General features: G+C 54.8%; 5 protein-coding genes and 2 long non-coding RNA genes across 16 annotated transcripts in view; 4 read left to right on the forward strand and 3 right to left on the reverse strand.

Annotated features, from left to right (window-relative positions):
• Positions 1-897: 897 nt before the first annotated feature.
• FADS2 (fatty acid desaturase 2) lies at positions 898-32,336 on the forward strand. Of its 3 annotated transcripts, XM_032356956.1 has the most exons (13): positions 898-1,580; positions 9,179-9,289; positions 10,882-11,079; positions 11,192-11,293; positions 16,113-16,238; positions 23,581-23,641; positions 24,013-24,089; positions 28,891-28,988; positions 29,196-29,292; positions 29,559-29,638; positions 30,117-30,242; positions 30,597-30,688; positions 32,079-32,336. In XM_032356956.1, exons 1-12 carry the CDS (start codon positions 1,374-1,376, stop codon positions 30,646-30,648), a joined length of 1,335 nt encoding a protein of 444 aa, XP_032212847.1. In that variant the 5' UTR covers positions 898-1,373; the 3' UTR covers positions 30,649-30,688; positions 32,079-32,336. The 3 variants fall into 3 exon arrangements, with proteins under 3 accessions (XP_032212847.1, XP_032212846.1, XP_032212848.1); XM_032356955.1 differs by having other exon boundaries at positions 901-1,580; positions 30,597-32,336; XM_032356957.1 differs by lacking the exon at positions 898-1,580 and adding an exon at positions 1,946-2,005 and having other exon boundaries at positions 30,597-32,336.
• Positions 32,337-36,738: 4,402 nt separating this feature from the next.
• FADS3 (fatty acid desaturase 3) lies at positions 36,739-50,345 on the reverse strand. Its single transcript, XM_032356959.1, has 12 exons — positions 49,937-50,345; positions 42,230-42,340; positions 41,502-41,699; positions 41,051-41,152; positions 40,786-40,908; positions 40,459-40,519; positions 39,867-39,943; positions 39,387-39,484; positions 38,887-38,983; positions 38,699-38,778; positions 38,367-38,492; positions 36,739-37,070 (listed from the first exon to the last, which is right to left on the reverse strand). Exons 1-12 carry the CDS (start codon positions 50,141-50,143, stop codon positions 37,019-37,021), a joined length of 1,332 nt encoding a protein of 443 aa, XP_032212850.1. The 5' UTR covers positions 50,144-50,345; the 3' UTR covers positions 36,739-37,018.
• A 5,024-nt stretch (positions 50,346-55,369) lies between these two features.
• Positions 55,370-79,486, reverse strand: RAB3IL1 (RAB3A interacting protein like 1). Of its 6 annotated transcripts, none has more exons than XM_032358677.1 (11): positions 79,383-79,486; positions 64,712-64,964; positions 64,236-64,331; positions 64,062-64,139; positions 63,594-63,812; positions 62,521-62,667; positions 61,888-62,016; positions 61,680-61,792; positions 60,033-60,132; positions 57,253-57,319; positions 55,370-56,433 (listed from the first exon to the last, which is right to left on the reverse strand). In XM_032358677.1, the coding sequence occupies exons 2-11, from the start codon at positions 64,769-64,771 to the stop codon at positions 56,351-56,353; spliced, it is 1,092 nt and encodes a 363-aa protein (XP_032214568.1). In that variant the 5' UTR covers positions 64,772-64,964; positions 79,383-79,486; the 3' UTR covers positions 55,370-56,350. The 6 variants fall into 6 exon arrangements, with proteins under 6 accessions (XP_032214568.1, XP_032214563.1, XP_032214564.1 ...); XM_032358672.1 differs by lacking the exon at positions 79,383-79,486 and adding an exon at positions 75,999-76,257; XM_032358673.1 differs by lacking the exon at positions 79,383-79,486 and adding an exon at positions 73,438-73,511.
• Positions 79,487-96,403: 16,917 nt separating this feature from the next.
• Positions 96,404-97,736, forward strand: LOC116598090. The gene is made up of 2 exons (XR_004288948.1): positions 96,404-96,555; positions 97,466-97,736. It is a non-coding gene; the product is annotated as an uncharacterized LOC116598090 (long non-coding RNA).
• Positions 97,737-100,428: 2,692 nt separating this feature from the next.
• On the forward strand, positions 100,429-110,369 carry BEST1 (bestrophin 1). Of its 3 annotated transcripts, XM_032358506.1 has the most exons (10): positions 100,429-101,025; positions 102,284-102,378; positions 102,862-103,095; positions 103,677-103,831; positions 104,244-104,321; positions 104,671-104,823; positions 106,149-106,229; positions 106,566-106,717; positions 108,392-109,042; positions 110,035-110,369. In XM_032358506.1, exons 1-10 carry the CDS (start codon positions 100,874-100,876, stop codon positions 110,051-110,053), a joined length of 1,770 nt encoding a protein of 589 aa, XP_032214397.1. In that variant the 5' UTR covers positions 100,429-100,873; the 3' UTR covers positions 110,054-110,369. The 3 variants fall into 3 exon arrangements, 2 of the variants coding, with proteins under 2 accessions (XP_032214397.1, XP_032214395.1); XM_032358504.1 differs by lacking the exons at positions 100,429-101,025; positions 102,284-102,378 and adding an exon at positions 102,398-102,470; XR_004289206.1 differs by lacking the exons at positions 100,429-101,025; positions 102,284-102,378 and adding an exon at positions 109,487-109,576 and having other exon boundaries at positions 102,884-103,095.
• A 103-nt stretch (positions 110,370-110,472) lies between these two features.
• Positions 110,473-113,264, reverse strand: FTH1 (ferritin heavy chain 1). The gene is made up of 4 exons (XM_032358507.1): positions 112,881-113,264; positions 111,303-111,449; positions 110,884-111,009; positions 110,473-110,784 (listed from the first exon to the last, which is right to left on the reverse strand). The coding sequence occupies exons 1-4, from the start codon at positions 113,247-113,249 to the stop codon at positions 110,620-110,622; spliced, it is 807 nt and encodes a 268-aa protein (XP_032214398.1). The 5' UTR covers positions 113,250-113,264; the 3' UTR covers positions 110,473-110,619.
• Positions 113,265-136,445: 23,181 nt separating this feature from the next.
• The window catches only part of LOC116598946, a 1,937-nt gene continuing 896 nt past the window's right edge, over positions 136,446-137,486 (forward strand). The window contains exons 1-2 of the long non-coding RNA XR_004289205.1: positions 136,446-136,671; positions 137,160-137,486. The exon at positions 137,160-137,486 is cut by the window's right edge and continues 86 nt beyond it. This is a non-coding gene — a long non-coding RNA (uncharacterized LOC116598946). The remainder of the gene's footprint in view (positions 136,672-137,159) is intronic.

Raw genomic sequence — 137,486 nt, forward strand, 5'->3', positions numbered from 1 at the left:
GCACAATCAGTTCAAGATGGAGTTAGCCCTGCTACCCATTCACCTCACAGGGTTGGGCTGAGAAGCTAATGGGGAAGGGGGGTGTGCCCGCACTCGGGGACCTAGAAATCATCCCACTGAAATAGGAGGGCCGCTTATGAACTCCTGATTCCCGAGGCTGTCCCCCTCCCCCCACCTCCCTCTGTTCATCCTTAAATTCCACTTAGCCTCAGTCCACCTTCAGGATCAGGGATCGGGCACCAACTCCCCAGCCAGCTCCGTCCAGCTGGAGTCTGGGGGCCTGCCTCTCCAACCTAGCCATTCGATGCCTCCATCTTTATTTCCTGGAGTCTGTCGGGTACTACCGTCCACTGCGTCGTGTGGGGTCGGTCCTGTATGGCTTCCCTGTCCGGTCGCCCAACTAGCCTGTGTACAGGGACCTAGAAAGGACCGTGTCCCGCCCGTCGCCGCGCCCCCTCCCCTCTCCCCCCACCACCATGGCGCCTAGCACAAAGAAGCAGAGCCGAGGTCCCACAATTCTTTCTTCGGAGAGCGCCTGATCACAGGGTTCAGAGCCCGGGACGAGTCCGAGGCCGTCTCGTTTGTCCAGGGAGGCTGCAGGACGGCGCCAATGGGCAGAGCCCGGACAATGCGGAGACTCCCGCGTCCCGATTCCTGCGGGCCGGGGAAGGGCGTCACCCGGGTGGCCCGTGAACGTGCCTATGTCAGGTGCATGCCCCGGAGCGCGCGGCGCCCAGCCCCCGTCCGCGCTCCTCTGGGATCTCCTACGGCGCGCCGGGGCTCGAGCGGGGCCGTTGCGGGGGGGTAGGGCGGGGAAGGGAGGAGGTCGGACACGTAGCGGCCTCGCGGCCGGGCTAGACTCTGCGCGGGCGCGCGGGCGGGGGAGCCGGGGACCGCCGCTCCAGCCCGCTGGCCTTCGAAAGATCCTCCTGGGCCAATGGCAGGCGGGGCGACGAGCCCGGATTGGTGCAGGCGCTCTGCTGATCACTGTGGAAACCCGGGCGGCGGGGAACGCGGGAGGATGCGGAGCCGTGGGCGGGGGGAGCCGGAGGGGCCGACAGAGGAGGCGTCCAGGTCCTGAGCGACCCCGGAGTTTTTCCAGAAGGGAAAAGTCCACGGCGGGCTGGTGGGAGGAGGGAGGGGCGGAGGGAGGGGCGGAGGAAAGGGACCGCTTGGGGGCACTGGGAAGCCGGGAAGAGTCGGAGGGAAGGCAGGGGAAACTGCCTAGCTCGGGCGAGGAGGCTGGGGGAGGCGGCGCCGGGGGAGGGGGAGTAGGAGAAGACAAAAGCCGAAAGCAAGGAGGGCCCGGGCCGCACACTCGAGCTGCGGGCGTGGAGGCTACAGTGCACGCGGCATCCCGACCAGCAGGCAGCATGGGGAAAGGGGGGAACCAGGGCGAGGGGGCCACAGAGCGCGGGGCGCCCATGCCCACCTTCAGCTGGGAGGAGATTCAGAAGCACAACCTGCGCACAGACAAGTGGCTCGTCATCGACCGCAAGGTCTACAACATCACCAAATGGTCCAGCCGGCACCCAGGGGGCCAGCGGGTCATCGGGCACTACGCGGGGGAAGATGCTACGGTAAGGGCGTGGGGGCTCTGCTGCCACCTTTCTGAGCCGCAGGCCGGAGTCCGAAGCCACGGATCCCGGGGCTCCAAACCAGACCTCCAACGCTGAATGGAGCGTGGGGCGTCCAGGAGGCAAGGAAAGCGCTTCTCCTGCGCTCGTCCCCCGCCCCAAATCCTCATCTTTTAGGACGGCGGGGGCCACCCTGGCTAGCGGGGTCGGATTTTGGAGCCCGGGAGGCAGGAGCGCGGCGGAGATCCAAGCGGTGGCGAGCCCGGTTTGCCGCGCGCGCTAAGGAAACACACCTCCCATCCTTCCGCCGGGTTCGCGCGGAGCCGGGTACTCCCCAAAGGGGGCGCTTGGGCCCCAGGAGTCTGGCAGCCCCAGCGTGGAAGATGGCCGCTCCTGGGCGCCGTGGACCGGAGCGGGAGACGGGCCAGGTGTGGGACTCCGCGCGCCCCTCACTTTCCAGCCAGAGTAGGGGGCGGGGAAGATAGAGGCCTGTCGCTAAGGCCCTGAGAAGGTCCGCAATGGCTGCCGCGCACAGACCGTCCGGGAGCTGCTGTTCTCATGCTCTCAGGGACTACCAGCACCCACCCCAAGGCTCGGTTCTTGGGCTTTGGGGTGGGGAATTGGAAGGAGGGTTTGCAAAGCCCGGGCGAGGGCGGGGGGGGGGGGGGCAGCAGCGTGTTTTTCGCAGCACTAGGCTGGCTTGGCAACAGGTCCCGCCTGGCCGGGGTTACTCTCGGACCTTGCAACTACTCAATGGTCCTCTGTTTCTAAATCCTGCCAGGAATGTCCTTCCCTCATCTGCACTCCTGAAGGTACTGGGTGCAGAGAGGCCCACGGAACCCACACCAGAAGGCCCCTTCGGCCCCTCCTGATCCCCAAGTCCGCAATCCTGGCATCTCTTGAAGATGCTTCGGGAGCCCAGAGGGTGGGAACTGGAGAGAGGGAACCCAAGGGAGTCCAGGAGGGAAGAAAGGGGCCTCTTGGAGGCAGCAAGTTGGAAGCCACTGGGGAGGGGTGAGTAGGGGAGAGGTCATGGCACAGGACGCCTAGTGCTGACCAGTAGGCGGCTTTTGCAGTCCTAGCTGTATGGGCCCCTGCCCTACCGTGGAACTTTGGATCTCCCTACCTCTTCCAAGTCTTTTTGGGACAGGCCTACACAGGCAGGCCAGACCAGGCAGTTACAGTCTTGGCTAGGAATGGCTTACGGCTTTGGTGAGCGGGGTCCAGCCGAGTGCAAGCTTGAGAAATTGGTCATCATGAGATGGTGCCTACAGCTTCTGGGCTCATCTGGTTTTACCTGCTTGCTCGGGAACACTGCCTCAGCCTTGGGGGCTTGACGGCCCACCACAACTTCTCAGGCATACGGTTTTCAGACCATCTGTGTTATGGGTCCCGTGGCCCTTCCCGCGACAGTTTGTGGAAGCTGGATAAGGGCAATTCTCAGATAAGAGACCTGCCTCCTGGTCGAGGTCTTGCTACTGTGAAATACATTCTCTGAGGTGGAGAAAATAGGTACTGTGTGGCAGAGTGCTTCCTAAGCCGTGAGGAAGCACTAGAAACATTGCTTCTTGGCCCTCGTCCATCTGGCAAGTGAGAGAAGAAGGTGAGGACTATGGAAAGTGGGCGACAAGGAATCAGGTGGGAAAACGTCGAGATTTGTGTGTTCTGGTGACGCATGGCACAGCCCTTATCCCCAAAGCTCACCACTTTCTAAGATGAGGCTTTTAGGGCCTGGCATGGGCTAACTGGGGATACGGTACTCTAACATGGAGTAGGCGACTAGATTCTCCTCTCTTTGCTGTCTGGGACCAGGGCAGGGAAAGGCCATGGGCAGCACAAGGTTGTATGGGAAGACGGCTCCAAGAGGCGGGGATAGGCGAGGAATCAGGAGACCCTTGTCACAGGCCGTGGGGCAGGTGGCTTTGCCCCTCTGAGCACGGACTTCTTCCTTAAAGCTTGGGGACAGAGTATTCAGGCCATGCAAGTCGGGGAGGGATGGGTCAGCAGATAAGAGTTCGGATCCCCAGGAGCTCCCAGGGCCCTGTTTTGAGCTGATCCCTGTGCAGTAACAGCCTCCTAAGAGGCGAGAAGTCAAGGAAGCCATTCTTGGGACAATTCAGGACCCCAGTAAGGGGTTTTCCTGATTCTGAGAAAAAGGCCTCGAAAGTCAAGACCACCTCTTCCCAAAAGGGTGACCTAGCCAAGGGCAGTTGTCATTTGGTGCTTCTGCAGAAGTAAGAACTTGGCCTTGCCTGTAAGAATACAGGTGCTTAATGTTTTCAACTCACAAAACGCATTCATGCCCATTAGTGCAGCCCGCCCTCGATTAGACCCGCAGGTATCTCTCCTTGCTCTTAGGTTTAAAAACCTTGCTCGAGTTTGAAAAACTTGCTCCAGTGGCTGCGCTCAGCCCTAAGCTCAGGATCTACCAAGCCCTCCGGCTCACCTTCCCTTTCCCCTGTCTTCCTCTCTCTCTCCCCCCCTTCCCTTCCTTTTCCAGCTCTCCTGCCCTCTGGCACTCCGCTGCTCTCCCCATTGGCAGAGGGAACCCTCCGAGTCCCAGGATGTCTGCTTTTCAAGGCAGGTGCAGAACTTTCCCCACTTGGGGCTTTTCATCTTCAGCTACGATTCATGACACATTTATTTAGTGTCTCCGCGTCTCTGAGCCTGGCCCTGGGCGTTAAACGGAACAATTCAGAGCATGACTGCATCTGGTGGGTTTGCTTCTCTCCTTCCTCTCACGCTGGGGCTTGACGCTAGACCCTCTCCTTCTAGGTCTGTTCTCCAGCTTTTCCTGCCCCGTCCGCGTCAGTCGCCTCTCGGAACCCAGGGAAGGCGAGGAGAGGTCAAGGTTCTGTCTATCTGCGGACCTGCTCCCGTGTTGTTCTTAGGAAAAGGCGACTGATTGAAAACAGAACAAACCTCCCTCCTTTAGACAGGGTGGTTGTGGTGTTTGGAGGCAGAGGACTTAGGTTTTTAACCCAGCTTTACGAATTCCTAGGCAAGGCGTTGCCACCAGGCTCCAGGGGGCTGTCTCCAACTTTAGGACACAGGGGTGAGGGATCTTAATGGGGGGTGCCTTAGCCTCCTGTGTGTGTATGTGAATGTTCCCAGCACACAGGCTCGGGACTTCAGGAAATCAGAGACAAGAGTGTGATGACAAGTTGAGTGACCCCATTTTCGCCAAAGGAAAAGGCTTTGACTGTACCTCTGTTTGTGCCTGGAGGCTGTACCTTCTGAGCGGGATTAAGGCAGGGCAGTCCCATTCTCCCGGGCTACATCCTTAGGAGAGCACCCGTTCACCCTCCTCCCGCTACTTAACACTTGTGAGGGTCCCTTCAGTCTCTGTGGGACCCATGCAGGTGCTTACGTTCTGTGCAGTCAGGCCCTTCCCATCCTGGGGCCTCGCATGTGCCAGACATCAGCTGAGATGCTCTGCCGCAGCCTCTATTGCTTCTTTCCCTGGGATGGCGCACAGTCCAGCTGCTCGGCCGTGGAGAGGACGTTGGGGACTCTGTCTCTAGCTGAGAACTCAAGGAACTTCTTCAGCTTCTCCCTCTTTAACCCCTTGTTCTGCAGAGTCCCGGTTCCCAGGACCGTTCCCTGCAGCCCGGAGAGCCTTTGGGGTGCTCCTCCCATGTTCCCCGGGTCCTGCGGTCTCAGCTGGTCTCCACTCTACGCCGTGGGGCTGGGTCTGGGGAAAGGGTCCTTCAGGCAGAAGTTGGCTGGCCTTGGCGCTGGGTGAGGCAGAAGCAGGAAGTGTGGCACACGGTATCTTCCATTCTGGAATCTTTGGCCGTTCCTCCCGCAGCCTGCCCTCTGCTCCCGCAGCACACGCACCTGCCCGCCTGAGGACTGTTCCAGTCTGCTCTCAAGCCGGTGCTGCTCCTTTCTCTTCACCCTTGGCCCAGGGCTTCCAGAAAGCGTTTGGCCTCTCTTCCTCTCAAGTGAGGACAGATGCTGGTCCAATTCTTGCTCCAAAGTCAACATTTGGATTGGCCCCATCTTACTTTGCATGGTGACCTCCTGATCCAGCCAGACACTTTAACAACCCAGCAGTTCCTGGGAACCTTCTGTAGGAGTGGGAGGTTCTTTTGTGATACTTTGAAGAGGGAGATGCCAAAAGTGCTCAACTCTCAGCGGGAAGGAAGCTCGTTTTGATTGAGACGTGTGTATCAGCATTGGAAAACTCTAGAAGTAGGCACACGGGCAGTGAGATGGTGGGCTGGCAGCTTTGCCTCCCTCCGTCTCTTTCTGTCTCTAGAATAGGACCTGCCTTGGAGTTCGGTAGGGATTAGTGGCTTATGCACCCAAAGCCCGTGGCTCGGTGGCAAGCCCTACGTGTCTCAGGATGTGGCAACTCTGCCACCACCGCAGTGGGGGCTGGAGAGGTTGAAGAGTTCTGTTGTCTCAGGAGCGTAAGCCAGGTTGCCCAAAGGAGCGCAACAAGGGTATGAACATGATTGCAGAGTGGGTGTTTCTTGGGGCTAGAGGGAGCAGACCGGACCCTCACGTTCACTTGTGAGCTCTCCTTAGGCTTCCTCGTAGGCCCGGGAGTTGCCGTGAGTGAGACGGCTGTGGCCCTTCCCTTGTGGAGCTCACTGAAGTCTAGAGGGGAGAGAATGACATATACGGAAGTAAGTCCTACAGCTTGTGAATTGGTAACTGTTATGAAGAAGGCAAAACCGGGCAATGTCCAAGAGAGAGCGTGGGGCTGGAGGGTGGTTGGGAAAAGCCAGCCACAGGGCACTATGGGAACAGGGCTCCCAGGTGGGAGGAAGTGCCGAGCAAAGGCCCCGGCATGAGCACGAGCTTGGTGGGTTCAGAGGTGGTCTTCACCTGGCCTGCTCAGAACGCCGTCAGACCTACTGTGGACAGCCAGACGCGCTCTCAGTGCTTGGCTTCCTCAGCTGGAGGAGGCGTGTGGTGCCACAGCCCTGGAGTCAGGTGAACTTTGGATTTGATCCTGGCTCTGCACTTGGAGCAGAGAATGTTCCTTGCTTGCGCTCCAGGGTCTTCATCCACACCGCAGGCCCTGGGCCTTCTGGAACGTAAACGAGGCTCCTGACTCGTTCCCTGTCACGTGGGGAGGTGAGAGGCCACCTGAGAGCCTTCCAGAAATGGCCAACGAATGGTGTGGGCTGGGACAGGAGTCTGTCTGTCTGTCTGTCCATCTGTCCATCGGCTCCACCGAGCTCCCCAGTCCAGGCGGGGGCTTGAGGGCATGACCTGGACCTGGGGGTGGGGTGGCGGGGGCTGGAGTGGGCAGTGGGTGCTGGCTGAGAAATGAGTCCCGCTTGCAGACTTGAATTTTACCTCCCAGTGAGGAGTAGAGAGTGGTGGTTTAGTTATCAGACACAGCAGTTGGCTCTCAAGAAACTGCCTTACCAAAGGCTTCCCGTCGTTTCTGGAAAGCCGTGGTCTGATCGGGGGAGGACCAATGAAGGAGCTTCTGTAGGCTCTGCCTCTGGAAGGCAGTCCGGCTCACCACCGCACCGCTGACACCAGGCCCTGCCTTGGATACTGCTGGAGGGCCTTCCCCCAGGGCCTCTGGGCTCAGTGGGGCTGGGAAGGGCCTCACTTAGCAGAGGTCGCTGAGGCCGGGGTGGGGTCAGCTGGCCCAGAGGACAGAGCTGGTTTGCGCCAGCCAGTGCCTGCCCTGGGCCCCGGAAGGGCCTCACGTCTCTTCTCTGAAAATATACTTGATCTGATCCTTTGCCTCCCTCCCGTAGAGGGGCACGGACATGTTTTTAAAACTGTACAAATTGTTTTGTTGGTCTGTTTTAGACACAAATAAAATAAAGACCAGGTAAAAAGACGCAATGCCAGGCATGCAGTAAGGAATTGGGAGAGGCCTGGCGATCACAGTCAGGAGATACTTTAGTGGGGAGTTTAAACATGCTTATGAGTTGTGGGTACTTTCCTGGTTCATCCCTCATTTTAAAAAAATTTGAAGATTTCCAAACATGCAGAACTGTTGAAAGAGTAAGGGAACACCTGCATTTCTTCATCCAAGATGCACTAATCTTAACATCTTGCCATATTTGCATCCCCCTTCTTTGTATATTTCTTTTTTTTTTTTTGTATATGATTTTCTTTTGCGAAATCCCGTGAAAATAAGTCGTCTCAGTTATGCCATCTCGTCCCTAAGTTCTTCACCACCTGCTCCTAGGAATGGGGACATTCTCTAACATCATCACAATATCTTTGTTGTGATGAAGAAAATGAACAGTAAGTCCTTCCTATGACCAGATACCTGGTCCGTATTCAAATTTTCCGATTCAGCCCCCAAAAGGTCTTGTGGAACAGCTGGGTCTTTATTTTTCCCCCCCTCCAAATAGGAGCCTTTCAAATCAAGCATTACATTTCTTTTTTTTTTTTTTTAAGATTTTATTTATTTATCTGACAGACAGAGATCACAAGTAGGCAGAGGGGCACGCAGAGAGAGAGAAGGGGGAACAGGCTCTCCACTGAGCAGGGAGCCTGATGCGGGATTGGATCCCAGGACCCTGAGATCATGACCCGAGCCAAAGGCAGAGGCTTAACTCACTGAGCCACCCAGGCACTCCAAGTATTGCATGTCTTATAATCTTCTTGTTTTATCTTTTTCAGTTTTTTAAAAGCTAAATATCTCCTCCCAACACACACACACACACGTGCGCGCACACACACACACACACTTTTTCCCCCACGATGTTGATATTTCTCCTGGTTTCTCATGGTATCATTTGACTTTGTTCTCTGTCTTGCAGTGTGTCAACATGTGGCTCACTGCACGCTAAGTGTTTGCCGCTAGGACATCATACCCATGATGCCAGCTCATCCCCAATGAAAATGTCATGTTTGTTAAGGAGGTGACTTATGTAATAATATAGATTTAATATAGAATATAAAATAATGATTTTAGTAACACAAATAGAAAAAAGCCCAGAAGGAAACCAGCTAAAATATTAGCCAGTGTTACTTGCTCTCTGGGTGGTATCTATTTTCCTCTTGGTTCTTGTGTACATTCTTTAAACTTGCCCAAATCATGCACGTTATAACTTTATCATTGGAGTTATAATAATAATATTATTATTATACCATATTTTAAAAAATTTTTAAAAGATTTTATTTATTTATTTGAGAGAGAGAGCAAGAGAATGAGATTAAGCATGGTGGGGGGAGGGGCAGAGGGGGAAGGAGACTCCCCGATGAGCGGGGATCCCCGACGCGGGGCTTGATCCCAGCACCCCAGGATTATGACCTGAGTTGAAGGCAGACGTTTAACAGATTGAGCCACCCAGGCACCCCTATTTTTTTTTTTTTTTTTAATTTTAAAAGCAACAGTTGGGTCCCAGCCCGTGTATCTCCCTTCAGGGGTGCATTTTTCTGACTCGCCTGGAGGCGTCCCGAATGTCTGCACACACCCCTCTGGTGTGCTCAGGGTGGAGACCGGGCACCGAGGGATCTGCCGAGATGAGGCCGGAGAGAGCATCTGGGCCAGGTCCTGGAAGGCCTTGATCAGGGTCCAAGTGGGGACACGGAGAGCTGCTGCTGGTTAGCCCTGCCCTCCCCGGGTCTGAGGTCTCCCACTCAACGCCTGCTCTCCGCCTCCCCAGGACGCCTTCCTCGCCTTCCACCGTGACCTCGACTTTGTGCGCAAGTTCATGAAGCCTCTGCTGATTGGAGAGCTGGCCCCGGAGGAGCCCAGCCAGGACCATGGCAAGAACGTGAGTGTGCCCAGACCAAGCAAGGAGGGGAGGGCTTGCGGGGAGAGGGGGTGCCTGCCTAAAGACAGAGAGTGCCAGGTATGGGCCACGGGAGCCCCCACCCAAAACCTGGGGCCAGGCAGGACTCCGAGACTCCTCCCCGGTGAGCCCCTTCCCTGGCCGCCAGCCAGCCTGGGCTGGCCCCTCGCTTGGGGTGATTCGTTCCCAGCCTCCTCACCTCCCAGGTCTCTAGGTAGGCTGGGCCCAGGGTCTTCCGTTCTGGTCCAGTCCTGTTGTTTTCTCTCTCCTTCCCTGGGAAATAGAGCCCATTCTGTGTGCCAGAGGCCAGCCGCCCTTCCCCCGGCTCTCCCTGCCCCCGGAGCTGACCTGGGGTTCCATCCTGCTCCTCCGCCCTCCCCAGCTCCCCTGCAGGCAGGCAGCTTCTCCTCTCTTCTGGGTCCTGTGGGCTCCCTCCTTCCCGACCTTGCTTCTCTGGCCCTACCTGCTTTCCCCACTTTCCCTACTTACATGGGTGTCAGCCACTCTTCTGATCCTTTGCCGCTTACCACCCAGCCTCCCAAACCTGGCTCCCTCCACCCATACGGCACCCCACCCCTTTCAAAGCACCTCTTCCCCCCACCTGACCCCTGCCTCCCAGCGGCTTCCTTTCTCCCAGCCATGCTCACGTCTCTGGAGTCGCCCCCGGCTCCACCTGGGCCTCCCCGGCCCCCCATCCCCAGGACCCACTGAGCTGTCCTGCCTCCCTGAGCTCTGAAGGGGCAGGGATGTTGTCCAATGGTGGGTCCCCCCTACCACGACCCCTGAGACTCCACAGAGTGCCAGAGCAAGTAGGGGCAGAGTCGGGTGGTGCAAAAGTGCGAGCTTGTATGTATGTGTGTGTGTGTTATACATACTTACCCTGAGCACACATTTTACCATTTTAGCCCATTTTAGATGCACGGTTCAGTGGCTTTGGGACACATCACATTGTTCTGCAAACTTTTACCACCATCCATTTCCAGGACTTACTCACCACCCCAAATTATAACTGTCCCTGTGAAACATTAACTCCCCATCGGACATCCGCCCGTGCCCTGCAGCCCCGTCTGGCACTTGCCTACTCCCGGTAGCTCCATGGTGTGGAATCATACATATTTGTCCCGTTATGTCCGGCTTAATGTCACGGAGCGCCAGGTCTGCGAGGTCCATCCCTGCGGCAGCGGCCGTCAGGCTCTCCTGTGTCTCAGAGGCCAAATCAGACTCGGTCGTGCAGAGAGACCACGTCCAGGCTGGCCAGGCGTCCACTGATGCGTATGTGGTTTGCTCGTTCCGTGTGCCGTGGGAGTAACGCCGCTGTGAACATGGTGTGCAAAATACCAGCTTTCGAGTCGGAGCCTTTCTCTGCCACCGACCTGGCTGGGGCCGAACTCGTGATGTGCGGCGCTGGGGAGGCCCAGGCAGAGGGCTCGGGCGTGGTGCACCGTGGCCGGGCTTCCTCGGGTCACAGGCCTGTGGGGGGCCCCTCTTGGCCACCATTTCCCCCTGCAAGAAGACGTTGGTCCCCTCCAGCGCGGCCGGGTGGCTGACACCTCCCCTGTGCTCTTGTTCCCCAGTCCCAGATCACCGAGGACTTCCGGGCCCTGAGGAAGGTGGCCGAGGAAATGAACCTGTTCAAGAGCAACCACCTGTTCTTCCTCGTCCTGCTGGCCCACATCATCGTCATGGAGAGCATTGCCTGGTTCATCCTCTTTTACTTTGGCAATGGCTGGATTCCAACCGTCATCACGGCCTTTGTCCTTGCTACCTCTCAGGTGAGGCGTGGCATCCGGTGAGGGACCGGTGAGGTCCCCCCACTGCCCCCACCCGCTCGCAGAGGCCGGGGACGTGGGAAAGCTGGTGTCCTGAAAGCGCCTCTCTCCGCAGGCCCAAGCTGGATGGCTACAACACGATTACGGCCACCTGTCTGTTTACAAGAAGTCCACCTGGAACCACTTTGTCCACAAGTTCATCATCGGCCACTTAAAGGTAAATACCAGCAGCCCTGGGCGTCTGCCCATCAGTTAGCGGCTGGCATGGCCTCAGCTCACTCTGCCTGGGGCCAGGTGTCCTCTCGGGTCAGCGTCTGTGGCCGCAGAGTACCGTGGCATGCCCGGGAGCCAGGCCTTCCTGCTGGGCTGCGCTGGGCTCTGGGACTCGGCGAGCCCTCCCCACCTCCGCCCTTCCCGGCCCGGCTCCGATCCTATTAGGCGGAGAAGCAGGGTACTGGTTATGAGGACAGGCCTGTGCCGCTCTTGTGTGTTGACTCCGTTGTTGATGTTATTTATAGTGTTTACCCTTTATTTAAAAACGTATCTTAAAAATCCCTATTAGCCTGAAAGGGAGATGCTGTCAGGGAAGTCTCTAGATAAGAGACAACGATCCGCTGAGCCACAGGACCAGAGTTGTTTAAGCTCATGGGGAAGTAGTTCCTCTCACACCCCCTCTCCGGCCCCCCGCCGATGAGGAGGTCACCCCACAACGCGTTACAGCAAGGCAAGTCCGTAAGAAGACAGGTTGGCCTTGCCAGCGACCTTGTGCTCACCCGATTGGCCCATCTCCTTGATTTTGGAAATAAGTCCTTGCCGGCTCATTCTGAAACATCTCGTTCCCCAACTCAGCCCTTTCCCAGCAGCACCCAGCTACTGTCCTAAGAAAGGCTGTGTCCTAAAGAATCTCATCCCGCCTCACCCCGGCTTGGGAAGAGCTAACTTGTCTGGGTTAAGCGGGTCCCCCCAACCTGCCCCATGACCCAGATCCCAGGGAGCCCGTGGCCGGCCGGCTGTGGATCTGGAGGGGGGCAAACTCCAGCCGAGCTAATAACCAGGCGCCTGCAGCTTGCCTGGCCCTGAGCCTGCGGAGTCCTGAGAACCTGGTTTCTTTCCAGAAGTACAGGGGTGAAGGCAGAGGGCGTGCACAGTAGAATGCTTTGTTTCATTTCATCCTCTTGTCTGCTGGATGAAACCCTCCTCAGTGTTGAAAAGTAACATTTCACTCCCAACCCGACCCACGGTATCCCCACCCCCTTAACAAAGATGGGCTGTGGCCTGTTTCCAGATTCTGGATGGCAGCTGAGAGGGCCTTTCCCGCCTGACGTCCCTCAGTTTTTGCAGGGCCCAGCTCTCGTGTTGGATGGAGGATGAGGCCAGGACAGAGGACTGGCCTCCCTGGAGAACGTGGGCTCATGATGTCAGAGCTCTGGAGTGGGCGGAGGACGGGGTCCTTGGGCTCGGAGGTTCTGCACTCACGGCTGGCTGGTCCTCCCCTTGGCTATGTCTTCCTTGCTGTGTGTAAGCCGGGGCCCAGCCATGCAGCTCAGCCCGGGGTGCCCCAGAGCCAGGAGCCTCACAGCCGGTGGAAACCGCTCCGGCACCCCACAGTTACACGGCTGCGGACAAGTCTTGTAGATCTGTCTGCTCTCCTGGTTCCCTTTGTTGGGAAGAAAGGGGGTCGGCTTTAGGGAGGTCCCCAGAGGCCCTGCTCTCTTGAGTGGTTTAGCACAAGCTGGTAGGGAGCAGAGAACAGGGTGCCGGGAACCTTGAGGGGCCGGGACCTGCTTTCTACCCGCAGCCTAAGCCACTGCGGGATTCCAGCATGGGCTCTCCCCATCCCGACTTCTGGTCTCTTCCGGCGGACATTTCTTCCAGAGGATGACCCTGTACAAAGAGTTCTGAGCCATCATACCTCTTTCATTGTTGGGCATTGCACACCAGATAAGATGCATAACACAAGGCCAGCACCGTCCAGACTCCACTCTGGATTCAGAAACCAGGAGACCCCCAGCCTTTCCATGCATCATCTCGGGCCTCCAAGGGCCGGGGACTAGGGTGGGGCAAGTGAGGCACTCGCCCGGGCACAAAATTTAGGGGGAGACCAAAAAGACTCGGCAATCAAGGTGAAGACCATTCTAATGTGTTATTTATTTATTTATTTATTTTAAAGATTTTTATTTATTTAATTTGACAGACAGAGATCACAAGTAGGCAGAGAGGCAGGCAGAGAGAGAGAGTGGAGGAAGCAGGCTTCCCGCTGAGCAGAGAGCCCGACTCGGGGCTCGATCCCAGGACCCTGAGATCATGACCCGAGCCAAAAGCAGAGGCTTAACCCGCTGAGCCACCCAGGCACCCCTCTAATGTGTTAATGCCAAAGAAAAAATTAATGCCAAAGTTAAAGTTAATGTTAAAGTTAAAGTTAATGCCAAAGAAAATCTACAGAGAACAAAATAGCGACATTTTGAATAAAGATCAGGGCTGGGCTGGGCCATATGGGAACCTGAGGCAGAAGGAAGAATCTGTGGCCCTATATTTGCGTTTGTGTGTATTCTTTTTTTAACGGTGAGTTAGTCTTTTTCCTCAGAACATGAAAGTTAGTTGAGAAGTGTTTAAGAGTTGGGAAGCCAGATGGATAAAAAGTCCCAACATTAAAAGAAAGTATATTATTTGTACCGAGACAAAGTTTATTATTTTACTTTAGTTTAAGTTAGTTAAAAATTATTTAAGGGGCGCCCGGGTGGCCGAGTCAGGCATCCAACTCTTGGTTTCAGCTCAGATCATGATCTCGGGGTCAGGAGATCGAGCCCCATGCCGGGCTCTATGCTGGGCACGGAGCCTGCTTAAAATTCTCCTCCCTCTCCCTCTGCCCTTCCCCCACTAAATTTTTTTTTTTTTTTTTTTTTTTTTTTAGTTTTTAAATTAAGATTGACAGTTGGTGGGGAGAAGTCATCCAACTTGGCAATTCTCTCATTTGAAAATGAGACAAACCGTAAAGTCAGGTAGAAAGCGTTGCTGATGTCTTTGGGACCATTCGAGCCAGGAGTACCCATGTTTCTGCTTTCCCTTGAGCTCTGACAGGGTGCAGCCCAGGAGTTTGGGGCTTGATCCTGGGTCTCCGGCTCCACCAAGGGGACTTTGGCTTCTGGAGCAGTCCACACAACCCCTGCCCTGGCCCCCAAGCCCTCGCCCAGCCTCTTCCCTCTGTCAGGAGAATAACCCTCACTCTCACTCTGCCTGGCCCCATCCTCCAGGTTCTCTTGTCTTTCCTGGCCCCATCTCAGTGTGCCCAGGGCCCCTACTCTGCCTCGACAGGCAAGGGCTTGCCTCGGGACCCCTGCTTCATCCCCAGGGCTGCTCCTTATCCCAGGCCCAGCAGGACTTCTGGGTGGGAAGTCTAAGTAGGGCTCTGCCGAGCTCTGTCCAGAAAGAGCCCGACAGCCTCCGCTCGCTGACTCACCCGCCGGGGCGTTCACAGCTCACCTCTCTTTCCTTCTTTCATTCATTCCACGAACATCCCTGGGTCGGTGTATTTTAAACATCGCCGTACTCCTAACATGGCTGGCCCCTCAATTTCTTTGTGCTGGAGACTTTCCATGTGACCTTTCCCAGGAGTCGGGCTCCTTCTGGCTGGAAAGGTCAATGTGTCATCTGTTCCTCAGTCCTCCGAGCCCTCGCTCACTGACATTTTTGTTTTGTTGCTGTTTTTCCGCTCTGATGGGTTTTGAGACGCACGTACTTACTGGCAGAGGCCACAGCAGTGCCCGTCCATGCATCTCTGAGTCCAAAGACTGTGTTTGGGCCAAAAGTATCTTCCATGTAAGATGTTTGTTTTAGCAGTTAGGTCTCCCTGTGGATGGCCAGACCCTTGGCCTAAGCGTTGAATGATTAAGATGTAGTTCACCAGTAGAGTGAAGTCAGAAGGGTTCCATTTCCTTCTATGGCCTCAGGACAACCTGGGGGACAGGCATGCTTCCCACGTGTGCCAAGAGCTTGCGTTGGTGAGACAGAACTTTATGACCTTGAAATAAATACCCAGGCAGTGCTTCTTGTCTCCTAGGCTCATGGTTTTATATTTTCATGTTAGAACCTGGGAGCTCTTCCCTGTTCCTGCCCGTGATGGCATATTAAGCCTTCCTGTGGCCTTCCGGGGGTGGGGGGGACCTCCCTGAGTCCTCACCGCTCAGGGCAGCAAGACCCATCTGGATGTTGGGGTGTCTCCTGCCAATTGCTTATAGAATATTCACAGATTTATGCAACCATTGTCCTAATCGATGTGGGAACACCTTTGTCACCCCCAAAAGAAGCTTCACCCCTCTTAGCTGCTGCCTCTCCATGTCCTCATCCCTCCCACGCGTCCCCAACCCCAGGCCGAGGCAACCACTGACCTCGCTATCTCTAGATTCTCTAGTCTGGACATTTCCTCTAAATGGAGTCACGTCCGTGTTCTTTGTGTCTGGCTTCCGTTCCCTCAGCATGAAGCTTTCAAGGCTCATCTACAGTGTGGCGGGTGCCTCCTACCTTTCTTCTACCTCCTACCTTGCTGCGGCCCAACCATTTCCACCTGTTGGTCACTTTGAACGTGCGCGTACAATTTTGCGTGGCCACGTTTTCATTTCTCTTGGGTACGCACCTAGGAACACAATCCTGGGCCACGGAGCAGAGACCACTTCTTAACCATTCCTGAAACAGAAGTGTTTCTGCTCGTAGAACACGGCCCTCGGGGGTTGTGTGGAGGCAGAGGTGGGGGTTGGGGCTCACACCGGCCGAGGCACTCGCCGCTGTGGCTCCAGCTGGCCTCACCCGCCGTTGCTGTGGGGGGGAAACAGGCCCGGAGGGACGGCCTGGCTTGGCTCCCTTCACACGCCCCAGCCTCAGGGCGGGCAGGGCGGCATTTGGAGGCTCGGGGGGCGGGGATGGGGGGCCGAGGCCCTGTGTATGACTGTGGGTGGAGTCGGTTCTGAGTCTTGGCGGTGCTGGGGACGGGTCCCCCAGAGAACCGTGCCACTCATCCTGTGTGTCCCCCACCCCCACCCCAGGGTGCCTCCGCCAACTGGTGGAACCATCGTCACTTCCAGCACCACGCCAAGCCCAACATCTTCCACAAGGACCCCGATGTGAACATGCTGCATGTGTTCGTCCTGGGCGAGTCGCAGCCCATTGAGGTAGGCCAAAGGGTCAGTGTTGATGTGGAGATGGGAAAAGTGTGCCCCCTGGGCAGGAACCCGGGAAGGAATCCTGTGGGCTGCAGAGTCATCCGAACACGTCTGTACCTGGTGTCTACCCGGAAATCCTTCTCGGGCGCCCTGGATGATTCAAGCTGGAATTTCTGGATGATTCAAGCTGGAATTTCGATGGAATGACCTTATGCATAAATAATGAGTCTTAGGTGCCTTTCTCCCTCCCGTGGGCTGGGGAAGAACACTTCCTAGCTGGTTTCTTCCTGGGGGCCAGGGAGCTCTCGTCCTGGTTCAGCAGGCAGGCACAGGTCCAAGCCTTGAACGTGGTCCCCAAAACCAGCTCAAGGAAACCTTGCTGAAAGAGTCACAGTCCTCGATGGCAAGAGGGACCCAGCTTGGACTGGTCCAACCTGCTTCCCTGGACGTGACAAAGGGAGTCTCTGCGGAAGGGGTGGATGTTTCAGAATCCTATGGTTCAGTAGCCAGCCTAGGGCAAGGCCCCGATCTGACAGGTCGTTTACTTCCCCTGTAGGACACGGTCTTATTTTTATGTTAGCTCAATTTTTTTTTATAAATTTTTTAAAGATATTTTTTATTTATTTGACAGAGAGAGAGAGATCACAAGTAGGCAGAGAGATGGGGGAAAACAGGCTCCCTGCTGAGCAGAGAGCCCGATGCGGGGCTTAATCCAGGACCCTGAGATTATGACCTGAGCCGAAGGCAGAGGCTTTAACCCACTGAGCCACCCAGGCGCTCCCAATTTTTATTATAAATAGAGAACTTACCTGTGACACACATTTAAATATCAGAGAAGTATACACAATTATGAAGTGAATCTGCTATTCCCTCCATCCTCCCCCTTTGCCCCAAATCCCATTTCCCTGAGGATAGCCCGCAGGACATAAATCCTTCGAGGTTGCTTTTATGTACACATTCATTTTGTTTTTATTTATTTTTTAAAGATTTTATTTATTTGAGAGGGAGAGTGCGTGTGCGTGTGCAATCAAGGGGAGGGTCAGAGGGAGAGGGAGAGGCAGACTCCCTGCCAAGCAGGGAGCCAGACACGGGGCTCGATCCCAGGACCCTGGGATCACGACCTGAGCCGAAGACAGACGCTTAACCACATGAGCCACCCAGGAACCCCGGCACATATGCATTTTAAAAACTAAAATTCAGGGCACCTGAATGGCTCAGTGGGTTAAAGCCTCTGCCTTTGGCTCAGGTTATGATCTCAGGATCCTGGGATCGAGCCCTGTGTCAGGCCCTCTGCTCAGCAAGGAGCCTGTCTCTCTGCCTGCCTCTCTGCCTACTTGTGATCTCTTGCTCTCTGTCAAATAAATAAATAAAATTTTTTAAAAAAGAAAAAAATTAAAACTTAGACATTCTGTTCTGTAACTTGCCACCTTACCAGACCCGGACCTCTTTCGGGAGTCCAACTGCGTTGGTCTTTGCCTGGGTCTGTCTGGTGATTCGGTGTATTTCTAAACCATGATCTAACCCATGTTATTTTGTAAGATAGGAAACCTGTTGCTAATTCTGTTTCTTTTTAATCAAAGCACCCCCCAATGCATTTAAAAAATGCCCTCATTTAAACACATTTCTTTTTTTCTTTTTCTTTTTTTTTGAAAGTAGAGCCCCTATGGGATAGCCCCTATGTTAGGGTTTAATTTACCAAAAAATCTACCTGTACTTTGCTTTTCGGAAGTCTGGTGATGAAGTAAGCCCAAGTTTAGAAGATCCTGCTGCTTTTATGCAGCTCTTAGTCATCCTAGTGCCGGGCACAGAGGAGGGGCTCCGGAGTGGCTCAGTAAGCCCCTGTCAGACGAGGCCCACTGAGGCAGGAGCAGGGCCTCGGATTCCCACCTGTGCTGTATTCCCGACACTGTTGGCATCCGAGGCTTGGAACGAGGCTAGGGGAGGGCCTGTTCTTCCAGTTCTGGCTTGCACCTTGCCTTTCCCATCTCAGTTCCATCCAAGAGAATATCTGAGTCAAAACGCGGGTTTTCTGCGACATTGTCGATCGTAGAGGAAATTAGCCAACACGCCGTGCTTGGGAAGCCGGCAGTCTCGCTGACCAGGCAGGGATTATATTCTCTTCCAAAGTACGTGCTGTTTGCCTCCTGCTTCTAGCAAGCGGCTCGCTAGCCTGGGTTAGTGGTGTCCAGATAATGCAGCTAATTAACTGGGGGCCTTCTGATGAGCGAAGACAAGGCTTCCCTTTCTGTGTGAGGCTCCAAGTTAGAGAGCTGGTGGCTGTCCTCTGCCAGATGTCGTCTGGGTCCCTAGCAACAGAAACCTAGTCTCACAAGCTCTGCTGGCAGGAGGGCTCTCCGCTCTTCGATACGGGCTGTGAAGCCTTCTTCCAACACCTCCCCTCCAGACACCTCTTGAACGTCAGCTTTGAGGCGGGTGCTGGGTGCGAGATTTCGGAAATCTGGTTATCCTGTTGTTAGTAGCATTTGAAAAACCACAGCTGGGACCACAGTACCCCATGGACATCCTCTCCTCTTACACACGTGTGAAGGAAAAGGCCAGATTATTTGCTTTGTTCCTGGTCGAGCAGTGTCCCCAAGGGCGTGCTCCCGCCCTGCCAGCAGTGGGTCCAATGGCCTTATCTTTTGCCAGGCCCATTTGGAACACCACAGCAGGGCCACCCACCCGGCCCCACATCACCAGACTTTGGGCCTGTTGAGCAAGCCTCTGGCTTCCAGAGCAAGGAGGTCAGGCCTCTTATCTCCAAGCCCAGGTAAACAAACCAGCTCCAAAGGGCTAGGGAGAAATTAAGTAGAGCGATCTCAGCACTGAAGCCCCTTTCCTTGTGAGTTCTCTGCCTTTTGGTCTCATTTATGACTTCTGGGAGGATTTTGTTTGTTTTATGTAACAAGAGGTATTCACTTCGGGGTTTTTTTTTTTTTTTTTTTGCCACCTGCTGATTCCTTTCATTTCTTTCATGCTTAGAAAGTTTTTGTTTTTGTTTTTGTTTTAGACTTTATTTTTAAGTAGTTTCTCCACCCACTGTGGGGCTCGAACTCACAACCTCGAGATCAAGAGTTCCACACTCTACCGACGGAGCCAGACAGGGGCCCCAAGAAAGTTGTTCATATGTATTATTTCCAGTGTTTTGCAGCTTTGCTTTTGAACTAACTTTGGCCAGAAGGGCTGTGAGTAGGTTGGTGTCCGCCTCTCACGTTTCTGGAGTCAGCCAAGTTCCCCAGCACCCCTGTCAGGGTGCATGGCCCCACCCATGCTGGGGGCACCCCCTGAGCCCCGCACCTAGGCTGGGCGGTCAGCCTCACACAGGGACGCCGTCTGCGAGCCTCCGGCAGCCCTCCATAGCAAGAGTCGCCGTCCTCACGCTCTGTCAGTAAGGCCTGTTCCTCAAGCCTCTTTTTCCTTCTCTTAGAAGAGTTTTATACTTTTCTTTATGCATCTCGTGGGTGTTTCTTTCCAGTTCAGTCCTGGGTCAATCCTGCTTTGGTTATGGGGATCGGTGTGTCTCCAGTGTTTCGGGAAGCTGTTGATTCTAGATAGTTCGCTTCTGCCCAGCTGGTGTCCACTCAGGCCTCTCTGGGACTCTAGTTGTCTTTCAGTTGATTCTTTGGGGTTTCCTGGGTAGACAGTTACATCCTTGAAAATAATGAGAAGGTGCTCTTTCTCATAGCTCCATCCTTTTATTTCTGGAGCTTCCAGAACAGTCTTAAACAGAGGTGAAGTCAGTGGCAGGCTTCGCCCCTCCTTTTATCTACCTGTCACAGCCCAGAGGAGAACGGGGATGCCATTATCCTCGTGGCACTGAGGCCGGCTTTCGGAACCCAAGTGTCTGTGCCTCCCCACCCCAGATCCTACCTTTCCACCCATGTGGGACGCTCTCTCTGCCCCACCGCCTGTCTGCAACCGACCCTCCCAGCTGCCTGCTTCAGGCAGACCTTTGTGAGCTGGCCAAGGGGACCAGTCCTCCCTTGGAACAACCAGGGTCCCCCTCCCATGGGCCGGGGGCCTTGTCATTCTGTGCATGCCCAGCCTGGCCACGTAGCTCATTTCTCTCTGTGAGTTTGCAGGTTCCCAGAGGCAGGGACTGGGCTTGGTGACAGCTCCCCTCCCCCAACCTTGGAGGGACAAGGAAGGCCCTTGTCACTCCTCAGACATTTTGTTCCAAAGCTGGAAAGTCCCCGGCACATGCCCTTGGCATGCACTCCAGCTGCGATCCCAGCCTAGCCCGGGGTCTGTGGAGAGGCAGGGCCCAAGAGGGCCAGCCCAGCCTGGGCAGAGGGGTGGGGACCTCTGGGAAACCGGGGCCACCAGGGCTGGCAGGGCGCCCCCTCCCTTGGCCCCGGTTTGCCTCCCCTGTGAGCCTCTGCCTGAGAATGCGTCAAAGGGAGCTGTCGGTCTCCACCACGACGAGCCACCCTGTCCGAGTGAAAGCACGCTCTGTCTTCCCTGAGTCTTGCCTAGGACAGCCCTGCCACCCGACCTGCCACCCGAGCTTTCTCGGGAGACAGAGGAGGTGCGGGGAGGAGGGCAGACTCTCACTCAAAGTCCGCACACCCAGCACTGTGCCAGGCCTGGCACGTGGGACGTCATGTCACCTTTGCTTAACCATGAACGAGGGGCTACCAACACGCCCATTTCAGAGATGGAAGACCCAAGGCCGAGAGATGTGAGCTAACTTGCTGGAGGTTCCAGTGGGAAAAGGCAGCACCACCACCCAAACCCAGGCTATCTTGCTCCAAGCCGGGGCTTCTGGGTCCTGCAGGAACCTGCCCGGGGCCACCACCTGCTGGACCCTAGGGAACGGGCTTGTTGGGTCACTCCGGCTTTCCAATGACTTGAGATGCCGGGAACCCTACCCCCAGCTCAGTACGTTCTAGACCCCTCTTCCACCCCTCCCTGTACCCATGACTTACGTGGCTAGATGTTGGCAGAGAGCTGAGCCAGCAAGTTAGCCACAAACTGGTGCTGTGGGCCAGCCAGACCCTGACAGGTGGCCTTGCAGTTTGCAGCCCCACCTGAAGTCACTGAGAAGGGAACAGACGTGCAGTGATGGTCTAGTGTGTCACCACACACGGCCATGTGTGTCTCTGTGACCGCAGCTCTGTGACGTTCTGTCCCTGAAGGACTGTGACGTCCACCTCATCGGTCGGTCCTCCAGTGGCCCTGGGAAGTGCCCATCAGAACCCTTAGGACCCACAGCTCATGGCGGGGCAGAGGAGGGGGGGCGTGTGTGTGAAGCCCTCTGCCCAAGTACTAAACTGTGTCTGAGGCCCGAGGCCCTGCCTCCCAGAGCCTGGGAACCGCCAGGGTCCAACAGAGAGGCCCGGGGACCCGGCAGCTCACGCAGGACCATCTGCAACACGGAGGAGCCACATGGGTGTGCCCACAGGCCAGAGGCAGCCAGGCAAGCATCAGTGTATGTGATCTGTCGCTCTCCAGGGGTCACCATAAATCGGTGGGAGTGGTGTACCTACTACGGAAACACAACTTCAGATGAATTCCCTGGTACCCCCCGCCCAACCCCAGCAGCCTAGGCACCTCCGAGTCCTTCTACAGGGACTCTCTGGTCTGCCCACCTGCCTGGGCCGCCCTTAGTGTTCTCTTCCCAAGAGTCTAACCAACCCGAGAGGGTCCTTGGGGCCTCGGGCCACCTCCTGGGGTGACCCGTGGGCAGAGCTGGGGCAGGGAGGGCTCCTGTTTGGGCCGAGAAGCCTGCAGACAGAGGCTGGGCCTGCGGGTCTGTTTCCTGGCTTCTGAGAGGAGGTTAGGGCAGGATCCAGGGGCCTGGTCTGTAGACCACGTGCTCCCTAGAACCCCAGACCACAGTGTTCCCCACCGGACGGGCCGCTGGGGGTGGAGGGGTGCCCCTCCACTCCCTCTTCTGAGAAATCTTCCAAGGCCAGCCTCGGGCCCGGCCTTAGTGATTGTCCTTGTGCCAATGGCCACACTTTCTGGGGATGAGTGAGACCCCTGCCAAGGCACAGGAGACCACACGCGACAAAGGGGTCAGTTCTAGTGGCACTTCAGCCTGACGGGCTGTCACTGTGGCTGCTGGTGCCAAGAGGTCCCTCCCAGCCAGGGCTCTTCCTGTCAGGTGTCGTGGGCTCCCCCTGTGATTTTAACAGTCGTTTCCCTCTTTGCTCTCACCTGCAGACAGGGGCATCGTCTTAGCCAACATCCGGGGTCTCTTCATCCATGCTTCCATCTCCCTGAGTACAATACGTAGGAATGAGCCCCCGCAAACGGCTGGATCTGGGGAATAGCAAGGGAGGGGCCGTGTCCCAGGGGCCAGCCCCCGGCGCTCATGCATGTGTTCTCATCGGCTCCTCTAAATCACCAGTGATTTGGGTGCCAGATGGGGTGGGGGTGCGGGGGCTCCGTGATCTTGCAGCTGATCTTGGCAGATCTTGGCACCAAAAGCAAGAACAGGGGCCACTCTTTGAGCAACATCTTACGGTCTCAGTCCCTAAGGAGCGAGGTGGGCTGGTCTGCAGAGGGCTGGTCCCTAGCACTCAAGGGCTCCAGGGACCCCGTGGGGCAGGGGATCCCCTACAAGCCTGTGCTCAGCATAGCCTGAGCGGCTTTGGGCAGTGAGGACCCCCAGGCCCCAGCGTGACCCTCCTTGCTCTGACCGTCTGGGCATCAGGGTCCCCAGGGTGGGTCCCCAGCCTGTCAACACCCTCGACTGAGAGTCACCTGCCCGAGAGAAGTGATTAGCTTTGGAAAATTGCTGGAGGCCCTATGGGGAAAAATGCTCCCAGCCGGGTGACTGATAGCAACTCCCCGGGCCCTTATCTGTGTTCTCCCGGCTGCTGCCGTCCCCGGGGGGCTCCCCAGCATGCTCCCGGGGCTTCTCTCACTCTCAAAGGGCTGGAGACTAGAGCCAAGGAGCTCCCTCGGTGGGGCCTGGTGGGGCCCCGTATGAGCTGTTCATTTGTGCCTTCGCCGCACAAACATTTATTTATTAGCGCCTGTCATGGGGGCTCTGAGTCAGCTTTCTTGGGCTCAGATCCCAGCTGGGCGCATTTCTCGTGTGGCTTTGAGCGGTGATTTGACCCTGAGCCCCAGCCTTGTGGGCTGGCGGAGGAGGCTGGGAGCTGGGGCCGAGGAAAGGGTGGCCACTGCTGGCCGGGGCAGCCGGGAGCCAGAGGGCCGGAGCGGCCCAGCCTGGGGGCCCAGGGTGCAGACTGACGGGACAGGAGCCGAGACGGCAGAGCAGGTTGGGGCGGGCAGGGGGGCCGGTGGCTGGGGCCTGACGGGGGTTGGGGCGGGCAGGGGGGCCGGTGGCCGGGGCCTGACGGGGGCTGGGTGCTCACCGTCTCTTCTCTTTCCTCAGTACGGCAAGAAGAAACTCAAATACCTGCCTTACAATCGCCAGCATGAGTACTTCTTCCTGAGTGAGTGCTGGGGGCCCCCTCAAACCGCACTCCACAACGGCCATCTGCCTCCCCACCAACCACCTGCTGCCCCTTCAGACCCAGGAATCGCCCCTAAGCCTGTTCGAGCATGAAGGGCCGCCCCTCCCCGAGAACTGCTCCTGGCCTGTGGTGTAGATGGGACCCAGAGGCACAGGGTCCCACACTCAAGCGCCACCCCCCCCCCCCCCCGCCGTTGCGGAGAGGGGTGGGGGAGGGGCGCTGGTTGGGGGAGGGGTGTGTGTGCTCCCAGCCCCTGTTCCGTGCTCACCGGGCTCCCCCTGACTGACTGGTCCCACGTGGCGGGGCAGGACAGATCAGGGCATGTGTAAGCGCCTCTGCTCTCCCCACAGTCGGGCCTCCGCTGCTCATCCCCGTGTACTTCCAGTACCAGATCATCATGACCATGATCGCACGCCACGACTGGGTGGTGAGTCGGGGGGTACGGCTGGCCCGGGCTGTGGGGGGGCAGGGGCAGGTGGGCCTGGGGATCGGCTCGGTTCCCCCCGGGCCCTGCATCACTCTCAGTAAGGGAACATGCTCTGGGCCACGTGGCCAGGAGCCAGGGAGGCCACAGCCCTCCACGTTCCCCCGCTACCCACACACCGTGGGGCCAGTGAGGGGCCGTGGCCTTTGCCGAGCTCCCTCAGAAAGCTGGCCCATCTGTCCGCCACTCCAGCCACTGCCTCCCACGTATCCGTGTCCTGTGCGGCCCCGAGAGCCCATGGGCCGGGACCACCACGCTCCACATGCTCAAGGGAGGGCAGCTGAGCAGTCACTGGGCTGATAGGGGGGTTTGTTTGCTCAAGCCTCCCTGTCCCACCGCAGTGCTCACAACTCTGGAGGCCGGAAGTCCCAGACGAGGTGCTGTCGGTGTGGGTCCTTCTGAGGGTGGTTAAGGAGGACCAGGGCCAGGCTAGAGTTCTCGGCTGCTGGGCGGCTGGGTCTTCTGCCTGTGTCTCGGCGTCACTGTCCCCATGAGCATCTGTGTCTGCGTCCGGGGTCCCTTTTCTTAAGAACGCCGGTCGCAGTAGACTAGGGCTGCAGCTTAGTGAATTACATCGGCCATGACCCTGTCTCCAAATAAGGTCACTCGAGGCCTTGGGATTAGGGCTTCAACATGGGCATTGTAGGGGACACAATCCAACCTGTAACACCAGGCTTGGAGTCACCAGATTCTGTGTCCAGAGAGCGAGTGTGAAGGGGCACGTCCCCGTCCTTGGCATCACGTGTGCACGGGCGGGATTCGGCATAAAAGGTGGACGGAATGACCTGGATGGAGCAGTCAGCCATGGGCGGAGCCTGCTTGTGGGACAATGGGTTTTGTGGGGACACTCAGTGGAGGGTCCCTTAGGTATAGCGGGTTTTTTTTTTTTTTTAAATCCAGTTTCATCAATGAAAATATTGAGACTCTGAGAGCTTGGGACTTACCCAGGGTGACACCAGGGTCGAGCGCTAGGACCTAGGCCGTGTCCCATACTGTCCCCCCACTTCAGCCACCAACCTCTCTCGAATAACACCAACCTCCCTCGTGTTTCTGGAGCATCTGCAGGGCTTCCAAGTACTTTGCTTTGTCCTCTCTCGTTGGAACTATGGGCAAAGGGGCCACACCTGGTGATTCTGCTGGTGTTCTAGAAGTCTCCACCAGCCCTGTATTGGTAGAACCCGTACCACCCACTTCTAGGACACGATATTTTTCCAGAAGTGAGCGTTTCTTCTGTACTTCCTGTGTCCCAGCATGGCCCACCACGTTATGACTTTTGACCCTGGCTTAAGAGCACAATGACATGGGCCGCAGAGATAGAGTTACTGTGTAAGCTGTGCCATGGGAATTTGAACCCAGATCTCTCACCTATGGTAACTGCTGTTCCCACGGGGCTCCCCGGGCCTTGGAAGGAGCCACACAGCTGAAGAGGAGCTCGAGCCTGGCCGGGTGGGGTTTCGTGGAAATCCACTGCTGGGCGGATTTCCATCAGCTTTTGTGGCAGGTGACTCCTGCCTGAATATATACCTTTTTTTTTTTTTTTTTTAAAGCTGTGCTTATTCCCCAAGGGACAAAGCACTCACTAAGGACAGCGCAGGGAAGGAGAGAAGACTGCCTGCCTGCCTGGGATCGGGTGGCAGACTCAGGGAGATTTGATAGGGCCCCAACTCGGTGGTGGGGAGACAGGGCAGCCCTGCTTTTGCCCCTGCTGGGGAGCAGGTCTCCAGCTAGGTGGGAGGGACGAGCCTCCAGCCTTGGGCTCCTTCTCCAAAACAGCGGACTGCATTCTGCGCGGGGCTGGGGATTCAGGGCAGATAAGTTCCGGTACCACCACCCCAGGCGTCCAAGACTGTGTGGGGCAGAGGTGGGTCCAGTGCTGGGCTCTTCTTTCGATTTTGTTTGTTTGTTTTTAAGATTTTATTTATTTATTTGACAGATAGAGAGACAGCGAGAGAGGGAACATAAGCAGGGAGAGTGGGAGAGGGAGAAGCAGGCTCCCCGCTGAGCAGGGAGCCCGATGTGGGGGCTCCATCCCAAGATCCTGAGATCCTGACCTGAGCCGAAGGCTTAATGACTGAGCCACCCAGGCGCCCCCAGGCTTTTCTGATTTAAGGTAACAGAGAGCTTAGGTGCCAAGTGCAGCCCTGGCTTGGGGCCATAGTCCTCAACGGGAGCAACTCTCTTGGGCCAGCCGGCAACACCTAGAGACATGTTTGATGGTCACAACACAGGGGAGATGGAGCACTCCTGGCAATCGGGCATCTGGGGGGCACCTAGCCGGGGATCCTGCTGAGTATCGGGTCAGGCACGGCACAACCCCCAACGGCGAGGGCTGTTCCAGGCCCAGATGCCAGGTATGGGGAGTACAGAGGCTGATGCACTCTGAGAGCCTCAAGGACGGAGGTGTTTACCGTCCTGGCAGTGCTGGGCGGTGGCCACATCCTGGAGATACTTCCCAGCCTCCCTCCCTGGAGGGTCTCTGTGTCTGACACCACGACCTCTCTCTCCTGAAACCCTCCCTGTCAGCCTCCAGATCCCACCTCTGCTGGTTCTCCTCCGCCTCTCTGTTCCCCCATATTGCTTCACACCCTACCCCTGCAGCCCGTGGTCCCGTGGTCATGGGTCCTGCACGAGAAGAAATAAGCATCTTCCCCCGTGGATATACAGTTCCTTCGGCCGCACTAGGTGCACACACAAATGAAACGAAGGGGAATGTGGTGGACAGTAGGAGCAAACCTGTCACACTTGCTTCTCCCGCCCCCTTAGAGAGCCCTCGCTGGATCCCAGGTCATGCCCCGGGGCCTACTGCCAAACCTCCAGACTCTCCCTTCCCCTGGACCGCCTTCTCAGCTGATAGCACCCATGAGGGGACGAGCATGGATTCCTCACGACTAAGCTGTCCCCAAATGCAACTGCCCCGGTCTCCTAGATTGTTCTGGAATCTCTATCACCTCCTCAGAGCTGTGGGCCCTGCTCTCAGTCTCCATCATTTCGTGTCTGGGCTACCGGAATAACCTAATCCCTCCATCTCCAGTTGGCAGAGCTCTATTTTAAGATTTGAATGTGACTGCGTTCTTCCGGCGTGTAAAGCTCGCGGCGGTTTTCCGTTGGCTGAGAGGTAGAGGTCAGCGTCCTGAGGCAGACGCGGCCTGGCCGAATCCCCCTCCCCCTGGCGAGCACATGGGACACAGGATCTGCATGTATACCCAGCCCCCTGCCCGTTCGCCTCCGCTCATCACACCGCAGTCTTGCCTATCTGGGCTTTTTGTCTATACCGTCATTCTGCAAATGTGTCACACGGTTCTTGACCTCTGACGTAGCCCAGCCCAGCTCAGGCACCACCTCCCAACGAGGGCCTTTCCTAAATCCGAACATCACATCAGGACCACTCACGTGCTCCCCTTGCTGCTGTCCCCTTCCGTCTGATACCGAAGGGATCTCTGTATAAGCCTGTCCTTCCACACCCCAGGCTCCCGAAGGAGCTGCTTTGGCTCTTAGCACCCAGCTCTGCCCGCGGGTAGAGAGGAGGCATGCACGGGATTCGTGGAGCTTGACTGCACATAGACTTGAGGATAAGTTTGTCAAGCAGAAGGGGGGCGGGGGGGGGACAGGAGGCCCAGGTGGAAGTGAGGCCAGGTGCACGTGGGTCCAGAGGCTGTCCGCATAGGGGTGCGTGGGTCGGCATTTGGGGGTGGGATTTCATCCAGTATCCTCTAGTGGGGAAGGAGGTGGGTGGGGGCTTTGAGGATGGCAATGTCACGGTCCACGTTAGGCACAGAGGCCCAGCTGAGTACTCACACCGGCAGCCCGACCCAGGGCCTGTGCTCAGATCACTGCCCTGCTGGGACTCTGGGGAGGAAAAGTCATGGGGGAGAGGAAACCATGCAAAGGCCCTGAGGCAGAAATAAGCTGGGTCAGGGTGGCTCAAGAGAGAGCCGTTCCGGATCCCACCGAGCTCTGTGGGAAAGGCAGGTTCTGCTTGGGGCTAAGAAGGAGGCTCTGGTTGCCATGGTAGCCAAGGGCGAGCGGGAGACCCATGGGAGACTCTGGCTATGGCCCTGTGGAGGCACTCAGACTTGGGATGCAGAGAGGAGATAGGGACCCCCTCCTCAGGGCGCCTGCCCTTGGGGTTGCTGTGGAGGGGCGGGCGGCAGGGCTGCTGAGGGAAGCGCTCACCCAGGTGAGGGAAGACCTGTAAGTTCAGGATCCCATGGCCACCCCAGAGAGGGGCAGGAAGGGAGAGGGGACAGGAGGAGAACTGGGCATGGGAGGGGGACCAGCATGTCAGAGATGGCTGGGGGGCCCTTATGGAGAGGCGGGGCGGTGGCGCTGGCCTTTGCCCTGCTAAGAAGGAGATTCCCAGGTGTTGATGGGTTAGAAGACAGCGAAGGGCAGGGGCTAAGTGGTGGGGGTGGGGCAGTCTATGTACCTTCAGAATCTCTGGGACCACGAAAGGGCTGCTCCTGGCTGACAACCTGGTCCCTGCCCTGTTTCCCTGAAGCAAAGTCCCAGCGCCCTCCTGCTGCTCAGACACTCAGCATTTCCCCAGAAGCAAAGACAGTCACCAGCCCTGTGCAAGCAAGCGTCACATGCTCCGTGGACCTGGTGCCCAGCTTCCTCGAGGCCCGCCGGGGGTTCTTGCACACGGTCGCCTCGAGGGGCATGTGAGGGGCTGTGTGCACATGGGTGGTCAGGACGCGGAGCCAGGTGGGTAGTGGCCCCGGATCAAATTCCATTCTCTCTGCAGGACTTGGCCTGGGCCTTAAGCTACTACACTCGGTTCTTCATCACCTACATCCCTTTCTATGGTATCCTGGGGACCGTCATTTTCCTCAACTTCATCAGGTACCTGCTACTTGGCCTTGACAGGGCTTTGACACAGGGACCCCTGGGGAAGGGCTCCAAGCTCCCTGCTTCCTGCCCTGGGCCTCCTGGCCTGGCCTCTTGGTGCACCTGCCGGGCCGCTGGGACTAGGGGAGAAGGTCTCTTCCCACCTGGCCGAACTCCGTGGCCACTCCCGTGGCTCCCGCACTGAGCTGTGTTGTCTTCCAGGTTCCTGGAAAGCCACTGGTTTGTGTGGGTCACGCAGATGAATCACATTGTCATGGAGATTGACCACGAGCCCTACCGTGACTGGTTCAGCAACCAGGTGAGGGCAGCCGGAGCTGGACACCGGGGCCCCGTGGAGCCTGTGGGTCCGTCTCCACGCCTCCAGCCCTCGGCTGCTCAGTGGGCCCAGGGCCACGCTGGGCTTCCCTGCCTGTAACCTTCCACAGGGAGGGACCAGCGGGGAATCTGGATGGGCCAAGGTCTCCAGGCCAGGCAGCTCGACAGGGAGGGGTTGGGCCTCTCGGGAAAGAGATGGAGCCCTCATTCTCCCATCTGCTCCTGGGGTCTCACCCCTCCCCTCCGCAGCTGGCAGCCACCTGCAACGTGGAGCAGTCCTTTTTCAATGACTGGTTCAGCGGACACCTCAACTTCCAGATCGAGCACCAGTGAGCACGGGCGGGCGGGCGGGCTGGGAAGGTGGGTGGCCCTGGAGGAGGGAGGAGGTCACCAGCCCTGTCCGGGCGTGGGCAGCACATGGGGGCGACCTCCCGCCCCACCCTGGCCAGGCCTCCCGAGCGCGTCAGGCCTGGAGCCTGGTTCTGCAGCCCACCCACTGAGGTCAGGGGGAGGGGCTCACCAGCCCGAGGGACAGCCACCCTTCCCATGCGGCCCCAGCTTTGTAACCATAGAGAGCTCACCACTGGTCTCTTGAACCTTCGAGCCTAGCAGGGCAGGGGGACCGATCCCTTCATTGACAAGGAAACTGAGGCACGGCTCTTCCCCACCTCCTGTGCACCAGCCTCAGTGGGGGGGACACACACAAGGAGAGCCGCAGACGGGGTCTCCCCCACCCTGACTGCTGCTGTCTGTGCGGGCTGTGAGTAGGGGGCGGGAACGTCCTCACTCTGTCCCCGCTGTCCCCAGCCTCTTCCCCACCATGCCCCGGCACAACTTCCACAAGGTCGCGCCGCTGGTGAAGTCTCTGTGCGCCAAGCATGGCATCAAGTACCAGGAGAAGCCGCTGCTGAGGGCCCTGCAGGACATCATCAGGTAAGAGGGGGGCGTCTGCGGCTGCTGGAGCCCCTGGAGGTCCCTGGGGCTCAGCAAAGAGACAGAGAGGTGCGCAGCTGGGACTGGCCATGGTGAGACTAATGGCCACCACAGGACGCAAGCCCCTGGGGCCCAAGTGTCCCCAACAGGGCTCCTCCCTTACTAGGAAGGACCCGGCTTCAGCTCTGGGCTGGAGGGGGACCCTCCCTTGGTCCTCCCTCAGGCTGTCCCCCCGGGAGCCCTGAGCAGACAACCCTATAGTCCCTCTGAGAGCCAAGAAGCACCGCGCACCCCCCAGCGTGGCCTCCCCAGCGCCCCCCTTCCTGGGTCCTGATGGTCCCCTCCTCTTCCCAGGTCCCTGAAGAAGTCCGGGGAGCTGTGGCTGGACGCCTACCTCCACAAATGAAGCAGCAGCCCTGGGGCTGCCCACGGGGAAGGGGGAGCAGGTGGGAGTGCTGGCCACAGGGAGGGGGGCTTTTGTTCTGAGGGGTTCCACAAGGCTGGGGTACATGCTGGTTCGGGAATCCCATTCTTGGTCTATCTCCTGTTTTCCTCCGCTTTCCCTGCACTTCTGTCTCCGACACCCTCCCTCATGGGGCTGTCCTCTATCCGATGGCCCTTCACCTGCTCCCTCCCACCCCCAGGAGCCAAGAGAGGTGCTCTGTCCCGGCCCCCAACTTCTGTCCCCAAACTTTTGCCAGGCCAGAGGTCCACAGAGACGGCCTATAACACCCCTGTCCTGCTGCCTGGTCTCTAGGCCTCACACCTCCTTGTCTCCCTCAGATACTTCTGAGGACCGTGGCGGGTGGGGGTCCTCGTTGGGCGCCACGGCTCCCTGGCCTGTAGGCCTGGCCCCACTGTCAGCGTCCCCGTCACTGGTGTTAGGGGGTGTGTGCGCCTGGTGCCCCTGGCTCCCTCGCGGCCTGCACTGGGACCCGGGCCTCCCTGCTGCCACCCCTTCTCTTCAGATGCCTAGGGTCCTGACCCTGATCCCGGCTCCCTTTGCCCGCAGCGCAGCCAGCGCAGACCTCGGGGGCCCGGGCAAGTGTCCTCACCCCGCAGGAGCCCTCTGACCCGGGGCTTGTGCTGTTCCATCCCACCACTGCCATGTCTCCCCAGCTCCACAGCTTGGGACCCGGGAGCCAAGGGGGCCATCCTGAAAGTGGGCTTGGCCAGATCAGAGGATCAGCTGGCCTGTCGGCTCAGCCCTGTCCCCTCGTCCCCCAACATCCCCTTCAGCTGTTTGTCCGGGCTGGGCGATCGGACCTTTCTCCAAGGTGCTCTGTTACCTGCCAGGCAGTGCCCACCAGTCTCTAGCTGCTTGGCCAAGTGGCCTTGAGCCCTTCAAGCTGCCGGAGGGCGCCTCACACAGCCCAGCTCCATGCGGGGGCTGCTAGTGGGGACGTGCTCACACTGTCTTCTGCTCTCGCCTGTCCTCTGGTTTTTTAACCTTTTGTTACAGAGACATTCTGACGGGGTTGGGGGGAGCTGCGACAACAGGGCTGGGCCTTGTCACAACCTTCTACCAGCTGCCTCTTTAGGCCCCTGTGGTGGGCTGAGCCCGGCTCACTCACGGAGGCCACAGGGACCCCAACTGTGGGAACTGCTGAGGCCGCTGCTGTCGAGAAGGCAGTAGGGGCCCGGGGGGAGGCAGTCCCAGAGGACGTGACCCTAAAGATCTGGGGGTTTGGGAGGGAGACGTGATGAAGGTCAAGTGAAAACTGCAACAAGGAGTTTGGGGCCGGAAGCCAGGCAGCCAAGGGGATGGGGAGTGAGCGGGAGGGAGGGGCTCCGGGCTGCTGCGTTCGGAAATCTAACCCACTAACCAATATTTAGCTTCAGGGGAGGGGAGCAGAACAAGCTCAGCGGGGGCGCCTATGGGAGAGAGCTGTAGTCCCCCAGCTCCCCTGCCAGGGGGAGATGCATCTTGTGCGACGGACCTGCAGGTTGCCATGGCGACCCAGTGGCGAACACAGGCCCCAGGGGCTGTCCTTCCAGGGACACAGAATGGATCTATAGGGAACTGATGTTAATTTTTACCATATTGCTCCCCCACCCCTACATTTTTTGGAAATAAAAGTAATTTTATTCTCACTTTCTGCACGTTAATGCTAAGCGGGCTGTCAGGATGGAGGAAGGGGCTTTGTAGCCAGGGGACCAGGGAGAAAACTCATGCTGGTAGAGACAGGCTTTTTGCTGTCCCTTCCCCAACTGCGGTGGCCCTACCCCCATCCCCTGCTGCCTCCCTTCAGGAGAGAACTTCTCTCCCCTTCCACTGAAGTGCGTACACACAAACCCAACTCCAGATGTGGCCACTGGAGCCAAAGGAGGTTTCCTGGAAGGTCTCTGGAGGGCAGCAAGGAGGAGCTGGCCCAGGCCACCTTTCTGACCTCCCCATTCCGCATCTCTGTCCCCAGTTCCTCCTGGGAGCAGCTGTCTGCTCACAACCTCACCAGCTGACTGGCCTGTTGCCAGACTCCCGTTCCCCCATTTTCTGGTCAGTGGACAGAGCGCTGGGGAGCAAAGAGAATCTCAGAAGGGAGTTTAGAAAGCCCTGGAGACCTACGCTTCCGTCTTGTGGTCCCCACACCCTGGGGAGACGCCCATGCCATCTCAGCTCAGCCCACCAGCTCACAGGCAGCGGCAGACAGAGTCCTGGGTCTGTCCTACCATCAAGCCTGGGAAGTCCGGAGGGCTGTGCCAGGAGCCCAATGCTGCTCTGCTCCTCTGCCTCCAGGTTGGCTCAGCTGGCAGGTCAAGCTAGGTGTGTCCAGGAAGGGTTCAGCATAGCCAGCGCCCGGCCTTGCCTCTCCTCCCAGCAGGGCTGCAGAGGGTCCCAGAGAAGACCCTTGTGGCCTTCGTGTTTTCCCTGGGACCCCAGTATTGTGCGCAGGGACAGCCAGCTGTCCCGGGTAGGGTGGAGGTGGTTCCCCAATGGGTTCAGGGATTTGGCAGTGGGATCCAAGGTTGTAGAAGGAGCCCTGAGCCAGGAGACAGAGACCCACTGAGTGGCCTTGGGTGAGTCCTCTGGGCAGGTCCCGCCATTGATTCACCAAAGGCACCAGGCTAGAGTGAGGCTGTCACTCTCCCCGCCTGTGAGCCCTTGGCCCGGACCTTCCAGTAGAGAGGATTTTGAGTCTGAGAGACCATGAGATACACACCTTCCATCCTTCTTACTTGTGCCTGTGTTCCGCCTCCTGCCTGGGCTGGGCGTGGTACCCTGTCCCCCAGGATGGGACAGTACAGGCTCCCAGGGATGGGGAGGGTTGCAGGGAGGACCGATGGTCTAGGTGTACACTGTGGCTCTGAAGGCACCAGCTAAATGTGGGCTCGGGTCAGGGGGCACTGGGATCTTTCCTGTGTCTTTTTCCCACCGCGCCGTCTGTGTGCTCAAATATTATTACGCCGGTGGCAAGAAGCTGGGAACACCTGTACCTGCTCTCTGCTGAATCCCTTCTGTCCACATACTCCATGGAGGATCTTGCCCAACACGGAATCATGGGTTTCCCCACCCCCGTACTTCCCCCCCAAAGTCATGAGTCCCTGACTTGTAAGGTCCTGAGTGATCACAAGACCCGAAGCTTCCATTCTCGGGGGAGGCTGGGATCAGCAGGGAAAGGGCTGGCTGGAGGCCATGCGGTGGTGGCAGCCAGATCCCTGTTCCTCACCCAACACTCCGCCAGCCCATCTCCTTCACTCCCTCAAGGGAAGGGCTGTTTCCCAGAACAAGATGTCCCCTGACACCATCATGTCAAATGTCAGACCACTCCCAAGAGGCTCAGCAGCTGGCCAGAGGGGCAGAGCTGAGAGTCCGCTCAGCATGGTGGATGGCCCAAACATGTGCAGGGCCCTGGGGCCCAGAGGAAGGGTTGACAGAGTGGCCTGGGCTGTGTGTGGACCTGGAGCCCCCCAGTGGACCTGGCAAGTTGCTGAGGCATCCGGTGGGACACTCAGGAACCCTCTTGGTCCTTTGGGAGGAGCAAGGAGGCCTTTGGTGACGAAGGGCAGGGTGGAGGTGGCTGGCAGCCCTGGACTCCCACTGCCCTTGGGGGTCGCCAACCACTGCTCCAGAGACAGTGCCTTGCGCCAGTCAGGACTCCTTCCCTGTCCCAGCTGCTCCGTCCCTGGAGAGATGTGCCCCTTTGGATGGGATGCAGCTTCTCAAAGAGACGCTGGTCTGATGCCTGGCCTGGAAACGATAAGCTGTGGGTCTCAGGGAGTGCCTACAACCTCTAAGGAAGAAACTGAGGCCCGAGGGGAAGGCGTGGCCCAGGTCTAGAACTCCAGGTTTCTTTTCGCTGCATTTGACGTTTCTTTTCATACTAGCCCAAGCCAAATCACCCCGTTCAAGAGCAAATGTCCAAGAGAGTTAAGGTCAGGTCCTGAGAGCTTGGAAAGGGCCAGGCGGAAGAGGCAGACAGGCACTCCCAGACCTGCGGGGGCAGTGTGTGTGCGTGTGGGTGTGTGTGTGTGTGTAAGCCCCGTGAAAGGTCTGTGACCTGGCCTATCACATACGAGTTCCTTCATAACCCAGACCAACCATTCACCATTACAGGCAGGGCTGGCTCTTGTGAATCTGCTTTCCCACCACCTGCTGGGGATGCCCACGGGAGACTCCGTCCATGCTGGTTGACGGAAGGAATAAATCAGCGAGTCCCGGCTGCCCGCAGCCTTTCTGCTTTTCCTCTGCGCTCAAGACTGAGTGTACACCATCAGGAAGGGATCCCGGGTTTCTTGGAGGCTCCCCCAAGGCCCTTCCTTCCCTCCTTTTACAAAGCTGGCCCACAATGCCTAGAGTTTTTTGTTTCGGGACTCTGGAAGAGAACTCCTGATGGAGAAGGGGAGCTCAGCTCAGGAGAGGGGTGATGACCTGTGCACATGCGGGACAGAGTGGGGCAAGGGCCAAGACATCCCGCCAGTGGATTTTAGGCAGTAAGAGGAGATCCAGATCGGTTGGCTACTTGAGGCCAGGCGGCTTCCAAAACGGTCCTCTGAGCAAGTCACTAGGCCACCCCTGATTTGAAGAGGGAGCGCGCGCTCCCCGAGGCCACCACTAGGGGCAGCGCGGAGCGGGGCCTGCCCCACAACGGTGCAGGTACTCCGGACGCCCCTAGGTGGCGCCCCAGGCTCAGCATCCCCTAAGGCAGGGAGGTGCTGCCCCCCCAACCAAGTACGGGGTGTTGACATTTCCCCTAAGTGCACAATCAGGGCAACTGCAGGAACCGCCCTGGCTGCTCAGGAGGTGGAAGGAATGCCAACCCAGGGCTCACACGGCACCCGGAGTCAGCAGCGTTTCCGTAGGTGGCCACAGGAAGGGGATCTCCCAGTAGAGGGAACAGCCCGGGCAGGGACCCTGAATGTGAGGTCTGCTCTAGACATACAGAGTTTGCTTTCAAGGCAGGAAGTACCTCTCAAGAAACAAACTGGGTCAGAGACAGCCGCCGGCTTGTCCCAGGTGAGAGCAGGTGGGGCCCCAGGGTGCTGGACTGCACATGTGCATTTTTAAAAATTTCTGAACCCTGTTGCCAAGTCCTATGCAAAGAACCTTCCACAGAGCATCCCCTTTTACCTTCCATCACCTTAGGTCATACTACCGCTCAGAGAGGTTGAATAACTTCCCACAAAGTCATATAGCCATGACTCCCAGCAAAGGCAGGATCCCTCCACCCCACCAGGGTTTTCCTGACCAGAGAAGTGGGGGCAGGAGTCGCATGGCGGGGGGCAGGTGTCCCTGGGAAAGGACTGGATAAGACCTCCAGGACGTGTGCCCCTTGACCTCCTCAAGAGAACCCAGCCCAGGACAATGGCAGCTCTGACAAATGGAGGGACGATCCTGCGGCAGATGGGGGTGGGGTCAGGGGAATCCAGCTCCCCCTCCAGAAAGGCCCTCAGAGAAATCCTAGCTTCGCATTTCATTTTCTTTAAGCTGCTGATGCCAAGCAGGCACCTGGTCCCAGGCAGGCATGCGAGAAAGCCTGTGTTCCCCCTTGGGGGCCACTGAGCACAGTCAGGCTGCACCCCATCAGCCGGATGCCAACTGCGGGACCAGTGGGTGGTCCTAGGAGACCCCTCAACAAGGAGGCTGCGGGAGGAGGCCAGGGCACGTCTGGGCCATGCTGGCTCCCCCTTTCTGTGCTCAAGGGGCGCCTTGGACATGGCCTTCCGCCCTGAGCCCTGCTCTGCTGGACAGGCCCCAGTCCCACTGTGCAGACCCACTGTGCAGAGGAGTCAAGCGAGGGGAGCCCAAGGTGACTGCCGGAGGTTGCTGGTGAGTGGGCCAAGAACACGAAGGGAGGGCCCAGGCCCACAGAGAGAGCTGAGCCTGGGGCAGCTGCCAGCTCCCCAACCCCTGGCAGAGGGGACCTCTAAAAGCCATCATTCACTGGCACCCCCCCGATTGCCATCTCCCAGCACCCCGATGGCCCAAGGGCCCGACGCCTCTTAGGAAGTCTGGGGCAAACTCCAGCCCCAAGAGCCTTATAGAGTCAATACTCCATCATGTATCTGGGTTTGTTTTTATATAAAAATAACAGTTTTCCCTAAATTTTTGCTCTAGGAAAACATGCCATGCTGTGTGGCTTTATGTACCATCCCCCTAGCCCTGGTCCTGTTTGGCCAAGAGCCATGGCCTTAGGGCTGCCAAGCACACAGGTGAGGGGGCTGAGGTGAGGACAGCAGATCCAGAAGGGTGGGCAGGGCCCCCAGGCCAGGTGGGGAGGGATGCGGACAAGTCTGCCTGGGCCAGCTTGGTGGCAGCCGGGCCCGGGGTGCTGTCCTCACTGGTGGAGGTAGGCTTCCAGCCAGACGTCGCCAGACTTCTTCAGTGACCTAGGAGACAGAGATGGGGCGGGGGGGTGCTGTTGACTGCAAGATACTACCCCCAGCCCCCAGGACAGTGAGGGTGAGTGAATGGACTTGTCCCCATTCCTCTGGGACAGGCCGCTGGGGTGGGGGTGGGGCAGCCAGGTAACTGGGAGAGGAAGCTCCACTTCCATTCACTGGAGTAGAATCTAGACGTTGCCTGGGAGCAGACAGGGCACCAAGGCCAAGTCCAGACCGCAGTCAGCATGGGCCCGTCCCTCATTCCCTCCCACTCTCTCTTTTGTCACCTTCTGCTGGGCCCTGCGATCCCGGGACCCATTTTTAAGTCAAGGAGCCTGCCACCTGCCCACCCTCCCTACCCAGAGCCTGACAGCAGACAGAGCAGCCAGAAGCAGCCACAACTCGCAGGGAAACTCTGTGCCCAGGGCAGGCGCTCAGAGCCAGGGGCCGGGAAGGGTCGTGCAGGAGAAGCCGCAGGAGGTCCAACCCCAGCATGGAAGGAAGGGCCTCGGAATCCAGGGAACAGTGTGCGGCGGAGCACAGAGGGGGCAGAGCTCTGGCTGCGGAATCTGACCACGGTTCCCCATGGCCCAGGGTACCTGCGGGGCCAACTACCCCATCCCTCGCGTGGACAGCTACAGGAACCTCTGCTCTGCTTCTTTCTGCTTCGAATCGAGCCCCGGTCAGGGCATCTCTCCAGAACCCCAGTCCTGCCTGTCCCTCCTCCACTCCCGTCGGCACACTCTTGCCTCACGGCCTTGGCACGGCTGTTCCCTTGCCCCAGATAGTCTCCCCCGTCACACTTGTCCCCATGGCCAGCCCTCCCCCCTCTTCCCCGTCCCTGCTCACGTGGCCGCTTCTCAATACCACCCTCCCTGTCACCCTATCAGAAACCCGCGAGTCCTACCTGGCACTCGCGTCCCCTCACCCATCCCCATTCTTAGGTTTTATGGTTTTCTTTTGCCAAAACGTATCTTCTCTTCCCACGTCCTCTGTACTTGACTTATTTTAACTGCTTCCTGTGGCCCCTACTAGGACGTCACCTCCAGAAAGGTTGGGATCTCAGTCTGTTCTGCTCAGAGACAGGGATGCAGGACAGGGCCTGGGCCCACGACAGGTGCCCCCTAAACCCGGTGGTGTGAGAGAGCCCCGGGAAGGGAGGGAGGGCACAGGCTGAGGACAGAGAGGCTGATCGGAAAAGCCTCAAGTGCCAGCTCTTGAAGAGGGACCCGTGTGGGCTCTGAGAGCCAGGTGTCCGGGAAGGCACCCGAGGGGAGCTGCCGTGCATGGGGGGGTCCTTACCCAACGATGTCCACCAGGGCGGTCAGGAAGGGCTTCACCTCGTAGTTGAGGCCGTGCTTGGCACACAGTGCCTTGACCAGCGGGGCCACCCTGCGGTAGTTGTGCCTCGGCATCGTGGGGAAGAGGCTGGTGGGGAGAGCGTGGGTTGGCACCTGAAGTGGGGGGTGCCAGAGGGAGCCCCCTTCCCCACCCATCCCCTCCCAGGCCCCCAGGGAGTCCAGGGCTTGTGTCTTGGTCTCCCCAGGGAAAGACTGGACACAGGGGCCCCTGGCCAGCCCCCCCAGGCTCAGGACTCACTCCCACCCCCGTGGGGCCTCCAGGGCCACACTCACTGGTGCTCGATCTGGAAGTTGAGGTGGCCGCTGAACCAGTCAATGAAGAGCGAGGGCTCCACGTTGCAGGTGGCCGCCAGCTGCCAGAAACAGGTGGGGCACCGCTGAGAGGTGGGCACAGGGCCCTGCCCTGGGAGCCCCACCAGGGGCTAGCGGGGCCCCGGCCAGGTCACACCCCTGCAGCCCACCTGAGAGCTGGCCCAGTCCCGGTGCTTCTCGTGGCCAATCTCCTTGGGGATGTGGTTCATCTGCGTGATCCACACGAACCAGTGGCTCTCCAGGACCCTGAGAGGAGAGGCTCAGGCACTGCCCGTGTCTAGCTCACCGCTTAGATCAGGCCTGGGCCTCAGGATCGTCATCTGTGCCCTGGGACTGCTGTGACCCCTCCCCCACTGGTGTCTGAGGAAGCTGAGCGAAGCAGGAGCCATGGCTCGGCGGAGCCCGGAGCAGCCCAGCGCACAAGGATGGCCGTCCATGGGGCCGCTTGTAAGCCGGGCCACGGCCTCCAGACCCGCCGCCCCTGGGACCCCGCCCCTCGTGCACCTCAGCCACCCCAGGCAGGAAGCCCTGCTGTCCCCATACTGCAGATGGGGACGTGGAGGCTCTGAGCATGGAGGGCTGTGGCCAAGGTCCCCTGCCGCCTGCGTGTGGTCTCTCCAACTCCCGGCCCTTCCGAGTCTGGCCATACCTGACAGCAACGAAGAGGAGCAGGGCCCCAGGGAGGCCGTAGAAGGGGGCGTAGCACAGGAAGAAGCGGGAGTAGAAGCTGGCGGCCCACAGCAGGTCCTGCAGAAGAGGGGAGAGGAGCACAGAGGCCCTGAGGCAGTCGGGAGTGGGAGCTGGGGTCACCCACCCCTTCTTGCTGGCTGTGCCTCAGCAAGGTTTTCCTAGCAAGGTAGAGGGCCAGGGTCCTGGCCCTGCCAGCCTTGTGGGGCTAACTCTGGAGGAGGTGTCATGGAGGGACCCCTCCCTGGGAGACACAGAGCTGGCAGAGTCGGCCCAGGGGGTCCCCGCTTCCAGGTAGGGCACCCTGACCCGGATAGACCCCCAGCACGTCCTGTGCACACCTGCACGTGCACACCTTGTGCCCCCCCCTCCTCCCACCACCGCCGGCTTCCCTGGGAGACCCACGCCGAGTCCCCTCCGCGCCCCCACCACCCCCGCTTACCGTCCACTGCATGCACACCAGCATGTAGGCCAGATTTTCCACCTCAAAGTTCACCAGGGTGAGCAGCGGTGGGCCGACTGCAAGGGGGAACAGGGGGGTCAGGAGGAACAGGGCTGGGCTGCCAAGCAGGAGAGGCCGAGGGAGTGGGGGAGCGAGGCGCTGTTACCCCGGGAACGCCCGTGCTACCGGGTGCCGGTCCCCTCCAGGTACCCAACCCCATGTCACCCACGAGTCTTCTGCAGGCCGGGGCCAGGTTCCCAGCCTCAAACGGGCCTCCCCACCGACTGCCCCGTGCTCTAGGGCTCCGGAGACCCGTGCTGCGAGTGCAGGAAGGAACTCTGAACGCCCAGGCCGAGGCTGCAGCTGGCGAGGGGAGAGTCAGCCCTGGCTGCAGGTGGTGGTGGGGGGTGGTTGAGGGGATGGGGGGGTTGGGGGGAGAGGGAGAACTGGGGCAGGAGAGGCCAGCAAAGGCTGTAGGAGGGAGGCTTTAACAAGTGGGCCCCCGCCCTGGGAGGCAGCAGAAGCTGTCGAGAGGGTCGGCAGGCCCCGCCCCACTGTGCCCCCATCTCAGGGCCAATGCACGCCCACTCACTCAGGAAGAAGTACAGGTGCTGGCGATGGTAGGGCAGGTACCGGCGCTTCTTTTTGCCGTACTGCAGAGACAGCACAGGCTGGGGGCTGGCTGGGGCCAAGGCAGCCCTAGGTTCCAGCCATTGGGCCCATCCCCCCATCCCCGGAGGGCTGGCAAGTGGGGAAGGGGGGGCCCCTTGAGCAGTGTCTCAGCCTGGATTTGGAGGGGAGCTTGGTCAGGGGCCAGGCCTAGTCCACAACGAGGGACTCAGTGGCCACAGTCCCTCCCCCCAACCCCCACCACCAAGCCGCAGGGCCAGCGGGGTGAGTCCATGTTCTCCCCACGCACCTCAACGGACGACTCCCCCAGGAGGAAGACGGGCGCCACGGTCACATCTGGGTCTTTGTGGAAGATGTTGGGCTTGGCATGGTGCTGGAAGTGGCGGAAGTTCCACCAGTGGGCCGAGAAGCCCTGTAGGGGATGAGGGAGCGCTCAGGGCTGGGGCGAGGCCGGGTGCACCCCCCCCCCCCCGCCGCCTGCACACTAGGGCAGACCTGGGGAGACACCCCCAGCTCTGCCCGTGGCTCCCCGCCGCCTGCCTCCCCACCCTCACCTTCAGCTGCCCCATCACAAACTGCTGGGCCACGTGGTTCCACTGGGACTTCCTGAAGACCGACGTGTGGCCCAGGTCATGCTGCAGACACCAGCACTGAGCCTGGGGACCGAGGCGGGGTCAGGAGCCGGTGACCCAGGACCGGACACCCCAGGGTTCCCTCCCAGCTCCCAGGGCACCCCCACAGTTATTGCTGCATTTTAAGACCCAGTGGGCCATCTTCCTCTGTTTGACAGATGAGGACAGCTGAGCGTCAGGAGGCCTGGGGACTTGGAAGTCTCTCACCGAGCTTGTTTAACACGCAGCTTGACCTACAGATACACGCCTCTTGGGGACTCTGCGGCTCATTCATTCATGTATTCACTCAGCAAATACATCCAGAGTGCCCTCGGGTGCCAGGCCCTGTATCTACTAGATAGCTTGGGCGGCAGCAAGACAGCGCTGGAGTCACCTGGGAGGTGGCCAGGACAAGGGCGGCAAGGGTGCTGGGCACCCAGCCCGGGCCGAAGAGGTAGACGAGAAGCCAAGCGAGCACCTCCATGGCCAGGATGTGGCCCAGCAGGAGAGCGAAGAAGGCGGGCTTGGCCTCAAACAGCTCCATGTCCTCGGCCGCCTGGCGTAGGGCGCGGAAGTCCTCCACCAGCTGGGCCTGCCACGGTGGGAGGGCTGGTGGGCTACAGAAGCGAGGCCCCAGTGATCTCCGGGAGTCCCCCCACAGCGACCCATGCCACAGCCAGTCCCGGGGCCAGGCCCATGGGGTGCAGCCGAAGGAACGGAGGGGAGAGCTCCAGCCCAGGGTCTGAGCTGGGGAGGCAGCTGGTGGCAAAGGCTGGCCCCACAAAAGGTGTGGGGCACATGAGAAGCAGAGAAAGCCAGAGCAGGGAAGACCCTTAAAGCCCAGTGCATCCAAACCCTCAGTGTAGATGGGGATACTGGGCCCAGAGCAGGAAACACAGCAGATGCTGCAGCCCGGCCAGCCCCCCAACCCCGGGCTCCTGCAGGCGTCCTTCTGCCTCAACCGCCAGCTACCTGCCCAGGAAGGGATGGCTGACCCAGCCTTGGCCCCCGGGGGCCCCTGGGAGGAATGTGGACGGAGCTGCTACTGGCGATGCCCCCATCCCCTTAGCCCCACCCCCACCCCCCCGTTGGCAGCTTGGCCTCCACCAGGGCCCCGCTCACGTCCTGGGGTCCATCCTGGCTGGGCTCCTCTGGGGCCAGCTCTCCAATCAACAGGGGCTGCAGGAACTTGCGCACAAAATTGAGGTCCTGGTGGAAGGCGCGGAAGGCATCCTGAAGGAGAGCCAACAGTCAGGGGGACAGCCAGCCTGCTGCAGCGGTCCCCAGAGGCAGCATGGGTGGGAGGGCCTGGGATGGAAGGGCAGGGCTCTGCGGATGGAGAGGCAGCTGGTGGATCTGCGGTCACATAAACAGGGCCACATGGGTCAGCCTTGCCCACTGGCCTGGCCGAGTCCTCCCCAGGACCTGGGTGTCCCGCTGGAAGCCAGGCTGCAGCTGCTTTCCCCAGCACAGGGGGTGGGAGGGATGGGGGGGCAGTGGGGAGGGGCTCGCCAAAAATCAGGCAAGGGCCACATAGACTGAGTTCTTAGGTTTGCAAGGAAGAGACTCAAATGGTTAAGCTCATTTGATTTTAAAAGCAGGAGGAGAAAATATCATTTTTTTTAAAAAAAGCAAATTAAATAAACATCACATACTCCCATGGCTCTCTGAAACCGCTGGGGATGGGAATGGGGCGGGGCACAATATAACAGGGGTTAAAGGCCAGAACAGCAAAGCGCTAGGGACTGGGACCAGTGGGGAAGCCGGCCCAGGGGCTTCTGAAACGTGAGCAAACCGGCCTGTACAACTGGGCTCCCTTAGTCTTGCCAATCGAGTCCTGGTGCAACGGGCTTGTCCTCGCTCTCAGCTCTTCACTGGATTTTCACCCTTGAACTTGCAGAGGCTATCTCTGAAGGAACTAGCCCTCGCCACCCGCTTGCCCTGACCAGCAAGAACAAGCAGGGATGGGGGTGAGGGGCTGTCCCCGCGGGGCCTGGGACAGGGGCCTGCTGGCTGCCGAAGGAAACAGCTCTCAAGAACACTGAGAACGGGGCCTCCCATTGTTCTCCTGCTAACAAGCCTTCCAGCTTCTGGGGGACGTTCAAACGGAAGGCTGGGCCCCTCTATTTGCTACTGGACATCCCGCACGGTCCTGCGGGGAGGAAACACTTCAGGCCCCTCCAGCTCCCACTTAGAAGCCACACCTGCAGGATTCACCCCAGGGTCCCTTTTCCTGTCGAATGCTTGCTTGCTGGCCCGGGGCAACCTAGAGACCTCTGGGGGGTAGGGGTGGGGCCCAGGAGGGTCCAGCTTCTGGAATAACCTAGATCCTGGGGAATATGACTTGGGGCCCTTCCCTGAGCTCCTAAGCAGGGAGAGAGCTGTATCGTGTAGACCTCCCCGCTCTCCGAGATGATCTTGACTTTGGAGGGAGGAGGTGGAGAGGAGACTGGCCCCACCGGAAGCTGCCTGGCCCCGGGGCCTCCTGGGGAGCTGCGAGGGTAGACAGCTCTGGGGCTCAGCTGACCCCACCCACTGTGACCTTGAGCAAGTCTACCCTCCTGCGGGGACCAGGCAAAAGAGGGCAAGACTCCAGCGCCTTTCAGGCATGAAGCGCCCTCACCCGGCCGAGCCACCACGGCCAGCACCTTCTCATCTCCGCCCCCATGAAACGCGGACTCCCCCCGCCCCCCAGACCCCGGCAGCCACCACTCTGCGGTCTATGAATTCGACTACTCGCGGGACCTCTGATAAGAGGGATCAAGCATATTTATCTGTCCTCTCGTGGCTGACCTGCCACTCAGCATCAGGCCCTCAAGCTTCATCCCTGTTGGAGCAGGTGGCGAATTCCCTTCCTTTCCGACGCTGATGAGCACCGACTCTGAGCCCCTCTTGCTTCCTCTGAAACTCCCCCGGCTGCACGTGGCTGCAGCCCCAGGATTTCTTCATTCCTCTTTCAGCCCCTTCTTCTCCCCCATTCTGTGTTCTGGGGTCACCCTGGTGCCCACCAGACCCCCAGGAGCTCCCTCCTGACGCTGTCCCTGGGTCCCGATTCACCCAGGCCAGGCTTGGGGATGCACTGGGGGCAAGGGCCACCAGAGGGACTTCCAGCCTGATCTATCCCCTGGCATGACAGGGGCTGGTTAGGCCCCGAAGGGTCGGTGAGAAAATCCCGCAGCCCACAGACAAGGGTCCGGCTGATGGGGGACAGAAGGGGCAGGGTGGTGGCTGGTCCGTGGGAAGCAGGTCGGCACCACTGAGCCTGTCTTTTTTTTTTTTTTTTTAAGATTTTATTTATTTATTTGAGATGGGGTGAGGAGAAAGAATCTGAAGCCGACGCCACACAGTGTGGAGCGTGATGCAGGGCTCGATCCCACAAATACCAGATCACAACCTGAGCTGAAACCAAGAGTCGGACACCCAACAGACTGAGCAGCCCAGGTGCCCCGAACTGTTCTTGTGCTCAGTCCCAACAAGGTGGGTCGCTGGCCTTGGGCCAAAGCCTGATGCACCAGCAGACAGCTTTTGCTGGAACCCATGAGGGGGGGCCATGTGAGCAGACCCTCCCTGGGCCACTGCTTAAGGACCCAGGGGCTGGGCAGAAGACTCAGAGAGGTCAAGCCACTTACAAAGGTCACACAGCTCCATCTGATGGAGATTGGATTCTGATTGGATCAGAATGCAAAACTGTGCTTGGGGCCACTCAACAGTAGCCCCAGGGTGGCCACTCCTGGGTGGGGGTGGGGGGAGGCAGTGGATCTTGTTGGGGGGAGGGTGGGCAGTGAGGTGGAAAGTGGCTCTCACCACGAAGCTGGCCACCATCCCACAGAGCCAAGGACCTGGCTGCTTGGAGGCTGGACTGTGAGGCACAGGAGGGGGGGTCCTGGTGCTTCTTGGGCTGTATTGCCTGAGTTTCAGGGCACTGTGGGGGACCCCACCCTCCTCCACCCCTGTGCCCTGGGAAACATCCTACGATCCTCCCCCACTGGCAGAGCAGGCGCTGGATAGCAGGTGTGAGTAAGTGGACAAGAGTCCACAAGGCAGGGATAAGAACCATTTTACTGGAACAGAGGCTTGGAGTGGTAGGGACCCCCGCCCAGGCCAGAGTCCATCACGGCCCAGTGGGGATTCCAACGCAAGTAGATCTGTGATATCCATGCTCTCCGAGCTCCTGCCCTGCCCCCACAGCTCCTTGTAAGCCCCCAGTAGTAGTCGGCCAACGGATGGGAGTGGGGGGTTCCGTGCCAGGCTGCTGGGGACCAGACATCATGAACTGAGCTATGAAGCCACAAACAAGATCGGACACCGCCCCCCCCCCCCCATTTTGCATTTCCTCAACAGTACAGCAGAAACCACCAGTGCCCATCTCATGGGGCTGCCAGGAGGTCGGATCTGGGCAGGTAGAAGTGCACTGAGAAGGGCCTGGCATCCAGCTCCGGCCGAGTCCTGCACTGGCCCGATGTGCCCTTCTCCTGAGCCCACTGGAATTTAGTGCCTCCCAGGATGGGCCTGTGGGAGTGAGGCAGGGGAGTGGTGTGCACCCCAACATTCAAATCCTAGCCAGCCTGAAGCTGGACACATAGTGGGGACAGGCAAGCATTTCTGGTCACTCCCCAAAGATTTGGGAATGTTCCAGATCAGGAAGGGAATGGAGCGGGGCTGCTGGGGGCTCAAGTGGTCTGAGTCTGTCCATGCAGCCTCCTTAAGCCTCTGTGGAATTGTGACAATGGTGGGTAGGGGGTGAGCCTGACGGCGTACCCGAGGAATCCTTCCGTCCCTCCTCTCCCTGTGGGAAGATAAAGGAGGCCCTCAGGCCCAGCCTGCGTGCTCCTTCCCATGCCTCCCCACCTGCCTCATCGGGGTCAGTGGGGCAGTAGTACCAGGGTCCCCGTTTTATAGACGAGGACACACAGAGACAGAGGCCAAAGGGCACACAGCTCTGAACATGGCCCGTGCAACCCCCACCCATGCAGGCCAGCCTGACACAAGGACCAACCCTCCCAGAGAGCCACTCCTGGTGCCCCCAGTGACTGGCCGGCACCCAGGTTAGGGCTCCGCCCAGCACCCCAAAGGGGCCAGGCCCTCTGACACGTGGTCCTTTCTCAGCCACCACCCCCCCGCCCAGCTCCCTCTGGGAGCTCTGGCTCTCCCCAGCTGCTTCATGGGAAAGCACGATGCTTGCGTGCCCTCAGGAAGAAACGCGCGGAGGGCCACCAGGCGGGTGGGGCCACGAGCGTCCCTCCATAGGCACTGTGTTCCTGCCCAGCACGCCCCCAGGGCAGGAGCCAGGCACTGCAACTAGCGTGGTTAGGAGCCTGAGTGGGTGGGGACCCTGCAGAAACCAAGGCAGTGCCCAGGGAGATCACCCTTCATGCGGAGTCCCCGCAGGCGGCCAGCGTGCTGGGTGGGAGCAGTGTGGGCTCTGGAGCCAGGTCCTCTGCGTTCCTGCCCGGCCCCCTCTAAACCCACCCCCCAGAGCCTCCCCTCTGCCCACCTCCCCCCAGCTCCAACCCAGACACAAGCCCCACTCTCCAAGCCCAAGGACTCAGGCCCTGCTCTTTGAGGGTTGCAAAAAGGTCCCTGCACGTCACCCACATCCAGCCTCTCTCCTCATCTGTGAAATGGGTCAACACGCCTACGTGCCTTGGATGGGTTGTTGTCCGAACACCCCTAAAGCTAACTCCTATACCACCCACCCACCCCATTCTGGTGCTCCTGGGCCCCCAGCAGCTCCTGCCTTCTGCCCTGGCCTTGCCTGCCCTTCTGAGCCCGGGTGACTGGCCACCTCTTCTGAGTGACCTCAGCTGGGAGAAGGTAGGTCCCCACTATCTCTTCCCTTAGCCGGCTGCCCTTCTCCTGGAGGGCTCTGCCTTCCCCTCCCCATTAGGGATCCTTCTAAATGTACCTCATATTGCCCTGGCTTCCCCACTCTGGCCTCCAAGATCCCCTTAGAATAAAGCAAAGTTCTGCTTTCAGGGACACAGACGCCCAGGGGGAGCCCGCTCCCACCACCTCTGGACCTCACTGCCTGCCCTCTCTCCTCTGCTCCACTGCAGCCCCCCTGGCTTCCTTGCTGATTGCCTTGAGCACCTTCCCACTTCTGAGCCTCTGCTCTAGCTCGACCCTCTGCCAAGGAACTTTATCCTTGCGATGTTTCATTCGTGGCTGTATTTTTAGAGGTTGGAGCACAGTTTGGTGGCTGCGATATGCTCACTGAGGATCTGCGGGTGGGTTTAATGAGTCAGTAAGTGAAGAATGAATGAATGGAAAAAAACCAGTTAAGTCACAGGGAGCATGTGGTTCAGAGGATGGGCTACGGATTCACATCTCAGACCCTGCCACTGAATATCACGTAACTTTCTCTTTTTGAACCTCAGCTTTCCCATCTGTAAAGTGGGAAAAATCACCAAGAGTACCTGCCTCACATGGGAATCCTGAGGGTTAAAAGAGTATCTATAAAGCAAATGCTGAACTTGGAGCCCAGCACACAGTAGGTACTTGGTGCCCAGCCCTGGTATGCTTCTGACCAGCAGCAGCCGGGTCTTGCCCCTCCGTGGACTGGCTCCACTAGTCTCAAGCTGCCTCTGACTCTTAGGCAAACCTGGCTCGGGGCCCAGATCACTCTCCCCAGGGTACCCAGCTTTGTATCCCAGGATGGCCACAGGCTGACTTCATGGCACAGGAACTCTGGGAATTTCCTGGCAGGAAGGCTTCTGCTGCCTGGACATGAGAACAGCTGATGGGGCGGCTGGGGCTACGGAGAGGTGGCCGGGGGAGCCCAGCCCTAGCAGGACAGCTATGCCACCCCTACTTGTGCTCCAAGGCCTGGAATGGGGTGCCCAGGGCCTGGACTTGACCACACACAGCACTGGGCTGCTCACATCTGTTATCTGTGCTGTAGGCCCCGCAGAGACCAAGGTTGGGGTCCCCCCCAGGCACCTCAGAACCTCTTTGGTCCAAACAGCCCAGGTTATTTCTGGCAACTCCGGCCTGGTGTTTGGAGGCCTGAGAAAGCTAAGATGGCCTCAATGCAACTCCTTCCTGTCGCAGGCGTGGACAGAGCCAGACAAGGCCGAGTGGCCCAGGGGCGGCTATGCCACGGCTAGTCCCCTGCCCTGTGTGGTCTGCAGGGCACACTCGCACTTACTGGCCACACGTACTGACCAGGAGCGACTACGTGGCAGCCCTAGGGCCACAAAGTTGAGAAGGCACAGTCCTGCCCGCAGCCGGCTCACTGGCTGGCCCAGCTCTCCCCACTTTACAGATGAAGAAACTGAGGCTCAGAGGAGTAACACCTGGTTCAAAGGTCAATCTGAGTCTACGATGGGAGATTGCTTTTTGGAAATGGGAAATGGAACTTACTGGCGACTGAACCAACGCGAAAACTGTCAGATGGAGGTCTCGGGTGGAGGGGTAACTATCTAAAGATTCCCATGAGGGAGGCCCCCAGCACGGGCCTGGGCACCAAGCAGGAACAAGTAATTGAGAAATGCTCTGTGTCACCCTTCCTCTCAGCTGCCTCCATCCTGACCCTCAGCTCCAAGGTTGGGGTGGCCTTGAGGGGGGGCCAGCACCCTGGCATTTCATCCCCACCCTCTCCCCTGGCAGAAACACACACGCGTACGATCACGCACACAAACACGTACAGTGCTCACATGCATACAGGCCCGTGCGTGGTCACGCGCTTGTCGGCCCCCAGTCAGTTTCAATGCCATGGCCACCACCTGGCCCACGGACAAGGCTTTCTGTCACGTTCTCAACTTCCAGGAGGCTTCTGACTCTAAACCCTCAGATTCTTGGGGTGGATGTAGCGAAGAGAGACCTTCTCCCTTATAGAGTCCATGGGGATTGTCCAAACCAGCAGCCCTGGTAAACAGGGACACTGACCTCCTGGGACAGAACAGTTTCTTCTGCCGCTTAAGAGTTCTGCCAGTTAGGGATTCATCTCCTGATATCTGGAAGATTCCTGGTACCCTGAGTGGCCAGCCAAGAATTTTAGATGGTCAAGACAGAGCATAACATGGCCTCGACTCCTCGTCTTAGGATGGGGCCTGCTGGATTCCAGAAAGGGGCTGGTGAGAAAGGGGGCTCCCCACAACAGGCTGTTCTAACACTGGACTCTGGCCAGGCAGTCCGAGTGGACCGGGCCACATCCCTCCTTGGCAAGACATGTCTAGACATGGGCTGGGAAGGGGAAGTCAGGGTCCCCCAGGACCAGCCTATTCCTGGGATGACCGTGCTTCCCGAGGAGGCCCACCCAGCCTGGCTGGCAAAGTTCTCCCACGTGCAGCTGCCAGCCCAGGAGAGGTGAGTCACTGCCCCTCAGAGCAGTTTACAGCGGTTCTCAGGAAAGCCACAGACCTCTGGGCCCTGCCCAGGCTTTGCTGCCCAGCCCCCAGCCTCTGATGGCACATCCTTGCAGTCCGGGAGGGGGGGGGGGACCCCACCCTACTCCTGGCACTCAGCAAAAGGAACCTGGCCTGGGGGACCCAGATCCCAGAGGAGAAGCTCAGGGCCCAGGGAGGGCTCCTTGACCATGACACACCCACCTCTGAGAGCCCCTCACTCCTGCACATACCCGCTGCACCCAGCCCAGCCCTGCCCTGTTCCATGGCCCCGTGTGCAGGTCCTCCATGCGGGGGACGTGGCCTCCTTACTCCACATCGGGCCCTGGCTTGTCCATCCCAATTCTGGGTCCCAGAACGGGAGATCAAAGGTCAGCGAAGAGCAGAAAGGATGCCAGACCCCGCAAGTGGAGAGGGTCCCAGTGCCCACGACCAGGCCCCAGCGAGCGGCAGGCTCCACCCGGCCAGCGGTGGGCTTCCTTACCGTGGCGTCCTCAGCACCGTGGTGGCCAATGAGGCGGCTGCCCCCGGGGTGCCGCTGTGCCCAGCGGCTGATGTCGTAGACGCGACGCTCGATGACCAGCCACTTGTCGCCCGGCAGGTTGTGCTGGCGGATCTGCTCCCAGCGGAAGGTGGGCAGCGGCGCCCCCGGAGGCGCGGGCCCCTCGCCGGGCTCCCCGACGCCGCCCATGGCTGCGTGCGAATGCCCTCGGGCCCCCGGTACCTTGGCGACGTCTGCCGGAGACCCCGAGGGGAGCGCGTCGCGGCCCCGGGGGCGTCCTCCGCCGCCACCGGCTCCTCCGCGGCCCCGCCCTGCCGCTGCGGCCGCCGTACGAGCGTGCGCCTGCCCGGCTCCCGGCGCAGGGAACTTTTCCCTCCCTTATAACCGCGCTGACAGCGCCCGCCTCGCCTCCTCCCCTCGCCCGGCCCTGCCGGCCCACCCCGAACCCGCTCCAATCCCCGCGCGGCGCCTCGGCCTCCATTGGCTGCGCCGCGCTTCGGGCGGGCGAGGGCGGTGTCCAGGCGGGCCCACCCCGGCCGCGGGGGCCGTGGCCACCACGCCCGGCGCTGCCCCGGGGCGCCGTCCGCGGCGGGCTCCCGGCTCTCGGCGGGCGGGGCGGGGTGCACTGGAGAGGGACCGGGACTTTATACACCCTTGACCTGTGCGGCTGTGCCCTCGGGGCCCAGGTCTGTGCCGGCGGGGCTTGGAGCCACAGTCTGCGCACACGGGGCTTCCAGCCACGCGTCCCGGAACGTTCAGTCCCGAGCGCTCGGAGGTGGGAACGCCGCCTCGGGGTGACTGTAAACAGCTCTCAAACGATCGGCCCCCCAGCTCTGCGCAGCGAGGCCGCCGTCGGGACTGAGCGACCGGCCGCTCCAACCTGCCCGGCGCGGGGCCGTCTGCGGGGACCGTGGTCTTTCTGCGGCTGGGGCTGCAGGGTGGGGATGTGGAAGGGGAGCAGGGGCACCCGAATCCGTAGCGGGCAGCTGTCGTCCTCTGGCTGCCCTGGTGGGTGGCTTGCCTGGTACAGCACCCTCCCCCACTTTTACCTAAATAAATTCAAGTCCTTTTAATAGTGTAAGGTGCTCCCCAAACTACTTTTTATGTGTTTTTGAGATAAAGACACCTGTTCCTAGAAGCGAAGCGTTCACAAATGATGTGGAGTGCAGTCAGGCCAAGGTTCTGCTGCGGGGCATCAGGTGAGCCCAGCAGCATCTCCGGGGAGCCTGTTAAGGCAGGAGCGCTGCCCTCACCCCCAGGGTGGGATTCAGCTGGGCTGGTTTGGGGGCGGAGAACTGTGCTTGGAACAGGTTCGCAGGGGAGATTGCCGCTGGGCTGGTTCTGGGAATGCACTTGGAGAACACTAAGTATGTTTCTCTGATGTGCTAACCTTTTATCTTGGTTTAACAATTTGTAGGAAATCATTAAAGCCAGTGTTTGTGGGTCAGGAGGGCTGGGGTGCCAAGAAAGGTTGAAGTGGCCTCTGGATTCTCCTTGGTACCAAGAGACTTCTATTTGGTTGCCAGGACAACCGGTAAGGCCTTGCTGTCACCATGGCCCTGGGCTGCCTGATCACTGAGGTGCCCTTGAACCCCCTCCCTGAGCATGTTGTGTGTGGCTGGTGGCTGAGGTGGGCGGTGACTGCAGATACCCCAGCTGCCACCATGTCCGCAGGTGAACACAAAGATAGAGAGGGTAGGCTTTTACCAGAACTGAACCTCCTGCCCCAATCTCCAGCCCCTGCACAATGGGCGTGGCCCCCACCCCAGCTTCAGCAGCCCTCAGTGTTCAGATGCTCACCCCTGCCACCTTCCCTGGGCCCCAACCTGGTTCTCAACCACGTGCAAGGCGGCTGAAGGAGTGGAGTGGGTCGGAACCTCCACCTGCCCCAGCCAATGAAGGCCTGCAAAGGGCCCCCCAGGAGGTAAAGCAAGGACAGGGCTTGGGGCCACAGAGCCATGCCTCCAGGCACTCAACCCTGGCAAGGAGACAGCGATGGCTGAGTTCTCCAGCCGTCTGTTGTTATGTTCCTGTAAGGCCTGAACTGTGTGTCTCTTTCTTGGAGTGAAACCAACAGCTGCCCACACGATTTCTCTGCAGGCCTCGGGGCCTTCCATAGGTGGCTTTACCCCTCCAGGCTTCAACCCAATGGACCTTGCAACTCTCCTAAAATCAGGGGCCCTGGGAGAACCTGAGACTCTATTATCCCCCTCCCCACCCCCTCCCTGTCAGGGCACTGGGACCACTTGGAAAGGGAGAGGCTCCACTTGACATTCCTGAACTGCCATTGGGTCCCCGCCAGGCTTCAGCCTTAGGCAAGGGGAGGGGAGAGCTAACCAAAAGGCAGGAGAGGGTGGTCTGGGCAGCTGGAGCATTTTGCGGGGAGGGTGCCTGCTTGGGGTTGAGCCCCTCCAACCCGCAACTGGCCCCTGGCCCAGAGCTTCTCCCGGGACTGTGAGCTGACACACAGGCCTCTCGTGGGACCCACTCAAGTCTCCACCCCCCGTGGAACCACTAGCCAAGGTCGTGGAGCCAAGTGATGCTTGTGCAGGCCAGCGAGGCTCAGGCAAGAGGCAGAAGTGCAGCAAGAAATAGCCCAGTTTGGGGAAGCTTGAGGGGAAAGTTCTGGGCCTACCAGAAAGAGCAGCCCTAAAGCCCAAGCCTGGGTTCTGCAAGTTTTATAACTTGACTTTGAGTGAAAGCTCACCACATGATGGGCTTGGTTAGTAGGCCCTGGACACAGCTCTTCACCGTGTGAAGGGGCCCGGAGCACAGAATGACAGAAGAGCGGTGGCCTGACCAGCCACGACAGTCCCTTCCCAGAGGCATCACTGCGGCGCGTGGCGGGCCTCCCCGAAGTGCCCCTTGGTACAAGGCAGCTGCTCGGAAGTGGCCAAGAAGCAAATGAAAGGATGCTCGAGGGCATTAGGCATCGGAAAAATGCACCTCGAAACCACGGTGAGCGATCACCCCACAGCCATTAGGATGGCGGTGATCCAGAAACACCCACGTGACACATGTGGGCGAGGATGTGGCGAAACCGGAACCAGAGTGCGCTGCTAGCAGGACCGTAAGATGGCACACCCTCCACGGAAGACGGTCTGGAGTTTTCCTCAGAAAACTGAAGACAGAACGGTGGCCTGTCACCCGGCAAACCCACCTCTCAGTGAATATCCGAAGGGACTGAGAGCAGGGCCTCGAAGAAATCACCGCACTCCCGTGTCCGTCGTGGCATGGTCCACGCTAGGCCACAGGTGGAAGCAGTGCGCGTGTCCAACAGGGGATGGGTGGGTAAAGAAAGCATGGCTCATACAGACCATGGCAGGAAGTTCAGATGCTAAATTGTGCTTTTTACCCCAATAAGATAAATGGAAAAGGGGTGGGGGAGGGGCTGCAAAGGGCATGTGGTCTAATCTTCCCAACTCACAGAGGGGCAAACTGAGGCCCCGACAGGAGCCTAGCTGTTGCCCAGGTACCCAGTCCCAGCAACATCCCATCAGGATGCACTTTGCAGATGGGAAAATACGACATGGCAGGGCACAGAGGAAAGCCCCCTCAAGGGTTTGGGCTCGTGGCCGTGGTTGTTGCCCGCCTTTAAGAGGTGACCCCATATGCCGGCAGCACTTAGTCATCTAGACAATTCAGGTAAGAGGACCAACCCCTGTCCTGCTGATGTCAGTTAACCCTGCTCTCCCAACTCTGAGAACCAAAGCTCTGAGCCCCTCCCTCCAGAGAGCCCCCACCCCAGTCCGCTACCCCCAGAAGCCTGAAGAATGGCAGTGAGGGCAGATGTAAGTGGGTAAAAACGTGGGGAACAGACATGAGGAAAATCCAGCGCGGCCTCTGCCTGAGACTCGGTTTCTACATCTCTGAGAAACAGGGAAGGGCCTAATCCCATGTCAGGCCTGAGAGCGGTGTTCAGCGGAAGGGGTCCTGGATCTGAGCTCTGGAGCTGGGATCCTGCATTCCCATGCCAGCCCACGTGACCTCTCAGTGCCTCGGGGCATAGAGCTGCACAATGGAGAAACAGAATGGCTCTGAGGTTTAAGTGCATTGGTTTGCTTCAAGGGCATGGCTTGTTTAAAGGCCCTGGGGCCAATGGCGGTGCACAGATATCAGCCACCATTGGGAGGTTCTGAAGCCAGATCTTGAGTCCCTGGGTCCCGGACAAGCACCTCACCTGAGTATCTCCTCTCCGTATCTCCGCTGTTGTGTGCCCACCACAGCCCCATGGGCCTGACGAGCAATCCTTTCCCGGGGGCAGGGCAAACAAGTCTGGGCTGTGGGACACTCTGTCCTGGCTCCTGAAACATGGCCTGCTGTCTCCTTGGCCCTGGGGGTGGCTCATCCAGAGGCAGGGAAGATTCGAGGCCTAGGCCTTCATGCTCTTTCTCCCCCAGCTGACCCAGGACTGACAAAGGGAAGGGCAGAAAGAGGCAGGTATGCAGGCGAGGGTGTTGGGGTAACCCTGTGTAACGTGGCCACACACGTCCTCCCCTGACCCCCCTCACTGATTTCTGTGCTCCACATAGCACCCGGGGGACGAGGGTGGACGTCCCTCAGAGACCTGACCAGCGGGCGTCTGAGAGGCGGGGGAGGGAGGAAATTCAAGTCACAGATGGGAGGGGGAGCGGGGAGGAGAGGCAGTGGGGGAAGAGAGGGGGCATCTGTGAGGCAGTAGACAAAAGCAAAAAGGCTACTGGCTGGAGAGAGGGATAGGGTTGGGTGGCCTTGACAGAGGCCCAGCCGGCTCACAGTCAGCCTGAGGCCTCAGGCCAGTAGGGACCCCCTCACCAGCCCCAGGGCACATTGACTCAGAAGTTGCTCTGCTCCCCTCCTCCCCGAGACCCCCACGGGCTTTGACCACAGCCCTACAGGTGGGGTGGGGGGATCTGGCATCACAAGATACCACCGCAGGTCCACCCCGGGACTCCTGGCCCTTGCTAAGAATCTGTCGGTGAGCAGGCCTGGGAAGGCCAGAGCCACCACATCTATCCCTGCCCGTGCCGCTGGCAGACATCGCCAGTAAATCCTGCCACCGTCCGGCTCTCGCTAGGCAGCCTCCTGGTTTTGACTCTGAACTCCAACCTCCCGTTAGACGGACACAGGGAGACCAGCAGGGGATCTGCCCAAGGTGCCCCCAAAACAGCGTGAGAGGCAGGCTCAGCACCCCTGCTCCCCCCTCAGCGGGCCCCTCCGCAGAGGAGAGGAAGCCAGGCTCGGCCCTGCTAACCCACATCCCTGAGGACCGCCGGAGAGGCCTCGAGGGGTGCTCCCCACAGCAATCCCTGCAGGATTTGGGCCTAATCCCAAGCACGAGGGCTGGCTGGGGAAGGATTTGGTTTCATTCCTTCAGCTGCCCAAGCCTTGGCCCGAACCCCAGGGCGCAGGAGTGAAGGCGCGTGGCTGCCCAGCCTCGACCAACAAAGCCTTCCTTTATTAAATAGAGATCGTGTTACATTCCATTCAAAGGAGGAAATCAGCTGTGGTGAGGGATGTGTCCAGGTTGGATCCCGGTCCCCAGTGGGCTTTGAGGGGTGAGGAAGGGGGCCTGGGTCCTACCCACCCTACCCTGGTCCTGTGTGCAGGGCTTGGCGGCCGTGGCCCCCGTCGTCTAGATGGCCACCCATGGCCGAACACAGACACGGGTATCCTGAGGCCCTGCCTGAGTTTTACTTTGGGAGAAAAGTATCCTAATCCTTCCAGTGGTGGTGGGGGCAGGGCCTCCTGGAGCACGGGGCTCAGATGGGGGGAGGAGGGGGTCAAGTGCAAGGAGGAGGGACCCTGATCCATCTTAAGAACAGTTTGGGGACAGTTCTCAAGCAGATACAGGTTGGTGTGCAAGTCCCTGACAGCCCCTTGGGCCCCACCACCCCCATAGATGCTGGAGGCAGAGGGCCCTCTGGGGCCAGTCCAGGGAGGCTGCTTGGGAATAGGTGAGGGGTGGCCACCAGGGGGCGCTGGTGGCCCAGAGCTTGGGACCAGAGGTGGGTTGGGGGGTGGGGGTGTTGGGCAGGAATACCCTGGAGGTCAGGCCACCCAGGTGGGTGTCAGGCCCCTTTCTGAGGACGTGGCAGCAACAAGGCACCTGCAAGCAGCAGCTCCCAGGCCTGCCCCAGGTACCCCCTCCCAAGGGCTGAGCCCAAGTATAGGTCCAAGCTCCTTGGTCTTTGGTGCTTTCTTGAAAGTCTCCTGGTGTCTGTGAAGACAAGGGTCTGCCCACAAGGTCCTGTCTGTCCCAGGATGAAGGTCTGGGACCAGCTCAGCAAGGCATCTACAGCCTGGCCATTCGTCCATCTGGTTCAGCTTCTGGCTCAGGGCCGGCTCCAGCACCCTGTCTTCCCGGGCAGGTGTTGGCTGCTGCTCAGAGCCCCCCTCTAGGCCCCGGACCATGCCCTAGGCCTCCTGGGGGAAGAAGCCAAGCTTGGCCAGCGACATCTCCTTCCGCAGCCTCGTGATCTCCCAAAACATTGGCTCGGCTGCAGGTGGAAAGAAGATGGACAGCTCAGGGACAGGGGCCCCTCGAGCAGATGGCCTGGCCCCTCTCCCCTGGCTTTGGGCAGAGCAGCTGGCAGGCACCCAGGGCTCCTCAGTCCCCCAGCAGAGATGACCTCAGTGGTGCCCTGACCTCTCTAAGGCTCCACACAGAAGCCTTGCACACTTGAGTGCTGAGCACACCCTACCCTGCCACGCTGAGGGCCACGGCCCAACACCGACGTGCACAAACACACCGCCACACATTTTCTGGGCTCCATACGCTTCCCAACCCTGTCTCCCCAGGGGCTCAGAGACCCTGAGTGGTCAGCAGAGCCACGGGGTCAGTCCAAGGTCCCCTCCAAGGCCTTGACGCCTGAGCTGGGGAAGAGAGGCTCAGACTCCAAACGGGCAAGTCTGGTGAAGAAGTGGGACGCTAGGCCTTGCAGGACAGGGGCAGAGGGGACAACAGGTGGGTGGAGGACCTGCCGGGCAGGCAAGGGTGAAGTGAGAGACAGCAGCTGGTGTCAAATGACTATGAGGTGTACCCCCAGTGGGGAGGAGGAGATCTACAAGGGACACCCACCCCATCGTGGAGGGCTTCCAATGCCAGGCCCGTAACAGGGAGCAGTCCCCTCGAGCCCTGGGGCCTGGGAGAAGTTTCTGGGTGGGAGAAGGCAGCGGGGCCGGGAAGAGGCTGGCAGAGTCCTCCCCTCTGTCCTCTGTCTGGGCCACAAAGCACCTAGGTCCACCCCCAACACCGCTGCAGCACCCCCTCTCCCCCCGCCATGGGCCAGCACCTCCGGCCACCAGGGGGCGCTCACCTTCCTGCCGCACCAGGCCTTGCTGGATATAGCGGATATAAGTGAAGAAGTTGCACACCGCGGTGATCTGGGGGCAGAAGCAGGGAAGCTGTGACCCGCCAGCCTTCACAAAAGGGGTTCCCCCCCAAGCCAGGGCAGACCAGAGACCAGAGACCAGAGCGGGAAACCCCACATCCCATCAGAGCCAGATAATGCTCTCTGAGCTGCACAGGGCTGGGCTCTAAAATTTTATTACTGGGTGGCTCTGTTGGTTAAGCACCTGCCTTCAGCTCATTCATAGCCTCGGGGTCCCGGGATCGAGCCCCACATCTGGCTCCCTGCTCAGCAGGAGAGTCTGTTCTCCCCTTCCGTCTGCCCCTCCCCCCGCTGCTGTGCTCTCTTTCTCTCTCTTCTTTCAAGTAAGTCAATCAAATCTTTTAAAAAATACATAAATAAAATTTAATTACAAACAGTGTTATTAGAACTCCTCCCAATTAAAAAAAAAAAAAAACAGCAGCAACTAACATTTCACCCAGCACAAGCATCCCACGAGGCAGACATGCTTATCGTCCCCAGTTTACACACGGGGAAAACAGAGACTAAGAACTAAGCTACTGGACCACAATTACAGAGGCCGCGAAGACGGTAAGTGGCTGAACTGGAAGGTGAAACCAGGAGGCCTGTGGTAGAATTCACGCTCATCCTGAGGGACCTGCCTGCTCCAGGGGCTCAAGGACCTGGCCGCCAGGCCTTGGCCTGGTGCTCCTGGTAATGCCAGGATAGGCAGGGGGATCAGAAGCTGCTCACAGGGGCTGCCCTGCATCCCCAGGCCTGAAGCCCCTCGCCTGGCCTGAGGCCTGCTCCATGCCAGGCCCTGTACTGGGCACCACAGACCCTAAGTTGGTTCAGATGTGGGCCTTTCCACAAAGACTCTCCTACTGTAAGAAAGGGTGCTGCTGGCGCCCTTCTCCCCATGGCTGAGAGTGTCGGCCACTAAGAGCTCATGGGTGCCCCTCTGTACTCCCTAACCTGGCACACCACAGCCAATGACTGGTGTAGAAAAGGCCAGCTCCCTTGCCTCCGGGCAGAACTCCCCCTGGGCTGCAGAGGTCCCACGGATCAGGCTGCAGTCAGACTCCAGCCGAGGCCATGCCCTCTTCTGCTTCCTCAGGCCCACATTCTGCTTCCCTCACTCCTCCTAAGAATGGTGTAAAATCCTCATCTCAGGCTCAGCTTTTAGGGAACCCAACCGGAGACAGAAGGTGGCCAGCAGCTGTGGCCAAAACTGTACCTACTCAATGCCCAGGGTTCCAGGGGAGGGACGCCAAGTGTGTGGGGGCCCGGGGGTCCAGAGTTACAGGGAGGGGACCCTCAAACACACAGAAATCCCTGCCAGGAGGACAAAGCATGTGCAGAAGCTTGGTGGCCCGGGCCAGTGTGAGAGAGGGGCGCCCCATTCAGGGGACCAAGCCCATGTGGCTCAGGAGGGGCTATGAGGAGGTGGGGCAGAGAGTGGTGCTGGAGAGGCCTGTGTGCCAGGCCACGGAGTTTCCCAGCAGCCAGTGGGCCCCCACCGCAGGCTGGTGAGTGAGGAGGGGCCGGGAGCAGTGGGGTTCTCTCCCCAGGGCTATGCTTCGGGGATGGAAAGCTCTTCTCCCTACAGATGCCATATGCCTTGGTCTCTTCGAGGTGGGGACTCCTTCCTAAGATTTCACACCATTTCAAGCTCCCATCCAAGCTCTGCCCAAGGCAGAGACACACAGGCCTGGCAGAAACAAAGTTCTACAGTGTTTTTTTAGTTTTTACATCTACGGATATGGTTTTGCCAGGCACAGAATGGCTGGCGAGCCTCCTTCTATGGAGTCCTGATGGGGATCCAAAAAAAGGCCCCTGGAAAGGGCTCTGGGCACAGAGATGCGGGGCGGAGGCTGCAGGGAAGGCGGACCAGGCTCAGAATGGGGAGGCCCCAGGTCTAGGTCATGCCCCTCCTTTCTACGGCACAGACTCCCATCAGCAAACGGAGCTCTGCTCGCTGCTGTGGGATGCACTTGGACCACACGCTGGGCACCCTGCGGAAGCTCGCTGGGCCCAGACAAGCTGCCCAGCAACGGGGCCATCTGCCCACTTCGATCCCTTTGAACAGCCTCTAATAGGTCAAGGACAGGAGATGGTTCTCTCCCTTATCCCCCAGCTCGGTGAGGTCCCCTGACCCAGCCTGGGTCACTCGGCAGGATTCCCAGAGGACTTGCGGCACCCTCCACTACAGGCAGTCTCGAGTAACAGAGAGACCTCAGCACCTTCTCAAAAGTCTAGGGCCAGAGCCTGAGCTGGGAGGTGGGAGCCTGGAATTTAAACCTGAATCCTAATGTCACTCCCATGATTAGGTTTCGGCAAGCAAAGAGGCACCGCAGTCCACCCTGCCCCCAGCCTGAGGGACTGGGTCCTGCCAATAGCCATGGGACCTCGGAAGAGGACCACTATTTCCAGAAAGGAGGCAGCCAGCCTATTCTTTGACTGCAGCCCTGCGCCAGACACCCCGCTAAGCTGTGCTGACTCTTGCCCCAGGGAGACCATAATAATAAAAGGAGGTGGTTTTAAGCCACTAAGTTTATGGTAATTGGTTCTGTAGTAATGACAAACTAATTCACCAGTCTTGGCTGTGTGGCCTGAGTCGGTCTCCGCACCTCTCTGAGCCCTGTGTCCTGCTCTGCAGATCAAGGTTGGGCTCCTAGGCCTGGGGCGCTGAGTCCCAGCCCAGGGTGCCCCTAGAAAGCCCAAGACCCTCCCCCTGGATGACTCACCCTGGCCCGGGAGGATGGCGAGATGTAGTAGTGGCTCTCAGAGTCCCCAAGCCGGATTCGGTGGCGACAGGCACGAGCCAGCCCGCTCAGGGCACAGGTTCTAGGGGAAAGCAGAGGGGGCTGTGTGGGCTGGCGGGGGCTTGCCCACCCAGCTCACGCAGGGAGGATGGCAGGCAGAAGGATGCACCAAGGGAGGGAGAGGCAAGCGGACCTGGGGGCGGGGCCTGGCATCCTCTCCCTGAACCCCAGCTTTCCCAGGAGCCAGGGAAGGAGGCAGCAGCCTCAGAAGTCCCTGGGAGAAACCTTTGACCTATGCTGGATCTCACCCCTGAACCCCTCACCTTGCCCCTAGGGGGCAGGAGAGCTCAATGCACCTCATGTAAGGTATACCAAAGCTCCACTCGCTGTAGCCCCTCAAAACACCCCCTACTTTACTGGGGCCCTCAGACTCAGTCCCGCCCTCCCCAACTAAACAGGAGTCCACTGTCTCCTCCACTTGGTCACCAGGTCCTCAAGCTAGGTCGTGCCAGCAGGGCTTTTGGCTTGAATCCCCTCAGCTCCTCCAACCAGCCCCTTGCCGTCCCTCTCCCCTTCTCCACCTTACAGCCAGGGTCTCCTCCAAAGCCCAGATCAAGCCCATCATCTTTCCCCGCTCCTTTCCTACTGCCCAGGAAACCACTGGAGACTCTGGAGCGGAGGAAGGTCAAGTAGGCACCTGGGCTGCGGGACTTATCAGTGCCTTTGTTGCCTCCATGTTCACTGTGACTCTGATTGGACCTGGCAGCCCTCTTTTTAGGAAACATCTACTGATGACTATGAAATGCTGGCCTAGTGAGTCAAAGCCCAAACTTCATCCAAGACCCTTTATACTCCGACCTCAAACACTCTGCAGTCTCAGCCCTATCTCCCTCCCCACCCCATTGCTCTGCTCATAAACCCAGTGATGTTTCTATTAACACCCTGGCTTCTCATATCTTTACTCCTTTTGTTCCCTCTGCCTGAAGGGCCCTTCCCTACTCGGCAAACTGCTGTTCGTCCTTCAAAACCTGACTCAAAGGTGCCCCTGTGTGACAAGGCTCGCCCCGTGGGGCTTCCCGGGCAGGTCACACCCTGGGCTGCCCAGGGCAAGGGCTCCCCGCCTCTGCCCCCGCTCTACCCCCTGGCTATCTGGTCCCGCTGCGAGCCCTGCTCGATGGCAGCTGAGCCGCAGGGAGGACGCGAAGCCAAGGGCAGCCTGGTTATTTATCAGCACAAGGAGAGTGAAGAGCCGACGTCACTTACATGGCAGTTGGGGCCCAGAAGCCACCGTGGGAGAGAGGGTGGGGGTGGGAGAGGGATGGTGGTCAGGCCAGCCAGGAAGAGGGAGACACCCGGGAGGGCCTGGAGGTGCAGGACGGGGATCTATGACTAGAAGCAGGAATTTGTGCCAACGTGGCCTCCTTGCCCTGCCAGAGGTTAGCCGGCGTGTCCCTGCACTCCTCCCCGGCCAGGCCTGTGAGCCACACTCCCGCCCCCCTCCCTGGGTCCCACCACAGGAACCCCCGCACAAGGGCTGAGGCTCAGTCCCTGGTTACCCCGTGGGCAGGGCACGAGGCGAGGCGTGGCCTTCTCAAGCAGGCAGCAGAGGGTGAAGGGCACTAAGCTTACTTGGTGCTGCCACACTCAACCGTGGCCACCTTCACCGTGGGCGGTGTCTGCGCAGCCACGGGCTCGATGGTGAGCGTGTTGTCCTCCACGGCGGCCCGGACCAGCGCGGAGAGCTGCGACAAAGCAGGGTGGCAGGCCAGGCCATGAGCGGCTGGCCTCGGGCTGCAGGGCTGGGCCCCGGGGCCGGCCACCCTCCGCCCCACCGCACCTCCTGCATGGTGAAGTCCAGACAGGGGCCCACGTCCTCCCGGTACACCCTTTCGAGGAAGGGGCAGGTCTTGTCCAGGGTGGGTGATTCCCGCCAGGCCTGGAACTCTGCGAACAGGGTGGTGTCCACCTGTGGGGGAGGGTGAGCCAGAGGGGGCCAGTCAAGGCGCTGGAGGGGGCCCGACTCGCCCCCCGTGGCAGGGACAGGTGGAGCCAAAGCAGGTGGGGACCAGGGAGGTTGAAGGGCAGGCCTGCCAGAGGGGCTGTCCCCAGGGGCCCAAGCAGGGCAGCAGAGCTCCAAGGAAGAAGTGCCTTCTTCCCTTTGCCCGCAGGGGCTCAGAACCCAAACTTCCGTAGCTAGGTGTGCTTTTAGCTTCCTGGCTCTACAAGGTCACAGACGGGTCCAGGGCCTCGTCCGGAAGACCCTCTGCCTCCTGTAGGAGGAAAAGCTGAAGATGGGCCCCACAGGTCCCCCCCGCACACAGACACATGCACACAGAGAGAACACACATGGGGCCACTAACTGCGGGGGGAGGGAGTGGAGACGACAGACTGGTCACCCTGGGCGCATGCGCTGTGAGTGAGGCCGGGCGTGGTGGGGGGCAGAGGGGCGGCCCCTCTCCCCAGCCATTACCTGTCGGGAAAAGGAGAGAGAGGTAGTGGAGGTGGGGGCCGCGGGCGGCTCCCCAGGCAGGAGCTGCCAGGCCGGCTCGTAGGTGAGGTGAACAGCTTTGCTGGGGACCACGCAGAGGAGCAGGGAGAGGAGGGGGGGCAGCCCGGGCTGGGAGGGGCGGGGCAGACAGACAGACAGGTGCACAGAGACAGACGGGAGGAAGGAGATGTTAGTGTTATGGTCAGAAGCTGAGAACTCGGAAGTGGGGGTGAGGCCTTCTTGGCATCCCCTCCCTGGAAACCCCAGAGACAGGGGGCAGGATGGAGCTGGGGGCTGCCTTGGTGTCAGAGACCACAGGACCCCGAGTCCCACGTGGCCCTTGTAGGGCATGCTGGGTGCAGCCTGGAGCTGAGCCCCTGACACCTGGGCTTGTCAGTCCCCATGGCCCCAGGAGGCCATACTTATGTAAGGAAAGGTGAGGCTCCGGCAGGGCCCTTCATGTGTCCAGGAACCCATGGCCAAGGACACCACTGCCTAGCCTGGACCAAAGACCCCAGCTGAGGCTGGGGGGCACAGGGACAGGTCCCAAAGGCTCTGCCTGTCTAGGTACCCTCGCCAGAAGGTGCTGAGGACCCTTGAGTCCAGGGATGTCACAAACTAGACCTCAGGGCTGAGGACATGTAGGGCCCGAGCAGCCTGTCCCCAGAGGCCCAGCAGTGGCCTCCCTAGGTCCAGGGAAGGTGCCTTCCCAAAGAACTCCCCCATCTTCCCCCAGCCAGGCACGCTCTCAGGCCCCAGGCCAGCCTCAGGTGCCCAGAACACCACCTACAGCTTGGCTGGGTGTGGACGGGCTAGCAGGCCCTCCTGGGAGATGTGAGGGGTACCCACACTGCACTCAGAGCCTGAAGGCCAAACCTCGTATCACAAAAAGGCTGCCCAGCCCTCCCAGACAGAGGACACCGAGGCCCAGAGATGGCAGCACAGGCTCCCGGTCACACTGCAAGGCGTCAGGTCTCCCTATGGGGCCCCATGGCGTGCTGACGCCAGACACCGCCTCTGTCTCCTGTGTCCGCTAGCCGCCTGTGACCCCTCACCTCTTTGCCCTCCTTGTCCGGGGTGAGGGTGTGTCCAGCCGTGGGGCACACAGCGGGGCAGAGAGTGCTGCTGGTGCTCTTATGACGTAAGTGGCCCTTGCGGGGTCCAGCCTTGCTGGGGCTGAGCAGCTGCGGGTGGAGCTCGCGGTTGGGGGAGGCTGGTGTGGACGTGAGGACCAGCGTCTTCAAGGCAGTCACCTCCGCCTGCAGCATGTCGATCTGGCCGGGAAGAGGTGGCCGTCAAGCCCAGTCCAGGGCTAATGTCACCGCGGCTGCCAGCCGCCAGCCACCCCGGCTCAGGACGGCCTGTCCCAGTGGTGACTAGGACTGAACCCCCCTGCCCCCTTACCCCTGAAACAGCCTTTGAGGTGGGGACTGAGAAACCCATCTTACAGATGGGGAAACTGAGGCTTGCCGTATGCCAGGGCTCTGTGAGATGCACCTGTCTGGGAGCTGGCCGGGCCTCACCTTGCCCCGCGCCTCCTTCAGCTGCTTTTCCGACGCCGCCTGCTTCATGTTGGCTTCCCGCACCATCTTGTGGGCTTCCTGGGAAGAAGGCAGGCTGTGCGTGAGCGGTGACGGGCCAGCGCGCGGCCAGTGACCCGTTCCCCGACCCATCCCCCGGCGGGCCGGCCGCGGTACCTCGAACAGGCTGGCTGTCAGCTCCTCCAGCTCCCGTTCCAGCTGCTCCCGCACCTTGGACAGCCGCTCGCACTCCTCATCCTTCAGCTTCAGCTCCTGCGGGGTCCAGGGCGGGCGGCCATCAGCCTGGCATGCGGGGTGGGAGAGGACCCAAGCCCACCAATCGGGCTCCACTGCCAGGGTCCTCTTCCGCGGGCCTCTGAGCCCCAGCCTCCCTTCCTCTGTCGCCCTACAGCTTAGGATGCGTTTCCCACTTGGCTGCCACGTGATGTCGAAACCCCAACCGTCAGCCTCTCTGAGCGCTCAGAACGGGCCGTCAGAGCAGTCCAACGGCTGGAAATCCTTCAGAAGGCACCAGAACTGGTTTCTCCTCTGTGCTGCCCTCATGCTCGGCATGGCCTCCGTGCGGGTGCTCAGGGAGAGCCCACGGCCCCCTGCAGGGGCGCCCCTTGTCCCCGCCACCCTCGGAGCCCCACCTTCTGGGCTTTGTGCAGCTCGTCCTTCAGGAACTCGGAGCCCTTCTCCCGGATCTCCATGGAAGAGCTTCGCAGGCGCAACACGTCCAGCTGGGCGGCCGCGGGGCCCTCCTCACCTTGGGCCTCCTCCCCTCCAGGGCTCTCCGCCAGGCCTCCTGGGGACTCCCTGTAGCTTCTGCAGGGGCCCACGCTCTTCCAGGGGACTGGGACAGCTTCGAGGGGCGGCGGGTGGCCCTCGTCTGGGTGGGGCTGGCTGTGGGGCAAACAGCAAGTCCAAGGTGGGGGCCCTGAGACCCAGAACTGAGCAGAGGGACCGACCCTGAGCCACTCGCCTGCCACTCGGGGCTTGGTCTAGGCCCATCTGTAAAACATGTATACTACCCGCGAGGCTGTCACTCTGCTGTCCCACAGACAGAGGGACCAAACGCGGGGTCTCCTGGGGGCCAGGTCAGGGCGCCCTCCTCGCTGACAACCACCCTCTCAGGCCTAGAGCCAAGGGCTGAGCCTGGTATACAGCAGGCGCTCAGTTTGGGTTTGTCCAGCAGGAGACTTGAAAATGCGTCAGTGCTGAGAATCTGAGTCTCCATTTCTACAAAGTGGGCACAGTCCTCTGGGCCCTACCTCTGGGGTCACCCAGTGGATCTGATGTGCATAGAACCTTAGCACACAGGGGACTCCTGGGTGGCTCAGTCATTAAGCGTCTGCCGTTGGCTCAGACCCTGATCCTGGGGTCTAGGGATCTAGCCCCCAGTCTAGCTCCCTGCTCAGTGGGGTGACATGCTTCTCCCTCTCCTTTGGCCCCTCCCCTCACTTGTGCTCTTAGCAGGGGACTCTTTCTCAAATAAATAAATAAAATCTTAAAACAAAAACCTCCGCACTGGGTGATTGGGTTATGGACATTGCGTAGGGTATGTGCTATGGTGAGCGCTGTGAAGTGTATAAACCTGACGATTCACAGACCTGTACCCCTGGGGCCAATAATACATTATATGTTAATAAAAAATAAAATTTAAAAAACCCTCTGCACACAGGAGGCACTTAAATGGGAACAGCCTTCTTGGCTACTGTTCATGCAAATTTTATGCAAATTATATCCCACTCCGGGTGGGCAGGAGAGGAAGGACCCAGCCAGGGCCCACAGAGCTGAGGAAGGAAATTCTGCCACACAGCCCAGGCAAGGCAGACGGTCTTCCTGCTCCCTGAGCCTTGTCGGGGACAGTCCCGGCTCTCCGCTGCTCTGCCCTGTGACGACCTCAGGCAAACACCTGTCTCTGGGCCTCAGGACCCTTCTCTCCCTGAAGTCAAAGACCCTAGAGGCAGTGCTGTGGCCAGCAGACTCCGTGCCCCCCCCGCATCCATCCACACCCCCCACCCTGCAAGAGACCCTGCGGAGGGAGGGAGGCAGGAAGGGAGAGGGCTCGGGGCCCAGCAGCGGTTTGTGCCAAGACAGCACCTCCGGACTCGCTCACTCAGCAGAAGCTGGCGGGCCCCTGAGCCAGCAGCTTCGGGGCGTGATGAGGGGGTGGGGAAGCGGAGGGGAGGGGGCTCCCGGGGCCCACACAGGAGGGAGGAAAGCCAGGGCCAAGGGGTCATGGGACTCAGGCTAACTCAGGCACAAGCGTGAAAGGCAAGACTGGGGATCGGTCCCTCCTCCCTGTCATCTGGACTCTGAGACAGTCATCAAGCAGCCCCTGAGCCCCGGTTCCTTCCAGGTAGCACAAAGTTGCTGGGGACCCAGGGGACCCCTAGCAACGAGCCTATTCCCAACCCTTCTTCACGTGGCCCCGTGCCTGCGCCCAGCCCGGCCTGCCTTCTGCTTTGGGACTGGCACAGAGTGTGGCCTCATGGTTGCTTGGCTGGGTCCTGCCTAGCAGGGACCCAGGGCTCTGACAGATAAAGTGGGAAAACACATCTACCACTCCATCAACAGTGACTATGCCGGACAGGGATCCTTCCTAATACCTTTGTGTGTGGGGGGGTGGGGGGGGGAGGTGGTCCTCGTTGGCAAGGGGTCCCCAAGGCATGAGCAGGGGCTGTGGCAGTGGTATGGCAGCCCTGGGCTGGGGTCTGCACCTGGGGGTCTCACCCTGGGCCATAAGCCCCCTGGGCTGCTGTGTGCCTGTCTCCTCATTTACAGCTCTCAGGAGCATTCATGGGACAGTCCCCGTCCTACAGACAAAGGATGGGTCTCAGAGAAAAGTAGAACGGGCCCAGGCTCACAGGGCTGCTCAGAGGCGCTGGCCAGACAGCAGGGACTTCAACAGTCCAGGCCCAAAGTGTCTCCCTGGCCGGTAGGGGGCGGTGTGAGGGCACAGTCAGGGCATCTGCTTCAGGACCCAGGGCTGCGAGGCTCAGGCGGGCTCGGGAGACTCCTCCTTGGAGGCAGCAGGGAAATCTGACCCAATTCTGGCCCGACTGACTTCTCAGATTCTGCTCCGGCCCAGAAACTGCCTCCCAGGAGGGCAGGCTGGGGCTGGGGGAGCGGAGCCTGAGAGCAGAGGCCAGAGTCGGGCCGGGCCAGGGTCCACACCAGACTCTGAGCTGGGGTCCACACCAGACCCTGGGAATGTCACTGCAATTCTCTGAAGCCACCTGTGGGACGGGAGTAAAAGCCTGGAGGAGGCGGACTAAGAACCAGGTGAAGAAGTCACGGGATCCAGCACCCAGGAAAGACGGGGCCTTCTGCAGCCACACTGCCATGCCTGCCCAGACTCTGGGTCCCACAGCCCAAACCGCAGGCCCAGGGAGGTCTTCTGGCTGAGAATCTGGAGGCCTGGAGCCCAGGGCCATTTCCTCAGGTGAGAGAGGATGGCCCTCGTCACTTGGGCTGGCCAGGGGCAGCGGACCCCAGCTCAGGGACTGCCCGCTTCAGCAGGACAAGCAAGAACTGTGGGCCAAGGAGGGGGGCGACCAGCAGGGATGGCACGGGACATAGGGCAGGATCCCAGGTTTTAGACAACCAGCCCTGGTATCTTTTCCTCAGTAAGGACCACCCCAGACATCACCCACGCCCCCGCTGAGGAGAAAAAGACCTTCAGCCCCTCCCACGAAGACCACCAGAGTGGTCACTGACTCTCCTGTTGGTCCCAAGGTCGTGGCTGGGGGTACGGCCAGACCGTCCTCCATCATTTTCCCAACAGGCTCTCACTTCACCCACTGCTGGGAAGGATGAGCCCAATTTTGCAGCCAGAAGAAATGATGGCCTCCCCACCTCCCCCCTCCCCAGTGTAAAATCCCAACTTGAAAATCCTGATGGCAGAAAGCGTAGGAAGAGAAGGATTGCACAGACATTACCAACTGCCCAACGCCTGGGCCAGGGGTTCAGGAAAGATGCGGTCTCCCTGTACTGGGAGGGAAGCTTGAATCTGTAGGCCCTCCCTTCACACTTCAGAGCTGTGAGGCAACTCAAAAATTTCAGAGAAAGGAGGGACCCCAGGCCCCGTAGGTCCAGCCCAAGCCAGAACCCTCTATTTTCACATACTCGGCATCCCAGATCAGGGGCTGGAAAACCTCGATGGGAATGCCCGCGGGGCTGCGGAACTCCCTCCTTGGACGAGCATGGACTACTACTTCAGTTCTTCTGCCCTGCACCCCCTCCCCACTCCTCAGTCCAGGTCCACAGCCCTCAGCCCGAGCCTTTTCAGCCCCCATTCCCTGCAGAAACAGAGTCCAGAGTCCAGAATATGCTCCAGGGAGGGCCCGTTACAGGACCCACGGCCACTGGGAAGAGATTAGAGGCAGGAGACAGTAAGAGTCAAGGTCAGAGGAAAGTGGGAGCACCCAACATCCCCCATCCTGAAGCAGGCTCTGCTGTCTAGAGCCCACGACAGTTTAGACAGGAAAGGCCCCACTGGGTCACTTCCCCAGGAAACACACATGGGGGGCAGGGAGCAGCAACCACAATGCTCACCCCCCAATCCTGCCCTAGAAGGGCCAGCAGGGCTTTTGTCCCCGTCCACAAAAAGAGGCAAGCTGAGAATGAGGACCCCTGGATCCAATGGTCCCAGTAATCCCCACTGGGCCAGAAGGGCCTGACCAGGATCTGGCATACTCTTTCCATCTCCAGCCCACCACCTGCCATGAGTCTCTCTGCCCTTGAATCTCTCCCCACTGGTCCGCTGGCCAGCACCCAGGTCACCTCTTTGAACTAAAGATCCCTGTGTTAATGGGCACGATGGGTTCATTAGAGAAGACGGAAGGAACTAGTTAGGGAAGCTCTGAAATGGGGCGGAGTGGGGAGAGGCTGCGAGGGCGCACTGGGGGCGCTCACCCTCTGCCCGGGGCCAGCAGGGTGGCTGTCACTGATCTGGTCTATGGGGCGGTGCCACGACACAGGAGCCCCATTCAGACTTACGGCCCTGCACGCACAGGCATTCTGGTAAGCCCTGAGGCTGACAGCCGAGGGACTCCTCCTATCCAGGGGCCCCAAGGAGTCCCAGCAAAGGTTTCACGCATCGGCTTGTCCTGCAAGCCGGGCGAAGAGGACAGAGAGGGGCTACGTCTTCACCTCTGAACCCTCACAAGGTCGCTGCAGGGATATGCTTCCCCGAGCAGGTCCGGACAATGAGGCGCCTGGTGTTCAGAGAGGGATGGTGACCTGACCGGAACACGCAGCCAAGAAGAGGCAGGGTGGGAACAGAACCCAGAGTCCGGGCACTACTGCATCACGTGACCTGTCACCCGGAGAAATCCAGACGGGAGGAAAGGGATGAATGGTGGTTTTGGAGAAGTGAGGCAGGACGCAGATGGGGTTTGAGGAAGTTTGAGCCAGTGCCTGGGGGGAGCGGGGGGGAGATGGTGGGGGTTCCATCCAAGGCTGTTGCATAAGCCAGGCAGGTCTTGGGCTCAGGAGGGATGTGCGGAAGGGACAGACACACAAAAGACTTCTGACGGGGGAATTGGGGGAATCGTGGCAGGAACTGGGGGCTGGAGAGGGTGATAGGGGAAAAAAAAAAAAAAAAAAGGCAACAAAACTACAGTAATTAACTAACATAATGAAATGGTGCCTGCCATGGGAACACGGAATTGGGAGGGAGGCATGTCCTATACAGGTCTCTAGGTGGCTGGGGGGAGGTACCGGGCTGGAGGGAGCAGCTGCAGTCTGAGGGAGCACTGGGGAAGGAGTAACAGAGGAGCCTAGGACCACAGAGCCAGCTGGAGGACCAAGGAGCAGCCACCCCAGGGCTGGGAAGGAGAGTTCTAGAATGGGACAACAGTGTCCTATATGTCACACATGGGAACAGAACATCAGGCTAGCGAGCAGAGCAGGACCCTGGGGTTGGGCGGTGCCATGGAAGCAGGTAAATCTGAACCACTCCAGCAAGGGGGACCTGGCTGCAGGATGGAAGGCAGGGAGGCTAGAACACCTGAATCAGGTGGACAGGGCTGAGCAAGCCTCTCCTTGTGGGAACCCCAGCCCAGCCCAGCCCTGGGTCTCCACGGAGAGCCAGCACCAGGCCTGGGAGGAGCTCACTCTGCACACACAGCACCTGCCTCACAGCCACCTGCTCAGTCCTAGAAGGGCCCGACCTCTCGAAAATCCAGCACATACAGAGCAAGCATCTCTCATGTGCTAGACACCCCATCAGCCCCGACCCACCCAATCTGCATGACCACACAGATTTGAGTCGCACTGCCCCTGAGCCCCCTGCTGACCACCACCCTGTTGGGCACAAATCTGGGGCAGAGGTGGGGAGAGTCGAGGACAAGCAGGATTCTCATGAGGGTCTGATAGATAGTTAGGGTAGGATAGATAGTTAGATCAAGGAGGGCTTCCAGGAAGAGAGGTGCGCAAATGCTGGGAGAGGTGCGCAAATGTTTCCCAGGCAGGAGACCCACCTTCCTTCCATACTCCAGATGAAGTCTGAGCCTATGAGCCCCTGTGACGTAGGCCCGACAGGCAGGAGCTTGAAAATCTAAGTCCCTCAGAACCCAGAGCAGTTAAGTGACCTGCTCAAGATCACACAGCCCGTCTGCAGCCCCAGGGCTCCCCAGCATCCCGCTCATTCCAAAGATGCAGTCCTCCATCCCTGGGAGGGTAGGGGAATCTCATTTCATTCCTGAGCAGTCCATCCAGCCTGGCTCTCTCTAGAGATAGGTAATGATTAGCCCCGTCTATCAGAGAGGGAAATGGAGACCAGGGGAGAAAACTAGCCCAGAACTCAATTTCTGGCTTTTGCTGACCAAGTCCCAAGTACCCAGCACTGTGTTAGCTGCAGAGATGCAAGAAGTGCGTCTCAGAGCAGGCCTGGCATCCAAGACTACGGGCATGAGAAGCTCTGGGCGATAGGGAGAGGAGCATCCCAATTTGGGGGGAACTGCCTCTGAGTTCAGCGTTCAGGGCTCCTGAGCAGGAAGTCCCAAGGAAGAGGGCCCACTTGAGCTCCTGCAGAGCCCTACCACTGCCACCCACCCCAGGGGAGCAGCCTTGGGTCCACGGCCAAGGTGGGGTGAACCGGCACCAGGGCCTAACCATTAGCGGCAACCATCCCTCACCTACAGATAAGGAAGGAAGGTGAGGAAGGAAGCCCCAGAGACACCGACTGCTTAGCCAGGGCCACGGACCCCTGATCCCAGACTCCTCATACTCTAGAATGAAGGACCAAATATGCACCTACCCAGACTGACTGAGCCCCTTGGGGGCCAGAAGCCTAAGCAGCTCAGTTAGACTTACATGGACAAGTAGGACCCCAAGCAGGGTCCCTTCTGGCTCCTGCTGGAGTCTGGGTGAGCTCCTAGGACTTGAGGCGCCCAGTGGATGTTGGCAGCTTGGCCCCTGATCCTTCAATCCCTGCCTCTAATAGCCGATTGGGGGAAATCCACAAAAATGCAGAGCTCAGAGTAACCCCAAAAGTCGGCCTCTCACTCCCAGGTGTCCAGCTCCTCCTTCTGCCCCTCGTGCTTTCCATCTGCATTTATAAAGCTCCTACTAGGTGCTCTATACCTGGCTAGGCCCTGGGGTTAGGCTAGGGCCCAGGGGTCTAAATGTACATACAGGAAGTGAGTTATAGGGGTGCCTCGGTGGGTGAGTCGGTTAAGTGTCTGCCGTTGGCTCAGGTCATGGTCCCAGGGTCCTCTGGGATCATCATGGGATTCTCGCATCCAGGTCTCTGCCCAGCAGGAAGTCTGCTTCTCTCTCTCTCTCTCCCTCTGCCCCTCCCCACTGCTTATGCTAGCTCTCTCTCTCAAATAAAAAAATAAAATCCTTAAAAAAGAAAAAAAAAAGAAATGAGTCATACTAAGGATCATGTGGGGGTCAGCTTGGCTGGTTCATCCAGAAGGCTCTTGAGAATATGGCCGGGAGGCTGGACTGAGGTGGGGGGAGGGGGTCTTCTCCAGGACCCTGAGTCTTTTTGACCCTGTTCTTAAAGAGGACCTACTGGGCTCCCAGCTCTGTTTGTCTGGCCCCTACCTGGATGCCTGCAGGGAAGGGCACTCGGGGCATGGATCAGCTCCCAACCCCTCCTACCCCAACCTACTCATTTCACCCAGAGACCCAAAGAAGTGAGGACATACTCTCAAGATCACACAGCAACTCAGTGACTGTTTCACCTGGGTGACCCCCAACACATGGGTTCTTCCAGACTGGGCTGCCCATTACACAGTCAACCCCACGCAAGACTGTGCTAACCCCATCAGGTCCCACACAACCACTTTCTCCCTGAACTGTCTTCTTCAGGGGTGGGGGAGGACTTCTTCAAAGAACAGGCTCTGCTTCACTTTTCACCCTTTAAGGGGCATGCCTCTCCACACCTCACCCCTACCTGGAGCCCTTTCTCTCAGCACCCCCTGCTGGGGACAAAGCCCACTATTCCCTAGCATCTCAGCCCAAGCTTTGCTAGGGACCATGGAGTCCAGAGGATCCAGCAGGCATCAGAAACCTCTCCTGCCAGCCGGCACCACCTCCTCCCTCCAGCAGGCCTACCCTCGCTCCCCAGCTCTGGCTGGGAAAGAGCCCCATCCTGGGACTCCCCCCAACCCCCCAGCTGTCCCAGTTCTTTACAGGAACACAACCCACCCCACTCTGGCCACAGCTCTTCCAGGACCTGGCCTTTCCAGGCCATGGGGAAGAGGAAGTGTTTGCCCAAGTCCCCGAGAAGACCACAGCCTTCCTGCACGAACAGGGCAGGGGACCCACACCACGTCGGCCAAGGAACGGGGATCACCCCTGAGAGCCAATAATCCGTAATAGGGACTGAGGCCACTAAACCAGGACCCGGGGCGGTGCTTCAGACTGCAGGGAGGTCCTACCGCACACCTCTGAGCCGGCTGATCCACAAGCCCCAGATGGAGGTTCATCAACTAACTAGCGACCTTGGCAGAGACCCAGCCCCCTTTTCCAATTGCACTGCTTTCCAAGGGTTCATCCAGGCTGGGGCTGGGCGGGGGGGGGGGGGGGCTCCTCCAGGTGCACACCCCACACTTACTCCGGCTTGCAAGCCACCCCCACTCCGCCCGCCCCCTTCTCACTCGCGCTCCAGATGAGCCAGGAGTTGGCGCCCGCAAGCCAAGAAGGTCCGCCGCCCACCCCTTCACACTCCGCACCCAAGACAGCACCCCCGACCCCTCCCCGCTGGGCGTCCTTCCACCTCCGCAGCGAGTTAGCTCGCGCGTCCCGGTGCTGCAGGGCGCCCCTCCGCCGCCGGCCGGGTGCACACGCGGCGGGGACACCCCCCAGCCCCCAGCCCCGGAGGCCGCCGCGGTGCGGGGACCGCGCGCGGACCTACCCGCTCCACATCCCGGCGCCGCCGCGAGCTCCCTGCGCCGCCCCGCGCCGCGTCCCCGCCCGCCGCCTGTCAGGCCCGCCCGCAGCCCCCACCGGCCCCAGCCCGCCCCGGCCCCCTCCCTTCCCGGCGGGTCACGTGGACGAGGGGGTGGCCCGAGGACACGTGCCCGGCCCCGCCCCTCCGCCCCGGGACGGTGCGGCGGCGGGAGCGGGGGAGGAGCCCGCGGCCCCAGCGCCCTGCGGCTGACTCCTCTCTGGTCCCCAGGCGCCCCGGCGCGGCGCCTCCCGAGCCCTCGGCCACGGCTGTTCAGGAACCTTGGCCGAGCGCTCGGAGCCCGCCGACAGCCCCCGGCGCCCACAGCCGGCCACCGGCCCGCACGCCCCTGCCCTGGGCTCCCCGGGCTCTCTGCCGGTTCCTGGAGGGTGGGAAAGGGGCCAGACCCCAAAACAAGTTTTCTTGGGTTTACTCTTGAGCGCTCATCCCAAAGAAGACCCACCTTTGGTCCGAGTCTTCAACCCCAACCCTCCCCCACCCGCAGCCCAGTCCCACCTGGCAAAGGGCCTTCCCCTCTTGTTGGGGACGCTCCCTGCGCATCCCTTCCAGCATCTACTGGCGGGGGGAGGGGGGGGATATGCACCCCGACCACGCACACCTGTCCGGATTTAGGTCCTCTGTAAAACCTAATCCCAGACCACGGGTCTTCGGTCCCTCCCTCCCTCCGCCCCTTTGTCACTGTTCCTCAGCCCTGACTGCTGGCCTCGACTTCAGCCTGCGGTGGGATCCTGTGAGAGTATAGCTCTTCTCTCTTGCCAGGGTCGGGGGCTCCCACCCTCTGTCTCTAGAGAGGCCTAAGAGGCCGAAAGGAAGGAGGTGGTTCCCTTCCAGATGGTACCAGAACTCAGGATACCACTCTTCCAGACCCACAGAGCCGGGACCCAGGCTTGAATCTGTCAGGTCTTTACTGGGGACACACATTTCTTCCATTCATTTATCCATTCATCCTTCCATCCTGTCTGAGCACAAACTATGGACCATATAAGGGCTGGAAATCCAAACTGCACAGACACATGCTCTGTCATCCCAGGGGACCAATATGGTAGGGAGACAGCAGGATGGGAGACATACTCACAAGGACCTCCACTTCTAGGGCCAGTACTCAGAGTACACTCATACTAAGTGCACAGTGTCTTTGTCACAAATAGAAAATGGCACTACCTTCCTAGAGGGGCGCAGTCCATGCCAAGGTACGGAACTTGGTGAGTGGAGAACAGGCTGGATTTCATGCCTGCTTGCTCACTCCCTTGACTGGTATGTTGTGCAGTGAACAACCTAGGCAGCCCACTGTGATGTCCCTTCTGACTTACCAGAATCATTCTGCCCAGTCCTCCAATGCCTTTCACTCTGCAGGGCAACGGTTTCTAAGACTGTGGTTTCCCAAGGGCAGAAACCATCTCCTTCTCCATGCAGTGTTTCTCTGCCTGCCCCAGCCTAGTCCAGGGTCTGGCCCAAAGCAGATGTCCCCACCATGTTTGTTGACTTGAGTCCTACACCAAATAAGTCTCGAGCAACTGCTGTCTTCCTGGCCCTTGCTCTGTTCATTATTTAGGAGTAGGGGGAGAAGACACAAAAGGAGCTCGGGACAGGGCCCTTACCCTCCAAGACTTCACAAGCCTGGGCAGGAGATAAGACTGGTCCAAGCTGTGGTAACCCAGACTGGTGGGAGATAAGGCACAAAGGTGGTATCAGCCCAGGCTAAGGCGCCAGAGGAAGAGTCCTTAGCAGGACAGGGGAGGGCCAGTGGACTTAAGCAAGGCCTCCAAGGATAAATGTGGGGTTACCATTCTGGGAGCACTGACACCCAAATTACTACCCAAAAATACCACATCATCAACCCATCCGATGACCTTCGACAGCCAGGCCTCACTAGCTCCTTCCACAGCCCAGTGCGTTCTGCTCCCCAGCTGAAAGGATTGGTCTCAGAGAAGTTCAGGAACCTACTTGATGTCACACAGCCAGGGGTGGTGGGCCTGTGACCTCTTACACCAGTTTTCTGAAAAGACAGCCCGGAAACTAGAGAACTCACTAGAAACTGCAGCTGCGTGCAGTCAGGCAAAAAGAGGAGCCTGCTGGGGCCTGGCCAGCCGGTGAGGAGGGACTCAAACGAGTCCCCTTCGCCCCTCTCCACACCATCCCCGTCCCCACCTGGCAGCCCAGACCACAGAGTCTTGGCTGGAAGCAGATGAGGAACAGGAAATTGCAAGCCCGGATGACCCAGGCCCCAATTCTGACTTCACTCTCTCTCCGCACACCATGTGACCCAGGATGTCTGTTTTGCCCTCTCTGAGCCTTAGACTCTGTGTCTGTCCAACCACCAAGATAGACAATCAGAGTCACCCCATGGCGCTGACCTTGTAGGAGGCTCATGAAATTCCTCCAAGTTCCATGCCAGTCCCCCTTCAGGAGCCTGGGCTCTTCCTCCCTCCTCCCCCAGGGCCCCTACAAAATGGCAAGCTATTCCCCCCTCCTCCCCTCCGTGACCATGACCGAGGTCACTGGCTCACCTGTCTGTGTCCCAGGGCTCCTCTCCCAAGTTCCCGTCAAGTGCGGGGCCCAGAACTGATGGGGCGTAGCGGACAGCCCCCGAGCTCAGTGCCAGGAACACGGGGCATGTTCCTCGGGCAGGACACCTGGTGCGCTCCTTGGAGTCATCCATGCCAAGGCCAGCTTGAGGGTCCCTCTGGAGACTGCCAGGAAGGTGGTGGCAAGAGCCTTCTCCCCCTCCACCCCCCCAGCCCCGCCCCAGGCTGAGCCTCACGCTAACCTTTGCTATCTCTGAGGAGCAGTGGCCTGGGAGAAAGGCTCCTCCCAGCAGGCCTCTATCTCCTGAAACCCCGTAATTATTAACTCCTGTGGCTCAGCGGGCAGCAGAAGACACCAGGGGCCCTCCTTCCTGGGCTCCAAGCTGGGGAAAGGTAAGACTCGCTGAAGGGTCATGGGAGATTTCCTCTGCATGCCCAAGGCCACGGCTTCCACTAGGCCCAAAGGAGGAGCTGCCTGTCCTCTCCCAGCCCAGGTCAGCAAGGTGGAAAGCCTCGTCCAGCCCAGACTCTGTCACCAACTGGTTGTGTGGCTTTGGGCAAGGCCCCCCACCTGCCGCCTCCCCATCCCAAGCTTGGCCTCAATATCCCCTTAAAACTTGGAACCACTAACAATTCGGTGTAGCAGTTAAGCACAAAGGCCCGATGTCAGACAAGCTGGCTGCAACCCCATTCCAGACTGAATGGAATGAGGCTTTGGGCATGTTAGTCTCTGTGCCTCAGTTGCCCTGACCCGTAATATGGAATCTCACCCTCTAAGGCCCCCCCAGGCCAGCTGCTACTGCCCGGACATGCCGGATACCCCCCCCCCCTTTCCTCCCACAATGCCCTCTGCAGCACATCCTACCCCCTGCTGATAAATTTCTTCTTTGCTTATAACCCCTCCACCAGGAAGCCTTCCCCTGTAGATTTCTTTCCTGAGGGTGAAGCCCTCAGGCATGTGACCACCTTGTGTCATGATGAGTAGAACTGTGGGACACCCCCACAATAACCGAGGGACTGTGTGGGCAGAGGCTGGCCCGCACGCACTCCCAAATCCTCAGTACCCCCTTGTCTGGGCCATGGTCAGCCTCAGCCCACCAAGATGGTTTGAAGATTCCATCCCGTCTCATTTGGCTTGAAATCTATTCCTAGTTCTGCTGTTCCTTGGTTGTGTGACCTTAGGCAAGTCACTTTGCCTCTCTGGGACTCAGTTCCTTCACCGGCAAAATGGGAACAGTTGTCCCAGTGAAGTTGGGAAAGTCACAGCAGGTGACATTGGTGAAGGGACTGCCACACTCAAAATGAGAGTGTCCTCTGCCTTTCTCCCTCGGCTTCCCTCTTCTTTCCTGTCTGCCTCTGACTTCCCGTGGGGGAGAAGCTGCCAGTTCCTGACTTGAAGTCACACCCCACCAGCTCTGCCCCGCGGATAACAATATCTCCCACTCAGGCTTTGGGCTCCAAAGCTCTCAGCCTAATGCAAACCAGATGCTGGCCTGGCCCTTCCTGGCAGTGAATTTTCCATGGCTTGCTCCCACCCCCTTCCTGTTTTTGCTCCTCACTGATACCCTGCTAAATTCTCCCCTGCCCCTACCTTCCTCTGCAGGGCAACCTCTGGGCCCACCTGGAAACAATTAATGGAAAACAGGAAGTATGAAAAGGGGGGAGGGTCTCCCCATCACCCCGATATGGCAGGAGGGGAAGGACCTCAGCGGGGGCTGATGACAGAGTGTATGAGAGTGAGTCCTACCCTCCAAGTCCCCAACCCCCCTGCCCCCTGCTGCCAGGCACCAGCCTGCCCCCTCAGGGAGGAAATGGAGTCAGAGTTGCTCTGGGGAGGGCATAGAAAAAAACTGCTCCTTTCTGGACGTTTAGGCAGAGCTGGGACTTCACAGGGAGCTTATAAGGGCCTTGTCCTTGGCTGTGACTTAGAAAAATCGGAGCCAGAAGAGGCCCAAGTCCCTCCTGCTGCAAATGAAGAAACAAACTAAGCCTTGGAGGCTCAGTCTGGGGTCACCCGGTGAGTCAGAGCCAAGAGGCAGCCCAGCCCGGGACTGCTCGCCTGTAGCCTGTAACAGCGGCTCCCCAAGTCACTTCCCGGGCTTGCTGTCTCAGCGGCATTCCCGCAGCCCCTCCCCCGCTGCCAGAGCGCTGGGCCCAAGTCTGTCACGAGGATGCTCACAAGGCCACCGGCAGCACCTGGCCAGGCAGACCTGGATCTTCCCCATCAGGGGCAGACACTGGAAGGGAGGCCTGGGGCGAGCCCAGGAGTGGGCCTTAGTCCTCAGCCCCATGAACCTCTTAGGGATCCAGGGCTGGCCCTCCTTGGGAGGACTCCACCATTCCCCCATTCCCATGCAAACAACAGCTCAAGGGCTCCCCGAGAGCTGGGCTCTGGCTGCCCCTCCCTCCGCCAGCTGTGCAGAGTGTTTGGACAACTGGATGGAATGTTTTGCAGCTACAGTCCTCCCTGGATCCCGGAGCTCAGATTTCAAGAGGGGCGGGGCAAGGATGCTGGCTCCAGGGAGAGGGCAAGAGACTCAGGAGGTCAAGTATGAGTCTGGAGCTCACTTCCCCATCCCACCCCACCCCACCCCCCACAACTCTCTGCTCAGGCCTGAGCAAGACCACCGGTTGTCCAGCCCCAGGGTAGTGGGGAGCTGGAATCAGGCTCCGGCCCCTGGGAGGACAGGACGGCAGATGGAAACAGCCAGATGGTGTCAGAGATTTGGTGGGGCCAACCTGGTGAGGTCAGGCCCCGGAGACAGTCTGGGCTCCGGGAGGGGCAGGGCCCAGGACAGCACTCGGAGAACATTAAGACTGCTAGCTAAGATTCCACAACATAGATGGGTCCGTTCACTACCATCTCCATTTTACAGATAGAACAGTTGGGGTCCAGAGGGAGTAGGAGATCACCCCAGGTGACACAGCGTGCTGGGGGCAGAGCTGGGCGAGAACCCAGGGCTCCAGATGCTAAGCTCGTTCTTCTCATTATTCAGGCTCCTTCCCCTTCACCGCCAGACCCAGACTCATGTACACCAGCCAATGAATGAGCCAACACTCTTGGTCTTCCTCAGAGGACACAGACAAAATAATCTACCTAAGTGGGGTACTCCAGCTTCACAAAGAGAAGGCACAGACGCTAAACTCGCTGCCAGCCTCTGGGAGCACCAACCCACTTGTGGACGGGGTGGAGGCCCCAGTCGCCAGGCTTTGGGCCCCATTTCTCTCTGATTCTGGGGCCAGAGCTCGCCCAGATTCCCCAACACAGCTGCTCAGGTGTCCCAGAGCCCCTTGAATAAGGCTGAGAAGACACACATGTTCTAGACCCAACTATATGGAAGATACTTTGAGCCTCAGTTTACCCACCTTAAAATTGAGAGGGTTGTCTTTGCTCTACTTGACTCACCACCATATTGTGGGTGCTGAAGGCAGGGAGTGGAAGGTTCCAGCGGACGCCTTTGGAGACTTAACTAGTTCCCAGCAAGAAAACCATTGGAGCTCACTTGTGAAGGAAGGAGGGAGGGATTCCTTTGAGCCCAGATCGGAGCAGGAATCCCATCAAGGTGCCTGGGGGCCTGGATTCCTGGAGGTGGAACCTGTTTGACCACTCCCAGCTCCTGAGGAGGAAAGCGCAGAAACCTAAGGGAATTTGAGAACCAGGCAAACCTTCAGAGGCAGATACAACAAGAGGGTGGGTGGGTGTCCCCCACCCCACAGCTGGTGGTGACTCCCTTCCAAAATGGCAGGGTGAGACAGGGACCATGACAGGATCTTTTTTAAAGTTTTATTTATTTATTTTTTTAGTAATCTCTACACCCACCATGGGGCTCAAACTCACAAACCAAGAGGCACATTCTGCTCTCACTGAGCCAGCCAGGTGCTCCTGTACTAGGATGTTTACATTTGGTTGATTTAATTCACCCTCAAACCACCCAATGTGGTCCCTTCGTTGCTTTCTGTTCCCATTTTGATGATGAAAGAATGGAAACTAGGAAAAGGTGAAAGGATTTGGCAACAGGAAACAAGTGAAGGAATTAGGATTTTAATCCACACTCTCTGACTCCGAAAGCTCATGTTATGATCCGTTCACCGTTCACCCTCTCAAAGGGTAAAGTGAGATTGAGTGGAGGATGGGCATTTTATGCCAAGGGACACGAGGACCAAAGCCTTGGAGGTGGGACAGAGCAGGACATACAGAGAGAAGCAAACTCTTCACTTCGGCGGGAGCATAAAGCTGATTCGGGGGGACCCTAGAGAAAAGACTAGACAGGCAGGCTTGGGATGAATCATGAAGAGCATTAGAGGCCAACTTCAAGAGTTTGGACTTTATTCTGAAGGCTCCAAGGAGATAGTTAAACATTTTTGAGCGGGAGAGTGACGTGATCAGAGCTCTGCTATGGGAAGATGAAACCAACAGCAGTGTGCAGAGAAAATAGAAATGAGCACTTATCAAATATCCAGAGAGGTAAAGGGCTTTCTAAACTTAGATGCATTTGAAGAGACCTCAAAAGAAAAAAAATCAATAGATCTGTTTACACTAAAATTTAAGACTTCTCCATCTTCTTCCTTCCACCAAAAAATAACCAAAATTAAAAGGCAAATCGCCTAGGGAAAATGTTCCCAGCAAATGGCAAAGTGTTGACATCTTTTATATAGAAAGAATTTACAAAAATCAATATGGGCCAAAAAAAAAAAAAAAAAAAAGGAGCCCAATAATCATGTTTCTTCCTTCCCTCATTCATTTATTCAAGCAACATGTAATGAGCCAGGTTCTAAGAAGGTATTTGTGGACAAGACATACTTAGGAATCTGAGAATAAAAGGGAATTTCATTAAACTGATAGAGTATCCACCAACACCGTGCAGCAAATGTCATTCTTTTTTTTTGTTAAAGAGTTTATTTATTTATTTGACAGACAGAGATCACAAGTAGGCAGAGAAGCAGGCAGAGAGAGGAAGAGAAGCAGGCTCCCTGCTGAGCAAAGAGCCCGATATACAGCTCGATTCCAGGACCCTGGGATCATGACCTGAGCCGAAAGCAGAGGCTTTAACCCACTGAGCCACCCAGCGCCCCGGTAAATGTCATTCTTAATGGTGAAATGCTAGAAACATTATTTTAAAATCAGGAATGAGACAGGCATGGCTGCTATCATTGCTCTATACTGTATTGGTGATTGTAGCCAGGGCAATAAGACTAGAAAAAGAAATTTAAGATATAGGGGCCCCTGAGTCGCTCAGACAGTTAAGTATCATGACCTTCAGCTCAGGTTATGGTCCCGGGATCCTGGGATTGAGCCCCACTTTGGGCTCTCTGCTCAGTGGGGATTCTGCTTCTCCCTCTCCCTCTCTCTCAAATAAAATCTTTAAAAAAAAAAAAAAAAAGAAATATAAGACGTAAAGATTGGAAAAGAAAAGCCAGAACTGTCATTTTTCACAGATGATGGTCTACATTTCAAATCTAAAGGACTCTTTTTTTAAAAAATATTTTATTTATTTATTTGTCAGAGAGAGAGAGAGCACGCGAGCACAAGCAGGCAGAGTGGCAGGCAGAGGCCAACAGAGAAGCCAGCTCCCTGCTGAGCAAGGAGCCCAACATAGGACTCGATCCCAGGACCCCAGGATTATGACCCAAGCCGAGGGCAGTGGCTTAACTGACTGGGCCACCCAGGCATCCCTCAAATCCAAAGGATTCTATAGATAAGTTATTATAATAAGAAGGTTTGGAAAAAAGGTTGGCTATAATATCAATATAAAAATTATTTGCAGTTCTGTACACTGGTAAAAATTAGCAAAATGGAATTTATGTATTTAGATAGAATAATGTGTTTAAAAAATACATTATTTATTATAGCAATAATGACAAGCATCTGTAATAAATCCAACAAAATATGTACAAGATTTATTATCAAGTTTTTATTTTGGATACAAATCTAAAAATCATAATCATTATAGTATGACTGATTATATAAACAAAATTATTTAAATACCAAAATGATACAAATTATAAGACTAAATCTTTCCCCAAAATGTCCATTTTCTCCCATTTGATCTATGGATTCAATGCAATTGCAATAAAAATTCTAACAGCGATTTTCTTAACTATGACATACAGATTTTAAAATTTGTGTAGAAAAGTAAAAATATCTAAGACATCTCTGAAGAGGAAGAATGAGACAGTTGCTTACTCCCTAGCTATTAGGACTTATAAAACTCTAGTAATACAAACAGCCTGATGTTAGCTAAAGAATGAGCATATATAGACTCATGAAATCAAATAGAGAAATCAGGAAAAGACCCACACATATCTGTTGCTCTGATGTTCAGATAGAGTCTTGCTGATCAGTGGAGAAAGGAAGGGACCAATTAATATATTGTGTAGGAACAAGTGATCAAATCTATGTGGATAAAATAATTGGAATCCTATCTCAAACCTATGCAGCAAAATTAATCCCAGATAGATTTAACAATTTAAATATGGAAGGCAAAAGTCTTAGAAGAAATGGTAGAATACCTTTTTTACTTCACAGAAAGGAAGGATCTTTTAAAAAGATTTGATTTATTTATTTATTTGAGAGAGAGTGAGGGAGAGCATGAGAGGGGAGAAGATTAGAGGGAGACGCAGACTCCCCATGGAGCTGGGATCCCAATGCGGGACTCGATCCCGGGACTTGATCCCGGGATTCTGGGATCATGACCTGAGCTGAAGGCAGTTGACTAACCAGCTGAGCCACCCAAGCGCCCCAAAAGAAAGGATTTTTAAGTAACCTGTACACCCAATGTGGGGCTCAAACCCACAACCCCGAGATCAAGAGTCACATGTTCTACTGACTGAGCCAGCCAGATGCCCCAAAGGAAGGATTAAAGAAGACAAGACACAAAAAGTGCTAACCATAGAGAAAGGACTGATGCATCCAACTACATTCCAATTAAGGACTTCTCATCAGCTGACATCATAAAACCAAGTCAAAAGATGAGTCATAACCAACAAAGTTTTAGGGTCTAGAACATAAAAGGGACTCCTATACGTCAATACAAATATATAAAATATATAAAATATATAAATATATATAAATATATAAAATATAAATATATAAAATATATAAAATAAAATAATAAAATAAAATAATAAAATATATAAAATATAAATATATAAAATACTTAGAAAAATGGGCAAGAGACAGGAACATGCATTTCATGGAATCAACATTACAAATGACCAATAAGAGTTGGAAAAGATGCTCAAACTTATCACGCTGGTTATCAGGAAATTCAAACAAAATCACAATGAGACTCCATCTTACATTTGCCAGGATTGGCAAAAGTTAAGAAATCTGATAATACCAAGTGACAAACAGAAAGTGTACCCACAGGTACTATAGTGTTGGTAGAAGTGTAAATTGGTAACCACTTTGGCAAACAATTTGGCATTACCGTGGAGAAACAAACATTTGCATATGCTATGACCAAGCCAATGGCACTCCCAGGTCTCTGTGCTAGAGCAAGTCTAGCACTTTTGCAACAGGAAACATGTACAAGGTTTTTCATAATAGCCAGATGTCTAATGAGCAGGGACTGGATAAATGCATCGTGTTATTGTATGAGTTTCCTATGGAGCAGGTGTCAAATTATCATAAACTAGGAGGCTTAAAACAAGAGAAATTTATTTTCCCCTCATTCTGTAGGCCGGAAGTCCAAAATGAGGACCTAAATGAAGATGTCGGTTGGTCCATGTGCTAGGAGAGAGTTTGTTCCTTGCCTCTTTTGGTGTCTGGTGGTAGCGGGTATTCCTTGGCTTGTAGCCATACCACTTCTCCATTATGTTCCCATCGCCTTCTCCTTTAGCTCCCTCTTATAAGAACATTTGTGACTGCATTTACAGCCCACCCTGAAAATCCAGGATGATCACATGTCAAGATGCTTAACTTAATCACATTTGCAAATACCCTGTTTTTATATAAGGCAAGATTTACAGGATTTGTATAAGATCAGGGATCAGAATTTGATATTTTGGTGTGGGGGGAAAGGGTATTTTTTCCCCCACTTTTCTACCACCTGCCGTCGGTCTGTTACACACACAAAATACATTCATCCCATCTCACATCTCCAAAAGTCTTAACCCATTGTAATATGAACTCAAGCCCCAAAAATCTCATTTGATATAATCAGATCAAAACTCCAAATCTTATCATCTAAACCAGCCTTGGTAAGACTCAGGATATGACCCATTCTTGGGGAAAAATTCTACTCTGTCTCTGGAAATATGAAGCTAACAAGTTATCTGTTCCCCAAATACAGTGGAGAGATAGGCATCGTGTAACATTTATAGACATTCCCACTCCAAAACAGAGAAAATGCAAGAGAGAAAGCTGTCATGGGTCCCAAGTAATTTCAAAATGTGGCAGGACAGATTCCTCTACTTTTCAAGGTCTGGGGCTAATCCTCTGTCACCCACGGTTTCAGCCTCCACATCTGTGATTTTGACTTCCAGGTCCAAGGCTCTGGCCTCTGGCCTAAGGCCATTCCCTTTTGTTATGCTTCCTTTTTCTTAACAGCACGCACATGGTTGAAGTTGAGTCATTTTATAAGCCCATATCCTGCCTCTTGGATGGTGGGGGTCCAACAGCCTTCCTTCATTCCATTCTGTCTCTGTCTCTTTCTATTTAAGATGGCAGTGCTTCTGCCGGTATATATAACTCTGGAAAGTCTTGTGGGTCTCCTGTGTATGACACAGAGATTCACACCGTCCTCCACAGATCTTTCCTGGATAATTGTATCCCTTGCTGGTTTCTGCTGAGATGGTTGAGTGGGTTCATGAGTCACACACCTAATATTCTCAACATTAGCAAAAGGCTATTCAACCACACCCATGGCCTTCTCTCCAGAACACATTTTTCTAACAGTAAATCGCCTAATTTTAGTATATTTCACAATCTGGATAGGCTGCAAATTTCCCCCGTTATCATGTGTTCGTTCCCTTTGGTGTGACAGTTCTTTCCCTGGTATATCTTTTTCCTCTCCCATTTTACAATAATCAACAAGAAGAAACCAGGGCACATCTTTAACATTTTGCTAGGAAATGACCTCAGCTAAAATCCAAGTTCATCACCTACAAGTGCTTCTACTGTGCTGCTCAAAATTCTTCCAGCATTTACCCAATTCCACATTTTGGGGGGTTTGTTACAGCAGCACACCACTCTTGGTTCCAAAATTTGTGTTAGTTTGCTATGGTAACTGTAACAAATTAACATAATCTAGATGGTTTTAAGCAACAGCAACTTATTTCATGCCATTCTGGATGCTGCAAGTCCAAAATTGCTACCATTGTGCCCAAATCAAGATGTGGGGAGATCTGGGGCACCTGGGTGGCTCAGTTGGTTGAGCATCTGCCTTTGGCTCACGTCATGATCTTAGGGTCCTGGGATCAAGCCCCATGTTGTCAGGTTCCCTGCTCAGCAGGGACCCTGTTTCTCCCTCTCCTTCTGCCCTTCCCTGCAGCTTGCGCTCTCCCTCTCAAATAAATAAATAAAATCTTAAAAAAAAAAAAAAAAAAAGATGTTCACAGGTCCATGTTCTCCCAGAGGCTCTAGGGGAGACTCTATTCCTTGCTTCTTCCAGCTTTGGGCAGCTCCTAGCATTCCTTAGCTCCTCTCCAATTTCTGCTTCCATTGTCACGTTGCCTTTTTCTCTTCTGTCCATGTCAAAACTCCTTCTTGTCTCTTATATGGAGGCATGTGATTGAACCTGGGGCCCACCCTGATAATCCAGGATAATATCCACACATCTCAAGATCCTTAACTTAATTACAGCTGCATGCAACCTATTGTCACATAACTGTAACATCTACAGGTTTCCACGATTAGGATCTGATATCTTTGGGGGGCCAGTTTTCATCCTATCATAGTGATGTCCTTATTATGGAACATTAAACAGCAGTGACAATGAATGAATATTTATATTTTCCTTATTTCTGTCCCTACTCCAATATAATCTCCATGAGGATAGGGCCTTGTTTCACTCATTATTGTATACTCAGTCTGTGGAAGAGTGACCACCAGGTAATAAATATTTGTTGAATGAACTACCAAAATGGATATTTATAAGAAGAATAACACCAGTAAATAGAACATGTTATGGTATAACATCAAATGAGAAAAAGAGTGTATAAATTTTTTAATATCAAATCATTGTGGGGGAGCCTGGGTGGCTTAGTCGATGAAGCATCTAACTCTTGATCTCAGCTCAAGTGTTGATCTCAGAGTTGTGGGTTCAAGCACCACATTGGGCTCGATGCTGGGTGTGGAGCCTCCTTTAAAAATTTTTTAATAAAAAATTTAAGTATCAAATAATAATTTTTACATTAAAAATTCTATGCCAAAAAAAAAAAAAAAGAACTGGAGATGAAAATGGAGTAGGGAACTGCAAGAGTCTATCTCATCCCAAAAGCAGCTTGTAAACTGGCAAAACTGTCAGAATCAGTTATATCAGAACTCTGGAAACAACTCAAAGTTTACATCAGCCAGGTGAACACTTAATCAAGAAATAAACCACTGAATCTCAGTAATAAAACTTCATAATAATTTCCCTTATCTTGGCCATTCCCCACTGTCCAGCTCTGTGGCTGCCTTGAAGACAATGTTCTTAGTATAAGCTCCTAGCACCAGAGAGAGCAGAACACATCTGCTACTGAAAGCATTGTGGTTGTTTGTTTTGACCTGTCTGGTGGCTCTCTGAATGTCTGGCTCAATGGTCTAGCCTTTATTTTGCCTAATTCAGAATCCTCCCAAGGATGAGGTGGCTACTTAGGGGACATTTGTTGAAAACACATAAAAGCAATTTTAGCTTTATTATATTATATTATATTACTATTATTATTATTAATATATTATAATATAATTATATTAGCTGCTGCCATCTAGGACAAGGGATCACATCTGGAGAAAACAACAAACAAAAAAAAGCTTAGGAAGAAAAGCTGGGAAATGAAACAGTTTAGGAAACAAGGACTTTGAAAAGTTCCCACATATTCCTGGAATGGAGGTCCACATGCACGCCCAGAGCTGGATACATGCTCAGAAAAGATCTGAGAAGGCCCTAAAATCTTACCTCTACTGATCACCAGGCTCTGGGGGAGCAGGAAATGAGGTCTAAAGCAGAGTTGTCAATTACATGACTGAGTGTTTAAGGAATTTCCCAACACACATACAGAGTTCATCTGCAAAAAATGGGAGGTTTTTGTTGTTGTTGTTTTAAGTATTTAATGAAATCTCTGTCAGATGACTAGCTGATCACCAAGCAAATGAAACAGAGACTTGAGTGACCACAGACTACAAAAAGATAGACTATAAAATTAGTTCCAGAAAAGTAACTAAACTGACAAACAATTTCTACTACACACAGCAACAAGTCAAAACGTGGTAGAAAATACTATTTCCAGAGTTGTTATAATACCCAAAATGTCCAGTTTAGAAAAAAACATTATGGAGTGCTGGGTGCCTCACTGGGTTAAAGCCTCTGCCTTTGGCTTGGGCCATGATGCCAGGGTCCTGGGATCAAGCCATATATTGGGCTCTTTGCTCAGCAGGGAGCCTGCTTTCCCCTCTCTCTTTCTGCCTGCCTCTCTGTCTGCTTGTGATCTCTGTCTGTCCAATAAATAAATAAAATCTTTAAAAAATAAAAGAAAAAAACATTATGATGCATACAAAGGGAACATGGCCTATACATGGGGAAAAAAACTGTCTTTGAGGAAGCACAGATATTGGATATAGTAGACAAGACTTTAAATCCACAATTTAAAATATACTCAAAGACCAAAAGGAAACTATGCACACAATAGTAAAGGAAAACATGATAATTGTATCTCACTAGACAGAAGCTCTCAATTAGGAGGCAGAAGCTATAATGCAGAAACAGATAGAAATTCTGGATTTGAAGAGAATTTAATGAAATGAAAAATCCACTAGAGGAGTTCAACAGCAGGTTTGAGGAGGCAGAAAGAATTAGCACACCTGAAGATAAGTCTATGGAGATTACCCAGTCTGTGGAGCAGAAAGAAAAAAAGGCTGAAGGAAAATAAACAGAACCTCAGGGATTTATAAGATACCATCATGAATACTAACATGTATAGTAGAAGTCCCAGCAGGAGAGGTGGGAGAGAAATAAGAAAGAATAGTTGAATATAATGGCTGAAAACTTCTAAATTTGATGCAAGACTAATTTACACATCCAGGAAGCAGGTAAGGAAAAATCAAAGAGATCCATATCAAACATGATCAAACTGCAGTAGGCCAAAAATAAAAAGAATCCTTAAAGCAGGAAGAGAAAAGTGACTAATCACGTACAAGAGGACCTCAATAAGATTAACAGCTGATTACTCATCAGAAAACTTGGGGGTCAGAAGGATATAAATTTGAACTAGATTGTCATAAATTAAGATGCTAATTGTAATGCCCAGGACAACAAATAAGAAAAATGAAATATATCCAGTAATAGAAACAAGAAGGGAATCAAAATGGCACATTAGAAAACACCTAACACAAAAGAAGAACTGAGAAACAACAACAAGATACAAGACATAGAGCAAACAAATAACGTGGCAGAAGTAAGTTCGTATTAGTAATTGCAATTAAATATAAATAGGTTAAATTCTCTAATTTAAAGACAGAGATTGGGGGTGCCTGGGTGGTTCAGTGGGTTAAAGCCTCTGCCTTCGGCTCACGTCATGATCCCAGAGTCCCGGGATCGAGTCCCGAATAGGGCTCTCTGCTTGGCAGGGAGCCTGCTTCCACCTGTCTCTGCGCCTGCCTCTCTGCCTACTTGTGCTCTCTCTCTCAAATAAATAAATAAATAAATAAAATCTTAAAAAAAAAAAAGAGATTGATAGAACGGATTAAGAAGGATGCCTAATGCACTATATGCTGTCTACATGAGTCTTTCTTAGGCTCAAAAACTCAAATAGTATAATAGTTTAATAGTTTAACAGTGAAAGGATGGAAAAGATAATCCATGCCAAAAAACAACCAAAAAAAAAAAAAAAAAAAAAAAAGAGATCAAGTGGCCATACTAATATTTAAAAAATAGACTTTAAGGCAAAAAATCATTTTAAAAAAGTGAGACATTATATAATGATAAAAGGCTCGATTTGTCAAGAAGCTATAACAATAGTAAACATATATTGAAGGGAGAAATAAACAGTTCAACAATAATAAGGACCTTTTTAAAAAAGAAGATTTTATTTATTTATTTTACAGAGATTGAGATCACAAGTAGACAGAGAGGCAAGCAGAGAGAGAGGGAGAAGCAGGCTCCCTGCTGAGCAGAGAGCCCAATGTGGGCTCAATCCCAGGACCCTGAGATCATGACCTGAGCCGAAGGCAGAGGCTCAACCCACTGAGTCACACAGGTGCCCCAATAATAAGAACTTTAATCCTTTACTTTTAGTAAGGGAGATAATTACTGCATAAAAGATAAACAAAGAAATAGAAGCACTGAAGGACACTATAAACTAACTAGCCCTAACTCCACTCAACAACAGAATACACATTCTTTTCAAGGGAGCATGGAGTATTCCTCAGGATAGACCATGTTTATACTGCAAAACCAGTCCCAATACATTTAAAAATACTGAATGCATATGAGGTCTTTTCTCTGGCCACAATGACATGAAACTAGAAATTAATAAAAGATGGAAAACTGAAAATTCTGCATATATGTGAAAACTGAACAACAGATTTTTATGTGCCCAGTGGATTAAAAAGAATTCACAAGGGAAATTAGATGAGTTGGGACGCCTGGGTGGCTGAGTCATTACGCGTCTGCCTTTGGCTGGGTCATGATCCCAGGATCCTGGGATCGAGTCCCACATTGGGCTCCCTGCTTGGGGGGAAGCCAGCTTCTCCCTCTTCCACTCCCCCTCCTTGTGTTCCTGCTCTCACTGTCTCTCTCTCTGTCAAATAAATAAATAAATAAAAATCTTGGGGCGCCTGGGTGGCTCAGTGTGTTAAGCCTCTGACTTTGGCTCAGGTCACGATCCCAGGGTCTTGGGATCAAGCCCCGCATCAGGCTCTCTGCTTGGTGGGGAGCCTTCTTCCTTCTCTCTCTCTCTGCCTGCCTCTCTGCCTACTTGTGATAAATAAATAAAATCTTTTTTAAAAAATCTTAAAAAAATTAGGTGAGATGAATGAAAATAGAAACTCAGCATACTAAAACTTACAGAATGCAGTAAAAGCAATTAACAGAGGGAAATTTATAGCTGTAAACACCTGTATTAAATAGAAAAAGGATTTCAAATCAATAATTGAACTTACAATTTTTTTTTTAATGGACCCAAAGAAAATTTACTGAATCATGTAACTGAATGCCCAAAAGCAGGACTTGTTGTAGACATGGATTATTTCAGGGGCTTGAGCACTGTCCTCAAGATCCCGTGTCTCTCTTGTTCTCTTCCTGGTTTGACTGTATTCTTGGACTGGTGCTCCCTTTTGGTAGCAAGATAGTTACAGTCTCCAACCTCTTACTGTCATTCAAGACCAGCCCTAAACTTCAACATAAAGAACTTAGAAAAAGAAGAACAAATTAAACTGAAAGTGAGAAGGAAGGAAATTAATAAAGATTAGAGTGGAAATAAATAAAATACAGAATTGAAAAACAACAAAGAGAATCAATGAAAACAAAAGTTGCTTCTTTGAAAAAAGTAACAAAATTGATGAATTTTTAGTTAGAATGACAAAAGAGAGAAAGAAAAGACTCAATTTACTAAAATCAGGATGAAAGTAAGGACATTACTACCAACCTTATAGATACAAAAAGAGAATTATAAGAGAATATGATGAATAATTGTAGATCAACAAACCAGACAACCTAGATGAAAAGAAAATTTCCTAGAAACACACAAACCACCAAGAGTGACTCAAGAAGAAACAGAAACCTGAATAGACCCATAACAAGAAATTAAATAACTAAAAAATTTCCCATAAAGAAAAGGCTAGGACCAGATTGCTTCGCTGGTCAATTCTCTCAAATATTTATTTATTTATTTATTTATTTATTTATTTATTTAAAAATATTTTATTTATTGGGGCATCCTGGGGGGCTCAGTCTTAAGCGTCTGCCTTTGGCTTAGGTCATGATCCCAGGGTCTTAGGATTGAGCCCCTCATCGGGCTTCCTGCTCAGCAGGAAGCCTGCTTCTCCCTCTCTTACTGCCCCTGCTTGTGTTCCCTCTCTCGTTGTTTATTTATCAAATAAATAAGTAAAATCTTAAAAAGAAAAAAAGAGAAAGAAAGAAAGAAAAGAAAAAGAAACCACCAAACTGTTTAAAAAAAAGAAAAGATTTTGGAGGAGGTGGAGATGAGAGTTATTGTTTGATGTATATAGAGCTTCAGCTTTACAAGATGAAAGCGTTATGGGGATAGAAGGTGGTGATAGTTGTACATCATGAATACATTTCATACCACTGAACTTACACTCAGAAATGGTCAAAATGGTCAACTTTATGTTATGTATATTTTATCCTAATAAAAAACGTTGGGGAAGAAACCCACCTAATACCCTGGGATGCTTGGGTGGCTCAGTGGGTTAAGCTTCTGCCTTCAGCTCAGGTCATGATCTCAGGGTCCTGGGATGGAGCCCCACATTGGGCTCTCTGCTCAGCAAGGAGCCTGCTTCCCCCTCCACCTCTGCCTGCTTCTCTGCTTGCTTGTGATATCTCTCTCTCTGTGTCAAATAAATAAAATCTTAAAAAAAAAAAACAAACCCACCTAATACCCTTTCATGATTAAAGATTCCTTAGCTTGATAAAGGAGATCTGTGAAAGTCCACAGTTGGGGCGCCTGGGTGGCTCAGTTGGTTAAGCATCTGCCATGATCCCAGAGTAGTGAGATCAAGCCTCATGTTGGGCCCCTGCTCAGTGGGGAACCTGTTTCCCTCTCTCCTTCTGCCCCCTCCCTGCTCATGCTCTTCATTCACTTTCAAAAGAAAATAAATAAAATCTTCAAAAAAAGAAAAAGGAAATCCACTGTTGATATCATAGTCAATGGCAAAATACTGAAAGCTTTCCTCCTAAGAACAGAAACAATACAAAAATGTCTGGTCTTGTCACTTTTTTTTTTTTAAGATTGATTTTATTTATTTATTTATTTATTTATTTAACAGAGAGAGAGAGAGATTGCAAGCATGAGCAGTATGTATAAGACTTGTACACTGAAAACTACAAAACATTGTTGAAAGAAACTTAAACAGACCTAAGTAAATGAAAAGATATCCTATGTTCATCGACTGTAAAGAAAGTAAAGTGATCTACAGAGTCAATGCAATCTCCATCAAAATTCGCACTGCCTTGTCTGCAGAAAGGAGCAAGCTGATCCTCAAATTCATATGGAATTGTAATGGAGCATACATAGCCAAAACAATCTTGAAAGGGAAGAGCAAAATTGGACAACACTTTCTGATTTCAAAACTTGTTAAAAGCTACACAATCCAAACTGTGGTACTGGCGTAAGGATAGACATATAGATTAATGGACAAAAATTTAAAGTCCAGAAATAAACCCATACATCTATTGTCAACTGATTTTCAATAATAGCGCCAAGACCATTCAATGGGGAAAGAATCATCTTTTCAAGTAATAGTGCTTGGAAAGTTAGGTATCTTCATGCAAAAGAATGAAGTTGAGCTTTTACCTCACACCACATACAAAAATTAATTCAAAATAGGTCAAAGACCTACGTATAAGACCTGGAGCTATAAAACTATAGAATACTTAACAGTAAATCTTTATGACCTTGGATTTGGTAATGATTTCTTAGATAGGACATCAAAGAACAAACAACAAAAGAAAAAATAAACTGAAATTCATCAAAATGAAAAAAAAACTTTTGTGCATCAAGGACATTCTCAAGGTGAAAAGATGACTCAAAGAATGAGAAAAAACATTTTTTAAGTCCTATCTTTATAATACATCTAGGGTCCAGAATATATAAAGAACTCTTATAACTCAAGAAAAAGAATATATGGGCAGAGGATCTTGGGCAAAAGACTTGGATAGACATTGCTCCAATGAAGACATGCAAATAACCAACAGGCATATGACAGATTCAACATCATTTGTCATTAAGGAAATGCAAATCAAAACCACCGTGGGGTACCACCACACACACACTAGGATGGTTTTTTGCGGGGTGGGGGTATAGCAAGCATTGGAGAGGAAGTGGAGGAGCAAATCCCTCATGCATTGGTGCAAATGCACTGGAGCAAATCCCAACACCTCATGTGTTGGTGGGAGTATAAATTGTACAGCCCCTGTGGAAAACAGGTAGGTCCCCGAAAAGTTAACCACAGAATGACCCTATGACCCAGGAACTCCACTGCTAGGTCTATACCCGAAAGAACGGCAGACCCGTTTAAAGATAACCTTGTCCATATATGTACACAGTAGATTTTTTAAAAATGGGAACAATCCAGATGTCCATCAATGGAGGAATGAATAAACAAACTGGGGCCTATCCATACAACGGAATATCATTCAACCCAGAAAGGAAAGCAACACTGTCGCCTTGCTATGACGTGGATGACCCTTGGAAACGAGATGATGCCAAGTGAATGTAGTCAGATGTAACAGGACCAGTATCATAGGATCCATTTATAAGAAATGTCAAGAGAAGGCAGATCCATAGGGATAGAAGAACAGACTGATAATGACCTAGGCTAGGAGACAGCGTTGAACAGGGAGAGACTGCATGGTGGGTACTGAGTTTCCACTCGAGAGACAAGAAAGTTCTGGAATGAGTGGTGATAGATAGTTGAATGAAGTAAAAGTCACTGAGTTGTACACTCAAAATGGTTAAAATTTACGGTATGTGAATTTTGCCTCAATGTTTTAAAATAAAAGACAGGAAGGAAATACATCAAAATGATAACCTCTGGTGATGCTATTTTTTTCAAGGCTCTGTATTTTCCCACCTATCTACAATGCACTGAAATCTCTCTTGTCGCGGCGTGAAGCCAGCCTCTCAAAGCTCTGCGTGCACACAGATCTCCCTGGGGGCTTGTGCAAGCGCCGATTCTGATTGAGTGATACCAGGTGGGACCCGAGAGGCTGCATTGCCTACAAGCCTCCCCAGATCTCCCTTGGAGCAGCCGAAATCTGAAAGCTAGCAGCCCAGGGCGCTGGACAGATGGAGTTCGCCAAATCTGCGGGGTTGACACAGAAAAGACACGTGCTTCTCCTTGCCCTCTTCCAGGGGCCTATGTGGCATAGGGCAGACTTATCCTAGAATAAGTATTTATTATCTGAAATTCAGATTTCCCTAACTGCCCGCTATTTTTTTTTTTTTTAAGATTTTATTTATTTGAGAGAGAGAGAGCGTGAGAGAGGGAGAAGCAGACTCCCTGTGGAGCTGGGAGCCCGATGAGGGACTCGATCCCGGGAGTCCGGGATCATGACCTGAGCCAAAGGCAGTCTTTTAACCAAGTGAGCCCCCCAGGTACCCCCCCTTTTTTTAAAGCTTCCCTCTATTTCTGTTTGCTAACTCTGAAACCCCAGCCTGGGGTGGGGAAGGATTGGAACTGTGGTTGTTCCGGCAACCTGTGCCCAAGGGGTTCAAGGCAACTAAGGGCAGCTGGCTTGGTGGTCTTGTGGACCTAAAGGAGAGTGACCAACACAGCCTACTCCTCAGCTGGCTTCCCCCACTGCCCTTGGGCCTGTGTCGCTGACCTGGCCACCTCCTGGGGAAGGTGACTCTCACCCACCAAGCAGAAAAATCCCCTCTAGGACATGGCTGCCGGGCAACCTTCCCAGTTGACCAATCCATGATCAGGAACGAAGGGCCAGGGGCCAGTGTGCAAAGTCTCGACTGCAAGGAATTTGCACCAGGCAGATTTAGATTTGAGTGGAGGCTTGGGTGAGTTTACTTAGCTTCTTTCTGGGCCCGGACACTTGTCACAGGTAGCTAACCCTTCCTATTCCCCAGTTCTTTTTTTTTTTTTTTTCTCTCTTCTTTTTTGAAGGTTTTATTCATTTATTTGACAGAGATCACAAGTAGGCAGAGAGGCAGGCAGCGAGAGAGAGTGGTGGAAGCAGGCTCCCCATTGAGCAGAGAGCCCGATGCGGGGCTCGATCCCAGGATGCTGGGATCATGACCTGAGCCAAAGGCAGAGGCTTTAACCCACTGAACCACCCAGGTGCCCCCTTCTTCCCCGGTTCTGATGATGGGATGAAATCCTATCGAGAAAGTGCTCAGAGCCCTGCTTGGCACCCAGTAAATGCTCAGGATATTGGGGAAACCATTGTTCCTTATCTTTCCCTCGCATGGTGCTAAGCACAGCAGGCATCTGCTCGTGCTTGTGGAGTTGAACAGCAGGAACATTCTGGAATAGTGAAGACTCACATGCTCTGATCGAGACAGGGGACCTACTTACACCTTCCAGCTCTGGCTCTTAATTCTTTGTGACTTGAGGTTAAGTCCGTTTCTTTCTCTAGGCCCTCATATCTTTGTCTGCAAGATAAGCATCGGGAGAGCAACAATCTGGATCGTCTATCACAGTGTGTCAGGCTGTTAACCTACCCCTTCCACAGATGAAGAAGCCCTAGGCTTCTAACTTGTAGTGAAGGTACGTCAGCACTTAGGCCTTCTTAAACCTAGTGCAATTCTCCAGGAGAAGCCTGGCCTGTGATCAGCTCCTCCCCCTCCTCGCCTGCCCGTTAGCCCTAGTTCTGAGCTGGTGGGGTAGGGGGCTTGTGGATGGGGTCTGTGCCTCACCTGGCTGGGCTCGGGAGGGCAGAGTCCATGGGGACAGGGCAGCTCGGAGATGCCAGTGTTCTCGCCAAGGCTATGGTGAATCTTCTTGCCTACTGTCTCTGGTTGGGCTGGCTCTGGCTTAGTCCATGCTATTCCATTGTCAGCAGCAGGACTGGGCGTGGTGAAGCTGGACCCGGTGTGTCCCAGCCCCTCCCAGTCCCTGTTGTCTTTTTGCAGGAGCCAAAGCTTATGCGTTCATCTCTTGGGATGTTGAGTCTATCCAGCCTTTTAGGGATCAGGGCCACTGGCCCCAGTGGAGAGATGCTATTGTCTGTGTGGCTTCCAGGTCCCAGGCTGGCAGTGTCCCCTCCCTTGACCAGATATGCCAAGCCCCTTCCTTTTCTCTCTTGGCTTCTGCCCTGTTCTTCCTGTGATTGGCCCAAGAGGGGGCTGTAGGCTGGCAGGTACCCTACACAGAGCCCGGAGACAACATCCAGGGCTCGTTGTCCCACTAGAGGGCTCCCTGCCCACCTTCCCCAGCCAAGCTGGCTCCTCTTCTTTCTGCCCAGCTGAGGCAGGGCCTGGAAGGGCACAGTAGCACCCTCTGTGATGCTCCTGTTGCCACGGTGATCCCAGATGAGAAGGCTGTAGCATTCTGTCCCTGGAACCTCCACCCGTCTTCCCAGCTCTGTTTTCCCTGTCTCTAGAGATGGCTCTCCACTGGTGGCCTCAAGAGCAATGTGTCTTCTATGTACCCCCTATCCCTTGGACCTCCCTCTAACCCCAACAGAAACCACTGCCTTGACTGGTAAGCCTCCAGCCCCCAGAAACTGACCTCACCAGAGAGGTGACAGTGTGAGTCGTGGAAAAGCCACAGGAATTAAAATGAGAAGACCCAGATTTTAGTCCCATCCTGGCCTTTTGGAGCTCTGTGACCTTGGACAAGAGAGGCCTTGAGCTTCAGCGTCCTCCTGTGTAAAATATAGATGAGAAAACCCTACTCCACTCACCCTCAGGAATGCCTCTGTGACTTTGCGTGGGCTTTCCCTTCTAAGTAACACCCTTCCATCCTTCTCAGCACAGGCAAACTCCTACCCATGCCTCAAGACCCAGCCCAAATGCTCCCTCCTCTGTAAATGTTTCTCTGAGTTCTGTGGCTTTGACACACACTTGCCATTTTGTGTTAAAGTTGTTTGTTTCCTTCATTTTTATTTGACTAGGAATTTTTGGACACAGGAATCAGATTAGGCTTAGTTCTGGCATCAGACATGGTTTATTGGATGACTGCTTTGTGGATCAGAAAGCAGAAGAGGCGGACCCTGACCGGGTTGGAGGGTTGGAGGGTTGGACCCCATTTTTGCAGGGATCAATCCTGGGGCCCTTTGTCCAAGCATGGCTCGGATCAGTCAGTGCCTGTTGCGGCCCTTCTGTGTGCCTGAGACGCACCTGGCTGGCTAGGGACATATGCATGGCCGGGACCAAGTGGAAGAGACCCTGGCTTATACCTGGGGTCTACCTGTCTTAGCACTTGGGTGTGGCCAGGAACAGCTGCTTATGGGGTGCCCTGGGGCATCTGGGAGGGGAAGGGGACTGGTAGAGCACCATCCGCTGGTCCTCCTGGGACTTTCGGGATATTGACAAAACCCCTGCAGTTCAGGGAAGAGAGGGAGGACTTCAGCTGCCACTGTGTCTTCCAACTCCCTCTCATGGTTCTACAGCTGCTGGTCAGGGTCAAGGAGATGAAGGAGACATCCAGTGTCCGCTCCCGGTTTCCTACAGATTCGGACCACCTAACAGGACTTCCAGGTCCAGAGCCGGCTAGTCAAGGGCGCCCTCCAGTGGTCACCATCGGGGAGGCAGGAACCTGATCGCGCAAAAAGAGACGTCTCCTCTATTCCTTCAACTAACACGGAGTCAGCATCCCGGTGCCAGGCGTGGGGCCAGGCACATGTTTCATTTTTAGTTAAAAACATATTGATCATCTGCTAAGTGGGAAGCTCTCTCTTGAGTGTTGCTATGATTTAGTGGGGCGGGGGCAAGGGAATACAAGGTTGGGAATTATCCCTCACAACAGTGATAATCGACCCACACTGGCTCTCCTTTCCCTGGGGAATTTGAGAAAACATCTACTTCTGGCACCAGCTAGCCCAACGGAATCTGGAGGGGTGAGGCAGAGGTGCCAGGAGCAAACAGCCAGGTATGAGAACCACTGGATGGAAAATTGACTAAATTGTTACCCACCATTCTCATTACTGAGGTACTTGTTATTGTCCCATTCTCTGGATGAGGAGACTGAGGCTCAAGGTAAAGACAAGCAATGGGAAAAATGTCCACAGCACAGGCACAAGGGTGTAGCCAACAGTCCTAAAAGACTGTTGCTGATCTCTGAAAAGATTCCCTCATAACTGGGATGGCATTATTTTAGCTGTGATTAGAAAAGTAGTCAGGGTTGTTGTGAAATAATCTTTTCCCCCAGGCAGTGAATTATAACGGCAGAAGTGGAGTGCACAAAAGTCACCTGCAGGGGTGCCTGAGTGGCTCAGCGGGTCAGGAGTCTGCCTTTGACTCGGGTCATGATCCCAGGGTCCTGCGATGGAGCCCCTCATTGGGTTCCTTGCTCAGCCGGCGGCTTGCTTCTCCCTCCCCCTCTGCCTGCTGCTCCCCCTCCTCGTGCTCTCTCTCTGTCAAATAAATAGGTGAAAAATCTTTAAAAAAAAGTCACCTGCAATCTCAGCATTGTTAACACTTCGGAGTATGCCAGGGAGAGTCAGAAAGAGAGAGGGAGGGAGGAGGAGGAACGGATTTATTTTAAGGCTCGAGGTCATATTGAAAACCAGGGTTTCAGAAGGTCGGATCTGAAGACCACTGGCATCCCAATGCCCGCCCTGCTCATTAGACATGCAGCACCCCTCCCCCACCCTCCCCCTGGGTGGCAGAATCAGACTCTGGAGAAAGATCCCAAGCTGCACGTTTCATATATATTCCAGACCATTCTCATGGCCACTCACTGAAGACTAACAGCCACTGCGGCTTCGAGCTTCCCCAAGAGGAGCCAGTCCTGGACACCCATCGCTTCCAGTGGCTTAGGAGGCCCTCCTGTGTGGACTGATGTATTAAAATACTTGGATCCCGGCTGCCCTTGGGGACCCGGGTACATACTCCCATTTTGCATGGGCTGGCTCCACGCCAGCAGCATCAACACCCGGGTTGCTGTGTCATCCCGCACCAGGCCCCAGCCCCCACACGGCAGCCTCCTGCCCCCGCACCCCACCCCCTTCTTCCATAGCAGTGAACCAACCTACTAACTGGATTCCGCAAGCCAATCACAGCCTGAATCACCTATGATGTCACCATCAGCCAATCAGAGCTCCTCACCAGCATAGGCAGACGGCCTTCACTCTTAGAAAGGTGATAAGGTGTAAAGCAATACCATCCTTTAGGAAAAGGGACGCTGAGGCCTAGGAAGGAGCAGAGGCCCACTAGGGTCACTGCACACAGGTGGCAGAGCCAAGATTAGAAGCCAGGACTCCCAGTGTTCTTCCTACTGCCCTCCATACTACCAACGCCCCATAGGGCCTGGCCCTTGGCTTCCTCAACCTGTGTAGCTTCCTGGCACAGGAGGCAAAGACCAGGGCCGCGGCCCTAGTCCGCACAGCTCTCCCTGCAAGACCTCAGCGGTCAGAAGGAGATCCTTCGATCTCTGTATTTAAGGGCCTGGAGAAAATGGCAGGGTTGGGCCCATGGGAGAGGGGAGCTGCCCCAGATTCTAGCTCTGTCTCAGTGCCCAGTCCCCAGCACCGGCAGGAATTAGGGGGGGCCCCGGCCAGGCCATACTGGCTCCGGCTAATGTGCGGATTATGGAAAGGTACCCAAACAAGGCTCCTTTGTGGAAGCCCTGCCTTAGGGAGTCAAGTGACCGCTTAATTCAAGCATGGGCAGGGCCAGCCCCGAGGTGTGGGCTGGGGCACTGGCCATAAGACCCCCAGGAGTCCCCCGGGTCCAGTGGCCAGAACTGTTGTGGGATAGTCTGAGAAGACTGGAGCCCCTCCCGTGAGTAAGGGTCTGCCCGGGCAGGCTGGCTGGGGGGGCTTGGAGGGCCTATGGGGTGGACGGCAGTCCCTGCACTGGTGCGTGAGATGTACACCCATGGGCCGCACGTGTGCATGTGTAGGGGCACCTGTGCGTGTGTGCCGAGTCTCTGAGGTGGGCGTGAGCTTGGTGTGAGGGGGCACAAAGACAGCCAGAGCAAGCTGGGAGAGGCTGGGTGTCAACGCAATTGACAAGCAGTGTCAGTACATTGCTTGCAGAAGTTTTACTTGAGCACTTCCTATGAGAGCACAGCGGGAGCCTCCATTCTCAGGAGGGAATGGTCAGTAAACAAGCAGACATCCTGCAGAATGGAATTTCAAGTAGGACAAGATAAACACTGTGTAGAGAAATCGACAAGATGAGGGGACAGAGAGTACCAGGGGCACTGGGATGCTATTTACAGGGACAGTGGTTGGGAGCAGCCTTTCTGGACAGGTGACCTATGGGGATGAGCCATACAGTTAGATGAGAAAGAGCTTCCTCCAGGCAGAAGGATTAGCAAGTGGAAAGGCCTTGGGGGTCACTGTTCAATAGACGTTATTTGAGCATCCCTACCAGCCAGTGTTCTGGGCACTGGGGACAAGGCAGTGGACAAGACCCACCAGGCCCCTTACCAGTCTTGCTCCGATTGGTGATTGCGGGTGCTTGGGGGAACTGAGGAACAAGGTGGGGTCAGGACGCCACCTGGCTCAGGGGACCAAGTCCATTATGTGGACTTTGCTATTGCTGCTGTCATTGCATTTGTCATACAACTTGAGGGCACGGAGCTGTGCCAAGGCTGTGGGCAGCTCTGGGCTTACTTCCCTGGTTTCCCATGTCCCACAGGCAGGAGGAGCCAAACAGGCCTTTGAGGCCACCTCCTTCCCCTCCTGGTGTGCAGACAGGAAAAGTGAGGCCCAGAGCAGGGAAGAGTCTAGGCTAAGATCATTATGAGGCCCAGACAAGCCCCATCCAAGCCGCCACCCCACCCCAGTCAGTGTCCCTCCCTGTCTGCCTACTAGGACCCAAACCCACTTGCTGCAGCCCAGCGCCCGGCCATGACAGTCACGTACTCAAGCCAAGTGGCTAATGCCCGCTTAGGCTCCTTCTCCCGCCTGCTGCTGTGCTGGCGAGGCAGCATCTACAAACTGCTCTATGGAGAGTTCCTCATCTTCCTGCTCAGCTACTACGCCATCCGTTTCATTTACAGGTGCAGAGGGACAGGCTGGGGCCGGGACCCGGAAGGGCCGAGGCCCAGGAGGGCCGCAGTGGGGCTTGGGACAACCAGCCAGCCAGTCAGTGGGCTAATATACCAGTAGACCTTGAAGGCTGATCTGAGCTCCTGGCCAAGCCTGGGTAGAGGGTAGGGGGATTGGGGGCTGAGGGTTGGGGTCCAGAGAGGAGGTAAAAGAAGGCAGCCTGGGAGGCGGCTCTGTGCAGGCTGGGAGTATCTTTCCTCCAACCCAGGGAGAGGCTTCTGGAACCCAGGCCTTAGCTGGTCCCAGCCAGCCAGCCTATTTTCCTGAGTCCCACAAGCTCACAGGCCCAAACTGTATTCCCCATCCCCATAAAAATGTTTACTTAAATAAAATAGAGGACAGATATGATCACAGAATATATGAAAGCATTCTGAATGGAAAAAGCACTAATGACTGAAATGGACTGAAAAACTATCAAATACAGAAAATTCTTAATTTCATAATTACAATACCAGTAACAAAGCACATTTGGTTTTCTTTGGTTGTTGCGCAGGCACCAACATATGTTGATTTAAAAAAAATAGACAGAGTTTTAAGTTGATAGAATTGAGCAGAAGGTAGAGAGTGTCCGTGTATCCCCTCAAGCACACACACTCGCCCCCACTACCAACATGCCACAGCCAAGTGGCACATTTGTCACACTAGCTGAACCCACACGGACACTCCACCACCACCCAAAGCCCACAGTTTACACTAGGGTCCACTCTTTTTGTACATTCTATGGGTTTGGACAAATGACATTTATCTACCATGACAGTATCATACAGAGTAGGTTCACGGACCTAAAAACCCTCTGCGCTTAACCTACTCATTCATCTCACCTCACCGTGTTTTTTTAAAAGACCAAACCCTCTTTGTTTGAACCTGCTTTCAAGCTATCTTTTGGATCCCTTAAAAGGGTCAGTGGTGCCTAAAAGTGACTCCTTCGGCAGGACCTTCCTTCCTATAGATCACAGAAAACCTCCTGAGGGTGCCTCTTCCAGCCATGGAGCCCAGGTCTCCTTGGGGTTTGGGACACCAGAGGAGTGGGACCTAGCTCAAGCCAGAGGAGGGGCCCCAGGCAGGGCCAGTGAAAGGGACCGGGAAGTGGTGGGGGTAGCAAAGAGGCAGTCACACTCCTACCCTTGGCCTGGCTGGAGCCAGTACGGGTCTCAGCCGCGTCTTCGCAGGGTCTACACATCCCACACCACCCCCTTCGCCCCGCCCCAGGATGGCCCTCACGGAGGAACAGCAGGTGATGTTTGAGAAACTGACCCTGTATTGTGACAGCTACATCCAGCTCATCCCCATTTCCTTCGTGCTGGGTGAGCTCCCCCTCTGGCGTGTTGGGATCCCAGTGGCTGCTCCAGGCTCCACACAGCTGGACTACAAGGAACTAGCTGGGGGAAGGCCAGTGGTGCGTCGGTGGCTTTCGGCTGTTCAGGGATATGAGGAGACTGCAGCCAGACGGACTTAAGTTAGACATTAGAAAGGACGTTAGCACTCAAGACCCCAGTTTCTGAGGGCAGTGCTGACATAGTCCCCGGAGCCTCTGAGCAGGAGTGGGGGGAGGGGGGGATCTAGCAGGGTCCTGGAAGAGGCAGGGGACCCCCAGGAGAGAGAACTGGAGGCTCCTGGGCCCTCATGCGGGGCTCCGATGGTCTTCCCCTCCTGAGCGTCTTTCAGAAGGATCGGGGCTGGGCCCGCTCCCATCAGAAAGATGGAGAAACCGAGGCATCGCCCTCGCTTGGCTCTGGCCGCAGCCTGGGCCCTCGCCCCCCGCCCCCTTCCCCGCCTCTCCTGCCCAGGCTTCTACGTGACGCTGGTCGTGACCCGCTGGTGGAACCAGTACGAGAACCTGCCGTGGCCCGACCGCCTTATGAACCTGGTGTCAGGCTTGGTGGAGGGCAAGGACGAGCAAGGGCGGCTGCTGCGGCGCACGCTCATCCGCTACGCCAACCTGGGCAACGTGCTCATCCTGCGCAGCGTCAGCGCCGCGGTCTACAAGCGCTTTCCCAGCCCCCAGCACCTGGTGAAAGCAGGTGGGCGGACCCCGGGGCGGGGCCCGGGCGGGAACAGGGGGCGGGGCCGGAGCAGATGGGTGGAGCCAGTGCCTCCGGACCGAAGATTGGGTGGGGCCAGGAGCGGGGTGGGATCAAGACCTCGTCTAATTGGGCGGGGCGGAGTCGGGCGCGAGAAGATGGGTGGGAGCGGGGCGGGGAACCACCTGTGAGGATGGGGTCTGAGATAGGGTTAAGGACCGTTGAGGGATGAGGGAAGAGTGGGGACTGAGGGCGGGGGGCGGGGCGTTGGGAACTGGCGAGAAAGTACCGGTCGGCCTCCCTCTACCCTTTCCTGCCCAGTTCCCGCGGTTTTCAGTCTGCATTTCTGCGACCTCCGTCCGTGAGACAGACCCTTCTCACGTACTGAGGCCAGAACAGCACGTAGTGGGCACTCAGTAATTATTTGTTGAAAGAAGATGGCAAAGGAGCTCCGTGGTCCCAATGAACTTGTGCCTAAATCCTGGGCCTCGGCAAGGCCTGGCCAGTACCCCAGCCCCCAACCCCGCGCCATCTGATCTATGGCTTCTCCCACCCACTGCCTTCTTCACTCCACCCCGCAGGCTTTATGACCCCCGCGGAACGCAAGCACTTGGAAAAGCTGAGCTTGCCGCACAACACTTTCTGGGTGCCCTGGGTGTGGTTTGCCAACCTGTCGATGAAGGCGTGGCTTGCAGGTCGAATCCGGGACCCTGTCCTGCTCCAGAGCCTGCTGGACGTGAGCTCACCACACTGATGGGGCTGATGCGGAGTGGGGGTGGTTGTACCCTAGGTGGAACAGCTTCCTTCAAAGACAAGGCTTGAGGCTCTTTCTAGAACCTGCCTTGGTATTGTAGGACTTTGACCAACAAGGATTCCACAGCCCACCGTAACCCCTCTCCCCAATTCCCCTCCCAATTCGTCTCTAAAGTGAGCCTCTTCTCAGAGGCTCCTTTTTGATAGATGTGGAGGCTGATGTCCTGGCTCCTTTTTGATAGATGTGGAAGTTGAGGCACAGAGAGATTAAGTGAGTGACCACATAGCCAGGGCTGGGCCATGAGTGCCGGTCCCTGGCCCCTGGGGAAGAGCTGGGGTTGAGCCTAGGAGAGCAAAGAGCAGTCAGAGCCCCAACCCTCCCTCCTGCTCCCCAGGAAATGAACATCTTGCGCACTCAGTGTGGACATCTGTTCGCCTACGACTGGATCAGTATCCCGCTGGTGTACACGCAGGTGAGGACGAGGGCAGTGAAGCTGTCCCTTAGGGAAACGGGGACTGGGAGGACTCAGGAAACAGCCTGTGATGAGAAGGGCTCACTTAGGGGCTAAGAGGCTCATCCTGGGAGTTAGGTGTGGACTTTGCAGCTTCTGACAAGTTTGAAGAGTCCAGACTCCTGTCTGGTTCAGCCCAGTGGAGGGAATGTGATTATCCCCATTTTAAAGTGATCGCGGAGACCCAAAGTCACAGGAGTGTGTGAATCAGAGTAAGGACTTGTCCTTCCAGGCTGGGGAGCTTCCTGACTCCAGGTTCCCAGCCAGCCCATTTCTGCTGCCACCTACCCACCACCCCCCACCCACCCAGGTGGTGACCGTGGCTGTGTACAGCTTCTTCCTGGCTTGCCTGATTGGGCGGCAGTTCCTGAACCCAGCCAAGGCCTACCCTGGCCACGAGCTGGACCTCGTTGTACCTGTCTTCACCTTCCTGCAGTTCTTCTTTTACGCCGGCTGGCTGAAGGTGAGAGTCTGCGACGAGAGAGAGAGAGATGGGCTGTGGTCGTGGCTGGAAGGGTCATGGCTGGCCAGGAAAGGAGAGTTTCAAATGCGGGAAGTAGAGTGCTGGGCCTCCACCACAGCCCTCTGGTCTGCATCTTCCCTGTGTCTTTACATATGAAGACCCTGAGACCCAGAGAGGAGTGGGACCTGCTTGAGGCCAGTCTGATCCCAGGGCTTCACCTGAGGCCTTGAACTTAGCAGGCTGGACCGACACAGGGAAAGCTCACTTGTCAAACCATGGGCTATGTCCCCTCAAGAGAATGTTCCCCAGATGTTTGTCCAGAACAAGGGAAATGCACAGAAGAAGAACAGCAGTCGCAGGCCCTGCTGGCGAGGCAGCCCCTTTGGGCCCGGCGATGAGGCTCTGGTTCCAAATTTGTCCCCTCGGCTTAGTAAAACAGAAGTCCTGATGCTGACTACTCCAGCCCCCACCCTTCCAAGGCAGATTAACACCACCTCTTCTCCCTCAAGATATCCATCTGTGATGGGGGTGGTGGCGGCGGTGGGGGGAGGGGCCTCCCATCCCTGTCCCAAGTGGCTTTTCCAAGTATTCCTCCCACTACATCCAGGGCTCCTCCTAATAGGAGTTCTGAAGAACACAGTTTTCTCCGCATCCCTATTTTTCCTCTTTTTCTCCCACACTCTGTCTCTTCCTCTTTTCCTTTACTTTTTGGTAGTGGTGGTGATGGTAGGTGGCCCCCTCCCTCCCTCTCATCCACATTTCACATGTGTGTGAAACACACACACACACACACACACACACACACACATTCCCTCATCCCTATCCGCATCCTCATCCCTGCAGTCATCTTTGGTTTCTAAAGCACAAACCAGATCACACCATTTTTCTGCTCGAAATTCCCTAGTGGCTTACAGGATGTCTCTTGAACCCTTAATGCAGCCCCTCCCTGCTGTGGAGATTTATTCAGGGGGCCTAATGCAGAGATTTGTGGAGTTCCAGGGAAGGTACAGGGAGGGGAGGGACGGGGGTGACTCTACTAAGTGACAGGCTCAAGGACAGCTCTGGGTGTTGAGGGAGCAGCGGGCATAGGAGAGGGGCTCAGGCTCGATGACCTGAAGGGAGGGGGACTGTGTGCGGGGGCCTATGAGCGTGGGTGGCAGGAGCCCTCACATACGGGCTTTGAAGATGGTGGTCAGGCAGGAGGGGCATCATGGCGGGGGGGGTGGTGGTGTGTGGAAAGGGCAAGAGCTGAAGTTTAAGGGCGCGGAGCAAGGCTGCAGGGAGTCTGCCTGAGGACTTCCAGAGCCCCCTCCCCTCTCTCCAAGGTGGCAGAGCAGCTCATCAACCCATTTGGAGAGGATGATGATGACTTTGAGACCAACTGGATTGTCGACAGGAGCTTGCAGGTTTTCGGGGAGAGAGGGAGCCTGTCCTGTGGACCTTCCCTGAACTGAACCCAAGGACGGGGCCGCACGGCTCTGTAGGGAGGCCTCCTGGTGAACTGAACCCAAGGAGGGGGCCGCACGGCTCTGCAGGGAGGCCTCCTGGTGAATTGCTCTCCCCCCCCCCCCCAGCCAACCATTCACTCAGGGTTCTCACCCCAGCTTTTGAGGCTGCATATAGACATCAGTCTGTCCATTTCACAAGTGAGGAAACTGAGGCCCAGAGAGAGGGAAGTGACCTCTCTCTGACCTTGGGCTGACCTTGCTTTTTGGGCTTCTCCTTCTGTGCCTGGGAACCAGGTGTCCCTGTTGGCTGTGGATGAGATGCACCAGGACCTGCCTCCGATGGAGCGGGATATGTACTGGAATGAGCCGGAACCACAACCCCCCTACACAGCTGCTTCTGCCCAGTCTTGTCGAGCCTCCTTTTTAGGCTCCACCTTCAACATCAGGTGAGCAGTGCCAGGGAACCACGTTGGTGGGTAGGAAAGCCTACGCACGAGAACTTGGAAAAGCTCTAGTTAATATGTATTGGATGCATGCTGAGTGCTGGGAACTCCGCTAAGCTCTTTATATAAACTAGTTTTTTCTTCCCCATAATCCTGGTTTGGTATCTCGAGCTTTCAGATGATTAAGTCCAAGTTCAGAGAGGTTAAATAGGTTGCCCAGCCCGAGGTCACATAGTTAGCAAGTGGAGCACTGGGACCCGGTATGTCTGCTTCTACCTCCACACCTGCAATCCTTACCCTGTACTGTTTAGTAACTCCTAATCTATAACCTATAAGTAACCTAGTAACCTATAAGGGCTTTCAGATGCCTCCAGCCTAAGCCTCCCATGCCCAGACTTGGAAATTGAGGCCCAGAGAAAGAAGGGACTTACTCAAGGCCTGACAGTGATCAGTGATGCAGTTGGAATGGCAGAGCCTGGTTCCTGACTCTGGTCCAGAGCTACACTTTCTGATAAGCCAGGATGTTTAGATGGGGAGTGAAGGGGCGGGGGGCGGTCCCCTAGGATGGGGGTGGGGCAAGCATGTACCAGCAAGAGGCTAATTCATCACAGGTACCTTCTGGGTAGTGTCTGTGCTACAGTACAGGCCTTGGGTCACCCACAGCAGCCGAGCTTTCCTGCACTTGGGTCCCATTTCTCTAATTCGGTCTGATTCCCTTGTAAGCTGCAGCTGGGCCACATTGTCCTCTCTGCTGTAGGACAGTGGAGAGGACTTTGTTTGCAGAATCCTCTGTGTGTCAGGGTCCTTTCCATCCAGGTTTTCTTCCACAGCATTGAGTATATTATCTTTTAAAAACCAAATACCCTACTAAGCCATAATTTGAATTAGCTGGAGTTCTTCGTGGGTGTGAGGAAGTTTCAAAAAAGTGATGAAATGAAGGGTGGAGGCTTGCTTAGGTCAGAAACATTTCTGGAAGTTGCTTTTGAATTCCATATGATCTGTGCTCTAATGGCTGAGGGTTGGGTGGGGAACAGAGAATATTATACACAGACCTTGTCTCCAAGGAACACACAATTTAGTGAGGAGGCTCACACCCAAGGCCCAGACTCTGGATGCCTGGGAGAGACAGGACATAGGAGAGAGACCACCTTTGGCCTGGGAGGGGGGCCTCCAGCTGGACCTGGAGCTGGGCCTCGAAGCATGGGGAGAATGTGGACACCGGCGACAGGCCACGTTCTGGGATAGTGGGCTTTCTCCTGCAGAGTAAAGGCTTTGGGCTCCCAGGGGGCCACACTTCTCTTTGTGGATGCTGTTCCCCAGCCTACCCAGTCACTCCTGGGCCTGATCTCACCCACCACACCTGGGGTCCAGTAGTTCGGGTCGCTTGGAGGGAGGGATGTCGGAGAAGATGGAGACGAGGAGAGAGCCAGGCTAGGGAGCTTCGCGATCGTGGGCAAGAGGGGGCCACAGAACAGTGAGGTGAGCTGGGCTGGGAAGGAGTAAGAGGGCAGTGCAGTACAGGACGGGTCAGGAGAGAGGTGAGTCCAGGCATTGTGACGAACACTGTGTGTTCTTGGCTTTGGGTCAAAAGGAGGGAAAAGAGGGGTAAAAAAGAAGTCGGGTTTGGCTTTGGTCCTTTGTGCCCTACTCAACCCTGAGTCTTACACTTCTTTCCAGTCTGCATAAGGAGGACATGGAGTTTTGGTCAAACCCACAGGAAGAGGAGGAGGAGGGCACACACACTGGTATCATTGGCCGCTTCCTAGGGCTACAGTCCCACGACTACCATCCCCCCAGGACAAACTCAAAGACCAAACTACTGTGGCCCAAGAAAGGAGGCCTTCTCCATGAGGGCCAGCTCAAGAAACTCGGGGGTACCAGGCAGAACTCTAGGGACCAGGAAAGCAGCAAGGCCTGGAGGATTAAGGAGGAGGATGCTTTTGAGACTGCTGCACTGTACGGGAGGTCAGGCTACCACAGTGCCCCACAGACACCCCTCAGCCACACACCTATGGTCTTCCCACCTGGACAGTCAGCACCCTCAAGCCTTCGCAGAGTCTCAGGTACAGACGGTGCTGTCAAAGACCAAAGCCTACAATCCCTGACTCCTGGGAAAAAGACCAGTTTCGAACTGCTTCCAGACAGTGCTGGGTTCTCAGCAGAGCCCCCAGAATCGGGTCACCTGAAGAGGAAAACTGTCGAGTTTAACCTGACAGACATGTCGGAGACCCCTGAACATCATTTCAAAGAAGCACATTCGGACCAATCAACTAACCTACACACTATACTGAAAGGTCATGAAGATCCCTATTGGGCCTTGGAAAACAGGTGTGTCCTCTCTACCTTTAAGGGTCACTTCACCTCCCCCCACCGCCATGGGTGGGAAGGCCCACCTGACCTTCCCTTGCTGTGATTGTACCCTTCTACCTTCCTGGGAGCCCATTTTCCTATGGTTCCCTCACCACCAGAGCATGCTGTACTTACCAGCACTGGCTTGGGGCACATACCTGGCCACTTCAGCAAGAGCCCTAGAAGATGAGAGCTTTTGACATCACTAGGGAAGAGCTCTCTGGGTCCAGGGTAAAGGGAAGGGGAGGTTGCATGGACAGGACAGATGGCCGGTGGCTGCCAAGCCAGGCTTAAGTGCTCAGATGTTATGCCTGGACCCAGCTTACTTTTGAGTAGCAGATGCAAAACCATGAGGCAGAGCGGGGGAGGGGGGGTTGTGGGGGGTTTCTGGGCTGTAGCCCAAGGACTCCACTCACTGCCCAGGGATTGTATATGAAGACTCCCCCGTAACCTTAGTGATCCTGAATTACTTCCAGAAAGTGTTACACCCCCGGAAACTGGCAGATGGTTAAGGTAAGGGTATCCAGGTCCCTTGGGATACCTCACTGCTTTGGGGTACCCAAGACTTCTGAACATATATGTGCTTTGTGCCTCCTTGCAGTCAACCCACTGGGGTCACAAAACCATTTCCCATTCTGGATCTCACCGTTAGATCCACTCTACCCACTACACACCTATCATGTGAGAACTGAACTTCCTGTTTTCTGGATTTCCAAGCAGTCACTGCGGTGGTTGAAGTAGTTATGAAAAACCTGAAAGAGCTAGTCTTAGATCTAGCTCAACCACCTTCTACCCATCACTGCAGTCTGTCTGGGAAAGGATGTGAACACAGTCGTTAGCAAGGGAGTTGGCTCTGCGGGTCCCAGACACTCCTCCTTCTGTATTTGAGGGGTCCTAACCTTTGCTGTTAACTCTCCACTTAGCATGATCTTCCAAACTCACACTGTAAACCTTTCTCCCATTCTCTCTAGGGATGAAGCACATTCTTAGCCTGCTTTCCCAACAGGGGACGCTTCACTGGCCTGGTCCTACCTGCACGTACACCAGCAGGACACTGATCCAGTCACAGCCATACAGCTGTCCACACTGAAGATTGTGTTCATAGGACAGCCTGAACTAAATGGTTAGCTTAATGGGTAACAAAATCCAGTTTCAGGACTTAAGCTTTTAAATGACTTTTGTACATAAAAATCATGAAAACCTGGAATGAACCATTATACATGGAATCAGGAGTCCTTAAGTCCTGTCTGAATTTAACACACTCAGCCTTCTTATCTTTTCCAAACTTAGGATTTTCCTCCCAGGCATTTCATGTTGGTCACTGTGATTCAACTTCCAGCACTTGAACAGATTTCTTCGCAAGGACGATCTAGATACATTTCCAGCCCAAGAACTCAAATGACAGTAACTGGGTACCAAATTACTTTATTTGAAGGAATGGTACAAATGAAAGAAGTTAAGTAGATGTTTTGGTACAACTTATAGAAAAGGTAAGGTAACCCCAACATGCATGCATGGCCTCAGGGACCAGGTGGCTCGGGAAGACAGCCTAAGGCTTAGCTCTCACTATCACTGTTTCCCAAGGTGTGCTTGTCAAAGAGATACTCTGCCATGCCAGATTCGGGGGCCCCCATCTTGCGCAGGTTGGTTACGTGGTCACCCAATTCTTTGATGGATTTCACCTGCTCATTCAAGTAATGAGTCTCAATGAAGTCACACAACTAGAAAACAGAATGGGGAAGAAAGTTAATGGTTAAGCTTTCCCAGCCCCCAAGGGGCAAAGGACTCCTTCCAGTCCGTCTCCAATTGCTAATACTCACATGGGGGTCATTTTTATCAGTGGCCAGTTTGTGCAGTTCCAGTAGTGACTGATTCACACTCTTTTCCAAGTGTAATGCACACTCCATTGCATTCAGCCCATTCTCCCAATCATCACGGTCTGGTTTCTGAAAGAGGAGGTCACATCAATGCACCTGTAGCTTCTACCGATTAATCCACTAGTCATCAAGCACCTATCATGTCAGCAAAAGGGACATTCAAGTTTCTCCAACAGTTTCCAACTTAACATCCTTGCCCATTACCCTTCACCTTGTTGAGCTGAAATGACAGGCCTAAAAAAAAGCACAGAACCCAAAAGTGACCCCATTCTGTAAGGCCAACTGCTACCTTGGTCATTTCTGACACCTGACGACTGCTAGATAAATCACGAAGCAGGGGATTTCTAGGAGCTTTTGTTCACCTTGATATCCTGAAGGAAGATTCGGCCACCTCGTTGGTTCTGCAGCTTCATCAATTTCTCAGCATGTTCCCTCTCCTCATGAGATTGGTGGAGAAAATATTTGGCGAAGTTCTTCAAAGCCACATCATCACGGTCAAAGTAGTAAGACTGAATAGGGTTCATGAACATGTTTGTTAGGAACACCCAAGAACGGCACTCTGCCACCTTGCCTTTCTCTCTCAAAGCTCAGCAAGAAAGGGGGCTGCACTGAAGGACACCAGACGGGGGTGGGGGATAGGGGGCAGCTGGCTAATTTTAGTCACACTAAAATTAGTCTGACTAAAATAAAACTTGGGTCCTTGTTCCTTGTTCCTTACGACAAGGAACCTTAAGAGTATCATAGGGAATTGTCCCCAGCATAGAATTTAAGACTGTTATTAATGCGTTCTTCTAGCCAGTGTCAAATTTGATTGGAGAGGGTGTGGGTGCTATTTACCCTGCACAAATAGTGCCTTCTCTCCCCACTCCCTGATTAACCCGTATCAGAATAGCTTGCCAGCTTAGAGCAGACCATGGATTTCTAAAATTAACCCATTAGTCAAGGTGACAACTGTTGGCAATGCTGGAATCTACCAAAAAAAAATCGCCGGCAGAAAGCAAAAAAATTTGTTTGTTTTAGATACTTGCTCTATTCACCTGTTCCTGAAATGGAACGGCAGTCGGGGAAATCCAGGCCTATTTTCAAACCCATCTAAAACTTGTCTATTCTCGGACGATTTGCAAAATCGTAAGACAATTCTAAGCAAAACTCCCACCACCCCGCCTAAAAACAGAATTTTGGAAAACGGATCCCACTGATCAGTGCGTGGAGAAATTCTTCGCCCAGTAACCGTTGGTGTAGTTTATCTAAAAACCAAGGGTTCAGTTAGCAGGCGATAACTCTCAGGCACAAAAAGGACCAAGCGCGTGCGTGCCCGGGCCAAAGGACAGATGACTAAGACAGCTGTGTCCGCAGAAAAGATTTCCACGCTTCAATTCAAGTGGGACTCACAGATAAGCACAACAGAGGGGTGGCGACGGCTGCTCGGAGAGTGGTCGGCCCACGAGAGATAAGGCACTTAGCACCAGCTCCCCACCCCCCTCAGCCACCTCGGTTGCCATTCGATACCATTTCCCAGCAGGCTCCGCCGTAGGGGGTGGGAGGGGGAGACGGGGGCTGGACCACTTCGCCCCCATTACCCAAGCAAAAGGATGGCCCCGATCACGTGATCGACGCAGGCGGGATGAAAACACAAAAAACCACTTTCCTAACTGCGGGATTGTACAGGTTGCAACGGCTCCAACTCTGGGATTCCAGGAGACCAGGCTCTTTAAGTACAGAGCGATGCCCAGAGGCGGCCCTCTCCAGAGAGGGAGCCCTCCCACGGGGCAGTGGGAAAGGGCGGGCTGGCCAGAACTTCTGCGCAAATGCTGGGAGGCCTCGAGCACCGTCCATTTTCCAGCAGGACGCGCGGAGGCGGGACGGCCAGCGCGTTGGCCACACCCCCGCCCCGCCCCGCCGCCCGGGGACACCGCCCCCGCCCGCGGGAGAGCGCTCACCATGGACAGGTAGACGTAAGAGGCGTAGAGCTCCAGGTTGATCTGGCGGTTGATGGCGGCCTCCGAGTCCTGGTGGTAGTTCTGGCGCACCTGCGAAGGGGACGCGGTCGTCATGGCGGCGGCTGAGGAGAGGCGGCGGCGGGCAGCGGCTGCGCGGCGCTGGAGCGGCGACGGGGGGCCTTGGAGCGGTCCGAGGACGCTGTGAGGAGATGGCGGAGGGCTGGCTCTGAGCGGCCGGCCGGGGCGAGGGGACGAGCGCCGGGTTCCGTCCAAGCACTGTTGAAGCAGGAACCCGCGGCGACTCTCGGCGGAGATGTGGCGCAGTCGGCGGCGGCCCCTACTTATAGCGGGATCGGGCGTCAGGCTCATCCGGCCAATCAAGCTGCCCGCCCGCCGTGCGGAGCCCCGCCTTTTCCGGTGGGCGCGCGGCCCCGCCCCAGAGCCATGGGGGAGGGGCGGCCCCGCCGCGGGAGGCTTTGCGTGTCCCGCTGCGCGTGGGGCTCGGCGGGCGTCCTTTCGAGCCCTGACGTCGTCTCTGGGGCCGCAGGGAAGACGTGGGGACCAACGCGAAGCCCAGCCCCGAGCCCTGGGCCCGGGGCGTCCTGGGTCTCGGAACCGACGGAAAGTGCCCTTGGCCCTGGGGGCGTCGGGGCGAGTCTGAGCCCGCGGGCGGGCTCCGCGAGGCTCTTGGCCAAGGGCATGTTAGGAATCCGAGCGGTAGGGCAGCAGTTACCGCACCCGAGGTGATTTCCTCGTCTTGTAAATTACAAAGTGGAAACCTGGGCCCTACGAGGTCGTGTGAGTCAGAGGTGGAGCTGGGAAAGGGTTCACTTTCTCTTCCTCAAGGTCTAGCTGGGAGCAAAACGCGGGCGGACTGTCCCCCGCCCCTCCGATTCCCGCGACCCTGTCCGCCTTCGGCTGAAAGCAAATATGGCTCCTTGTGCTGCTTATACAACAAAGGCTGGGCGGGCGTGTTTCCCGGAGACACGAAGAGCGCCTTCCCGGAGGGAACCGTGGGGGTGAGCCCCTGGGCTTCTGAGAAAATCGGGAGAGCGGGGGTTAGAATTGAAAGGAGAAGCCACTTGGATCGGGAGACAAGTCATGAGGCCTTTCTGCAACCGCCGCCATTGCCGGCCCCAGTCACGGGAGACTCAGCTGAGGGGCCTTGGAGGAAGCCCCCTCCTAGCTGATGGGGCTGAATGTGCCACAGGCTTCCCAGGTGCAAGAAACCCAGGAAGGGCAAGGCCACCGAGCCTGGCTTGCAGCTGCGTCCCAGGCACGGAGTGGGTGTGAATTCGAGGGTGGCAGAATTGCAGCTAGGCCCGGGCTCCTTTCTTCCAGTTCCCCCCAGTGGGCTGGCTTCCAGGCTCCCTCATTACCAGGCCCTTCCACACAGGGGGGCGACCTGTCCAAGACCCTTTCCACGGTGTTCTCAATCATGAAACTGGAAACTGAACTTCCCAACCTTAAAAAAGGAAGGAACGCTACTAAAATACTAAAAGAAGTTTCTGATGGAATAGTGGTGATTTCTCTTTCTTGGGCCTTTGTTATATCATTTCAAAATGAACATATGTTGCTGTCAGGGGAAAAAAAAATTAGTGGGGCTTGAGCTACAAAAAAATAAGCAGAAGGCTGCTGGGAGAGTGTAGACAGGGGGTACCTTAGTCTGAGATAGAACGTCAGGAAGGCTTCCCTAGGAAAGTGACAGTTGAGCCAAGTTTGAAGAAAAAGCTGGAAGGGAGGTAGAGTGAAGTAGGAGATAGGGGAATTCCAAGTAGAGAGAACAGCATGTACAAAGGTAAAGGCATGGAAATGCATGGCCTGCCCAAGGTACCTTTAAGAAAATGTGTTGGCCTGGTGAATGCTGGAAAGATGATACAGGATTGTGTACCATAAAAAGGGTTTACATTTTATTCTGGGGAGCCTGGAGACACTAAGGGATTTCTAACCAGGGAGATACCACATTTGTTTTATTTTTAGAAATCGTGCACTCTTAAGGTAAGAGTACAGAGTCATCCGATGCAGAGCTCTTCTAAATAACCATAAACACCAGTTGGAAAATGTAATGAAAGAAAAATATTTTTAATTTACACTGGCAACAAAAGCTTCAAATACCTAAGAATGAAATGAACAAGAAATAGATGAATATAAGAACTATAAATGTTTGCTGCTGGACAGAAAAGACTTGCATAAAGGAAGAAATGCCAGGTTTCTAGATAGCCAACCTCAGTTTTGTAAAGATGTCAAAGAAACTCATACATTCAATGAGATTTCTGTAAAACCTCATGGTGTTTTTTGGAACTTGACAAAATGATCCTTAATTTTTTTTTGGAAGAGTGCGTGTGTGGAATAGCTGACAAGCATCTGGGGGTTGGGGGGGAGAAAAGGTTATCTACCTTCCCTGATATTAAAAAAAAAGTAGCATGAAGTACTCTAGGCAGTTGGTACCAGCACGGGAAGTGTTAACAATCCTACCCACAAACTTTCAGGAACTTGGTGGATGCTAAAGTGACATTTTGAATTTGGGGAGAAAAAGTGGATTCAACACGATGTTGAAACAATTGATAGTCATGTGGGCAAAAAATGACTCACTGAATTTCAAAACATATTCCAGACAGTTTAAAGATTCAAGCCTTAAAAAAACAAAGCAAAACACCTATGAATTTACTAGAAGAATATGTAGAAGATTATCTTCTAGAATTCTGGGGTAGGGAGTGTTCTTTTGAGGTTGTCAAAAGGCATAATTGGGTGGTTGGCAGATTTGACGACTTATAAAATGAAAAGTTGGATGACCAGGAGGTTCAGTGACGCAGAACATGGGAAAGAGACTGTGGGCCACACAGGAGCCTGAGTGGTACCTGGCCATCCTGGGATGATGGCAGAGGACGACCAACTGTAGGATTGTGCCAAAGAAAAAAGCCAGAGTCTTCAAAGAGAGAGAATCTGCCAAATAAGAGAAAATCAATGACACTACAATTTCTGAAAGAGTTCCAAATCGTAACAAGTTTGCAGAACTGAATTACCAGATCACCTTGGTGACTGGCTGTACTTGATTACCGGAAGGAGGTTAATTTAGAACAGAATCGGGCTGTTGGCAAGAGGAAAATAAAGAATCCAGAATTTCTGGTATTGAAGATAGAACTGTTTGTCTTTTTCAACTGGTAAAAAATAAAATTGAATAATACTTTGAGTAACAAAGGCTTATTATCGTGAATCCTCAAGACAATGACCAAATGAAGGATATGGCTGTCACACAGTTTGTGAAAATGAATTAAATTGTTCCTAGTAAGTCCTTTCAGTTGGACAAAGTACTTAGACAAAAGAACAGGGGGTATGGTTCTACAAAAACTTGATAAGCCCAAGATACATGTAGTTAAATCTTTGAGGGAGGCATACCTAGAAGAAAAATTTTAAGTATAACTATAGGAATATGGAGCAGACTTGAATGAAGTAGGTAAAAAGCCAAAAAAATTGTTTTCTTTGCAAAAATGCATGATTTTTTCAAAATGAATTACAACAAAATGCACAGAATCTTAGATGAGTTTTGACCCTTGAATACAGCTGAAATAAGATACAGAACATTTCCATTATCCTAGAAAGTTCTTTGGTATCCCTTTTTAGGAGATTTCCCCTGTACCCTCACCCAAGACAACCACTCTTCTGATATTTTTCGCTATTGATTAACTTTGCGTGTTCTAGAATTTCATATAAATGGAATCCTACAACAACAAGCTATAGGACAAAGATACCATAAAGCAAGTTAAAATACAGATGATAAACAGACTTGGTATTTGTGGCTCCGTAAGTAGTGAAGATGCGTAACTACGCTAGATAATATTTATTTCTATGGGTAATTATATATTCTATACACACAGGTCAGTCTTTGATTGTCCTTCCTACTGCCAGATACCATAAGCTCCCGGAGGGCAGGCGTGTTTCCATGTTCATCATCTTGCACTTTCTGCATTTTTCAAGACGCTTGTTACTGGGGCTCTGTATTTGCTGCGTCAACAGATGGCTTCAGGATTGAATGTAAAGAATGGATTACAGTCAGGCCACAGGCTGGGTACCTGTTGGGAGGCAGCAGCCTTGGTTCTCCACAGAAGAGACAGCACAGACAGGATGCAGTGGCAGATGGGCTAACATGAAGGATGGAAGTGAGGGGCGAGAGGTGGGCGAGAGAGCCCCCCGAGTTTCTGGCCTGGGAACTGGATAGCTGCTGCCATTCACTGAGAAATGCAGGACGAAATGCAGGTTGGGGGGAAGGTGAGCTTGCTTTTGCACCAGATGTGCTGAGTTTCAGAGCCTCCAGAATATCCAGGTGGACAGAGCCTGCAGGGAGTTGGACCCATCCGAAGGTGGTCAGTTGCCAAAAGTCGGTTTCATGAATCAGTATTGGCTCCGTGCTTGGATAGAACATACACAGTGGCAGTGACCCTCAAGGCAACACTGAGGGACAGCTCTGGCTGTAGTTGGCCGTTGGAGGAGGCTGACTGGGGAGAATGAAAGAGAAATCTTGTGTTGGGATATGTGTGTGTCTGTGTGTGTGTGTGTGTGTGTGTGTCTGTTTGCTTGGACCATTCCCCACTTTCTGAGACCCCTGGGTGTTAGAACTGCCATTTCCAAGCTTCTAGATTCTTCCAAAGCTGTGACCTGCTCTTTGGACCTTTGCTGACCAGTAATTGGTCTCCTTCCTCTCTAGCCCCAAGCTCCTCGTGACTTCGAGGAGGCGGGGAGTTTGGCTGGCCTCCCGGGAAAGCCACCTCGGGGCTGGGAGCAGTGCCACGGGAGGGACGGCAGGCCAGAGAAAAGCCAGGCTAGGTGGTTTTTTTTGTTTGTTTTTTGGGGTTTTTTTTCCCTTTTTTTTTTTCTTTCTGGAGGACACTGGTTCTTAGAGCTGAAGGGGGAAGAGGCGGGGTGGGGGTGAGGGGGAGGCTGTGGTAGGCAGCCACCATGACTCAGCAGTCTTCTGGGGGGGAGGGTTTTGAGCTTAGTCTCCAAAAGTGCTTTGTCATCAAGGGGCAGGAAAGACTGCAAGTCTTGGAGGGCTGTGGTTCCCTGTGAAGGGCGAGTGGGCCAGCACCCCCATTTCCTAATGTGGCTGGCTGCCTAGGTTAGACTGAGAACAAGGGGGTCCGGATCACCCATCCCATTTTTGCTGGAAGGGGGTGAGTGATCATCACTCCTCCTACCTGTTTCTTCCTCAGTGTCTTCCCGCCTCACGGTGAGGTCTCTCCCTCCCAGGGACTGTTACCCCAAGGTTACAATGTAGGATTGCACAGCTGGAAAATCATAGACACTTGCAGCGCTAAGGCTTGGAAATGAGTTTCCACGTCACTATGTTTTACAAATAAAGAGGTGAGAGAACTGTAGAAGGCCAGGCTGGCCCAAGGCCATCGTCACGGGCAGAGACGCAGGCTGAAATGTTGAACAAGGCGCCAGCTGGAATACAGCATGGTTGTTAGAAACAACGACAAAGTTGTTGCTAGAACGAGGATGTCAAATGATGTTATGTGAAAAAGCAGAGCTTGAAATAAGTTCGTGCAAAGCTGAAGACAGTGAAGACACAGTCCGGGGCTAGAAACATCTAAGGTCTGGGAGAGGCTGCGTTGATGTTTTAACTGAACAGCTCGTGTTCTAAGTGTCTGGGATTCGCCCTGAGGTTTGGGAACGTGAAGCGTGCAAGAAGTTAGAGTTCAGAAAATTCTAAACTGGAAAAAATGACCCTGAAACAGATTCAGGTCCATATTTGGATGATACAGCCGTGATTCAGAGAACCTGTCCTTAAGCCACTTTTTGAAAACACAGGAGGCAATGTAGACTCAAAGGTAGGGACCCGGGAAACCCCCTTCCCAGGAGATTAAGGTCAAGAGCCATGATCCTGGATATTGAGGATGATTGACAGCGGAAAGCCCCCATGCTTAAGGCAACACAGACCCTCCCGCTTCTGTGGGAGTTCTGGCTGGGAGAGCCCAACACGCTACTCCTCTCATCCCTCGGGCCTGGCTGTTGTTTGCTTGTCTGCTTTCCCAACGGACTTTGAGCTCTGTGTTGCACTGTGTCCCCAGACCCCAGTACAGCCCAGGGGCCCTTCCAGTTCTAGCAGCTTGCAGCCCTGGAGCTTTCTTCTGGAATCATCATGCCCAGCAGACAGCTGGCCTCTGTCTTTGGACTAGAGGCCCTTGGAGGTCAAGGATCTGGCCTTCAATGATGTCTTTCCACACGATTCCCTGGGTATCTGCCCCCAAACTAGGCACTTTGGAGAGGTCACCTGGCCTTTCTGAAATTTACTGCCTGTATTTATCGACAGTATCTGGAGCCAGCCGTCCTACATACCACCCTGACTGTCCCTCCCCTCCCTTGGGATCCCCTTATCACCACAACTCATGTTGCACCCCATGACCTGGTACCCAGCTGCATGGGTGCTCCTGTTACCAAGTCCCGGTCCAGCCATGGCTGCATGCATACCCTCGTCAAGCCAGGAGAGGCCGTGCTGGGCAGAGGTAGGAGGGAGCAGCACCAGCAGCCTCAGAAAGAGGCACAGAGAAGGGGGAGGCCCTTGCTTTGGTAGGAGCCAAGCAGCCTCGTGGAAGTGGACATTTGCGCTGGCCTTGGCATTGGCCTTGGCCTTTCATGGTGTCCACATTTTGCTGACCCCTGGAGGAGGCTGTCTTGCAGTGACCGTTGAGGAGTTGAGGCCTCAGTCTTTTCTGCCTGAGGCTCCATATTTCCTGCCTGAGATCCCACCTGTGGCCTCGCCCTATCTCTTATCTGCTCTTCCCAGCTTTATGAAAGGGAAGCCCCTTTATGCAGGGAAGCGCCTCTCTCCTCCCCTTATCTCTCCAAGGGCTCTCGACTGCCCTAGGGATAAAAGTGTGACCCTTTCATCTAAAACTAATACAACAACTATACTTCAATTAAAAAAAAAAAAGAAACGGGAGACTCTGCTGTGTGGCTCCCACTGGCTCTCCCACTGCCTGACACTGTCCTTCTCTGGGAATCCTCTCCAGCTTTTCCCCATGGCCCCATGGCAGTGCCCTCACACCTGGAGCACTTGGCATTTCTGCCTGAAAAACAATCCAGTGTCCAGAAGCCAGCTCACATTCGCTCTAAGAGTCTTCCCTCACTCTTAGTGCTTCCCTTGCTCTATAGTGCTCCCCATGGGCCTGAAGACTTCTGCCCCTGCCTTGTGCCCTCCGGCGGCTGAACGTTCCCCCAGGACCGTGCCGCACCGCAGCGACCCGCTCTCTCCCTGCCTCTCTCACCTGAGGGGAGCCCCTGCCCTGTTTCTCCTGGTGATGTTTCTCCTTTGCCCACCTGGTACCTGGCAAAGCGCCAGGCTCACAGAACCCCCCCGAGCACCGGCTGCTGGAGGTCACAAGAGGCCCGGGTAGACAGGTGGAAGGATCGGTTCTCTCCGCTAGAAAATGTGCTTGTGCTTCCTGGAAATGGGTCTAGAGCATTCTTGGCGTTGTCATCCTGTGACCAGAACATGCCAGAGAGCTTACAGAGACTAAGTGGACACCTTATTGTGGCTGAAACGGCAACACCTCAGAGGAGGAGGAAGGGGAGGCGGCCTGGCTAGAAGCAGAGACACAAAGGGCGGGGCAGGGATGGTCAGGGCTGCTCGCCAAGGGTAGCACCGCTGGTCAGAGACAGGGCTGGGGCTGGAACCCGGAGTCTGACTGTGGGATGGTTTTCCAAATCTGGGGCCCTGATGCATCCCTTGAAATTCTGAACATCAGTCCGTGACCCTTAGTCCCAGGGTGTGGAGGAAGAAGATCCATGAAACTGCAGTGGTCTGGGGCCCGAGATACCCCTGGAGGGGGAGAGCAGCTCCCGCAGCCCCAGATCCCAGGCAAAGGCGAGGCAGCCCCCGCCTGTGACCAGCTTCAGCGCTTCCACATGGACAGTTGGCACTTTCAAGGGAGTTCCCATGATTTCACCAGCAGCAAACTGGTGATTTTCAAAATCAACAGTTTGTTTAATACCTGGAGTCTGTTTGCTTGGTGGGAGTTTGTGGTTGTTTTTTTTAAGTAGGCCACACCCCTAGCATGGTGTCCAACACATGCTCTGAACTCACAACCCTGAGATCAAGACCTGAGCCGAGATCAAGAGTTAGATGCTCAACCCACTGAGCCACCCTGGTGCCCTGGGTGTTTGTGATTCCTTAGAAGACACAAGTGGGGATCCTCTCGCAGGGGTCAGGCCGTGGACTTGGTCTTGAGTTCTCTCCTGAGCTTGGCGGTAGTGGCTTCCAGGCATAGGAGACGGGAAGCCTGGAGACCCTTGGCTATTCAGCGGAATCCCTGAGCAGGGCAGCTGGGTCCAGCCCTACTCCTGAGACCTGAGGGTACTTCTAGAGCGTACTATTAATAGGGACCAAGGCTGGGTTCTCAGACCTATAGTGCACCCCATGGGCCTGAAGACCTGTGCTTAGTACTGGTGGACACACTGGGATTGGAATTTGTGGGTAATGTCTCCTTCAAAGGCTCATCACTCCTTATTCCAATGTATGATGTGAGCATCAGGCTAACTTTCCTAAAAGAGCCTCTGGGTGCCTGGAGCTAAAGCTGACCACTTATTAGGGCACATAAAATGCCCCCCTTCCCAATCTGGGCAATCCTCCAACCTCACCAGGTCCCTGAGCCCACCCTTAGCTTTCTCAGTTGAGGACTTGCCTACCTTTCTAACAGAGCTTGTGAGCTCTGGGCCAGGTGCTTAGAAGTCAGACCCAGGAAAGCCCCCCCAGAGGAAGGCAGCTCACCTGCCCTTTTTCCTTCCCTATGTCTTTGGTTCTAACTGCATATCTGATATTTCAATGCCCTGTCAAACATCCCTGCCTTTTATAGTTCTCTGGAATAATTGGTTGGAATTAAGTATCTAATTTGATTCCTATCTGCCTACCGGTCTAGCTGTTCTTTCCATCCTGTGGGTATCTATGTGGTACCAGTGGCAGGAATCCAGATTCTCTGCTTTTCTCTGGAATTGGTGATTCTTCCAAGATTTACACCTACTTCCTGACATTCACCACCTCCCCTTCTGGATAGACTACATCCAGATTCTCCTCTGGGGAGCCATTTCTTCCTTTCCTGCCCCAACTTCTGTGCCATGATTAGAAAGGTCGTTAGCCCCAGATTCAGAAATAGACCTGTTTTCTGGAAATTGCAATACATTTTCCAATCAGTTTGCCTTTACCATCTTCTCAATGGGAACAGATTCCTTCACGGGTTGCAGAGTTTTCACGCCCGCCATGTGTCCCCTTGAGATGGTCTCATCTAATACTTTCATTCAGTCACTCAGCTAACAAAGCTTCGTTCGTAACTGGTCAGGACACATTCCAAGCGCCTTACGTTTCTAAGGAGGAGTCAGACAGAAGGAAGCAAGAGTTGGAATCAAAGGAATGAGGAAACCTGTTGAGGGGCCATCCAGGTTCCTCACCCTTCTCCCGGCTCCCCCTTGTCTTTCTGAGTGACATCCACCTTTGAGGGTCAATGCCACCAGCAGCCGCTCCTGTGTGCCGGGCACAGTGGCCTGACAGGTGGTGGAGCGGGCTGGGGCTGCGTGAGGTCTCACTCCCTCCTGTTGTCGCTCCTGCGGGTCCGTTTAGCACTGTGTCATGTGAGGGTCCCAGCCCGGTCCCCTTGCATAAGTCTTTCATTCCCAGAGCTGTCCCCTGCCACATAGCCAAGACCTACGCTTCATGCAAACTCCAGTCCGAATTCTGCCTGTGCCAGGAGTCTTCCAGGATTGGAGCTGATCTCTTTCCTCCTCTCAGAGTGGTCCCTTCAGCCTTTACTGAGAGACGGTGGGCACTCCTGTGTCATCATTCCTCCACTGCCACGGGGAGACTGACGGCTCAGAGGACATTTGAGCCTCATTGTCATCTCTGCTCCCAGTACGCAGGCCCAGGTCCTGGCCTGTGATAGGGCCACCAAGCAAACTCTGGGTGGCTGAACTGAGTTGTGGAGAGGAGGACTCCTTGCCCCCAAAGGGTCTTCCTTACACTTAACTAGGGGTAGGGAAGGGCCCCTCCTCCAGCTTCTTCCTAGGAGCCCTCAATGGGAGCCTCAGGAGTCAGACTTGGTCTCTGGAGGGGAGCCTGGGTGGTTCAGTGAGTTAAGTGTCTGCCTTCAGCTCAGGTCATGATCCTGGGGTCCTGGACTGAGTCCCACGTTGAGGTCCCTGCTCAGTGGGGAGTCTCCTTCTTCCTCTGCCCTTCCCTGTGCTTGTGCTCTCTCTCTCTCTCTTGCTTGCACTGTCTCTCAAATAAGTAAAATTAAAAAAAAAAAATTTAAAGGGGTGCCTTGGTGGCTCAGTGGGTAAAGCCTCTGCCTTCAACTCAGGTCATGATCTCAGGGTCCTGGGATCGAGCCCCACATGGGGCTCTCTGCTCAGCAGGGAGCCTGCTTCCCTCTCTCCCTCAGCCTGCCTCTCTGCCTACTTGCGATTTCTCTGTCGACTAAATAAAATCTTTTAAAATTTTTTTAAAAAAGAAAAGAATTGGAAAAAAGAAAAAAAGAAAAGAATCTGCCTTATGCCCAGTCAGTCTAGTCACCCCTTCAGCCCTGAACTTCTGCATCCCAAGGGAAGGGGTCCCCAGGCCCAAACTCCATTCAGCTGAGTGGGTTATATTAGTCCTTTCCTTAAAAAAAGAACCCAATAGTAATAGAAATGAATGCTTAATAATAAAAGCTAATGCTTTTTTGAGCCTTTACTAAATATATGCCCAACATGCCACTTGACAGATGAGGAAACTGAGGCACGGGATCACATAATAACCTGCCAAGGACGCCCATGGTTTGAATTCAGAGCCCACAGTCCTAACCATTCCTTGGCCCCTGCCCGGCTCCAGCTCGTGCTCGGCTCCTCACCCCACTCTGTTCACCCAGATTCCCCTCATGAGGCAGCCCACACAGAGGCAGGAAATGCTTATGCAACAGGTGAGTGGAATCCGGGAATTCTACTTACCCGGTTATTCCTAGGAGGGCATGGAAGGCATGAGAGGAGCAGCAAAAATGCTGAAAGCCCAGCTTCCAGGACATTCTGTCACTGTCTACCACATCTAGGGGAGGGATGTTTCTGGAAAGGCCCCAGCTTTCTGACTGACTCTCTTGGTTGTCCATGTAAGATCGGAGGGCAGGCGTGTGGTTGCCTCTGGACCAGACCCTGCGAGAGGGAGAGCACCCCAGGGAAAACCACGGGGGAGGACAGTGGCTTCTGAGTTTGTGCTCCAAGTAGCTGGATGACAGAGCCGGGAGGTCTGCATCCATCAGGATGACTTTGATTTCAAGCAACCAATCCCCACCCACACTAGCTTAGCAACGAAGGAGATTTATTGGCTCATGTAGCTGAGACATCCGGAAGTGAACTTCAGGCATGGTTTCATCAGGGCTCTGGCGCCATTTCTCTGCAATTGCCTTGCTGATCCGGTCCCATGCCCCGTGGATCCTCATCCTCAGGCTCTCTTCCAGCAGCATGGAGGGCTGCAGGCCTCCTTCTTCCGGGGAATGGGGGGGAGGGGAAGGAATGAGAGATACCGCCCCACCCCCACTCATAAGCATTCTCTGAAGGAGTCTCGCTTGACCCAGAACTGCCTCTCTGAGGGTCTGATTCTGCACGGCTGCTTAAGCAAACCAAAAAGATGGAGTCAAAGGGTGTTTCTAAGCGGCATTGGGGCCCCAGGGCTCCCTGGAGACAGGAGGAATTTCTGCTGAGCACCCTCTGGTCTGACTTGCTGGTGTCTGATTTGACCAAATACTACTGTTATCTCGGCGGCAGGACAATGGAACTGGGGCACCCGGCCCATGTCCTTCAGCACTCCATGCTGTATGTGGGTCTGCTGAAGACCCACGAGGGGCCCAGCGCTCGCATCCGGGAGGCTCCCTGGCACATTGTGGCAAACATGGGAGCATGCTTACATCCCATAGTCAACAACATCGAAAGATGATCTCCAAAGAGTTGAGTTCCATTGCGGTTGAGTAGGCGACAGTGCTAGAACTTGTAAACATTCACTTTTATTGATTTCGCTGTTACGTTTTTTTACATTTAGGAGCAAGCATGTTTTCTTGGGCCTTTGCAAAGCTTATGGGTCAGAGGCGGAGGCCAGTTGTGCATAATAAAGGATCGGGCTGGTTAAGGATTTGTATGCGAGTGACCTTGGGCAAGCTGCCAACCTCTCTTGGCCTCTGTGCGGTCAATTGTCCATTTGTTGAAAATAATCGGCTGTTGACATTTCTTCCCTGGGTAGTGACCCAAGAACAGCTCTTTCAGCTGGAGGAGCAGAGGGGGTAAGCGGAGTGTTGCTGTAGAGCCAAGTAAACCCGGTTCCTTTGGGGTCTGCTCAACACTTACCAAACTATAGAGTAGTCTAGTGAAGTTCCATATACCCATTGCTCGGTTCCAACAATTAGCCCATAGCCCATGACTACCCCTTGTTCCGTCTCTATGTCCACCTCCTCCCCTCCTTTTGACCTAGACGTGATATGATTTCATTTCTTAATATTCCAGAATGTGTCTCTAAGAGGAAATGGTTGCACTTGTGAAACACAACCCCAGACTACTGTCATTCCTTAATATCATCAACTCTCCAGCCTGTCTTCATGTTTCCCTACGGTCCTACAAACGCCCTTAAAAACAAAACAAAACAAAACAACTAACTTGTGGGGCACCTGGGGGGCTCAGTCCGTTAAGCATCTGACTCTTGATCTCAGCTCAGGTCTTGATCTCAGGGTTGTGAGTTCAAGCCCTACATTGGGCCCCACAGTGGGACCCATGCTGGGCGTGGACCCTATTAAAAAAAAAAAAAGCAAAAACCCCTGATTTTTTTATTTAACTCAGAATCCAAACAAGAAATGTGACTGGTTGGTATGTCTCTTCAGACTCGTTTCATTGCTTTTCCCTCCATTTCCTTCGCCCAACTCCAACGCCGCCACAGGCTGGGTCTCACTGACAGTAACTTTGTGGGGTTATTTAACATGTTCCCTTGTCCCCTAAATTTCCTGTGAACTGAAAGTTAAATCCAGAGGCTTAATCAGATTTTTGGGGACATATCTTCTGGCAAAACTGCTTTACGGGTGGTATTTTGTTCTTCCGTCAGCAGGCACATAAGAGCTGTTTTCCTGGTTGTTACCAGCTGTTGATTTATTCATTTATTAGGATTTGCGAAATGGTGATATTCAAGTTTATCACTCTTTCTTTGGACTTATGTGGACTGTTTCTATAGAGAGCAACTTCCCCTTATCAACTATTTGGCTACCCTGAGGTATAGTACTTAAAGAGAAGATAGAATAAATGCTTGGTTCTCTCCCCCACCCCCCCTTTTTTTAAGATTAAAAAAAATATTTATTTATTAGACAGACAGAGATCACAAGTAGGCAGAGAGGCAGGTGGGGCGTGGGGCGGGCTCCCCACTGAGCAGAGAGCCCGATGCGGGGCTCGATCCCAGGACCCTGAGATCATGACCTGAGCTGAAGGCAGAGGCTTAACCCACTGAGCCACCCAGGCGCCCCTCTCTCCCTCCTTTATATGCTAGTTTTGCAAATCACAAGTGAACTCTTTAGTGTCCACCAAAGGTGATCAAAGAGGTTTTTTTGAAGATATTCATTTATTTATATTTATAATATTTATTTATTTATTCATTATGATTTATTTTGTTAACTATTGGTAGGCTCCACACCCAGCATGGAGCCCAATGTGGGGCTCGAATTCAGGACCCCAAGATCAAGAGTTGCCCGCTCCATCTGTTAAGCCAGCTGGGTGCCCCTCAATAAGTCTTTTTATTTTTATTTTTATTTTTTTAAAAGATTTTATTTATTTATTTGACAGAGATCGCAGATAGGCAGAGAGGCAGTCAGAGAGAGAGGAGGAAGCAGGCTCCCTGCTGAGCAGAGAGCCCAGATGCGGGGCTCGATCCCAGGACCCCAGGATCATGACCTCAGCCAAAGGCAGAGGCTTTAACCAACTGAGCCACCCGGGCACCCCTCAATGAGTCTTTTAAAAAAAATTATTATGAACTCGTGGATTTAAATGTGTTTGACATATTTCAATGAACTGCAATTCTTATGCTTATAGACTTTCAAATGGGCTCTTTGGGCGCAGGGACAGCCCGTCTCTCTCACCCTCAAACCCCATGGACAGCTTCTGTTTCAGAGGTCTTGGATACATTTACTGTTTTCCGGTGTAATGAGCTGTTCCAAGTTCAAGCGCACACTGTACTTTCGCTCACCCAGTTCCCAGTTTTGCAATCTGCCATGTCCCCATGGCTCCTTGGTTCCTCTCATTTGAACATTGTATTAGGGACCACCACCTGGGTACTAGATGTGCTTGCATTTTCTAATAACGCTAGGTCTTTTCAGAGATCAGACACAGGTTTTTGTTTGTTTGTTTGTTTGTTTTTTAGAAAAGCTATGAGTTTGGGGTGCCAGGGGGCTCAGTTGGTTGGGCATCTGGCTCTTGAGTTCCGTTCAGGTCATGATCTCAGGGTCATGAGATCCAGCTCTGTGGCAGGCTCTGTACTCAGCACGGAGCCCGCTTAAAGTTCTCTCCCTCCCTCTCCCTCCGGCACCCCGCCCCCCACCCGCTTGTATGCGTTCTCTCTAAAAAAAAAAAAAAAAAAAAGAAAAGATATGAGTTCATACTGATACTTTCCATTCAAATTCAGAATTCCAAGGTTTTTGCTTCATCTGATAGTTTTTATATCTGAATTGCCTTTCTCCACACTTCAAATCTCAGACCTCAAGGATGCTGACATAAATTTAGTTACACTTTCCCACCACATACACAATAGTCTTAAAGATCTCAACACTACCACCAAACAATCATTATTGAAAATAGCTCAGTATTTTGTCTTGTTTTTTTCAGTTTTCTGCTTAGAGTAAACCCCACTAGGACTATATAGTCACATTAATGCATTTTAGTTTTTAAATTTTTTATTTTATTTTGTTTTTTTAAAGATTTATTTGTGAGAGAGAGAGAGAGAGAGAGAGAGCAGGGCAGGAGCTGAGGGAGAGGGAAAGAGAGAGAGAGAGCTCCTAAGAAGACTCCCCGCTGAGCAAGGAGCCAGACATGGGGCTCAATCCCAGGACCCTGAGATCATGACCTGAGCTGAAATCAGGAATCAGACACCCAACTGACTGAGCCACCAGGGTACCCAATATCTCTCTTTCTGTGCTTGGCTTATTTCACTTAGTGTAATGTCTTTGCAATTCATTCCTATTGTAGCAAATTGTAGATTTTCCTTCCTTTTTAAAGCTGAATAATGTTGATTGTGTGTATAGACCACATTTGGTGTATCCATTCAACCACCGGCAAACGGCACAGATTGCTCCGTGTTTAAACTACGATGAATAATGCTGCTATAAACATGGGCATACATATATCTTTCGAGAACCTGCTTCTGATTCTTTTTAGTAAATACTCAGAAGGGGAATTGCTGGGTCAAATGACAATTCTGTTGTTAATCTTTTGAAGAAACTTCCTCATTCTTTTTATGGCTACAAAGTACTCCTTGTGGGGACGTATTATTGTTTGTTCTGCCAGGTCTTATTTATGGACATTTGTTGTTTTCCAGGTGATGGATTTTTAAAAAAACAGAGCTGCAATGAATAGCCTTATCCCTCCATCTTTTTGTATCATATGCTGGGTATCTTTAGGTAGATTCTTAGAGCAGGATGGCAGGATCAAACGGCACACTCGTGCAGTTTCTTTATGTACTGCCTAATTCCCTTCCAGGCGGACTGCCCCATTTTGCATTCCCAACCGAAGTGTGAGAATGTTTGTTTTCTCACAGCCTGGACAAGAGAGTATTTTGTTAAATTTTGGATTTTGGCCATTCTGATCAGCAAGAAATAGCTCCCCGGGGCAATTTGCCTTTCTATAACTGTAAGTGAGATTGAGCATCTTTTCGTATATTTTGGAAACATTAGCCTTGCTTTTTCTGTAAACTGTTCCTATTTTTGGTGCATTTTTCTCACTGGGTGTTGGTCTTTTAATTTACATCAGCAGATTTTTTATACTCAGAATACTAGCACTTTGTGATGTAAGTTGTAAATCTTTTTTTTAAAGTTTTAACCTTATATCGCTTGTCTTTTTAATTCTACTTATTTAAAATTTCTTGGGGTACCTGGGTGGCTCAGTTGGTTAAGCATCTGCCTTTGGCTCAGGTCACGGTCCCCGAGTCCTGGGATCGAGTCCCACATCCGGCTCCCTGCTTGTCGGGAAGTCTGTTTCTCCCTCTCCCTCTGCCTGCTGCTCTGCCTACTTGTGCCCTCTAATCTGTCTGTCAAATAAATAAATAAAATCTTTTAAAAAATTTCTTTTTACTTATTTAAAAGTAATTTAACTTTTTTTTTCCTTACAAAACTTCAATTCCTTGAAACTTACGCTAATCTCTCCTCTTACTGCCTTTGGGTGTAGGGTCAGAGTTGAGAAAGCTTTCCCCACTCCCAAATTATAGAACTCCCCAGCTGCCCCCCTTTCCCTATAGTACTTGCATGGTTTCGTGTTTGCCCTTAAATAGCCAGTGCCTTTGGTATGTACACTGCTATAGGAGAGGAACGAAAGGAACACGAGATGAGCGCCTCCAGTCGTTCCTGATTGCACAGGGCTCTCTGGTTACTGGAACACGGACTGTGGAATCACACCCATTCTTCCGCCACGACCTGTGAGGCCGCCTTTATCAAACACAAGCTCTCCATAGGCAATGGTGGGGGGGCAGGTCTGTTTCTGGACTGCGTGTTCTGTTCTCCAGAGAAATCACTTCATCTCACTCACCACAGCTCAGGACCCCCTCTACTGAGGCAATGGCTGAGGAAGGCTGAAAGCTCGTAAAAAAAACCCCAACACATCTGCTTCGGGGAATCAGGTCTCTTGTCGGAGCTCTACTGGTGAGAGATACACGCTCTGGGAGGAGGAGCAGGTTGGGGAGCGGAATGGTGGGGACAAACCTTTAATGACAGGGGAAGCTATCACTCTTTAAAGTATCCAAATGGAGGGGCCCCTGGGTGGCTCAGTTGCTTAAGCGCCTGCCTTCAGCTCCTATCGTGATCTCAGGTGCTGTGATGAAGCCGCCTGTCAGGCTTCCCGCTCAGCGGGGAGTCTGCTGCTCCCTCTGCCCCTCCCCCCTGCTCGTGATCTCTCTCATGCTCTCTGTCTCTCTCTCAAATGAGTAAAATTAAAAAAAAAATCCAAGTGAAGCAACAACAACAAAAAAATGCTTCTTAAAAGACAGGCTTGACGTTTCGAGGGAAGAGATCATCTCTAGAGTCGGGGAGGGGTGGGGGGGCATCTCCGGGCAATGTGTTGAATTGATTTTTCTATGAAGCAAAAGTAAATATTTTTTTAAAAGATTTATTTGACAGAGAGGGATCACAAGCAGGCAGAGAGGCAGGCAGAGAGAGGGGGATGCAGGCTCCCTGCTGAGCAGAGACCCCCGATTCGGGGCTCGATCCCAGGACCCTGAGATCATGACCCGAGCTGAAGGCAGAGACTCAACCCATTAAGCCACCCAGATACCCTCAGCAGAAGTAAATATTGATGGGGGGGTGACAAATCAATTCAATTTGCCAATCCGTCTGCAAGTTGATTTTTGGTGGGTTGGTTTTCAAGGACTTGGTGGGCCTCCAGCATGTGCTGTGAGAATGGGAGGGTCCTTTGGGAGGGTGGGTGCTCTCACTTCCCTCCAGCACCTGGGAGGCAGACCCTGAAGGTCCAGAGCCAGGTGGGGCCACCGGAAGTGGAGAGCCCCTCTCACTCGTCTTTCTGGAGGGATATCTGTGTGATGTCAGACCTGCTCTACTCACCTCATGGTGTCACTATGGCGACCGACACTGTAGAATTTGACTTAGAGTCAAGGACCCCACGGTATTTTTGTTCGTATAGCCTGGATTTCGTACCCATTGCCCTACCCCCCAATAGCCATTCACAGCTTAGCAACTCTGACCCCGCCCCAGTCTCCTAGAATCGGACATTGTTTGAGTTAAAGGGGCCCTAGAAGCCGTGGTGTCCCTCTCGGTGTTGGCACTCTTGGTTTAGGTAAAGAACAGTGGCGGGTGTGGACCCCCAGCACCATGAAGACTTCCTTTCCCGGAAAGCCTGGGATCCTAAGGGAGCCGTCTTGCCCCCAGCTGCGTGCAGAGGGAGGAGGCACCCAGCTTGTCTGGTTCTCATAGAGCCTGCCCCCAGCACAGGCCTCTTCCAGATCCAGGATCGGCTCTTCTGGACTGAGCTCAGCGTGGGTGGGGTCAGCTGCTCACCACCTTAGCCCTTTTCTCTGCGGGGCTGCAGGGGAATTAAGCTGTTCTTAGAACAAAGTGACCTCTGCCCACTCCTCAACCCTGGGGGAGTCACACCCAAGTCCTCTGAGAGAGAGACACTATCAAGAACCTCCCTGAAATGATAAAACCAAGTAGACACCACCCTGTATCTTGGGAGGGGGCTAAAGGCTTCTCCCCCCTGCCCCCCTTGTAAGCACGATGATTATTTTCATAGAGAAAACCAAGTCTGTGGGATCGGATCTCACAGTCTCGGTGTCTGGAATTAACTGGGTGTGTCAGCTGGAGGAATGGTAGGGCGACACTGGGGCTCAGTGTTCCTAAACGCGTCTGACCTACCCCTGAGGCCCTCGGGCATCTTGTTGCCCGAGTAAGTGAAATAGACCATTGCGAACCATACCAGCGTCCTGGCAGCTCAGAGGTGGGCGGAAGGAGGCCAGCATTGGGGCTGAGCTGCGCCCTCAGCGGAGGAGGCCGGTGGGAGAAGGCCTTGGCAGGGAGCCTGCTGGAAGGTTAACCCTCACCTTGCCTGGCTGTACGGCTCCTGGGAGAAGAGATAGAGGCCCCCCGGGGGCCTACCTTGCCAAAAGGATTGTTTTGGTTTATAAGTTTCCGAGGCATTTGTGTCCAGAGAGCGGTGAGTGGAAGCGTGTGCACACGGACAGGAAGTTTGGTCAACCTTACCCCTGGCGTGTGGGAGTTGGCAGTCTGTACCAGTGCTGCACGAGGCCCTAACATGAGAACACAAGGCTGTCCTCTGTCCTTCTGAAAGCTTCAGGTGACTGTTGAAACAGCCCGCTGTGTGGAGGAGAAGCTAGCCCAGTAGGAGCTCTGCCTTGTCAGGCTAGCCCTCAGTGTAAATGTGTATAAATCTCATGCAGATATAGAAGATTTCTTGCTTCCATTGTGATCCCTGCGAGGAACCAGATGGAAGGAAAAATAACCCCAAGAGCCTCCCCCGAGATCTCCCTGGATCTCCCAGCCTGGGTATATTCCGTGCCCCCGAGCCCTCGCGCATATGCTGTGCCCTCCGCCTGCATGCTTTCGATCCCACTGGGCTGGCCTCTTGGTGCTGATCAAGACCAGCTCCTAGACACCTTCCTGACCCTTATCCAAAGTGGCCCAGCCGCCTAGGACTCCATCTCTCCCTATGCCACTACTGTTTCTTCTTTATAGTTGTTAGTATCATTTCTGTTTAATATGCTGACTCCCTTCTCCAGCGTCCACTCACAGGAACGTGAGAGCCAGCCTGCTCCATGGCCATCACTGCCATATCCCGGTGCCTGGAACAGCGCCTGGACCGGAGCCTGGAACAGCACCTGGCACCCGGCGGTGCTCACTCCGGAGCTGCAGAAGCGGTGGGTGGTACTTGGGTTGAGGGAGAAAGGAAATGCAGAGAGGTGATGCCTTTTGCTTTCCATCGGCTTTCTTCTTCGTGTGCCTCTTAAGGGGCTGATCATTTGAAGAAAGAGGCATCCCACGGGCACCTGTCCCTTTGAGTGCCCTCACCAACGGGGAGGCTGGGGACAGGCTGAGGGATTGTCCCCCGACAGTCTGGGGGAGCAGGATCGGTACCTGCTACTGCTCTCTGTCTAAACAAAAACACATGTAGCCCTGGGAGCAAAGCCACTGGAAATTTTTTCTCTGTGTGACGCTGGAACCGGGAGCCCCGTGCTGGAAGAAATGGAGTGCACCCCCCTGACTTGCTGAACTTTAGAAGTAAAGTGACGCAGATGGGAACGGGTGGAAAGAACCAGGTTTCCACAGGCTCCAAGCTCTTCCAGCAAGAGCGGGGTCCCCTTAAGGCTGCCGCATGCTGGCCCCACCTGCTGCTTGGGTTGAATTCCTTAGAGGCGGAATCCAGAATCCAGAATCTGAGCTGGAGGTTCCGTGTTGAGATGGAGCCCTCGGGATGACCGCTGGTGCGGGAGGGAAGCAGGATGGGGCAGGTGAAGAAACCAAGCAAGGCTTTTTTCAGCTCAGGTCTGACGGCCGCTTGATCCTCCTGAGTTGTGGGCTGGGAGCGGCGCTACAGAGCGGGTCCACCTTGACACAATGAGACAAGGGACGGGCCCCCATAGTCCTGTGCCGTACCGTCCTCGCCGCAGGTGGCCCCCAGTGGGGTATCATGACTCAGTGGCTCCTGTCCACCGTGGCAACTCTCTGGAGAGGCTACGGCTATGGGCCAGCAGCTGACAGCGTTCACGGCTGGGATTAGAACCCATGACACCCTTCGAACTCCCCCCTTGCCAAGTGCAGGCACAGGAGAGGGTGTGTATTTTCTAATGTGCTCGCCTGGAGTCTGTGTTTTTGTGTTTCTCCGGGTTGCTTAGTCTTGTTGCTCTCCGTGGTTGGAAAGCTCTCACTTTGTTGACCTGCTGCTCAGAAAACCCATGAACCGAAACTCCCTGGGGAAACACACAGACACCCATGGCAGCAGCCTCAGAGGTCAGGTGCGTGGGACTTCCCGAGGAAGTGAAAGCCAGCCACCCGCGCCCGCTGGCCAGAGCCCACCCCTGCCACTTGCCTTGCCCTGGGACCCAGAGCGAGCCTCTTTGCCCTGAGCCAGTGCTCATAAGCCCCACAGCGGAGGGCAAAGCTAAGCCCCTTATGAGTGCCACTGCCACCATGTGTCCCCTCAGGGCCCGAGAAGTGTTGGAAAGGCCCGGCCACAGACTTCGCACTTAAAAGCAAGGAGGGTCCGACTCTCTCCTTCTCTCCCTCCCCGTCTTTCTCTAATGGGCCGCTGCCTGAGGACCCAGCCCCAGGATGCCCAGGAGTGGACAGAAGGACAGACAAAAGGGAAAAAAGACATTCCTAGGACAACTGGGAGGCCAGCATCGCTGCCGCCCTCTAACGGTACCGAGAAAGGACGTGCCCGTAGATGCCAAGTCTGAACGTGAGCCAAGGCAGCAGCTGGGCCGTGCCTGCAAACCCATCTGGAGGAAGAAAATAGTACAAAAAAGATGTTATTCAGGCCGCAAACGGTCTGTCTCTCCTGCTCAATGTCTGCCTCGCCCTCTGAAATTTTTCTTCCTACTCACGGGCTCCAGCCTATTCTGTCCTGTGACTGGTACTTGCGGGGCAACAGGAGAACGGGGGGGCCAAACTCTGCAGGCCAGATGGTGGACACCGCAGGTCCTGGAGTACACAGGGATCCGGGCTCAGTGCCACGCCCCGGACACCAGCTGCCAGCCCCTTGGTGTCTTCCGTTTACTGCCACCGAGGGGACCAAAGGAATCTTCTCTTCCTCAAACTCTACGGTTGGACTCAGAGCCTTTATGTCCAAGCGGGCTTATAGGAGGCCTGATGGGAAGGGCCGCTGACGCAGAGTATGGGGGCCACCAAGCCTCCCCAGGGAGAGTGACTTCTAAGCCAACACCTTATAGTGTCCATTTGCATGTGCCTGGCGTGGACAGTTGGTTGGGGTGAAAAATAAGGACACAGTTTTGAGCACGTGTCTACTCCTGGGTGACAGAGGAAGGAGCTATTGGATAAATCACAGAGGCCTCACACTGAGTGAAAACAGCCGGTCTCCAGAGCTTACATACCTTCCGATTCCATTTCACTGACGCTGTGAATGGGTGGGGGAGGTGGCGGAGGGGCAGAGGGAGAGCAAGAATCTTAAGGCTCCGTGGCGAGCGCGGAGCCCGATGCAGGACTCGATCTCGTGAGCCTGGGATCATGACCTGAGCTGAAATCAAGAGTCGGACACTTAACCGACTGAGCTGCCACACACCCTTATATGAAAGCCAGTGGTTGCCAGAGGTCATAAGTGGGGAAGGGAAAGGCCTGGCAGGAAGGAGTTTTGCGGGGGAGGCATGATGGAACTGTTGTGTAATCTGCTTTTGGGGACAGTTATATGAATCTGTCCATGTGCTCAAATTTAAACAGTACACCCAGAGAAAAAGTCAATTTTAAGGGGTGCTGGGGTGGCTCAGTCCATTAAGCGTCTGCCTTCAGCTCAAGTCATGACCCCAGGGTCCTGGGATCGATTCTCCGCATCGGGCTTTCCTCTCAGTGGCGAGTCTGCTTCTCCCTCACCCTCTGCGGTCTCTCTCACTTTCACTTTCTCAAATAAAGAAAATCTTTTTTTTTTTTTTAAAGTCACTTTTCCTGCAGTAACATTTTTTCAAATTAGAAAAAGTTAACGGTGCTAATAATTCCTGACGTTGGCTTCCTACGGCCCCAGCTCTGAGCTGAGTGCGGTACCTCCCCTCCCTCGATTCCTCTCGAGGAGCCCATTTGGTGCTTAGGTGGCACATCTTGCTCGAGGTCATGTAGTACGTGTGGCAGAGCAGAAACTTGAACCCATGTCCGTCTGACTCAAGAACATGAGCTCTAACTGATGTGCAAAACAAAGGCAGAAGAAACATATATGTGGACCTACACTATTCAAACCTGGGTTGCTGAAGGATCAACTATTGTATATTATCTACATTTATATGTAATATAATGAATATGTATATATGTATATGCTTGTGCCTATGTGTGCATAATGAATATATATACACACATATATATGTAAAGCACTTGGTATAGGTCTACATATTGAAAGTATTCATTTAGTAGTAGTTGTTATTAAGCAGATCAAAGAAACGAAGTTGCTTCATTTAAAAAAAAAAAAAACAGGGGCATCTGGGTGGCTCAGTGAGTTAAGCCGCTGCCTTCGGCTCAGGTCTTGATCTCAGGGTCCTGGGATGGAGCCCCGCATCGGGTTCTCTGCTCAGCTGGGAGCCTGCTTCCCTCTCTCTCTCTGCCTACCTCTCCATCTACTTGTGATTTCTCTCTGTCAAATAAATAAATAAAATCTTTAAAAACAAAAAACAAAAAACAAAACACATTATTAAATGTCCTTGCTACCTGTAGCCCATTGACGAGTCCTTGAGGCGGCGGACTGACATTCTTCTTGGGACTCAATTGCTGGGATGTTGACACTTTCCTAAGGGCAAAAGGCAATCTTCTTCGCCCACCCCCAGGATCCTATAAGTCTACTTTAACAACATAAAGATGCCTTTGGAAACTTCCTTTATCTCTACCACTCCCACCCTGCAAATACTTGGCAATCATCCCCCAAGGATGTGACCTGTTGATATACATCTAAAGGGTCTCATGGAGTCAGGTAAGGGCTAGGTAGGGAGATGGAGGTAGGAGGCTTTGGGATCCAGCTCCCAGAAATCCCAGAAATGCTGAGGCAGCAGGAAACCAGAGATAAGGGAACAAAACAGACCATCCTGCCCTGGGCAGTAGAGGTGGGGTTTTTTAATGGCAGTCACGGTAGTCACGTTGTGACCAGGCCCCAAAGAAATAAGTCAGTAAAGATGTTTTCCACCAGTCCTTCCTCAAACCAAGACATCATGTGAATGTTAAGGTCACAGGCTCTGCGGTCTATCCTGAATGAAAGACCGGAGGCGAACTGGTCCGAACCCCTCTCACTCCTGAGAGCTTTATCTGTATCCCTGCATAACAAAAACTCTCTCGCTTTACCCTCTCCTTGGTCTGCAAGATTCTTCAACTCGGTGAGAGAAGAACCTTGCTCTCCTGTGTCATAACCATTGTGCCTCCTTGGAGCGGGAGGGCAGCAGTGGGAAATGATCACAGCGTCGGACAGGGGTGAAGACCGGGCTTGGAGAGGGTTCTCGTCTAGTGACGGAAACTATCAGGGAGGTGGGGGAGGGCTGGTCCTGGTTAGGAAAGGAGGCCCCAGGGTTGAATTTGCACCTAGCTGCTTAAGATAACTCTTTGGGAGTCCACCCCATTTTGCCAGGTATCCCCCAGTGTCGGGGGCCGGGTAGCTAAGTGCAACCACAGTGCCCTTGAAGCCTCCCTCGCTCTGAAGGGAAAAGTGGTAGGACTGGTTAGAGCCTTCGGCCCAGGGCCAGGGGTGGGATAATGGTGACTGGGAGATAGGGGGTCCTTGTCCAATTTTCCCCCCTATTTATATGTCCCATAAATTAACTTCTTTTCCTGTTTTGCTAAAGAATCTTTCATCTGTTGGTTGGTACAGGAAGGGAGGGATGACTCAGAGCCTGCCATCAGATCACTGAGGTGCCACCCAAGTCAGTGGACCTACTGAGCCCTCCATCCTGTGGGGTGAGCGGGGGTGACTCAGGGCAGGCTGGACCCAGAGACACCAGAAGCCAAAGCCCGAGGCTGGGGAGGAGCAGCACCTACTCAGCAAACTGAAGATGTCCGTGTTCTCAGGACGGCTGAGCGTTAAGCTCTAGGAACAGCATGTGGGAGCTGAGCCTGGGGGAGGGGGCCAGAGCCCACCGGGATGCTGAGCGGAGGGCAGTGGGTAGGCAGGGGTGGGGCTGGAGACCCTTAGAAGAAG

This window comes from Mustela erminea, chromosome 9 (genome assembly GCF_009829155.1).
Source record: "Mustela erminea isolate mMusErm1 chromosome 9, mMusErm1.Pri, whole genome shotgun sequence".
NCBI lineage: Eukaryota > Metazoa > Chordata > Mammalia > Carnivora > Mustelidae > Mustela > Mustela erminea.

What these genes read in the sequence shown, in the direction of transcription:
- BEST1 (XM_032358506.1), top strand. Translation starts at nt 100,874, where the DNA reads ATGACAGTCACGTACTCAAGCCAAGTGGCTAATGCCCGCTTAGGCTCC. An exon ending in TTGTCGACAGGAGCTTGCAG is followed by an intron (nt 106,230 to 106,565) that starts GTTTTCGGGGAG and finishes CCTGGGAACCAG; the next exon opens with GTGTCCCTGTTGGCTGTGGA. An exon ending in GGCTCCACCTTCAACATCAG is followed by an intron (nt 106,718 to 108,391) that starts GTGAGCAGTGCC and finishes ACTTCTTTCCAG; the next exon opens with TCTGCATAAGGAGGACATGG.
- RAB3IL1 (XM_032358672.1), bottom strand. Translation starts at nt 76,150, where the DNA reads ATGGATGACTCCAAGGAGCGCACCAGGTGTCCTGCCCGAGGAACATGC. An exon ending in GAGCCCTGGGACACAGACAG is followed by an intron (nt 64,965 to 75,998) that starts GTGAGCCAGTGA and finishes TTTGCCCCACAG; the next exon opens with CCAGCCCCACCCAGACGAGG. An exon ending in TGGACTTCACCATGCAGGAG is followed by an intron (nt 61,793 to 61,887) that starts GTGCGGTGGGGC and finishes GCTTTGTCGCAG; the next exon opens with CTCTCCGCGCTGGTCCGGGC.
- FTH1 (XM_032358507.1), bottom strand. Translation starts at nt 113,249, where the DNA reads ATGAGCCTGACGCCCGATCCCGCTATAAGTAGGGGCCGCCGCCGACTG. An exon ending in TCTTCCTTCAGGATATCAAG is followed by an intron (nt 111,010 to 111,302) that starts GTGAACAAAAGC and finishes CTCCTCTTTCAG; the next exon opens with AAACCAGACCGTGATGATTG. An exon ending in CTGATAAAAATGACCCCCAT is followed by an intron (nt 110,785 to 110,883) that starts GTGAGTATTAGC and finishes TCTGTTTTCTAG; the next exon opens with TTGTGTGACTTCATTGAGAC.
- FADS3 (XM_032356959.1), bottom strand. Translation starts at nt 50,143, where the DNA reads ATGGGCGGCGTCGGGGAGCCCGGCGAGGGGCCCGCGCCTCCGGGGGCG. An exon ending in GCACCTGTACTTCTTCCTGA is followed by an intron (nt 39,944 to 40,458) that starts GTGAGTGGGCGT and finishes TCCCCCTTGCAG; the next exon opens with TCGGCCCACCGCTGCTCACC. An exon ending in GCCCTGGTGGACATCGTTGG is followed by an intron (nt 37,071 to 38,366) that starts GTAAGGACCCCC and finishes TCTGTCTCCTAG; the next exon opens with GTCACTGAAGAAGTCTGGCG.
- FADS2 (XM_032356956.1), top strand. Translation starts at nt 1,374, where the DNA reads ATGGGGAAAGGGGGGAACCAGGGCGAGGGGGCCACAGAGCGCGGGGCG. An exon ending in TTGTCCTTGCTACCTCTCAG is followed by an intron (nt 11,080 to 11,191) that starts GTGAGGCGTGGC and finishes CTCTCTCCGCAG; the next exon opens with GCCCAAGCTGGATGGCTACA. An exon ending in GCCCTGCAGGACATCATCAG is followed by an intron (nt 30,243 to 30,596) that starts GTAAGAGGGGGG and finishes TCCTCTTCCCAG; the next exon opens with GTCCCTGAAGAAGTCCGGGG.